Genomic DNA, 140,887 nt, shown 5'->3' on the forward strand with positions numbered 1-140,887 from the left:
TCACGTGGTTTTCATTCAGAATTTGATACATTACTAATACATTAAAATGAAAAGAACGATGATAAATGTGGGCATATAGATTTAGAGAAATACATTAAAACAAAATGATATACAAGCATCTCTCTATTTTTCTCTCATTCTATCCGTGTATGTGTGTTAACTAGAACTCATGACTTGAAATACAAAACATTTTTATGGCTCAACAGTTAAATGTCACAAACAAATAATATCCATTGAACATGTAATGTTTGCCTGTTGTGCTTAAATACAGTAAAAATTTATAAATTTGAAAATCTATGGTATTTATTTTCTTATCTGTCAATGCATGTTAATAATTCACGTATTTTATGAGAACAGAAAAACTATAAAACAAACGACAAGTATTAAGGAAAAAAAAATCCAACTTACTTAATACCTTGAAGGCAATTCGATAAAATAGTTTGAATTATACAAGTTTATCAATCTTGGGAAAGAATCATCTTTGGTTAATACATGTAACAACTCTCCTTCAAATTTTCTCTAGGTAGAGAACTAATTGAAAAGATTGATTTAAAAACATATATTTGAAATAAAATTTACTATCTAAGCTGATCCCAAGGAAAATTTTAAATCAGAACAATGCAGTGTCAGAATTAATTCGAAATATGCGCTCTATTAAGAAACAGGTTGTAATCAATTCATGTTAAGCAAATAAAGCATTGCAATTTCATTCACATACCATGTCTATAAAATCATGCGTAAAATTTCACAAGATCTTAACAACATATCACACCATAGTGGGCAATTATGTTCTCGATCCGGGGAAGAAAAGCATTCCATCCTATTCAAGTTTTTCCGTTGGTGTAGCAACAGGAAGGGCGTGCTTCAAACAGGACTTCCGGATTGTGTTGTGTTTTACGCTACACGTTAAAAGTTTTACTATATATTAAGGTTGTGCTTAATCTAGCAAATTCAATGCGTCGGGATATAAAAAATTATACTTTTCATTGCACCATAAATCTGTCAAAAATATACACTCTCATGCTATTTCAGAAGAAAGACACTAACAATGTCAGTATTATTTTAGGAAGAAAAAAACATTTTAGAGCACAGCGTGTAAGTAACATAGGTATTCTGCTTTAATAAATGTAATAATGTTATATATCTCCATATACCTTTCTAATGCAAATGTATCTTCAATTCAATTGCAATATCATGTAATTTTCATACTAAATTCATCCTTTTATACCGAAACATACTTTTTCCCACAGTTTTCTGAAGAAAAAAAATGAAAGTAAAATTAACAAAAATAAAAAAAATGGATTAATAATGTAAAAATATTTTGCTTAGAAATGAAAGAATATTCATGCACCAGTCTAAAAATAAAATGAAATAATGCAAACAATTACCTTAAACATTTTAGAAAAAATATGGGCACATTAAAAATTTTGTTCAAATTAGTAACATCTCATTTATGATATCAATACGATTTACATTTAATAAATTTATATTACTTTTTCTAAAACACTGACTGATGAATAATTAAAAAAAACTAGAGGTACTGTGAGCAATGAGCTCACTAAATGATACCCCCGCCTCCAATATGAATATAATGGGAGTGTCCATGTTTTGTTGTGGGAAAAAAAAAATACGTGTCGGATCAAAATGAAAAATAGGAGGTGCACAGTAGCTATATGTAATAAAGATTCATCAAATTTCATTCAGTGGTATGAGAGGAGTTGCGGATAAGAGATTGGTACCCCGAAGCGTAAGAGACAGACGGACGGACGGACACACCGATTACTATATACCCTCCCACTTTTCAAGCGGGGGTATAATAAACAATGGATTTGGCCATTTCATAAATCATAAAATTTCTTTATGTGTACCAAACATCGTTGGGATTCTTATTTTTAAATTTATATTGTTGTACAGTTAGGTTGTCATATTATTTTCGTATACATGTTACATTGTTTTAAACATGTATTGATGAACAAAATCAATCTTTCCATCCATACATCGTAAGCGTATATCTATGGATCATAGCAATTATGTAAATAAAACAGTCAGTAAAAATTTATTAAATATTTTTCAGAAATGATTTCTAGATAACATCGAGATTAACTTTATGTAAAATTATCAGTTTACCTGTATTGTGAAAATATGGGTTATTTAAACTTAAAACATGTTTTAACAAGTTATTCATCTATTAAATTTCTTAAATTCCAAGATCTGTTTATCACAGTCTTAAAAAGAGACAAAATCAAAGAGATAATTGTTACACTTTATCTCTTCATGTCTGAACTTGCTCTCGAAAATAAAGGACAATTTTGAGTGCTCGTTCTGTAGGAGTAATACACAATGACCCACTTTGTCACGTCTAACCTTGATTCTATTTTTATTGCTTATTCAACATTGCAAAGAAATACATATACATGTGTAAATAAGAAAATTTGAAAGTTTTCCATAAAACATGAAAGTGAAAGTTAACTTAATTTCATGAATAAAGTTGCTTATGATCCATACCATAAACATATGCAAGTCTAATAAAATATTATTTTATCAATCTGGATTTTAGTTTAGTTAAAAGATTCTAACACTTTAACTACATTGTACACATGTATTTTAAGAGATACTTACTTATCAACATTATGTACACGCAATTTCTAAACATTCATAAAAAATCAAATGAAAATTTAAAATCTAAAAGATTTCTAAGAAATCATTGAAAATGATTGAAAAAAATAATTTCATCTATGATTTTTTTTTTTAAAAAATTGTTTCAGTTTTGCGATTCATTCCATATATAATCTTAGGTCCCTTTTGGTACATTTTTTTAATGAAAAGTTCAAATTGAAAACGACAAAAAATACTGACAATTTAAATAAATTTAAAACAAGTCAAAACATGATTCACAGTTGTTGTGCTTTCAACATATTCTTATCGATATATAAGAATGAACATGAAAGGACTGGGAAACTAAAAGTCAAAGGCATGTCTAAACTTGCACAAAACGTTTGATTCTAACTTCCTTATTTGGTCGACCCAAATTTATGTATTTTCGTCTGGGCCAAAATCTATTTTTACTGCTTATCTAATATCGAATGAGTATACAACCTACATGGTGTCATAGTAAAAATAAAAGCAAAACATTCAACTATACAGTTTTTCAGCAATCTCTATCTAAAATCTACATCATGCATCCTTCGCAATTATCTTAAAAATTTTGTTGCTTTATATGTCTTACAGAAGATTTTTTTTCTCTCTCTCTTATGTCATAGTCTACCGGTATTCTATTTTGCTAAGACATGGGTTCTTCAAGAAATGCTAAATGGCATGTTGTCCAAAGATGTAAGGATTTTTCATGAACTTGAAGAAAAACGGAAGTTGCTTTTTCCCTAACCACTTGAATGAAGTGTGCCTTCTGGTTATTTATTCAAAACTCAATTTTCTTAATTACAAACATATTTACATCACTTTGCAGAAGGGCAAAGGAAATTGACAAGAATCGGAACTTGAGATAAGTGTTGTAAACAGACATTTCAGGTTTTAAAATCGTAACACGCTGGGACTTGTTTTACTATAAAAGACAGGAGTAAACCAAACGTATGTGTGTGTATCCAAGGCGTAACCAAGGTGTCAGAAGCGTGCAACACGTCAAAACACGATTTAAAGCTTATAAATAATCCCTGTTTCTACATAATTAAACATCTTGGCATGCTTGCTGAAGTGGCAAGACGAAATAAGACACGCATAAAACTTGTCCGGACTTGAATTAAAAATAATCGACGACGGTAGATATTTAAATCCTTCGAGGCTATAGGTAAAAAACCTATACAGGAGGAGATCTGTTTCACGATATAACTGCCAACATTTAATGCCTGACAGGACGCTAAGATAAAGAAATAGAATTTTGAAAAAAGTCTAATTGTTCAATAAATGATTGTTCAAAGTAAAATGATTCATTAATTAAATATCTTGCAGAAAGGTTTGCATGGCGAGTTGCTCAAAATGGCATTTACTTTTACTAAGCATTTTGTACTTTACAAAGTTCATTCCCACTTTGTTTCTCAGAGGTGTTATTAACATTGTTTTAATTACTAACAACCCTACCTAGCCTTAAAATAGTAGCACATAAATTTTTTCAGCATTTTTTTGGTTGTGTTCGATTTTTATGGAAAAAATCCACGGATATATGTGTGGAAGTTTCCACGGAAGCACATCCCTACAAAATTCTGGTGAAATAAGTCAGAGACACATTTTTCATATTTGGATATTTTACTTGAAAAAGACATTAATGGTAATCTTACAACCAAACTCTATGATAAATGTGATGACTTTAACTTTTCTATCCTCACTCCTCCATGGCACCTGATCCCACCTCTGATGTTTTAGAGGTCTGTGTTTGCTCTGCTCCTATATTGTATTGTATTATGGACTTTGATTTTAATACTGTTCTTTATCTTCATATATCCTTCATGAAAAAAAAAATCATAGTCTTTAAAGATGAAAAAACAATTAAAGCTAAGTTGCCAACATTGAAACATGGCAAATACATGTTTCTGTATTCTAATTAGTGCATAATGGTGCATGAGAAAAGCTAGCTTTATCGTTATATTTCAACTGCATAAAATAATGTTTCCCTTGGGAATAATAAAAGATGCATAATGGTTTATAACTAGTTTCGCATATATTACAATTCAATTGTACGTTCATGCAATTAAATAATGAGTCATTTCATACTTAAAAACACTTTTGTGCCTGTTTAAGAAATCATTGACTTTTTTGTTCTTTACCCTATAGCTAGCAAGAAATCCAAAAAATGTTATTAAGATTATCTCCACCTGATACGAAATACAATCTACCAAAAACCCAACAAGCATGCTTTGTGAGCTCATCACGAAAGATAAATAAAATTATAATTACTCTGTTTAGAAAGTTGTAATTATGTAAATTTGTTGGATGTTGAGAAAATTTAAAAAAAATCCTCTTTGATTAAGAGGCGCACATCATGGTACTTTCTCACGATGAAAACCGCCAAATATTTCATTGACTGAATAAGCCGACATTTAAAGTTAAACTTTTTAAAATTTTATCTGTTTAATTAATTTTTGTGAACACCCTAATCGTGTTAAAACTACTTGATCTGCACTTCACATGCTGTTCTTAAATAGAATTATCAACATAAACTGAGTCAATATATTGAAGCGTCCGACATCTTTCAATAAAAGAAAGGCAAAGCAAAATCGTTTGTCAAACAAGGACCACCCTCATAGAAGGAGTAAAAAGTGATGACGTAGTAAAGGTCCTATTAAGAGTCATCCTTCAAACCAGTAATAAAATCAAGCATGAAAGTCAACAAAAGCTGATAGACGATAGACATCTTAGCTAAGATGCTTAGTTAGAGTGTGAAAAAAGGAAAAGAGAATCTGATTGAAAACAAAGTTTTTTTCTGATTGTTCAAGATCACACATAGGGTTCTTTCAAGATCTACTAGAGAGGCACATTGGAGGAAATAATTAAAAACATATTCAACGGAAAAAGGAAATATAAACTAATTGTAGTTCACTTTATCGTTATTTGATTTAAACCATAAGAAAAGAAAGGAAACTGAAGTTACTCAAAGTAGATACCTTTATGTGCATATATAGAGATTTTTTATGCATAAAGGTATAGAAAAAATAAGTCAAAACTCTTAATGCCATTTTCAGTTTTATTTAGAATAAAAACAAGTAGCAAAGTAACAAATATTAACATTGGGTTTTACTTAAGCTTGAAAAATAAAATCCTATATTTATCAACAAAATATGATAATATATAAAAACAATCCACTACAAGGAAATTTAAAAATAAATTTTACATACAATAAAAAAGGTGTTTCATGTCTTAAGTATTATATAAGTAATTTTTCATCACATAAACAAGCACACCTATCTTAGGTGACTTACCCCTCTATAGCCAGAGGAGAGCAATGAATTTCATCCTATACACAGCTTATAATGTGTCACGGAGATACTGAATTGTGCCCAACCTAAACTTAAGGCAATCTGCTCTCTTATTCTTATTTTATCTACATATCACACTTAATACAAACCACATCATTCATAGATTTGTACTCAATATTATTTTTTAACATTAACATGAAATAAGGACACCTATGTTTATCTTGTAAATATATATCGTACACAAGACCTTAGGACAATTTTCAGGTAGCCTTGGCCCACCACATTTTTAATGCTACCAGGAGAGAACATATTAAGGATCAATAATCACAGTTTTAACAGGCAATTAATTATGTATTTAAATTTCGATCTCATAGAATATTGATGACACAAGGTATATATGTATCTAATTATAAATTGCATGAAGTAAAGACCCCTTCTCCTTCATGGTGTGGGACTATTTTATAGTCTTCGAGCAGAGAATTTTGACGTTGTTTACGAGACGAAGAGAAAAACAGACAAGCATGTAGGCAGCAATGCAATATATCGATTTCTATATAAATTATCGTACAAAAAATATAAGTAAAATTGCTTTATAACAGGTAGTTTTTCTGCAACTGTGAATCACTGCAATACTGGTAAAGAGGGTTCCAAGTTATTTAGTGTAAGGCACCTTATGTCATTATATACATATTAATATATATTCTGAGGGTAACAATTTCTTACAGAAACACAAGCCTGTGTTTTGGAAGATTGTTGACATCCAATATTATAATAAAATATATTTTATACAATGAAGATGAGTCATACACGTTTGTAGTTCTATTAAGGATACAGTAGAGTGCCATTAGAAAACAATATCATAGTAAATAGCATGTAAATTTAAACACACACACTCACACAAAACGTTGTAGCTCCCTACATAGTTTAAGAAATGCTGTCAACCAAATAATTTTCTTGCTGACAATTATAAAACTTTTGGTTTGCTAATACTACATATATATGCCAATAAAGCGGTTTTAAATTGTGTATGTTAAGTGCGAAATATTTCATCAGATTTATTTTTAGAATATTGCCTATGATCTATTTTTAGCGTGTACATACATGACTTATGCATGAATGAGTTATCTCCTTAAGAGGCCGACATATGTGTTATGCTTACATGTACTACCGTTGTGAAAAAGCTAAATTTTATTTTAATGAACGAGCGAAGATTTGGTTACAAGTATATATAGCTAATTCAAGTAAGATAAATTGTAGGTCATTATCAGTGACATTTTAGTTTACAATATTATTCCCTGTTAACATTTACCTATGCAGCTGTGACAAGTAATAATTTTAAAAGAAAGTCACCTTGTGCAGTTGTCCCTGGAAAATAAAATTTGTTTTGGGGAGAAATAATAAGAATATCTGAATATAAAAAGAAATAGGAAGATCTTTCGCAGAATGTGAGGGGAAGGTAATGGAATCTTACAGCTGTTTACGAGTGAATAATCGGAGCATTGTAGGTTTACTTATCTGATATATTCCACACTCCATCGTCAAAAGAGAGTCTGATGATCTGGAAAAAAGATGTAATCTGCCAGAACTCTGACAGTTTGACTCTCACGTGTCAATGCACGAGGTCAAGCAAAAAACCATCAATAGGGTCACTAGGTTACGTCTAAAGAGACTGCAGTAAGAAGCTTGTGTATAAACAAATTTGTTTTGGCGTAAATTTTTTGTGGGATTTAAAGCACCTCAGTCAATGTGGGGTGGCGGGAAAACTTTGTTGGTAAACACAACCTACAATATATTCTTCAAGTGTGACCCAGATATGTCCGCGCTGCTTAAAGTTTTCTTTATTTTGGACAAAAACAGGCAGAGGTGAATACCAAATGATTATTGATGATGAGATTTAGATGTTAAGAGGATTCATAAAGAGGTCGTAAAAATCAGTCAGGCATGTTTTGGCGGGAAAATGCTACTACGTCTTTCCCTTTAGAGGAAATACTACTAGTATGATGCTTCCCTTATCGACAGAATATCCTGTTTTGTAATAAAGTCGAGAAATACCACATTTGTTTATTGTAAAGAAAGATATTTTAAAGGACATATTACATGTGTATGTCAATATAAATCTCTCTTTAAAGTAGAGGTAGTAAAGACCTGTTTCGGGGGGCAAAATACAACAGTACAATATGTACCATCCCAGTCCCTTTATTGTACAAGTGCAATGTTTTATTTTGTTATTTTGCCAAGGTGCTGGTGGGAAGTATATCGTCTTGTTTAGCTTCTCAGAAGTTATGAATGACACAATTACAACATGATGTATGTAGTACGTACATCATTAACTTCGCCAAGATAAATGTAAATGTGACATTATGTGAAAAAACTGAAAAGCTTAACACTTAACAATACAAATTTCACGCATGGATTTACTGATTTTATTTTACTACGTTAATGATTAAACTCAATGAAATAACAAAAAAAGCATGACTTTTATTCACTGAATATTAGAATTGCATCAATAAAAGAGCATATTATTGCCCAAAGTGGTGACAGAGCAATATAGATTCTATGAAATAAAGTGTTGTCTAAAGTATTATTATATTGACGCCACTTTACTAAACAGTTATGTTTTCTGTGTTCCTGTAATTAGTATCCTATGTATCCTATGTCTCCTATTTCAGTAAAGGTAGGTTAGTTCACGATACGTCCAACAATTGGACGTCTTGACAGTATTTTAAACAACAGCATCAAAACACAATTTTAAATCTATAAAACAAAAATTGTAAGAAATGTTTTCCATTGAATACCATAAGAAAATAAGATGCGTTTGTAAAACACCGATGGCAGCACTGATGGCAGCTTATGGTTTTTCAAATATGTCAAACTTTAAAATTGTTGGTTGTCCAAAGGAAGGCCTTGTCATAAAGAATACAACTGTGAAATATGCATGGTTTGGTAATTACTGTTCAAAAGTTATGAGGCTAAGGTCATGGTCAAAGAAATTTATACCCCTTCTTTAAAGTCTTGTTACAATGAATACTCTTGTGAAGTATGAAAATTCTAGCAACACAATTCAAAAGTTTTTGCTAAGGTTAAAGTATGGTAATTTTTTTGCTGAAAACGTGAGTCAAATTCCAAAGACAAATTTGATGGAAGAAAGGTCTTGTCACAAGGAATACACTTGAATACACTTGTGAAATATGAAAGTCATAGCCCCACCCACTCAAAAGTTATGGGTAAGGTAAAAGTTTTTGAGAACAAACAAACGAACGGACAGGGCAAAAAACTATATACCTCGGAAACTTCGATTTCGGGGGGCAAAAAAATGATGCAAAAAATACAATAATAGCCCTTCAAATTGTAAAGGTGAAATTAAAATAAGAAAACTTATCTCAATTGAAAGAAACTTCAGTTTTCAGTGTATGATTGTATGTATGTTATACAATGAACAACATCATCGAATAAATCATCTGACTGAAATATTAAAAATTGAAAACGATTCAAATATCATTTAAAATCAAATTCAAGTTAATATGAGTATTTGGGTTTTTTGTTATCAGACACACTGGCACTATGTCTTCCTTGGGCAAATTTGCTAGGAAGTTATTTGACAAGGATACATTTTGCTTGAAATATGAACCCGGAAAAAATTAGACACAACAAATTTTCCTTAAAATGTATAAAATGAATATTTTTCAATTTCGTTAGAAAACAACTAAATATTTTGCACAAACAACAACTTTCAAACTACATACAACGTTATATATTTTGTATTTAAATTTGACTATAAGAAAGCTGTAATAAAATACTGTTATACAATTGATCACATGACCATGAAATTTCAGCATTGACCATTATCAGCTAGTTTAATTTCATTCTGTGAAATGTCGTTTCAGGTAAAATTAATGGATTTAAACAACAATACCAACATACAAACCTTGAACATATAAAAAGTAAATAAAAGATGTGTTTGTGAAAAATAGATGTCCTCGTATGGCTGCTTATGGTTGGCGAGGGTTGTGTTTCTCAAATGAAAGTCAAACTTCGAAGGTTAAGGTCAAAATTGTTGGTACCCAAAGGAAGGTTTTATCACAAGGAATACATCTAAGAAATATAAAAACCCTAGTACTAACTGTTCAAACGTTATGACCCAGTTAAGTTTTTTTAAAAGTGGGCTACATTCTCTGGTCTAGGTCAAAAATATTCAAACCCACTGAAATGTCTTATCACAATGAATACACATTGAGGTGAAAACGCCATAGCACCAACTGTTCAAAAGTTATGGCCGAGGTTCAAGTGTGGTAATGTTTTGAACAAGTGGGTCAAATTCAAAAGTCAAGGTCAAGAGGTCAAATTCCGTGTATTTCATGATATTCAAAGAAAAATCTTGTTATGGGGAATACACCTGTGAAATAGGAAATCCATAGCAACGTCTCTACTCAAAAGTTTTAAGCAAAGTTAAAGTTTTTGTGGACAAAAATCCAAACAGACAGACGGACGGACGGACAGACAGAGAATTAACTATATATCCCCATACCCCCGTAATCGAATACTTCCGGTCTTAAAAAGCAAGACTGGTGACAAAAATTAATCCCTGTCATACAACTCGTTGTTGAAACTGCAAGAAGCTTTCTTGCACTACAAGTTTAGTCTCATATCTTAGAACATGCACTATGTCTAGAGAAGGATAACTTGTTTCGACATATATTTTTAAAATTGTATACAAAGGAAAAACTATGGAGGAATACAAAACGTCGTTATCTGGAAAATTAAAGGAAATATTCCGTTGTTTATGTGATCCCACCTCTGATGCTTTGGAGATCCATGTTTGCTCTGCTCTTATTCTGTATTGTTTAATGGACTTTTATGCTTGAATACTGTTCGTTATCTCCATATTTTCATTTAAAATAAAATAATGAAAGTAAGAAAAACAGACGTGGACATTTTATTCCATCATTTGCATTTTTAATTCAGTACCTACAACAAAGTCTATTAAGCTTTTAGATTGCAGTAATATATCATACTTAATATTTAACCCTATGTATTATTTCTATTATCATTCAAAATAATAAATTAATCAAAATTCTGGCATTTCTCATTTCAAAACCAGATATAGATCTCGCCAACACCTTACAGACAAATACTAGTACCCAATAACGATTTAACAATGTGGACATATAAAATGTCATAACTACTGAAAATTCGCCATCTCTGTTTCATGACTTGCCTGAGAAGAATATCGTCAGTGAATTCATTTATTGTACAAGTCCTAGAAAGTTATAAGAGGTAAAATGCAATAATTCACCTGGAAGGCTATGAATTTAAAAATATCTCGTATAGCAATTTAAATATACATATTCTACTGTGTTCTGTATGAAATTAAAAATAGAAGATCTGTTGACATATACAAAAGTCATATATTTCCTGTTTTAGAAACAATGCACAAACCATTCTTTTAATAGAACCACAAAAACGGTGTTAGCCAAGGTCACCTACTGCCGCCATAATAAATAAGATTGATGATTCACATCATGGGTCACTAAGACGCCAGACCATTTCAGTTACATAACTAACACGTCTCTTAAATACTTAAATTTGATAGCCAAATTAGACACAATGTGTTGTTTTAGACTGGCTGGTAATGATGCACAACAAACTCTATTAAATCAGAATGATACATTTCTTGATCTTTGTGTACCTTGGAATAATTAGATTTGGGCAGAGTAAAACCCGTTGACCTAATGTTATTTTTGCATTTAGGAGCATTTTTCTTAATAAAAATGACTTTCTAACTGATGTTGGGATTTTCGATTTATTTCTAAAATATATATATACTACTTAGATAAAAGAGGAAAAGAGGCATATCTTCATTTCCTTTCCTTATGATTAAAAGTGCATTTAATTAAACGATCGTTGTGCATTATGTAAAATCTGAATCATTCAACGTAAGGCAAACGTTTAAAGTACTGTTTTGTGTAATGTGGCTAATTTTATGCATTGATATATTGTTTTGCATGGACAAGGGACTGAATTAACGTGCATTACCTTCACCTATCATTAAAAAATGCATGAATCATATGTTTAAAAAAAGTATAAATATTCTGATTCTAATCTAACCACGACAGACCAACGTTAGATACAGATAAATCTTTACCACTAAATCAAATGAAATAATTATTGCACCTCGGATAGGGGTGGGCATAAAGATTCGTGCATCTTCGCCCATTAAGCAGTCAGAAAGGTAAAATCTACGAAAGCAATGATTCACTGCTTGATTAGAGTCAGCTGGAGGATTTTTTAATAGTTGAACCTATAGTCGTTAAAATCCGGAAATAAGAAGTAGGTTGAGTCATTTGAAAGTTTTCGTGTTCTCATTGAATTTCATGAAACTTTTCTGGGAATGTCATATTTCGGTTATGTCTTTCAAACTCAGTTCGAATTTGACCATATCTGCATATCTAATAGAGCTCATGAAACTTATAGACCTTACTGTAGAGTGGATTCCTGGTGACAAATTATGCAAAATAAACAAAAACTCTTCCCAGTCCAAAGCAAATGATATAAGATGCTCAACCCTCCCTGAAAATTTCATCTAGGTAAAATATATAGGTCAGCTGATCCCACCTCTTATGTTTTAGAGTTCCTTGTTTGGTATAGTCCAATATTTGTATTTTTAATGGACTTTTGAGCGTGAATACTGTCCTTACCTCCAAATACTTTGAGTGTTAAATACCTTTTACCTACACACAACACAAAAATCCTAACTAGTACACTAGAGGTAGGGTTAAAATAAAGGTGATTCAAACTACTAAGAACTTGCAAGTCGAAATGGACCTTATTTTACCTTATAAAGGATACATGTAGTTCAAACTTTAAACTTTGCTGGTGACTCATTTCCACATGTCTGTCCAACACATAGGTGTATTTAAATGAGTCAAAACCAGCTAGTGAACCCATCACTGAACGAGTAACAGTGAAGAGTATCGTAGCTACTAGTTTTGCTCTGTCAGCCTATTACGAGTTGTTAGGAAAGTGACTGAATGGATACTTTTATGGTGGGGACGGCTAGACAGAACACGGAATTCATCAGTGGTACATTAGCTACGTACGTCACTGACCACAATGTTCTTTATTCCAGTGTCCTGTCGGTGTCCGGTCTACTCAGTTGTAAACAGCTATCGTGATCTTAAAGGTTAAAGTGACCAAGGCCTTTCCTATAACATGAACCTAGTTTATGTTTTTTGCTAGTTGGGAAGTCAGAAAAGGTCAAACTGATATGATTTTAATAACTTTAAAATGCGTTATTTTGATGAAAATATACAGTAACACAGATTCTCCATTTGATTGCACGCAAAGCAGAAAAACCCTAGTTCTGTGCATTTTGTCTGAAAAATAATATGTCTATACTTTGATAAAAGTCCATACTTATCTACACTAAATAATACTTTTGCTGTCCCTTCTTTTGATATAAAATTCAGCACTAGTATTTTTCGTGGCAAATTTCCCAAAGGTAAGAGAAAAGAGATATCGTGAGTGCTCTTGTCTTGAACTCCCAGGTGCCCCGGCTATAGAAGTGCTTTACAGTTAATAGCCAATTTTCTCTTAATATTAGGAAGTACATTTGGTTCTCCCCTCAGTCAAGTGTCTCAATTCATCATTTGTCAAACATTATATTATATATTAGATGTGAAGTTTACTTAGAACAAGGTAAATAATTTAGCGCCATATCGTGAACGCCTTGGGAGACCGCTGTTGAATCAAGTTTCTGGGTATGCTTTGTATGCATGTATATACCCCACAAGAAGGAGAATCTGGCAATAAAAATGACTCAAGGTGATCCAAAACTTAATGATTAAAAGTATGCCACTTAGCTACTGAGAATTACAATTTTATTGTACGTTTAGCAGTAACCTGTTTTGGTGATGCTCTCTCATTTACCATCCACACACATACCCTAACATACTTCATTAGTAAGCTGTGGAGGACTCTTTTTACCTCTTAAAGTTTCATTAGATTCAGAAGTGCAACATTCAAAAAAGACTTTTTTTAATCAAAGGATGACAGCAGCTTACCTTGCTCTATTTTAAAACATGGACTTTACCTGGCGTGCAGATCGAGACCTCAGACTTACAGGTACCGGGAAACTAGAGCCCAGCCGCACAGGTAATCAGTGGTCTGAGTCCACGAGGTGTTGATCTCTCTCATCATCAGTACAACATGCTGACTAAGGGTCTATGTCTATAGTGAGAACCAACCCGAATCTTCTTGTTGAAGAAATCGACTCATCTAAAAGACAAAACAATTTAAGAATGAAGAGAATCAATCTTATTAGACACATTCATTTTAGTTACCTAGTAGTTTTTAAGAATAAAAGCATTACACGACACATGTTTTTTTTTCTTCTTTTTAATATTGGCATTTCGATCGCTTTTTGTTAGTTTTTATTCAGTTTCTTTTAATATGCCTTCAAAGAAATAAACGCTCTGGTCAGGATTTTTGTTTTCATGCGCAAAACTAATGCTATCATGCTATTTAAAGCATACATCCATTGTTTTGCATAATGCTCATGTGTATGTCCGTTCTAAGGTTTCTATTATTTCCTGTGATTGTATCGAACAAAGCATTCGCTGTTTACGTTGATAACATCTTTTTCCATTACGTTATCGACATCGAATAATTCAGGAAAGTGTTTCAATTTCCGGATTTTAATTTCTTGTCGAATACAAATCTACAGCTTTTGGCGGAGTGTCAACGGGAACATTGTTCGTTTTATGGTGTTCTTAAAATTGGACAAGACGTTTGGAAAAGATTTGTCAAAGATAGAATGAAGTCATGCCGAGTGAATATCAAAACTTATGCTGCATTTGACACGTGGGCTCGTGAAGGATCAAACACGAGAACCTGGGTCTAGGATTTAAGTTATAGTGCATGGTCACGCCTTCTGTAATGGAGTAAAGACCTCCGCATCTTCCAAAACCACGGGTATTGAACAGGCATCCGTGTCAATAGTAATTCATATCCTCGTTTCACGTCACAAACTTCCGCTTTTGTCCGCAAGACGTCAAAGAAAATTGGCAATTTGCCAATTTCAATCATGCAACTTCCTGTTTTTATTTACTTTTTCACAGTATACTCTACTTCCTCAAATGCATAGTTTTACGATCAACTTTATTAGTACAAACCTTCTCCATTCTTTTGTAAGGGTTTGGTATATTTTGAAATTACATTGTTTTACAGAAATACTCATCAGTATGATGTTAAATGAGATTGTACTAAGTATATACACGCATTGCATACTTTAATTTAAAAAAAGTTCATAATATATATAGCAAGCACGAGTTTTAAATAATTTTTCGGCACACGTGTTTTCCATTTTACATAAGTAAAGAAATTACTAAGGTGAAAATAATTAAAAATGTTCCGAGAACATTGCAGATCCGGGGGAAAAAATATTAAACATTACCTTAATTTGGCCTAAAGCTTCTGCTCCATCATACAAATTAAAGTATATTTTGCTTTTCATTCCATTTCGCCAGTTGCAGTGCACTTTTTATACCTCCGTGATCGAAGATTCGGAGGAATATAGTTTTTGCCTTGCATGCCCGTCTGTCTGTTAGTCCGTAAGCTCTAACCTTGATTGTTTGGAGCTATCAAATGACTTTCATATTTCACATGTGTATTTCTTGTGACAATGCCTTACATTGGGTACCAACACATTTGACCTTGACATTCGACTTTGACCTACTTCGGAACCTACTTCGGATTTTTTTTTTCAAACTTTAATGGCCGTAACTTCAAACGGTTGGTATCATGGCTTTAATATTTTAAGTATGTATTTATTGTCACAAGACCTTTTTAATGATATTATTATTTTTAACCTTTTGACCTTGACCTTTCAGTTTGACTCACTTAAAAAAAACTTAAGAAAAACCTTTCACCGTGGCCATGACTTTTGAACACATATCTTCATAAATCACAGATTCATTCCTTATAACAAGACCTCTGCATAGATACCAATTATCTTTTGACTTTGACCCTAGAGTTTGCCCTATATATCTCACATGTAAACTTTAATCTTTGAAAAAACTGCCATACGGGGGAATCAGTGTTTCACAAACACATCTTGTTCAATCCAATATATACAGTATCACCATCGGGTTGGCACTATTACGGACTCAGTCGCTTTGTATCCGCATCTCCTTAAACTTAACCGTTTGACTACAGCGCAGTCCTACCGCCAGTTTTATATTTTAAAATTGCTACCAAGACATTTCTTTTGTTGTAAACTTTCTTTTTCTTCTTTTCTTTATAAATACGCTGTCAAAGAATTATGAAAATTATCTAAATAAGGCTCTCCGAGATTAAAGGAAGATTTAAAACACTTGAAGAGGGAATAATCACAGAAGCCGGAAACTCAAGAGGCCGACAAGGAGGTTCTCTATACGACAGTTACGTAACGTTTGTCACAATGCATCCCTCCTAATTATCGACAAATGACAGAAAGGCATTGTGTACTAATTTTTTTTTCGACCGAAAGGTCATCTAAGCGGTGAACCAGACCGATTGCCTGCTTAGAAATTGCAATTATTTTGCCAACAGCTATCATCATTACGAAGGGAGAGGTTGGGGACCTTCAATAAACTTTCTAACCAAAATTTTGCTGCAAAAATGAATTTTTTTCAGTAAAAACATTTTTGTTACTTTACTTGTGACGTTGCAAATTACATTGTGAGTGGGTGCCCCATGCCTAGAGGATACTTTCGGAACTGATTACTGAACATCTCAATCTGGCAAAGCAATCGTGCGCTGGGGTACGTGAATGCACTAGCTGCGAGTAAAATCTCGTGGATCCGCGAGCGTTGACATGGCGACCGCGTGGCTAAGGTTGACGTCCGGTAAGAAAATGACGAAGGGAAACAATTTTTTTCTGGCGATATATTTTTTCTGCATTCAATCGTCAGTTTCTTTAAACAGAGAGAATATATCTTATTCAAGAAGAAGTGGATTTTCATTTGTATTAGGAGGTGGGACTAAACCTCAGTTATTGAATCTGGCTGGATTTTAACGATCTTCAGTATTTTGAAAAAAAAAGTATTTTTCTGTAACATGTAGTAATCCTCTTTTATAAGGTTCTCTCTTCTTTAGTGAAATACGGCTGGGACTTTTCAATTAAATCTCGTGTCATCGACCTATATTTTATACTTATTTGACAAATTACCCCCACAAGACATGAAAGACTCGTGATAAATAAGCATCCCTGTTGATTTCAATTAAAACTTGGAGAACGTGTATGGCCAACGGTAGGGTACGGCTAGCGGCCATTGACTCGACTTCACAATCTTCGGGAGCAAGTATCTCTAGTTAGGCCTTATAAGATACGATTTTCCATTAAGATAATGAGCAGCAGTAAAAATTACATGAAAATTGAATAATCAAGATTTCAGAACATAAAATGTTATCCCGTGCCCTCCATCGAACGACACGTAGGTCGATGGTCTTTCGCCTCCCGGCATTATAATATTGGTTTAAGTGTACTTCAGTTGTAAACTTATGTCAGCTTACCGGAATAGCCTCCATTAACAAGAGTAGATTCGGGTTACAGAAGAATCGGCGGCTGGTCGTTGTTTACCATTGATTACTTAATTCTCTTCCCGAACTGCAGATCGAGTTGAATTCTTCTAATTGCATATTTTTTTTTATTTTTTTCAGCTTGTCAACATGACTCAGGTAAATGAAAAAATCAATTGAGAATGCAATCATCACGGGTACAATGAATCTAACCTTGCATTCATAATTAAGAGTAGCAGTTTAATTACAATTTCGATCAGCTAAATCTACGAACGAGAAGATCTGTAAATGAAACGTATGAGTGCTACTCGATACATATGCTCTGAGACTTTTTGTGATGCCGCCTGATGATAACCCATGTTACATTTTCTCTTTCACCTCAAACAGACAAACAAACAACGTGGTATCTTACATAAGATAAAAGGGTTAAAAGTTTGATTCCAATCTACCCCTCACAATACGATCCCGTAATCTGACCCAAGGGGGGACCGAACAGAAAGGAAGATCCTGGAGATATCTTCTAGTTGTTGACTACTGTCAACAAGGGCCCCTTACGTTCTTGTGCAAAATCCTATCTCAAGTGGGGTGTTACAAAGGGCCTCCAGATGTTCCGTCTTAATACCTTCACTATACGTGCTTTTTCTTCAAGCTTCCATTTTTCTTCTAAAATAAAGAAACTACTGTTTTTTCACCTCATCATATCTTTTCCATCTTATTTTTGGGCATTGATTTTGAACAGGTATATGTCACACAGCAGAGTTCGGTTTCCCTATATTTGGGCGAGGACCTGAAAGCTGGATTTAGTAAGCATAGACATTAAAGCGATTTGGAACAAAAAAGAAACCATAAAATCATAATCGTTATCTTTGAGGAATAAGGCATCGCCATGAATCATCTCCGAAGCTCGCGCAAAAATAATTCTATCCGCCAGTTGCCATGACGACTAATTTGGGTTCTTTGTTGCTGACAGCGGCTGGAACATCTTTGGGAATTTTCTTGTTTTTGCTTATTCTTCAGAGAGATTGGCACAACCGAAGTTTCGTGTTGATTTAGGAGATAGAGACGGCGTGCGCCGATGTCTACTGTGCACGTGTGCATGATTAAAACAGTAAATACTGGCCGCCTCCTGGTTCTCTGGGGAGTGCTGCTCGGGGGGAAATGTAAATATTTAAGTCTGGTCAGGGGGAAGGTCCAGACATTGTAATTATGGACAAGATACATGCTTTACCCAATCCCATTAAAGAATAAGCATTTCCGTAACAAATTATTTTTTGAAAGTAATGAAGAGGGCTGTTCGTTACATTTTATCGCACCTGTTTCAAATATTTAAAATGTGGTAGGAATACACACATTCAAAATAAAAATTTCAAATATGCATCAGGGGTAACGAGGAAGGAAAACTGATGTTTTCACTTTGAAGTCAATACATGAATAAGAAATATTTTATTTTATCCTTTATTTTTCTTCCCGTTTATAACCATATGATGTTGTGACATAACTCTGTGTCTGGTGAAAATATATGTGAGGATACAAAACATCCCTGTGTCACAATTCATCATTTACGTCTGATGCGCAGAGTGATACAAGTTCTTAAACAAAACGGAGCTTTGTATGGGAACTTTGAATATTCTTTGCTTCCTTTGTTTTAACATGTATATGAGATTCCTTGTTACAAGTACATAACATTACCCATGCACTTAAGTTTCTATGCCCCCTCTTTATTCAAAGGGCTGTGGTTTTTAATTTTTAACTGGTGCATCCCTCTCAGTAAGTACCTACAAGAGCCGGTCTCGAAAGTCAAGCTTTTCGTGTATTTTCTCATATTTTTTCTCCCTTTTTTCACATATACATGGAAATTTTCAATCGCGAACAGCTGTTACATATCGATTTCTGTTGAGGCTTATACCAACAGCCGGTATAGATATTTATTAAAATGAAAACAATGGATTATAGTTCTTTTCCTCGTATATCCCTGCATTTTTTCTTTAAACGGCCAACTCCTTCTTGCAAAACATTGCTTGTTGCTTCAAATACCAATACTACAACTTCATACCTATTCCCACTCTCATTTGATACATTAAGAGACAAGTCTCTCAAAAGTACAAGTTAAAATATCATTTCTTTATATCTTTATTTTTTACAACAATAAGTTTCTCAACAACTTTTCTGACTTTTTGTTCATAAGAACACCAAATAGATGAAAGCATACAAACGTTTACTACATAACATTCAAACAGCGAACACCAAATATCTTCACACATACACAAAATGAACACTTTGGATGTTAAGTCGTATAAAAAGAGTTATCAAAAACAAGAGAAAGATTTGAGATCATAACTTTTTTCTGGATTTTCTTGAAAAATTTGTGCGATTTACAGAAAGTCTAAGGTTGAGAGAAACTTTTTTTCCTTTTCATTTTTTTTCTCCTCTTTTCAACATTTTTAATCCTCTGGTATTTTATACCACAAAACAATAATAAATATGGCAAAAAACGTGTCAAATGTTCTGTATTAAAATATCTGAATATATATTTATAAATAATATATATATATATGAGGATATGCTCCACTCTTCTCGTGAAACTTTTTTCTCTCTCAAAGATGTAGTTCTGTTAATTTTCTTTTTACAAATAAATAGGACAATTACAATAGGGGATTTGTTTTCTTTATAAGAATTGACAAATAATAATAAAAAAAAAATTAATATAAATTATTGATGAGATCATACGGCCTGCAATGACACAGTCATTGTCCAGTTGTCAATTGCACATTAAATAGAAAGTCTGCCCTTGCACCGTCCACAAAACTGTACACACGCGCATCTCGATTTTACACAGGCGAAGTCACAAATTGTGCAAAGGGCGTGTTTTACTGTTAATATCTATCAGGAAACAGGGCTATCAATGGCTACTGCAAGAAACCTTTGCAGGATTTCATTCTTCATTCCATACACGTTAAGTCCCAACAAAACTGTTATATAAGCGTAGGTCTCGGGAATTTGGCAAGAATCGGGCGCTCTTTGGCAAAACAATCCTGCATGGAAACTCCTAGCATTTTTGCAGATCTGGCCCTCCATTGTAGGTCCCTGTTTCTAGCACTAAATTCCTGTAAAAACAAAAAGAGGATTCGTCAGTAAAATGCAACTTTAACATTAGGTTTGGTAATCTTACGAGATAAAATGGCACTGACACTCTGAAACCAATTAGCTACATGCCCCCAAAGAACATTAACGTTATCAAGTGTTTACTATGAAATTGTTCGGCAAGGTCGTTGGCATCGCTAAATACAACCTTACAACACCCTTCGCCTTCGTTAACATATGGTTAAAAGTTGACAGATATAGATGAGGAAATGTCACATGATTTGTTACTTGTATGACACAGGGATGTTTTAATTTCTTTTCAATGTGTCGCCGAATACTCAAAATTAAAACAGTTTGCTAAATTTGGTAGTAAAGGTGAAATTTTCTTCATTTGCATACAAGATAATAAGCGTAAGACGACCTAGAGCTACGTATCCCATAAGGCACTGCGGTAAGATAAAGTGACAGTTCTGACCTACAAAAAGCTGCATAAGGAATCGAGCTTTATGCAAATGTACGTGTGTTTCCCAGGCCTATTCTCCGGCGGAGCGCGAAACGCCTCGTGTTAACTACTACGGCGTACTACGAGATGCCTGCTTGTAAAATTCTAAATGACCCCATTCTAACTCGAGTGTCGGCCATGTGGCCTGTCTTCACAATTTAAATCTCAAATTTTGAAAACGTGCAATCACCGCGAGGTTTTTTTTTTCTGCTGGTTGTGCACTAGATTGACTTTTTCGTGGTCGTACTTTTGTACTATTGCAGTGCTTTATACAATTGATGGTACCAGCTGATCTTAATCGTGATGCAATTTTTCCCCATTTCCCCCTTGCTTTGCGACTTTGAGTTTTCCTATTATTTGATTACTTCACATAATATGTCTATATGTACCAAGAGACTTTTAAAAATATTCCTAATATGTATTTTCTTCCGTGTTTTTATTCAGATAAATCAAAGGATTATTGCTTTAAAACAAAATGATTATTTTTTTTTAATCCTTCTGTCTTTTTAATATTTCTGTTGAGTTTCCACTGATTGAAATTTTTTGTCATGTAAGGTAGAATTGCAAATGAAAACGTAAACAAAATCAAATCCTATTTTGATTCTTCTCCAATTTTTATTGGGCATTTCTCCAGATATCAGCTTAAACCATCGCATGTTGTGTGGGTCTATACTATTTATAGAATCTATATTTGTTTTCGGGTTCCATAGTGATTTCCTTGCCTTTCTTCATCATTACGTCAAATTACAGAGAGATCCGAAGGCAGGCATTGATTTTATGAGGATATATACATGAATAATTAACTTACATTATAAGCCCTTCAGATAAAGGGGCTACAGCCGCAGTTGCTTAGTCAAACTCGGCGATGGGGGTAAATCGGCCCTCTTTCTCTTCTTCATGAAATCTGCAGAAAAAAGAAAAAGATTCTGTTAAAATATTGTCATTCTGTATAAAATTCATTATATTTCCTTTTCAATGTTTCATTAAATTTCCTTCTCAATGTTTCTGTATATTTGATTTTCAAATACAAAGGACATAAATTTAAAGTAAATGTCCATATATAAGTGCAATTATGTCGTAAACATATGTTCATTTCTTATGAACAAAGGAAAATAGATCTGCCAACAACTCCATACATAAATTGTAATTGGGAAACAAATACAAAGTGTAAACAGATTAACGGTCTTGATTGTCCATTGTCAACTGGCTGTATTATGTCATGGAATTGCTACTTGTTTATTACGGTGTATATGTGTATATATAACAGCACGTGTCAGCCGCTATCACCCGTCCAGCTCGGCATGGGGTGACACGATATATACAACATAGCTAACGACGACATAAATAGTAAAGTTTAAGTATTGGATACACCGCGCAAAAGCGAAACAATGAACAGCTTTGTATAAACTTGCATAGGGAGATCATGAATGAACCAGGATTAACGGAAAACTTGGCATCCCGTCAAGACGAATCGACATTCAGCAATACTGACACGTCCGTGCACGACCGACCTGGCGTCCAATCGCGACCTAAAACTAGTTTCAAAACATTCCCGCACTAAGTTTAAAGATCCGAACCAACACGTTGGTTTTTAAATAGCCAGAAATACACATGGTGTTTCCATTTACAGGTCTACAAATTAAACAATTTCCCCCATCAGCTACTCGTTCTGTTTACGAGAAATCATGACTCATCCCCGTACGTACGCATCCACGGCAATGTCAAAATTACAACTGCCAAGCAAAACGTAGTATTTGTATCAAGTGCTAGGTTTGTTGGTTTGACCTAGATTCGACAAAAACACCTTTCAAACTGCGTTGATGTTAACTCTTGAGTTCATCCTGATATATAAACACTGCAGTTCAAGAAGATGTATCAAGAAATGCGTAGAAAATTGGTTGTCATGCGGAAACACATGCCTTACCAAGTTCCTCATGTGAAGGGAGACAGAAAACGCGAGTCATGTAAACGGAATTAACAAAAATATCGCATAAACCCCTTTTCTTCTCAAAACAGTATGTTGAAGGTCTCAGTTTATATACTTACTTGGCATCTTTGTCTGTTTTAGAACAGGGGGTGTGTTATTGCACGTTGAATTATTCCCGGTCTCACTTTTCTCTGTGTCACTTTCCAATCTCCTCTTCAGAGGATTTAGTCGTTCCTGTTTTGATGTATAAAGTCTTGTGTAAAATTCAGGAGCTGTCGTTGCAAGTTCCCACCTATCTGATAGTGGGATATCCTTTGAAATGTCATAATCGTATTTCTCTTTCGCCACTTTTATGTCCTCGTTCAAAAATTCCTTGTACAATTTGTTCATGCAGTCTCTCTCCTTTTCACTCGGAGAACCGAATAAATTCCGGCAACACTTAGGTTTGGGTTTTATTTCTACCATATTCACCGTTTTCACAGTACCACTACCTCCGTCTAACATACTGAAACTAACGTGCTCTCGATCCGAATAATAACACTAGAGTAATAGCAAGTCAGAACACGCTACGGTAATCTTCACCGAGGCAGCCAATCAGAGCGCAGGTGGGCGGGGTTGGCATTCATATCATCACGTGACGTCGAAGTACATAATAATCAATATGCATGTGTAGTACAAACTACAAATGTTACTATGTTCTCAAATTTATTAATTAAAAAGTACTAAGCATTTGGTAAATATTGGAAATAATAACAGTGCATTTTGAAGACTGCTCGTAGAAATCTTTTAAAATCATTTTTAAGGTAGTAATATTGAAAAGTATTTTATGGTTTATTGAATATCTAAAAATAGACCCAATCTTGGCGTGTTGGCACTTGCTCTAATGTTTACTGAGGCGAAACTGACGTTACTGCATACAAAGGGAGACAACACCGTTTTGTTTATTAAACATTTTTATTACAATTTTTTTTAACAGTTCGCTTATTTGTTTGATGACCTGCAGATGACGGAGTATTTAGTGTCTACTGGTCGGATCAGTCTCTCCTCCGCATTCAATGCGTGGACTGACCACTAGTCTGAGGATTAATATTCCTAAAAGCTGTTTCTTTTCGTGTATATTCAACAGATGTTTGATGTCATGGGTTAGGTCACAGTTCGTCTGGCCAGGATAAATATTTAATCAGTTTGTGCACACCACTTTATTTCAAGTTAAACATTTTTTTTTTGTGCGAGTTTAAGTCCAACAGATGACATTTAATCTGACATAAACCATTCAAACAAAGAACTAAAGCGTAAAATCTATAATTGTCAACCAAAATAATTTATCTGGGATGAAAAAATATTATAAAAACTGCAACAAACAATGAACACAAATGTCAATTACATTCAATATGCTCGCGAAGATTAGGCAATAGGGCCGATATTTTATGTTCTCCTTTAGATCGCCTCAAGCCAGGGTTCTGAAACTGATATCCTTGAACGATAATCCGTGCGGTACCTTAGAAGAGGATGGAACTGAATTTTGTCTTCATTAATGGTAATTAGTATACCGAACATACGCCACTAATTAAATGCACGTACATTACAAGCTTTGACCACAAACCAGGATGCTAATGATCTGTTAGAAGTAACGGTATGGTGGATGAACAGTATCTTCACCAAGATAAGGAGTTTGTAACTTGGTCAAATGAAATTTAGCTTCCCAACATTGCAGGACAGTTGATTATAATACACCACATCAGCGCACTACAGAATTTCTTTTTTACCATTAGCACGTCAAAAAAAAAACAACATAGATAAATTTCAAATATTATCAGACAAAGAATTATCTTAAACGTCTTTATTTTAATAAGTTTTTTGTCTTCTTCTTTCAAACAATAAAGAACGAATCTCTGAGATGCCGTTATCGAGTAATCTGCATGAAATATCGATGTATAATTACTTAAAAATCTCAACCAAACACAGACAGATAAAATCAAAAACGATAGAAAAAGTTTCGGCATCTTTTAAAAACTCTTGCAGATTACCAAAAGAGGATTACGATAAATGCTTATCTTAAATCAGATGTCTAAATATTTTGTTATGAAAAGATAAACGCGCTACACGTGTTTGTTTATTCCTTTCATCAAGAGGATAAGTCAAATAAGATATATTTAAAGAAAGATAGTTAACAAAAGTAATCCTCGGAATGAAGAGGTATTTAACTGTCTTGTGGGACGCTACCAACGACTCCCAAGTTAAGCACTTATAACGGCATAAAAGATAAATTCTTGGGAGGTCACGTTGAAATGACCCAACTTCCAAAAATTATAGGAAGATGGAATTTTGTCTTAAAACACTAAATGAATGCAAAAATCCCTTTTCCCGCCAAATGTTAAGATGTGGCAACCCCCGGGGACGGTACGACAGAATTATCTCCTGTTGAGAAGTAACAGTTTCGGCACATTCCGGCCTTTGTCGGTGAAGCTATCCAATTAAGTCACAACTAATTTCTAAATCGATAAAATCACCATGTAATGATTTGTAATTGGATTTTTATTGTGCAATCAAGCGCTAGTATGTTTGAGGTTGAATTAGCTAACTTCTTCAATGCCTCAAAGATCAAACGGAAGCAGACACAAAATTCGAAGCGCCACCTTTTCTTAACGGTTAATTTGGGTTTATTTCAGATAATCAAAGAAACAAGTTACTGAAGGGGAAGCAATTTGTAGTAAATGCCTCTGCGTGTGTTAATTTCACGTCACTTTAAAGCTTGTTTTCACCTCCACTTGATAACGTCCTTTCAAGCTGCCAGCGCAAACAGATGCACAGATGCGCCTTTTATAAACTAAGCCAAAATAATCATTTCTTGAAATTGAATAATTAAAATCAAAAGATTACTTCATTGCATGTTAATCCATGAAGGATATGACGATAATGCCGTTTTATCTCTATAAATTAACATTTATTAAGGACATCTAAAGTCTTATTTTTATGAAATTATAAAGAATTTAAAGACAGGCCTGTAGATAGCAATTCATTTTTTAGGGGGTGGGGTGTTACAACCAAACAATGATCAGTCTTTTGGCACTATGAATCCAAAACAAGTTCACAATACGCACTATTTTTTTTTTTTTTTTTTTTTTTTTTGCTTTTGGTGGAGGAGGAATATCGGGGCCCTCCTAATTCCTACGTACTTTCAGGATGGAATTTACTCTTAGCACAGTCACGTTGATTAACTGACGATATTTTTTTTTTTTTTTTTTTTGTTTTCTTTTTTTTTTTGCTTTTGGTGGAGGAGGAATATCGGGGCCCTCCTAATTCCTACGTACTTTCAGGATGGAATTTACTCTTAGCACAGTCACGTTGATTAACTGACGATATTAAAATTAAAGAAGAAAATGAAATATCAGTTTAAATCATCAGGTTACTCCCTCTTTCAAGCGGACTTGAGGGTTACTTAAAGTTGCATCCTATAACATGTACATGCACCTCCAACATTTACTTTATTTCAAATTTTGGTCCATACCACTATATAATTTTGGTTAGGCGTGGATCCAAGAATTCACAAAAAAAAAACCAAAATCAAATTTAATTTAACATTTACAAAAGTAATTGTTTATTTTGGCACAACACACACTGGGTAAATACTAATAAAAAACCATGCACGTGAATTTTGACGATCACTATAATGGCACAACACATTTTTTCTCATTTTTTCACTTAAGTAACTGAGGTGAAGCATGAAAAGAATTTGAAACACTTTTCATGCTTTTACGATAATTTCCTTTCATTGTCAATGAATCTTTCACGTATGAAGTTTTGCGAGTAAGTTTTCATCATCAGCTCTTTATTTTATCTGATTATATGTACACAACCCTTTATCTAAGTAAGTTTTACCGGATACTGATTTAGATAGTGGGTCCTCTATACTCTCCATTCCTTATCTGAATAAAACGAAACATTACACATTCAATAAGCCTCTTTGGTCACTTAATTACTGTTTGTCCATTACTACGGTATGGTACCTCAAAGCAATCAGCTTTTTGAACTTGGATTTTTATGGATAAGAGTTTTTGTCCCAAAATGGATGAAAAGAATTCAGCCACAACAACGACGCGCATGAAAAAAGTTTCAAGTATCATCGAGGGCATTATTTTTAAAGCAGATTTACATTCGATAATATTGATGGTATTTTCCCTAAAATATATGGTTAGCAGATGCCTCTTGAATTACGTAAAACTCATTCACGGGACTAAGAATAGGTGAGAATCATGGATCAATTTTCACAATAACTAGAAAGAAACGCCGACTTACGCCCGTTACATCATTTCTCCACGCGAAACAAAGTACCACCCTAACGATAAAACCCCCTGACTACTTCAGTACCGTTTTGCTTTGTGTTATCTCCCTTTGTTCTGCCTGATTGAGGACATGATTGTAAACTTGTTCCTCCGCCCAGGCCCTCACACCTCGGCGGACTCGGGGTACGCGGGGAACTCCCGGGGTGTCCCGTTATCCTCTCCCGCCTGCACACAGCGGCCCACTCACGGAATGACTTTGTAATGTTCCGCAAATCTCGCGCAGTGGTGTTGAATAAATCTCGTAGAATATGATTTCACAGAAAACGTGATTGATACGAAACAGTACAGGCACAACTGGCATATGATAACTATAATCATAGTACCTAGTTTACACTAAAGCAGCCACCATATTCACTACATTTTAATGTTATTAAAATTCTCTTCGTTTAAAAGAATAAGAATTAATTTGATCATCTACATATTTCATTGTGCTTATCAAAAATAATTGGAATTGGACCAAAAGAAGTTCAGAAATATGAGAGAGAGAGAGAAAGAGAGAGAGAGAGATTTAACTATCCCATAATAAGAAGAGCAATATAAATTTCCCCTTAAGTTTGTCAAGTACATTTTGATTAAACTTCGTGAACATCGCGCCTTTTCATCATAAATCTTCCTTGAATTCACGTTAAATAGAGTGGTCATTCTAAAAGAAACAGTAATGAATTGAGACTGTCTTGAAAAGTAAACATTCTGCCAGATAAATATCCGTCCAGGTGCGCGCTTCAAACAAACTCAAAATTTCCGGAAGTTATTTTTTGTAATTTACTCAACAAAGAGGGCAAAATACTAATAAATACATTGCTGAAAATATAATTTTGATTCTTGAAGACTAGAGATTTAAAGAAAGAATGAAAAGCTGTCAGAGAAATAGAAAATGAAAATGTCAAAATAAGTTGTAAAAGCTTGTGTTGGATTTTTAAATCAAGTTTGTTTGAGATGAAAGCAAACCTGATACCCGGCCCCTCACGGTAGATGTAACAATTACAGCAGCATTACAAGGACAATATGGAATCTTATCCGGGAATTGTTTACATTAGTCGGGTGACATGTTGGTTCCAGGACCCGAGGATGCGAGTTAGATAAGGGTGTCACTAATGCCCGAACGATACAGTCCAATTTTCCACAACCCACCCATATGACACGGATACACCCCGGGCAATATTTGCAATGTTTTGACAAGTGTATATTTATGAAGCGAGATCAATTTGATAAAGTTTCAAATTTTAACGGCAATTTAGTTTTAGGGCATCGTGCCTTTTAGTCAAATTAGGTTGTATTACAATAAGGAGATCATATACATTAATTATGTATGTGTACAAACATTTGATTTGAAAGTGATAAGGTGACAAAACATTACAAATTAATGTGTTGCCATTTGTAGAAGGGCATGTTCATTTGTATAGAAGAATTTCCTTAATATGTCTGGAAACAGTCACTCCTGATTTTGTGTCAGGAGTTAAATTGACAGGTATGAAATAACTGGATTATCAATTATTTTCCGCACATTAAGCAACACAAAATCAAAATGTCAAATAAATCACCCCCCAAAACTTTCTCATGTTAAGAAGATTTTAATAAAATGCGAGAGATGATTGAATACAAAATACAAACATGGTAACGGTTGGGTTAATTAAGGCGGATTCTATTGTCCGCGGTATAAGATCTGAGTGATAGGGCCTGAATTACAAGAGAGCGGTTTATTGTACCTGACAGCACGTCATCACCTTTCCACTACACCTGTCTGCCAATATTACCTATCTGTTACATATAGAGCTGTCAGAAACCTGTCTACAATACAAATGAATCAAGGCTTTTTTTGTATATTCATTGATAAACTGCAGTGAAACAGATAAAATGAATGAAATATTTAAAAGTTTTTTTAAAGTCTCAGATAAATCTAATATGTTGCAATAGAAACAATAATTGAATTCCAAATAAAAAAAAAAATATTGCACAAATTTTCTTCTGAACGTTCATCCTGAATTTATTTAAAGCCGTACATATTTTTATTTCTCTTTAAAAAAAAAGGCAACATCAGCTTCATAATTTTAGGTTAAGAATTTCATGCAAAGATGAATCATAAATGATTGTGTAATTGGTTTAAAAATTAATTCTAATTTATATAATAAAACACCCATGGCAATTCCTAGGACTACATAGTGTAAACCGTCGTCATTAGAAAGTGACACAGAAAAAAATGTTGGCTGTCAAGTGCAAATATTTGGCAGTCGGAACATGCCAATCGAGTAATACGCACTTTTGGCTCATTAACTTATACATGTTTGGCAATTAAAAGTCTCCATATAGTTGATCGAAATTAATCTTCCTAATGACAGCTTAATAAATCATAAGATTATCTGTTAGAAGTCGAGAAGTAAATCTTCGATGAACATTTCAGCGCCACGGGGTAGCGCGCGAAGCGTCTAGGAAAACTATTCCATTGCATGCAGGCATAGACAGGCCGGTGGTCCACCCCGCGCGCGCGGCAACTCAGTACTGCGTATTACCTAAAATAAAAAAAAAATCATCGTTGAAAATTCTGTCAGTACCAACTGGTATACCACACTAGTAATGAAATATACATGCTTTATTTCATAATAAATAAATAAACAAACAAAAATTAATTTATCGTTCAAATACTCTTAAAAAAAATATGTTCTCAGAATTCTCCAAAATCCCCCCCCCCCCAATATTCGAACAATGCATACTTTATTTCATTTATAAAATAATAATGAACAAATACTTTTTTTATATTTTTTTAACCGTTTTAATTTTATTTGAGTTTTATTCATTTATTTATTTATTTATTTATTTACTAAGTATTTATTTATTAAATATTTATATGTATACATGAAGCTAACAATTTCATAAAATCTTATATTCCGAATCCGCAGACACATCTCAGACTGTTATATAGAAGCAGATTTTGAAATCAAATTTAAACAAGATAATGAAAAAATAAACGCGTTTAACTTTATCATACATGATTGCATATCGAAATCCACTATGAAGTAACCTTTTTAGGGTGGGGGAGTCATACTTGTAAATATTAACTGTACAATTTAATAATTTTTGTAATGTTGCATATATGGTAATGTATACATCAAACACAGATTAAATAAAAATTAATAATAAACCAACGTTTATGTATTCATTAGGAAATGACAATTTACTTTATATGTAACAGAACAAAATAAAAAGTTGATATTAATCCTGTCTGGCATGTAAACAAAATATTCAATTTATCTGTGCCAATATTCGCTACCGCCTACAGTCAATATAGGATTTTTTGCGTGTACTCCTGTGCCAGAAATTAATGGGGGAATTCCTGAGTCAAAATATAGGAAATTAGGGCATTATTTAAACTGCACTTTATATATAACTTGAGCTTCATGGATATAATCCTTTTACGCAATTCCAATAAAATAATAAGATTGTGTGTAGTGGTGTAATTAATATGTACATGTAATTTCATGACTGCTAGTTTACTACGATTAAGTTCCTATCACAAAATCACACAATTTTTTTGAGAAAACAAAGAAAAAAAAATGCTGTTACATAGATTTAATAATTACATGTATAAAAGAAATGCACATTTCATCAAACCTTTCGAGATAAAATACAGTAAACCATATTCAGATTTGCATGAATATGAGAAAATTCAAATCTATGTCATTCTCAAAATGGATAATTTATTCCTGAAAGAATGAAAACAAACCGTAGAAACTAGGCATTTGAAAAATACATTAAAGGTCTTTTGTTTTCACTGACACGTATGCAGGAGACTCGTTGTTATATTATGCTGTAAATAATTTGTTCCGTATGGTTACATAGCAAGATAGTTTATTAAATCCTTAGCTGCAGAAACTGCCAAGTCATGGATTTATGTTTCAGTGGTTTGAGACTAAAATATAAAGCCATAGCAGAACAGTTTCTGCAATGCAGCATGCAGGTAGTTAAATCCCATACATTACCCTCTTTGTTCCTCGTATTTATAAATAAATCGAAACAAAATAACTGACATGAAATAAAAAATTGTAGATTTTTTGGACATTGACAGAAATAAAAGTTGGTCTTGGTTTATTTTAGGCGATTTTTAAAGTGTCCGTGGTCAATGTCCGTTGACCGTATACGTCCCATTACTGCCATGCAGTGCTGCTGATGACCCTCAATTATAGAGGTGTTCAATCCATTAGTGTTCATTATTTGTACAATATAAACGTCAGTGTGCGGTGTCTACGTTGACGTCCGCGTCCATTTATCTCCATGACAATACAGGTAACAATGTAAGTAAATGGTCCTTTCTTCTCGGGACTCTTTACTTCCCGTGTCAAACTGCCATTACAGGTTTTTATTGGCGATTGAGAAAGTGAGGAATTTGGCGAGTTTTGAATCAAACGGTTAATTAAATGTTAGTTTCATGGGAAAAGGACGATTTATGGCCTTCAATTTCCTTCCCATTGAAAGCAAAATGAAAATGGACTCAAATTATACACTGGGTCAGCAGATTCTTTGAAAAATGTGCGCAAACTTTATAAAGTTTTGAATTTTTATATCATTACAATTTTTTGAGTTTTTTATTTCATTAATTTTTTTCAATTTTTCATTTCATTTCTATGCGGCAGTAGGAAGTGTGTAATATCTTTTCAATAAAAATCTTTCTCCTTTTCATTAATTATCTAAGCTCATGATAGCATATTTTGTCAGGATATATTGACATTTCAACAGCTGTATATGGAAAAATTTGGCATCCCTCATGGCATGTAGAACCGTTATGCAAATTATGTTATTTGCATACGCCGTAACAAAGCTGATTACGGACAGCAGTGAAGATAAGATACAGTGCGGACCTGGCGCAGGACCGCAGCAAAGCCTCGTTTTCATTTACCCTACACCTCTTGTTTTAATCGCAGTATTTAGTAAGGGATTAGATGTCTATGGACATAAATAAATTATAGATAAATCTGACACTGAAAGTCCGATAAAAATGTGACTGGTCCGATTATTTTATTTGTACTTAGCACCAATAAAGATAGGCAAGGGTGGCATATAGACCAAATGGGCCAATGTAATGATAACTTTTGTGGTACATTTTAATTCATTGAAACAAGAGCACAGGGAATTTAGATATGCCAAAGTGTTACATAATAGAGCAATTACTTACTTAAATTGGGCAAAAGTATGTGAATTAGACGACCGCAGACTGGTTACAACACGGCAAACCTCTCACTATAAGAGACCGGAAGCGGATATTGACATGGAGGTCTCTAAATGACTTAATTTCAAGTGAATTCTTCGATAGCTACATATAATAGTCTTCATCCTATAGGAAGAGGGAACTATTTTTGTGTAACTAATAAACCGTGCTTAAAATCCCTTAAATTCATTGTTCAAGAAATTAAATTGAATAGTTTGTTATCATTGCTTCAAAATGTAATGTTTCAAACTAACAAACACACATAATGTTCAAATTATTAGACTTGTTGTTCAGTTTTAAATTGTAAGACACTTTCCCAAAATGGCAAACTTTAGACCATTAAAACATCTCTTTTAGATTATATTTCGATGAAGAATAATCATGACTTAAATCGCTTGAGCTTTGTTTCTTTTAAGCAATATGAGCTGCATGTTTGACATTGGAAAAAATGTTGCAAATTTGTAATTAACTATTTCAATGACAGAACAATAGAACATTTATAAACTTCTGTTGTTCATATTTGCTATGAAAGAACTTTTTTATACGCGTTGATTGAAGCAAAATTGAATTATTGTCGTCCTGTACAGTAATGATTTTTTATATAATACTGTATATTCGGTTGTACAGAAATATTTCTTCAGAAACATTTTTAAACTTTATTTTGGTTTTATTGATCATAAGGGTTTAGATTACGTACAAATTAATCATAATAACTCATTTTACCAGCAAAATAAAATTCTCAAAAATGCAGCTCATATTGCTTTAATTCAAACAATTTATGTTTTCAAACACAGTTGTGTTACAGATTTTTTTAAAAAGAGGGATATAAATCACAAATTTACGCAAATAGATCAGATGTTATCATTGGTCCCTTTGTGCAATATGCTCAAGATGTCCATGGTTTTGTTTGACGCGTTCTTCTAAAAGGATGTCTGCCATTTCTAGGATTTGATTTGTTCTTCATCTTGTAAGTCAACATCTGATTTAATTCATCTGTCCAAAGTATTGTAGATTTCAATCAAATTTTGTGTATGATGTCGTCTGACGAAAGGAAGGTCCCCTTTGCACGAGGCCTGCACGCGCTTTTTCCTCGCGCACCAGGCCGCACCTGCTCAAGCGTTGCGACACATTCTGCACTAAGCAAACAACGGTGAAAGGAAGCTGCAAGACGGAATTTATCTTCTCTGCCACCCGTAATTACAGCAGACTTGTCATTTGTGTGGGATACTTAGATCTAATGAAATTAAAACTCCATGAACTTTTTATCTTTGAGCACCGTTGTTTGTTATCAAAGATCGATCGCGAAAATCGTCATCTGTTTCTAAATTACGACTTACAGGCTTTGGTTAGGGACGCTTATCGGGCTAGTTATTGAAATACTTCACTGTGAAGTTTATTTAATTATGTAAGTGAAACTTTATAAATATCAATTGAGGATAGCTGACATACAGGTGGACCTAGAGACTGGTTATAATAACTGGCCGTTATGCAGCAGGTATGGTAGGTGTCAGGGTAAAAGAGTAACAATGGCGCCTGCTATGATTGGCACGAGAAGGACTTTGTCAACAGCCATAGGACTTTTTGTCAACAACTCTACACGTATATAATACACACAGCCGGCCCTTGTTTTTCTACTTAAAGTGTACTCGGAAATTGTAAATGAAACTGGACAAAGACTGACCACCGGGGCACCGGTCAGTTTTACAATAAAACGGAAAATCACAGCAGTGACATTTCCTTTGTTCTGTGAACAGAAATGTCTCGCTTATATTCTGTCAAATTTCAACGCTTCTCCGTAAAAATCGCCAAGAAAATACTAAAAACAAATTTAACTTTTCCCCCCTATTTTTTTAAGTTCAAAATGTCAGTTCTACAAAGGAAAAACACTTGCAGAAAATGAACAGAATTGCTAAATTCCTCCCATTGCGACGGGTATATAATTTAACTCTACAATATCCATTAGCATATATTTTTCTCCACATAAACACCATCTTGTTTTTCCCGCAAAGGGACAAGGAGGAAAAAAGACAGCGGGTATCAAGAAGTCCCTCCCTAATTTGGCGCGAATCCCCTCTCGCTAAGTACCCCGTAAGCATATGATTGCCCGACACCCTTTTGAATACTATGAAGAAGTGCCTTAAATTGTCCATGTAATTTGTAGATATGAGACAGTTTTATTTGAAGCCGAATGAAGGATATGTCGCCAAATTATACCCTTAACGGAACAATTTATTTCTGACGTTTTTATGGCGTTGCGCGTAGACGTAAAATGGCCCAACATAGTCGTTAAATATAATCCCATTATTCATATTATGTGTAGGCCAATGCCGATACCCTACGAAGCATAATCGTTTTCCAGACTTTTTATTTAACGTACATATAACAATTATAGGACAGCTTAAGTGAGACTATCTCGTTACGTTCGTGTCTATAGACCTGCGCCAGAAGTTTTGTAACAGGAAACTTGCTTTTTGAAGTAGTTCATTTTTATCAATCGTAGACCATTGTCATGACTGAATCGAAATGTGACAGCTTGTTGCCATCTCATTTAGCTGTCAGAATTTTCTTTTTTGAGCCAATTCAAGTCATTTCGCATCTGTTTTTGATTATTAATCAATTGTCCACTTTGTCCAATTGGTAATAGGAACTGACCAAATGGTCATTATATTTTGCAAAACTCCTCTTTTCGTCACGCGCAAGTTCATAAATCCCAATTATTCGGGTTAATTTGAACACATTTTTTATCGGAAAAATGCTCTTGGCTCAAACCTTTATGAACTTTTATAATTTGTTCGTGACATTCCCTGGCAAATTTGAATAGCTAATCTTGAAAACTTGAGGTTTAAGGATGCTGCATTCTACCGTGCAGTGCATTGAACAGATGTTACAGAGAGAGAGAGAGAGAGAGAGATGTTCCATTTAAAAAAAAGAAATGACAAATTGATGATACAGTGATTTGATAACTTACACACTTCTGAGCCGCATGTATGCCAATCCAGCATAATTATAATTTGCGCAACCCTACTTCATATCGAATCCAAATCATTGGAACAGTGTCATACTACAATAGCTTTGTACCATCCACAGATCCTTGTGGAAAAAATTATCTGATGATTGTACAAACTCCCCTACATTACAAACTTTTAAAAATAAATTAATTCGACCACTCCTATGAAAAATAAATATAAACTTTACAATTATGGTAATAGAATTGAAAACATAATACATGTACACTGCCAGCTAAGGAATAAAATGCTGATCTTTTTAAAATATAGAATCACCAATATGTACAAATTGTGGATATCAAAACGAGAACTCATTTCATTTTTTCTTGCATTGTCATCAATATGCCTCTCAACGACAATTACTGATTAAATACATGAATGAAAATAACATACCAATTAATATAGAAAACATATTATATGGTGTAGACTCACTAAGTCTGGATAAAATTTTTTTCATTTTTTGATCATGTACATACCTTTATAAGAAACTCTAAGAGGTTTTCATTGAAATTTTAGTTTATTATGAAATTCTATGGGAAATATATCATTTTAAGTAAACTGCTTTGTTAGGGAATTCTTCCTATTTTGGGTCAACAACAACTGCTCAATATGTTTTTTTCATTTTTTTCTTTTTGTTGTTTATATCTTATTATATAATTTTTTATTTTTCCTGTTCATTTGTTAAATTATTTTTTTCTTTTCTTTTGTTTTACTCTCTCTCTCTCTCTCCCTTTCTTTCTTTCTCTGAATTAATTCTAAATATTGTTCAATCCATTTCTGTGAATAAAATATATATTAAACTTCTGAGCCGCAGAAGATACTAGTATCTCTTCAAACAAGTTTTAATTTGTCAGATTTAAATATGAACATGCAGAAAAATGTTCTTTTCTTGAAATATACATTTTTTGGGGTACTTTTCTGAATGAAGTAGTGCACTTTTATATACATGACTCATTTGTAACTGGAAGCATAGCTTTGAGTCGTATCAGGGTATATACTGAGAAATCCTTTTTTAAAGAATTAAAACAATAAAATTGATAATTCGGAAATAATATGGATAAAAATATAAAAGATGGTCAGATCTTTTGCAATATTGTTTCTATCGCTTTCAAAACAAAATGGTGCCTCAAATTTGATGTTTAACCAAATAAAGGAGCACTTATGTCTGCATCAATCATTTTGCATTATGTATTTAATTAAGAAGTTCACCGCCTTTATTATCTATCTTTATCTCAAATGTTGAACCTTTGGAATTTTGTCCAGTGTCAATCTGGAATGTCCAAACGACAAGATATGCATGTCAGTTTTGTCTAACGGTTGCTTTAAAGTTTTAACGATGTGTCAAAAACAAATAACATATTTGGCCTCGAGTCTGTTTACCGAGGCCACCTTCTTATCACTTCCTACTCCGACATAACAATCATAAGATATTGATTTTTGAACACCTTGTTTTATGGTCATCGAATTTTGTTGACAGACAATTGATGGTTTCATTCATCGGCTGATCAGAAGGAATAACAAGTGCTACTAATTGTTTTGTTACGTCACTAACGAACTAAACAAAATGCTTTCAATGTTAACAATTAAAAGGATTGTAAATATCTTGAAATCTCCATGTTTTTACCTCGATGGTGTGAAAGTATGTGCCCTAGAGAATTCAATGTAACGCTATCATTGTCATCTAAGGGAGCCGCCATTTCTTATTACGTCACAACCTGTCCGCGAATGGCGCATTTTTCACATTAGCAGACGGTAATTGGAGAGAACGGTTATGTTTTACAACTATTTGGACTATAGATTTGAAAGACACTTAAAAGGGTAAAGCACAAGGAGACCATAAAAAGCCTAATCAGTTGTTGAACGATAATTAAAAATGAGGCCTTAAAAACTCTCATATAGGTTTGCTTAATTAAAATTTCTAGAAGCACAAGGTGAAAAATAAAACACAGTAAATAAAAATGCATGTGAAAATGTTGCTTATGTAATGAATTCAAATATTAGATTGCTAAATGCTATCTCACATCAGTAGTGATGAAGATATCACGAAAATTTAACAGCGAGTGGATTATGATAAAAAATGATGAAGTTTTCATCAAATTATCGCTTGTCACCTGTTTGTTCTATAGATCACATCTATAGATAAAAGTCGCTTGTGTGTGTTCTTGGCTTACAATGGTTTTAACACAAAAATCGGTAAGCGACATATATATTGACGACTATCGTTCGTCTTTATATAATCTGCCTTGCTCAGACTCCTAATAATTTCTTTCTCTAATGAATTAGCCACTGGGAACCTTTGTTTATACCAGTGGTCTCCCCTCTTGAGATTTTCACACGAAAAGCACACAATGACAAAGATTACATTTTACAATTTAATTTCACACCAACAAAACAGCCACTCAAACTTCGGACATTATAAATAATAATTCAGACCTTTAATCCAATTTCCCTCTCTCGAATCAATATTGACCGAGTCATTGGTACTGTCGAGTCGTCGACCCCTAATCAGTGTATCAACACCACGCCATGCCAAGGTGCTCCATGTTCTCAAGTACCTGTACCAACTTTATTATATCAAAATCTCGTACCCTTTGTCTGGTCGTACCATGGACGGCAACCAGTTTAAGTTTACCACAAGGGCCTACAGGACCTTGAGCGTGCAAAACGCACGCAAGGAAGCCTTTTTGCCATATACGAATTTTGCATAATGTTGAAATACACTAGACTTAGTAATCTAGGCTAATTAAAACAAATTGTTTCTATTAATTTTTTGAAGAACAAATTTATAAAATAAGCTGCATTTCGACGCCTTCAGCTCACTACAAAGAAAAGAGATTTCTTGAATTTCTTATACTGCAGATATATGAAAAATTTTAGGTTTCATCACAAATTAAAATTACATCTTCGCTAACCAAGGGTTTTCTTCATCAACCATTGGAATTTGAAGGCAAAATTAATTCTAAATGATTTATCAATGACAAATACCATAAACTCTATGAATAAATGCAAACATTTGACACACTCTTCAGGTCATTTAACTATATAGTCAAAGAGTGCGGAGATCGCCCTAGAAGCATGTAATGTTCCAAACGAAGACCAGTGTATGGAAAAAGATCAAGGTTAGCAAACACATATCTTACGGAAACCGATAGGAAGAGAAAGTAGAAGGTAAAAAGCACCTGTTTGTTGTCGGCTATCTGTATACTGTTATCTAACTCCCGTACACACGGTGGGACAGATTTATATCAGGAAGGGGTCGATGACCACAGCCTGACCATTGCTTCACCCGATCATGTTTGGTCAGATTTTCAGGCCTCCCGTTTCTGCGGCGTTACCGTACAATGACAGACATATTTCCAGACAGAAGGGTCTTTTTATGGCACTGGGGTCAGTTAAGGTGAAACCTCGATGCCGTAATCTGGTGTATAGATAATGTTTGGAGTTGCTGATTAAGGATTATTCTTTTGAATTTTTGGACTGGTGTAATCGTGCCCCACGGGCTCACGCTTTATCGTAGTGCATAGTAAAATACTAAATTTGTTTAAAATGCTTCGTTTTCTTTAATCAGGGGTTTGTGTCCTGACTAAAGGAGGATGTCGACCTGCGACGATGACCCCTTTTCTGGAAGTAAAGCAAATGTTGAGAAAGTAATTTTGATCTTTTGTAGACAGAATAATTAAAATATCCCGGTAACTCAAAAAAAAAAAAATACACTGAAATTGCTCCAACTTTTTATTCTCCAAAAGAAATGCATGTATAAGAAAGTCTGTAACATATAAGATTATCAATTTACAGTATATAGGATTTCATATACTAGACTTACTAGTATTAATAACAAGCAAATAAATACTATCAAAACAACAGAAAAAGCATACCATAAAGCTACAAAGCTATTAATATCATCCAGTCAATTACTAATGAGTTCTTGACCCTTCTGTATAGGTTTTGTTTGCCTGTTTTTAGTATAACTTCTGTTACATATGGATGCTTTTTAGAAGTCCCCTTGCCATTTTATGTGATACAAAACGGATATTACGGACAGTAAAGGCTATTTTATATGCAGTGATTTTTTGTGGTGTCTCTTTACTTGGAAATCAGCTGGGTCCTAGACCACCAGAAGACAATACCTCCGCTATTCACCGATGTTCTTATTTGACAATATGGACAGAAACTGAGACGATATTTTTTATTATATTTTCACAGGTGTTTATTCAATAAATTCATATCATTGTTGTACGAAATTCCATAAACAGAATAACGTTTCTGGACAGCTCGCCGTGCTGGTGACTGCACTGGTGTGAACTTAATGTAAAAACGAAAACTAAAAGCTGTATTCCAAAATATTCAACGGTATCTGAATTAATGAGTTAAGTCTCATGTAATTATAATTTGATATCTTTCTAAATCCGGGTTTTACTATGCGTTATCAATCTTGAATAAAATGAAGCTATTTAAAAATTAATCCTTTGTATCTGATAATAAAAAATTGTATCCATTTTCATTGAGACTAAAAAAATCTCTCACAGGTTCTCCAAATGTGACTTACTGGCGACTTCTGGCCCCAAATGTTTCTTCGTTCGTCAGTTGATGGTATCTGATAATGCTACCTAATTCGACACCATCTGGGGAGGTATGAGGTAACGGTTGTTATTAACATACGGTGCCATGGCATTGTGTTGTCAATCTGAGAGGAGCACAGTGTACCCTCCCTACTATAACAGGTGCGACCAGGTAGGAGAATGCAGGAAAGAGGCAGAAAAGGCCAATCTTGAGGCGATAAATATTTACTTTTCTCAACCAATTTGACAACACGAATAAAATTTCATGGATCAGTTTAAGGGTTAAAAGTCAAAATGTGCTTGAGAACACACAAGTGTGTCAAAATCTTTTGAAATTGTTTGCATTTCAAAAATTGCATGAATCACCGCGACAGAACGCTTCTGTATAATACAAAGAGATATCAAATCGATTGCTTGAAAGAAAATTTTGAAAAGTACCAGGATTATCAAAAAGAATAAAAGGTCTGGGATATCAAAGGCGATTTCCTTGGTTCCTCATACAATACATGTAGAACGAAGGGGACTTGAATTAGAGGCTGATAGCATTAAGAGATTTCAATGAAAAATTCACCAATTCCGCAACATTCGCCACATGCTATTTTTGCGACAAGCAACGTCCGTCATTAAAGACAAAAGTCCTCAGAACAAGCTGTGACCAACGCTATTTAGAGAAAAACTAATTGAAATGACAGCTAAATATCGTCTGATGCGATACAGTGTTGTCGTCTGCTTCACGTGCGCGGCGGACGCCTGCTGACTGAGTGCTGGACCAGATGACCATACAAGCGGATGACATGTCAGCGCCCGTCGAGATGGGATTTGGTTCTGATGGGGAGATAATGGCGATGGACTCAGACACTGATAACAGTAATGTTCAGGAACTCAGCAGCCCCAGTTTGCGGACAAAGATTGTAGCAGACAAAGATATTGTCTCTGTCTCATTTTCATTCAAGTTCAACTGCAGAATTCTGAATTCATCTTAAATAATTACCGTTTAAAATGAAAGCGAGTATTTCACGTTTATCTGGAAAGAATGATATATATTTGTTGTAAAATTTATGCTGTTCACAACGAAAACAGAACCTCTTTCAGTTAGAAGCTGTTACAACAGCTTTTTAGTTGCAGCTGTTACAATACGTATTTCAGGAAACCTATAATTACGAATTCAATAATCTCCACTTTTAACGAACACCTGTGAACGTTTCGGATTTATCTATTTTTTATTTGATTGAGTTTCTATCTCCGATATTAATAAAATGTCTTTATTGCTGGCCAAAGGAAAAAAAATGGACACAAAAAGACAAATCCAAGTCGGAATTTTCACAGCCCACGTTTGTCAAACACCTATCAGACATACATCTTTGATCTTTTACAAGTGTTTAATTACTTATTTCACAAGATGGCTGCAAAGCACTTCCGGCTAATAAGATAGTGGTATTTGATGGATAGTCAAGCCAAAGAAGCTAGTTAACGGTAGTCTCGTTTTATCGAGATCGGTGCCTTTGAACATTAAGGGGTCCAAATAAAGTAACCACGAATCTAGGGGTGTTTATTGATGTCGGTTCGTGATTTATTGACGTGCGACTGCTGAAAAGATGAATTAAACTTTGAACGAAATTCTTGAAGAAATTTGCGAAAGCGATCGAGCATGGACGTGTGAAATTTAGAGGCATAAAAATACTTCATTAACCAGATCAATTTCCGATAAAGCAAATGAGGAGTCTGAATATTTCATTAAAATTTATGCTAATTTTGTAGCAATATGATGTAAATATGTCACTGCATTATGCTCGATGCACTTTAATCCCCTTGTCGTTCAGATGCCACATTTTTTAAAATAAGAATATTATAAATATTGAAATAATTTGTTATTCTAACAAGATCAATATTTTTTACCGGAATTTGATTTGTATTTTAAAGGTTCAGAGAGCAAACAAAATTCTTTTTGAACTGGTGATTCCCTTATTGCCAGAAATCAATCAATATTACACCCATCTGTCGGCTCTGATAGTGACCAGCAATAGATTATATGCCAACAAACGAAACAACATTATTAGAATGTGTGACGTCACACTGCAATATGTTACCGGTCAATTTATTATTTATTGTCCTTAAGGCTAGAATCGGTAACTGTAAAGTTCTTTGTTGTTGTTGTACGACAAGAAATGGTGCAAAGTAACGGATTACGTCGCCTTTGATCATGCACTACCGGGGCTAGAAGCACTGAAGCTGATAATGCACGCGTAACAATCAAAGTAGTAGAATGCGACTAACTATATTGCTGTAAATGTTTACCTGTTTTATTAGATATATATGTTTTGTATATAGCTGTAAATGTTTATCTGTTTTGGGAGATTTTTTGTGTAAATATTACATTCTTTAAACTGTTTATTTTTTTCATTTTTAAAGAAGGGGAGAGAAAACCTAAGCGCCTATGAGATGTTCATTTCGTCGCAAATTCGAAACGCTGATTGAGAAACATTATCTCCAATTTTGTTACAATATTATTTTTAGTCACCCGGAACGGAAACATTCAAAATATTTCTTTGTTAGTCAAATTAGCATAATTTTGAATATTTCTGAAATGACATCACACATTTGTATCGCACTTTACAATACCTGGTTTCAGGTTAATTTTGATTTGATCCAGATGACCCAAAGACAATCAAAAGGTCATATGGGGAATAGACAAAACTTATGCATCGTCACCCCTGAAGAAGAGAAAAATCGCTCTCCCGAGCTCTCAGTCACCGCGATGAGTTTCCGTCTTTTATGAGTGACACTAGTTCTCGCTACTTTTTACCTTATCGCGATCAGAATTGACCTTTGAATGGAGGGACAGAACAAAGAAATCCTGAACCGTGGACTTACGATAAAAGGTTGTATGTAACATATTGTGCCGGGGTTTTTTGTTGGGGCGGGTCGTTACGGTGGGAACTAGCTTGTCAAGTTACACGTGATGGTCGCTATTTTCTTTGTTTGATTTATTTTCCCGTACTTTTTTCTTGCCTTTCAATTAAAGTAGTCTGTAATTAAATAGAACGACCCAATGGTTATTCAGATTTTTTTTAACAATAAACAATTAAAATCAATGTTGTTCTTATTCTTATAAAAGCAAACCTCCTTTTATTTACAAATAGGGGGGAAAATCACGGAAATGCTCGTCTGAATAGATTTTTGTTATTAAGAGAAAAAAGCGGACGGTGGTTCATTATGATATAAAATATAATATTATTAATTGTACATAATATCACCATGAATATCCATCGGCTTTTTTCTCTTAATAACAAAAATCTATTCAGACGAACATTTCCGTGATTTTTTTTCCTTCTTTTAATTTGAAGGATATTTGTTTTTCTTTGAAAAAGCGTCAAAGAATTTAGGGGGATACTGAGTCAAAGTTATATATCATGCATGTCTAAGTACATTTAAACCTTAACGGGTATTTTACAGAGAATCTAAATAAAAAATAAACATGTCATACTAATTAATATGCAGCAACACTTCCCATCAACCATTTGTCACAAGGAAATCTCCAATTTCACGCCTCGGTCACCTTTTATGAATTAAAGTAATCTTGGCTGTTCTGATATTCATGAATGATTTTATCAGACAACCAACCTTCCATCGATAAAGTTGAAACGTTAATTGGGATTTTTTTGTCATTGTAATTATTTTTTTTCTCATTCATTTTTTTTAAATAAAACACACACATTAAAAGTTAGTGAGGAAGAAACCACATGCGCAATTTTCTTTGGTACATGTTCCATAAACTCTATTTGATTGAAATTCATTTTAAAAATATTAGAAAAACATCTTGACACCTTAATAATTAGTACACTTTAAAGTCATTTATGAATCTATACAAATAGTCTTTTAGGAGCTATACATTTTAATAATTTATCTTTCTTTTAATAAATTCGAAGCGTTAATAAAATACTTTTTTTGGAGAGGAGAGAGCATATACTAATAAATAGATAGACAAGCTAGTAAAATGATCGATAAAAATTATGGGTCTGGAGTGCTTGTGTATACTTTTATTTTTATTATATTTAAAATCTCTAAACTAATGCATACGCTATCTACAAAAGAATCAATTTTACACCCTTCCGGCACCCTTTCATCAACCATAACAATCCCGTAGGTATAGAAATTTCAGGGGGGGGGGGGGGGCATACATTTTCAGTTGGAGACACTATCATCTAACAAAAAATTCGAAGAGGCAAACTTTTTTCAATGTCAACTCCTTTCAGTACCAATTTTTTTGCATACAACACTACATTTCCTTGATATCACTCTACTGTAGTAAAGTGGGGGGGGGGGGGGGGGCAACCTGCCTTTCAATAAACATTTCTAATAGTAAAAGTAATGTTGGGAAAAAAAGTGGGGGACACCCATGTTGCTACGTGCCTGCTGCGTAAGAAAAAAATAATTATAATTCATTGTATACAATTAAAACCTTTCAAACAGTAGTAAAATATTAAAATCTTATGGTTGCTCTTTATAAACAAATAAAGTAAATAAGTAAACATAAGTTTTACTTCATAAGTAAATATTTTTACATATCTTATGACCAAACCTCCAATCTAATTAAAATTAGATCCTTTGATCCGCTCACCTAAGATCGCTACCTTTGTGTAGCGATCTTAGGTGAGCGGATCAAAGGATCTAATTTTAATTAGATTGACCAAACGTCAGGCCTTTAAATTGCTTTTATACACACAATTTTTTTAAGCGATCCAAAGGCACGTGGACAAAATAAGATTTATCGAGTGTAAAAAAAAATATACAACAATGTTTAAAATATAATTTTATGTTCATTTATTTGAGTACAAATTTTATCATATATATTTATTACATTTATTTGCTGAAGTAGCCCATATCTTGAGATACTGTACGTATCTTAAATCATAATTTCAAATACTCAATAAAAGTATGGACATAGTCTTAATAAATACGTCCCTGTGTGGAGGATCCTTTTTTTCAATTCAATCATTTTCCTCTTTTGTCAAAAAAACCTGTGCACACGTGAAAGGGATTAACTTGAACAGTCCATTCCGTATTTTATTAGGGTTTAACTGTAAGCATCGGTGGTTCAGTGGTAGAATGCTCGCCTGCCACGCGGGCGGCCCGGGTTCGATTCCCGGCCGATGCATATTTTTTTTTTCTTTCTAATATTTATTAACTATATATATTAATAAAACATACAGGTCTAAGATCTTGATTTATAGATCCGAAACATTTTTTTTTCAAATATGAAGTTCTAATGTACAAAGTAAGGAAATTCTCACAACAAAGTGCCTGCGCTCAACAGTTAAAAATTTCTTTTGTTATTGCTGTGAACCTTATCACCAAAAGTAAGAAGACACTTAGTACATGGCTTAGAATGCTAAGCTACATGTGTGATTTAGATTAATTTCTAGATTACGTATTTTTTTAAATTCTTTTAAAATAACTTTTCTCCTCCGGAAAATGGCAATCATACATTGATTTGAGTTATTCCTCTTTGTACAATGGACATCGATCACATCTATATATAACTCGGAAATCCCCCACTTGTTCTTGCACAAAGATGTGTTATTTCATTCACTGAGTCCCTGTTTCAAATTTAGGTAAGTCTGTTTCAGAATTTCTCCCAATATATAGGGGAAACTATTTACATGTATGTCAGGTGATCAAGAGGACTTTTAAGCTAGTATAGTATATCTTAGGGAACCTAAACAATGACTGAATGTTCATGTCATATCATGATTTTGAAATAACTCTAGTTAAAATACGCTCAGTACATGTAATTAAGGTAGACTGACACGTCATTTTTCTTTAACTTCATACCTATTTAGGTTAAGTTCATTTCACGATTATATTAGATTTTCAAAGATATGATGAGAATCTTTTCCGTAATCACTAAGATTTACACCTGGTGTAAGGGAGATCACTCTAAAAAAAATTATTGTACAGGTTTCGACACGTCGTATTTAAAGATATGTATGCCGTGTTAAACAGTATTTTTGCACAACTGAAACCGAACAAAAATTTCTGGAGTATGATAAGCTACCAAAAATGAAGCATTCTTGCAAATTCGATGAAATATTATTCGGTATTAACAAAGAACTGATCAGGAAAAGAACACGATATTCTCATGCATATTTATAAAGGACTGGCATTTATCCCGGATCTACGCATGTGCGCGGGAAAAGCATCCGAGAATCATCAAGTCGAGGAAAATATTTTTTGTGACGTCTGTTCAGTGAAGGACACAAATAGACCAATCAGCTCAATGAGTTGCATTTATGGGTTACTACATAAAATACTACATGTTTTTCAAAAAGGCTAGTTTTTTAAATCGCTCTCAGAAAGACTTGATGCATTATGTACATTATTTTCAAGTAATCCCATGCTCATATTTGCATACAAATTATTAACAATGATGAAAATTAAAGTTTTCCCCACTCCGTTGTACAGGTCCGTTTGTTTAGAGTTTCCCCGTGCTGTACTGCTAGTGGACATTTTCGGTTGGGTGAAAATTTACGGATCTTCAGTATGGAGCGCATTATGCGCAAAAGATATTTTATGTCAAGTACAATGTATGGAGAGTTATTCAAACTACCATGTTTAGACCCTGAATGGGATATCGTCAATAATCCCTTTTGGTTTTTATACCCCCCGCTTGAAAAGCGGGAGGGTATATAGTAATCGTTAATTCCGTCCGTCCGTCCGTCCGTCCGTCCTTCTGTACGTCTGTCCGTCCGTCCGTCTGTTACGCTTTGGGGTACCCATCTCTTATCCGCAACTCCTCTCATACCATTGAATGAAATTTGATGCAACTTTCACAGAATCTTTATTACATATTGCCATTGTGCATCTCCTATTTTACTTTTTGATCCGACACATATTTTGGGTTTCCCGGCCACAGGAAAACATGGACTTTTTAACCATATGGGAGGCGGGGGGTATCATTTAGTGAGCTCATCGCTCACAGTACCTCTAGTTTAATATGAACTACATAACATATGTAGATGAAACTTACATACCATACATCTTGCCTTCTTAGAAATATAGTTGGGCTAATAAAATAAAATTGGTCAAGGAATTCCAGGCTTCTAAAAACTATTCCAGTTTGAGAGCACAACCAAGCATTTCGATGAACACCATTAAGAAAAATTAATTCAGGTAGGTAGCATCGGTTTTTTTTAAGTGGGTGGGGGATAGAACAGAGAGAGAAGAAAAATCAACTAGTTCGAAGAAATCTGACAAGTAAAATAGGTTCCAATATCTATCAGTACTAAATTTTATTCATTCACTACAATTTACTGCCAAACTCCAAATTTCACTTTCGAATTAGTTCGAGCCAATGCTGATAACCTACTTGCAAGATTTTTTATATTATTTTCAAGGGTCAGAAATACTGTGGTTCATATGTAAAGAATTTTATTATATTATTTAATAGTATTCTGGTTTTGGCAATCGGTATATTGTGCAGATTTATACATGATATTCTGTGGAATACTTTTTGTTGTTTTGAACCATTAAGAAATGCAGAATCGAATGTATCTAATAACCATTTTGATTGATCAAATTATATCATTTGTTTGTATTGGTTATTTCATTTTGGCACAACATGGTTTCCACACTTCTTTATCCATAGTCGCTGACAGCTGTAGAATTTCATCCAACCTGTCCATTGAAAAGACAATTGCACGTGATTATTCCTCGGTACAAAAAGCAACCAATATCTCAATATTGACAATCTCTAACTCACGTGTTTGTAGTAAAAACGTAGTAGACCATCATGCTTTTCGGTTCATTCACGAGATTGGACCATTGTTTGCTGTAAACATGCGAGACAACGTGATCATGAATATTTCAATAAGGGGCGGTTTTTTATCCGACACGGAGAGAAAATAATTTTTACCAAATAATATTTCATAACTATTAAAAGTGATGGAGTGGAATTGTCTTATTTGCAGAAAGTATATAACTTATATAACTTGAAGAGACACCACATATATTTATTACTTTTAAAATAAGACACTAATACGGCATATATAGCTTTAACAAGACTAGTGCTTAATTGTCTATTATAAATTATGAATACATGTATTGCATGATTCATAACATTTCTGTAAGAAAGTATTTGTGAAATTTTTGTCCTTAACCAAGTCGCTCCTAGTAGTGGACATGAGTATTGTCGAACATTATATAGTTATTTAATAAACTTTAATAACCAGGTAAATATTTGTTTAATTTCTCTTGAACTCTGTTGTCAATCGTCACATCAGTACAATGTAGGCTCATATAATTTAATAATACCGTAACTGTACTTTACAAGTGTTCGGGCATTACATGTATATTGTCACATGCAGGCACTTGTTTCGGAAATAAATTTTTAACCCTTAGTATAATAAAAGTGTTAAATATTATATTATTTTCCGAAACCAGTGCCTGATCTTACTGTGCATAGGCGTCGGAAGCAATTTGAAAGAGGGGGGGGGGGCGGCTAAACCAACAAAAAACCAACAAAAAAGGTAAACCCCAATTTTCAATGCCCATATTATGTATATATTTGCAAAAAGTGGGAGAGGGGGGCTAAGCTCACTTTAGCCCCCCCCCCCCCCGGTTCCGACGCCTATGCTGTGCTCAGTCCACGGAGAGTAGGTAAGAGAAGTACATGTATTTCGAAGTAAGCTATGAGTTATTTTACTTCATTCCGTAGAACTTTTAAGGCTATCTTTAAAAATGAAATAGTGTCAGGAATCCATCTAAGTAGAATAAATCAAAACATTACATAAAATTATGAGACAGACTTAGTACCTATTAATATAAGTAGGCTTTTTATTCAGTAAGTATAAACATGTGCTATAATTGTATGTACTCCAATGACACACACTTATACCTAACAATGTACGCAATTTACACAGGTACTTGTTGACTGTTCAGTGCGAAAACTTGCAAAATGAGGAAGGAGAATACGTATTTACCTTCTGCCAAGAAGATCTTCCAGCGATATGAAAGAGTCTCGTTTCAAGAGAATATTTTGTTGGTGGGGACCGTAGGGGCGGGAAAATCAGCTACTATCAATACCATCAGCGCCGCCCTGTCGGGGGAAAAGAAATATCGCGCCCCTATCGGCGCCCAGCTCTCCTCCACAGACGCTAAAAGAAGGAGGACTACGACACATCTTATGTGGTAAAATATAATGTTATTAACTTAAGTTACATGTATTTTTTAAAATGCGTTTATTCATCCAATTTTTGCAATGCATATTATCGATTGCCTTTCATATTACATTTATGTATACAGTCACATTTGACTTACAGATAATCATGGGATTTTTTTCTGTTTCTGCCTTTTGAATAATTTGCAAAACTTTGTGCATGGGCATATCATTGCACTTGATAGTTGTAAACAATTAAAACTAGAGGTACTGTGATCAATGAGCTGACTAAATAATACCCCCCGCCTCCCATATGAATACAATGGCAGTGTCCATGTTTTGCTATGGGAAGCCCAAAATAGTGTAAGATCAAAAAGTAAAATAGAAAGTGCACAATGACAATATGTAATAAAGATTCTTTGAAAGTTTCATTAAATTTCATTCAGTAGTATGAGAGGAGTTGCGGATAAGAGATGGGTACCCCAAAGTGTAACGGACGAACGGACGAACGGACAGACAGACGGACGTACCGACGAACGGACATACCGATTACTATATACCCTCCCGCTTTTAAAGCGGAGGGTATAATGAAATACGAGATATCAAACTGCTTTCAAAGTCATAAGTCAGTTCAAGCAGTACAAATTAGTAGAATGCACAGCAAACACTGACCTCTAAAACATAAAGGTGAGATGAGTTGGCATGGAGAAGTGAAGATCCTCCGTTGACCGGTCACACCCGCCGTGTATTCCTTGTCATGAATGCAAAAAATGAACAAATCCGTTGTTAATTCAGTGTGTAAATGATGGCATAACAAATAGTATGAAAAACATCAATCAATATTTTAGACTGCATGTATTTGCTGACAGGGAAATGATGACTTTAAAAGAAACTGCTGATCTTCTTGTTTCATCAACTTGTTTGTCAATAGCTTTATTAACTTGCCTCGTTTTAGAAACCAATCGTCCTTAGAGAATGCTCTTGCGTATCGAATGAAAGAAATAAACCCAATATGCAGATGATTAGGGTATATTCAATTCGCAACATAAGTTAAAAGTCGAAGTCATTGCGCTTATCGTAAAGCTTTGTTGTTAGAATACCGTTGATGTCTTTTTCTAATAAATTATCCAAGTATGAAACAAATATGTCTGGGGAATACCCGATCTGCCCCCAAAAGCTAGGGGAGACGCAGACACAGGGGATAATTTATCAATGAATAATCGGAGCTTATGAATTGTTTTTCAACTATGAATAACAAGAGGCCCAGGGGCCACAGCGCTCACCTGAGCACATCAGGCTTGAATTTACTCCCCCCCCCTTCCAGGCGTTCATCATTTGAACAAACTAGAATCTACACTACCTGAGGATGATTCCATATAAATATCACTAAGCATAGCTTTGAAGTACTTGAAAAGAAGATTTTAAAAGGTTTCCCTATATATCCCTATGTAAAACTTGGGTCGGCCATATAGGCCCCACCCTAGCCCCGGGGGTCAAGATTTGAACAAACTTGAATCTACACTACATGAGGATGATTCCTCATGAATTTTACTCTCCTGGCCCAGTGGTTCTTGAGAAGGATTTTTAAAGATATCTCCTATATATTCCTATGTAAAACTTTGGTTGGCCATTTTGGCCCCACCCTTGCCCCGGGGGTCATTATTTGAACAAACTTGAATCTACACTACCTGAGGATGATTCCACATGAGTTTCATCTTTCCTGGCCCAGTGGTTCTTGAGAAGAAGATTTTTAAAGATATTTCCTATATATATTTCTATGTAAAACTTGGGTTGGCCATTTTGGCCCCACCCTTGCCCAGGGGTCAAGATTTGAATAAACTTGAATCTACACTACATGAGGATGATTCCACATGAGTTTCATCTTTCCTTGCCCAATGGTTCTTGAGAAGAAGATTTTTAAAGATATTTCATATATATTCCTATGTAAAACTTGGGTCGGCCATTTTGGCCCCACTCTTGCCCCGGGGGTCATGATTTGAACAAACTTGAATCTACACTACCAGAGGATGATTCCACATGAGTTTTGTCTTTCCTGGCCCAGTGGTTCTGGAGAAGAAGATTTTTAAAGATATTTCCTATATTTTCCTATGTAAAACTTTGGTCGGCCATTTTGGCCCCACCCTTGCCCAAGGGGTCATGATTTGAATAAACTTGAATCTACACTACCAGAGGATGATTACACATGAGTTTCATCTTTCCTGGTCCAGTGGTTCTGGAGAAGAAGATTTTTAAAGATTTTTCCTATATATTCCTATGCAAAACTTTGGTCGGCCATTTTGGCTTCATCCTTGCCCCGGGGGTCATGATTTGAACAAACTTGAATCTACACTACCTGAAGATGATTCCAAATGAGTTTCATCTTTCCTGGCCCAGTTGTTCTTGAGATGAATATTTTTAAAAGATTTTTCCTATATATTCCTATGTAAACCTTTGGTCGACCATTTTGGCCCCACCCTAGCCCCGGGGGTCATGATTTGAACAAACTTGAATCTACACTACCTGAGGATGATTCCACATGAGTTTCATCTTTCCTGGCCCAGTGGTTCTTAAGAAGAAGATTTTTAAAGATTTTTCCTATATATTCCTATGTAAAACTTTGGTCGGCCATTTTGGCCCCACCCTAGCCCCGGGGGTCATGATTTGAACAAACTTGAATCAACACTACCTGAGGATGATTCCACATGAGTTTCATCTTTCCTGGCCCAGTGGTTCTTGAGAAGAAGATTTTTAAAAGATTTTCCTATATATTCCTATGTAAAACTTTGGTCGGCCATTTTGGCCCGACCCTAGCCCCGGGGGTCATGATTTGAACAAACTTGAATCTACTGGCCACACCCTAGCCCCGGGGGTCATGATTTGAACAAACTTGAATCTACACTACCTGAGGATGATCCCACATGAGTTTCATCTTTCCTGGCCCAGTGGTTCTTGAGAAGAAGATTTTTTAAAAATGCTATTAATTTTTCACTAATTCATAATTATCTCCCCTTGGAAGAGGGTGCGGCCCTTCATTTGAACAATCTTGAATCCCCTTTACCCAAGGATACTTTGTGCCAAGTTTGGTTGAAATTGGCCCAGTGGTTCTTGAGAAGAAGATGAAAATGTGAAAAGTTTACGACAACGACAACGCCAACGACAACGCCAACGCCAACAACGACAACGACAGACGACGGACAAATTTTGATCAGAAAAGCTCACTTGAGCCTTCGGCTCAGGTGAGCTAATAAAAGCTTATATTTTTTTCTTGCCACTGAGATATTTCAAAAAATGTAAAATTTGACGCAAAAAGCGCAGCCAGCTCGTGTTGCTTGATGAGTCAATAATATTTTGTGATTATCATTTGAATGCTTAATTATTTATGTTATCAGGTATAAAGGATGTGGTATAGATGAAACACGAAGGAAAGACATGCATGCACCAAAATATATACCAAACCTAGTAGACATGACTGGATTGGAGAATATTGACTCACGTGAACAGGAAGAACTGCTGGAAATGATACTAATGGGAAAGATTCCGAACGAAACGTCGATTCCCGCATTACAAGACATGGAGAGAAGAAATTCTGGATCGATACGCAGACGTTTTCCATTTATCTACAATCCTCGGCGCATCCATAAGATCTTGTTTGTCGCTAGCGCTAACGAACCTATTCCTACCAAACTGATCCAGAGTGTCCGAAATGTCGCCCAACCTGACGGAAGTCCATCTAACTACAACCCTAGATGTAGGACAGTAGTTTCCATCTCCACATTATCATATAATTAAAGCATTGACAAAGATAAAATAACAATACTTCCTTGAAATTACGCATCTCTTTTTGTTTTGCTTTTGCGATTGTGCAGAATTGTACATAGCATCTTTAAGGCAATGAAAGATTAACTTCATGAACATTAACGCCATAAACAAATTATTTTGTAAGAAACCTTGCATGACCGTTTGATTATATAAACATTGTATGTATTGGCTAATATTGACCACATGTATATATTTTTACAGATATCCCGTTGTTCGGCTTACTGACTAAGGAAGATCTTGTAGATTGGGAAGACGCTGAAATTCAAAATCGAGAGCGGGAATTTCTCCAGAGCCTCGGTATCGATCAGACAGCCTCGTATTCACGTTGGCAAAACAACTCAACGGGGGACTTTTCGTGCAAGGTGCTCTACTTTCTGGACAGATTATTATCCCCCGAGGTCCGAATGGTTCTCGATCAAGTTATCTTCTTCAAAACTTGGATGGGGTCCCTCTGGGAAAATCCATTATATATTTTCCCAATAATGATTGTGCCATTCGTTGCTTTTTTCATGGCGTATTCTCTTTTCGACGTCATTATGCCGGAATTCGAACTTTTAGATTTTTTAAAAATGAAATCAAAGCAATAACCTCAATTTTAAAAAAAAAATCTTTTTGGATACTCAGTATTAATTCATGTAACTTTCAGGAAGGATTCTTGTCTGGGTTCCCGTAAAATGGAATATTCAAAGTATATTTACTTTTATTTCATATATTGAGGGGTTTTTGATTTTCTTTTTATAACTATGCAATTTTAAAATGATTAATTGGGTTTGAAATCTATCACGGATTATATTTTGTGTGAAACTAGTATTACAATGTATGAAAATTAATGTATCATTCTTTTCTATTCTTATCGTTTTGAAAATGACAACAGACTAAAGAGAATTTTCTAAAGAGACTGAAATTTATAACTATTGACTAAAGTATTTTATCAAATTAATACTTTTTCTAAACAAAGTACAATCATGTTTGCTTTTGAAATCCTCCGGTCTAAGAACACACGAATATAAGAGCAGATGTGAACGAAAAACAAATCTAAAAAATGACTTTTCTTATATTACTGAGTATATAGTCATTTTAAAAAAATCTTTGTATTAATTTGTATCTTTTTCGAATACTTCACTATAAGTGAAATAAAGGGAAAAAAGTGTAAAATATTTCAAACATTTAAAACTAGCTAATTTTCCCTAAAAAAAATTGAACCATTTTTACAAGCATGCCTTACTTCTTGCTACCTCATTTTTAAGTAGTGGAAATTCGGATTTACAAATATTTATTTAATTGAATTATTCATGTGATGAAATAAACATGAGAAGAATCCCCCCTTAATGTCCTTTATTCCTTGTCTACTTTGTTTCCTTTTAATTTTGATACAGTAAATTTACCTTTGCATGTAACAAGTTATTTATATTTTTTAAAGTTGAGATTACAAGTCATTTATATCTTTTAGAGTTGAGATTACAAGTCATATATATTTTTTAAGGTGTTTGTAACACTCTGATAAGAGAGATAACTTTCTGAAGACATTTTTCCATGAATTACAGTGAATTGTCAATTCAGATTTTACCGATTTCATTATTAAAGACCATTTTACAGTCAACTCAATCAAATCTATTATTTTACAAGCATAGAAAACAATTTGATATTCCGATTTAAAAAGCAACGGTTCATTATGTTTTCTAATGAGAATTAAATAGGTATGAGAGTAAATATTTTCATATAAAACCTCATAATTCTAATTTTATTGTGAGATAAAAAATTTTGATCTTTTTATTTACTCCATCAAATTTTCTTCACATTATGTTTTGACGTAATATCCATTTCTGAAAAAGTACACAACGCTTCATATTTCAAGCTATTTTCCATTTGAATCTAGTGCTTTAAAATTTGTTGTTGATGAAAATAAATGTTTTGAATTTAAAAAAAAAAACTGGTAAAATTTGGAGCAGAGGGATATTTCACCTTAACGTTGAGATAACAAGTTATTTGTATTTTTAGCTCTACTGGTCAGAGACCAGAAAAGCTTATGCGATAGTAATGTGTCTGTCCGTCTGTCTGTCTGTAAACAATTTTTCAAAATGCTACTCCTCTTACATTTTTGGTCTGATATATAACTTGGCACAAGTAGACTACACTGAGCTATATAATTTTGTTTATCAGATTTTGATTTCGATTAACGGTGCCGTGGTTACTAAAAATAGAAATTTCTTTGAAATACTTTCAAAACGCTACTCCTCCTACAGTTTTAATCTGATTTCAATTTAACTTGGCACAGTAGTAGAGTACACTAAGATACATAATTTGTTGTTTGCTGCCTGTTGCAAAGTTTCAAATCCAAGTGCTACTCTTTCATTTGTTATACGGTCGCCTGCATGGAGCAGTAGTTAGAGTTCTAGAGTTGCGAATTAAGTAAGGAGCTGATCCTTAAGTCGCAGGTTCGAATCCCACTGTGGGAAGTAGAGACCAGTCGGAGTCCTTCGGATGTGACCGTATAAACCGAGGTCCTGTGTCGCAGTAGGTGTTGGCACGAAAAGGATCCCTCCCTGCTCAATGGCCCTGAGTGCCGAGTATAGGTCAAAATTTGCAGCTATACACCGGCAAGTGGTGGCGTCTCCGTATGAGTGAAAAATTCTCGAGAGGGACGTTAAACAGCATACAATCAATCAATCCTTTGTTATACGTGCAGACCAATAGAGCTAAAGTCTCATCAGAGACGTCTGGTTTCATTCTAAATGAGAAAAATAAATGGCCTTAACCTGACCTTGTTGATAATGTAAAACGGTCAAATTTAATATAACTGATACCATTACTTAGTTACACTACCTTTTATTATCTATGAAAATTTCATTGATGTTTTTAATACAAAAAATATAAGAAGATTTCCCCATAATATTTAGCCAGTCTGTATAACTTTAACAATGAAGCAAATTTTTCTTCAAACAAGTAATACTAGTATTCTTTCGATCTACAACGAAATCAATAAATGAAAATATATTAAGCAATTTGAATGTCCTTAATTTACAATTCAATTGCTTAATTGGAATTTTTTGTAAGGTACAGTATAAAAAATGTAATAATAACACATATCACATATAAATAGTAAGCATGTTATCATGAAACAGATGAGTGTTCAGCAATGGACATCACTACAACCTTACTGAGACAATGCTCTATAAAATCTATCACAGCAAAAAAAATACGTCTAAGCTAAAAGATTATAAAATCAAATAATTCAAGAAATGTTTACATAAAAAAAAAATTCTCATGAATAAGTATGTAAACGAAGCACCGCTAAGTTTTTTAAAGTCTTTGGAAGACAATGTCAGTAATATGCGTAACAACAAGTATAAAATATCAATACAGTGGATGATCAGATCCCTCAGTGAATACATGTTTATACCGTGAAACCTGTATAATCCGACATGCGCTGGGAGATGAATTCTGTGTCGGATTAGACAGGGTGTCGGATTGGACAGTGTAAAATACATGCAAAATAGTAAAATGGGTCCGAAAATTTACTTCGGAATTTACGATTAATGTGACGGATTGCACAGATGTCGGATTAGACAGTTTACACTGTATCCCCATTGTGTATACTTCAGTCATTCATGATTTTTGCATATAAGAAGTGAAATGTTTTTAAAATATATCACTCATAACCAAAGTCACCCTCACATGACACTAAACTCGTATATCCTCCAATACTTTGAGCCTTTTTGGTCGCTAGCTGAAATCTGGATTCGTTCTCCGGGTCCAGGTGTCTTCATAGTTCCCTCCCAAATGTTTCCCTTCTTCTCCATTGGAGAATCATGTAGCAAAGCCTGAACGATGCTAGGAGAAGAGAACCGAAACTTCACCTGCGCATGCGTTTTTAATTCGCACGTGACAGGGGACAGAAGACGACATTCAAACTGAGTTGTTTGAGGAAAGACTTTTGGGAATGGTTCACAATTAGGATGATCTTCGCTGCAGAAAACCAAGTAAGCTATTCTAGGAGAGTAAGTGTCGGCATTCTCGTTTTTAGTGAATATACTTAGCTTGTAGTATCCCTTTGAAGGGAACTTAGCTTTGACACAGAGTTTCCCTTTATCCCTCTCTAGTAAAACATAATTATCGTTTGGATTGAGATTTTTCGTTGCGTGCTCCAACTTCGCAATGGCTTCAACTTTTTTGGTAGTTTTGATCTGAAGATCAAGCTTTCCATTCCTGCTTTCCAACACGGCGTTTTTTCCGGTAGAACTATGGAACCCTGCTTCAAGAGAGTCGTGATAAGGACCAAAGGGACCCTGATGCTTTGGGAAAGCAAACGAGCTGTCTCCAGTTTCCTCACATTTCAGAACGTAATTTGCTACAGCAGACAGCTCTTCCACCTTTGGATCATTGCGACCAAACAGTTTTAGTATGTAGGTTCCCCTTTCAGGTGGAGCAACTCGAATTCTTACTTTATTGCCACCCATGTTTTCTACAAGCGCATGTTGATCAAAATCTCGTGCAGACAGTTTCTTGGATAACCGTGCCATAACGAAAAAATAGGAAGATTTTGGATACCCCATGGTAAGTTCTATTTTGTTGGAAAAGTTGGTGACACCATCAGGATGTGATAAAGGCTTGATTTTCCATCTGTACATCCCTGTAAAGCCTTTCAGTCGTTTGTTAAATACCTCCAATGTTAAGGGCTTTGGAAGCAGTTGCCAGGTTTGACTCTTAGACATGTCACTATCCATATAAGGAAAATGGGTCACGATGAAATGCTTGGGTTCTGTCAAAAAATGAAAATCTGAGAAGTTCTTAACAAAATTGCCTCTGTCGTCACGTGATCCTGCTCCCCATGTACACTCAACAAATTGCCAGTCACCGTTTAAATATACAGCGTTCCACGCATGCTCTGGAGTTTTGTCAGTAGAAAAGCTCATTTCCGGATCGTAATTGAACGACTTTGAGTATCCGGAAATGATTTTCACAGGAATCCTGCATTCTCTGTAACACAGATATAATGACAATGGTCTCATTTAAATTATCTTTTCATTGAAAGACATCATCAAAGTACCATCATAAGCCGTATAAGTTGTGTATTTACCTGCATAAATCTGAGAAGAGGTTTGCATAGCCGATGCATACAGAACTACGCATGCGTAACACAGCAGCTCCACTTGTATCAATATCTCTGTCGTGAAAGTCTGGACGAGTGTCATACCTGTAAAACAGATGATACATCTACTGATAATACACTTCACATCAAGCATATGCATACAAAAGGTTTTGTGTCGCTCATTTGATGCAGTGGATAGAATCAAAGAGTAAAAAGTTCGAATCGTAGGACGTGGAAAACGACTTGTCGATTGCATGAGACCGCATAAACTTTGGACCAGTGTCGCGAAAGTAGGTGACACAAAGAAAGATATCTATCTTCGCTTAATGTACAATTCTAAATTGTGGCATCCAGACAGAGTGAAAAATTCGCGATGGGACATAAAGCAAACCATCAATCATGTACAATTAATCAAAAGTAATGAGTAACACTCCGACAATCGTTCATTTTAGAAAGAATTGCCAATGTTATATTTCTCTTCGTTTATTATATCGACTAACGAGTGGAAAAACAAATTGGAATAAAAAATGCTATTAGAAATATTTGATAAAAAAAATTAATATTCAAATTACTAGATAGAGTTTGGAATAACCTGATGTTTTCAGTGATCCAACGATAGAAAGCGCGGATCTTTTCTAGATCGGATGTTGCTCCTTCAGAAAGGTGGGTGGCCAGCTTTGCAACTGATACTGTGGCGGATCTAGGTGTCTACAAAATAAGCACCAATTTCCCAGGTAAAATAAATGACTCTTATTTCTTTCAGTTTTTGGATAAATTTTTTAACCGTTTTCACTGAGCTGAAGTTTCACTGAGTGCATTGGAAGGAGATGGGCCATGTTATAAAAGAATCCATGTTTTTTTTTAAAACAGTTTTTAAAAATAAGTAAATTTTATCGTGTGTATCACTTCTATGTTTAAATTAAATTCAAACGTGTCAATTATTTCCATGATAAGGAAAGAAAAGACCTGTGTTAATTATAGTCAAGGAATATGCCTTGCATTTATTCAGGTAAAGCACAGGTGGATATTCCTACTGGTTTTTTGTTGTTGAGTAAATTAAACTTGGGTTGAAGGGGGGGAATATTAAAAAGAAAAAAAGATTCAATAAATGAAAGTACATGTAAGTAACACAGGTACTTGTTTCGGAAATAAATTTTAACCCATAGTATATAATAATAACAAGGTATCTTATTTTTATACTAAGGGTTAAAATTTATTTCCGAAACTAGTGCCTGTGGTTAAGTAAACTGACATCTATGGACTACTTTATGAGATTTACAGTCACGAAAAAAGGAAAAAAGTAGCTAGCCCGTTACATGTACTTCCCTATTTGCTGATAACAGTGATAAAAATGTAAACTGAAACCAGACTTTAAACAAACAATAATGTCTCACCTTCAAGGCGTAATCGTCAATGCTTTTAAATGTATCCTCTCGTTTTACTAGGTGGCGCTTCAGTTTACGTGGGGGTCGCGGCTGTGGGAGGGGCTGGTCCTCTCCCTCTGTGTATCCCTGGGCTGACTGTCTGGACCCCATGATGGCTGTACATAAAAATTAACAAGAGGCCCAGGGGCCACATCGCTCGCCTGAGCAATTGGCTAGAAAAAAGCACATATCAGATCAGAACTGAAAATTTAAAAATGTAAAGGGGGTCATGAAACAAACTAGAATCTACAATATCTGAGGATGATTCCCTATAAATATCACTAGGCATGGCTTTGAAGTATTTGAAAAGAATATTTTAAAAGGTTTCCCTATATATTCCTATTTAAAACTTTTATGGGCCATTTGGCCCCACCCTACCCCAGGGGGTCATGATTTGAAGAAACTTGAATCTACACTACCTGGGGATGATTCCTTAAGAGTTTCATCTTTCCTGTCTCAATGGTTCTTGAGAAGAAGATTTGTCCTCTATATTCCTATGTAAAACTTTGATCGGCCATTGTGGCCCCACCCTACCCCCAGGGGTCATGATTTGAACAAACCTGAAACTACACTACCTGAGGATGATTCCATATGAGTTTCATTTTTCCTGGCTACGTGGTTCTTGAGAAGAAGATTTTTAAAGATTTTTCCTATATCTTCCGGCTGTGGGAACAAAGGGATGATTCCACATGAGTTTCATCTTTCCTGGCCCAGTGGTTCTTGAGGAGAAGATTTTTAAAGGTTTTTCCTTTATATTCCTATGTTAAACTTTGATCGGCCATTTTGGCCCCACCCTACCCTCGGGGGTCATGATTTGAACAAATTTGAATCTACACTACCTGAGGATGATTCCACATGAGTTTCATCTTTCCTGGCCCAGTTGTTCTTTAGAAGAAGATTTTTGAAAAATGCCATTAATTTTTCTCTAATTCATAATTATCTCCCCTTGGAAAAGGGCGTGGCCCTTCATTTGAAGAAACTTGAATCCCCTTTACCCAAGGATACTTTGTAGCAAGTTTGGTTGAAATTGGCCCAGTGGTTCTTGAGAAGAGGGTGAAAATTTGAAAAGTTTACGACAACGACGACGACGACAACGACAGACAACGGACAAATTTTGATCAGAAAAGCTCATTTGAGCCTTTGGCTCAGGTGAGCTAAAAAGGAAAATAGTGGGTGAAACATTAAAATGAAACAACCGTGAACTCTCACGATCTACCCCGATGGGCGAATTTTTAATTATATATTAATGAACTGGTCATGTTCTTGCTTTTAAAGTAATAAAAACCATTTTATTTATTATTTCTCAATGATTGAAATGCTTGACTGATTCAAAATGTTTGGTTTCGATTTACGTATACATGCATTTATATTGATCAAAGTTTACGCTAAGAGTATACAATTAAACTTACTGTTCGGAAGTTTTAAATCCAAAGGCTACAAACTTAAAATCCTTTTTATTGTGAAAGTAAACGAACAGTTTATACCTGTACCTTATAGTTATTCGTGGGATTTCCCATGATCATTTTAGTTTATTTACCTACACAAAATATGACATACCTGAATGTACATTATCTACGGCTTAATTACTGTCCGAAAATGATTGACAGGACAAATGAATGTACATGTACAATGCTACGTACACACAGAAAAAATAGCCAAATATGTTTACCTGTTTATTCACAAGGACAATGACAACCATTTACTAGTAGTTCATTCTGTTTGTCGAGGTTTGTCCCAAGGTTTGTCTCACACTTTCGCTCTGTGTATTTATAAACGACAATCTCGTCACGTCCTAAAAACTTCAAGTGGGATTTTTTAACTGCTAAATATAGAAACCTACTCAGGACAATTCTTACTAAAGATAAGAAAATAGATTTCAATTATATATGCCTGTATGTATATACTAGTCTAAATCTATCAAAATAAATTGTGAGGCAAAGAAGTTTGGAACTTAATGTAAAACACAAAAATACACTCTCATACCAATTTATCCCTCCCCCTCCATCGCCACCACCCCTACCCAACCCCTTTTCTATTTTTTTTTCTTCGGTACCATATTGATTTCTTATACGTGATATAACAAAAAATTGATTTTTTTTCAAAAAGTGTTGCTAATTTTGTTTATTTGATATGTGAATAAATACTTAAAGCAATATATGTACTGCGAATCTGATAATGAAAATGTTCATTGAAAGGCGCCCCATCCCAGCCTTTTTTGCTGCAGGATACATTTTTTCTCTCTTTGGCTGACCCCCAACTTTCAAAAACGATGCTTCGTCTCTGGCCAGTATAAACAATAAAAAATCTGGCCCTGAGGAAAGAATATCCTTTTTTGCTGCTAAAAATCGTGGATAGAGAAGCACATTTTTTCTCTCTTCTGGCTAAAACGGAACGGAAAACGGAACGGAATGGAAAATGGAAAATTTATGTCAAAAAAATTATATAGATTCGATATAAAGCGGATAAAAAGGCAATATTCTTGATATTTAAAAGTCATAAATATATTAAAAATTTATCATAAACTATGATATATATAATATAAACACATAAAAATCTGGTCTATAAAATACATACCAACTAGAGGAGAGACGTTTAATCAAATTCTTTTTTTTTGAGAGATCTGGTAAAGAAAAAAAAAGCTACATAAAATATCTGTGACAAAAATAACTGGCTTTGACATTCGTATTATGCAAGCAGTGGAGAATCCATGAATCTTGAAGGGGTAGGGGTAGGGGCTCACAGCCACCACACCCAAAAATTATCAATTAAATCTTATATGTACATGTATTATGTATTTTGGACACAAAAGGGAGGGGAGGACCTTTTGCAACTTCTTAGACCTTTCTGATGAGTTGAAAAACAAACCCAAATGTTTTACGGGGTCATTCATATACACCCCCCCCCCCCCACACACACACTCACATGTACCACATACAAACTTTAACTTCATTGAATGTAAAGATGCTACATTAAATTTGCCACAGAAAAGTATTCCAACTTTATCTATTCAGAATTGTATTTAACAGAATTTTAATGAACATGATTAAGCGACTCTATTTTGTATAAAATTTTAACAACCAGTGTTACGTTAGAGGTGTTTATCCGAGCTTGCCGGAAATGTTGGCTTTAATCGTAAAATTTTAATTTTTACATTTTATTTCTCTTACCTTGGTTCATCTAGATTTCAAATATCCCCCTTTTTTTTCAAGGCATTACCTTTTTACTTTAGAAATGTTTATTACCCCCCCCCCCCCCCCTTTTTTTCGATGTAATTAATGAAGTAAGTTAGTGTAAAAAATAGTACTGAAAGATGTTGGAGTTGGAACTTATCCCCCCTCCCGATTCAAACAATTGTCTTCTCGTTTTTCGCTTGTAAAATTCTGTTCAGGTAAGTTCATTAATCCCCCCCCCCCCAACCTCACTTTCAAAGTAGATTCAAGGTCACTTCTGTGTCTGCGATTTTCGTGAATGACTAAATCAACTTGTATTTAAGAATGGGGGACTGAATATGTAAAAGATATGTCGTTTATGATAAAATTTGTGTACTTTAAGTGATTTTATCGAAACAATAATATTCCGTACCGCGTTTTACATGTAAATAGCAACACCCTCTGTTATATATAGTGGTTACTAATTTTAAATGAATGTGGCCAGAGGGGTTCAAATTAAGTGTTAATGTGCATGAGGGACTGCATTCACTTTCGTTGGGAAATATATATCATAAGAATTGAATATTATAAAAATTAATTATTCTTTTCATACTGCTTGAAATATTTTTTGTTGTCTTTTTAGAGAAAGTAAGACAGATATACATGTTTCGGAATTACTAGTATATTGTAATATTGTAATCAGGGACCTGGTATGATAATACTATGCCAGAGTTAAAAACATTTATTTCCGAAACAAGTGCCCGTGGGAAGTTAGCTGGGGACGCATCAAAGGAATAATATACAGTATAAAGTATGTAAGTAGAGCCCTCTAAAATATTTTTCCGAAATATATGACTATATATATGAAATTTCCTTTGTAAGTTTGTTTGCCAAATAATGAGCAATGATGATGAACCCATTAGCTTTAAAATGTATATAGTTGTTGAAATCAGGAATATCCCACATTCCTTGTTCGATTGAAAAGGAAAATTACAGGGGTCGGACACGATAAGAAAAACTTGTTGTTTGTTCAGTTTATATATGCGCATACCTAATTAGGTCATATTTATATACAAGTACTTAATTTCTGTGTTACTTTGTAGTTGAGATAAGTGATTGTCATTGATGAAATCAGGTAAATTTTAATTGCAGCCATCTGTTTAACTATCTGATTAAAAAAACAACAACATGCAAGCAATATTTTAAAGAATATCACAAAAAACCGGCACTTTTTTCTATATATGTAGTTTGATCAATGTAATAATTTTATACCGGTGTACTTTAACTGCAGAAATAAGTATCCGTAGGGGCATCAATGAATAGGTAAAAGGAAAAGTGTTAATTCCACAACCACTACTGATTAACCCAATCTTAACCTCGATATAAATGTATGACTAACTTCAATACTTAGTTAAGAACACTTGCTACAAAAAGATACATGGATTGGTATATGTATATTGAGGACTATTTCGATTTAAATTTTGAAAGATGTACGTTAAAAAATTAAAATTCAATATTCTCAATTTTATCACCATGATAACTTTTTGTGACATTTAAACGTTTTATTGATTTTTTAGTGGAAAAAGTCAAATAAAACTTTACGGCATAACGTTTATTTTATGTTTCTTTTTAACTTAAAAAAAGTTTAATTTTTCGCATAACCACGGGCAAAATTTACGATCTGACTCGGACCAAATAAGGCGTAGCTTTATTTTCGATCGGGTTCGACATTAACATTTTCAATTTCCGGATTTTGTCGGATGATGGTTGCAGAAGTCTCGTCTGATATGGATTATTTCTGTTTATGACAAAGTTGGAGGATGGAGTAGAACAATTTATATACAGACCTGTCTCTGCCACAAGGCAGTGACAGAAAGTAAGCAACTGTACATTTTTTCTCTTGTTAATCGTCAAAGTATTGCGACAGTAAACATGGTAAAATGGACCATCATCACAGACATCAGCCAGATTGATCAGGACAGTCACACGATCAAAATAGATTACCCTATAATATGCATAACTTAGGTTATGAAAGTGTAAAATTTTATAACAACTCATGGAAAAATTTTATAATGTTTCTTGTTATAGTGCAAAATTACGTATAATTTGACATTGAATGGAATAATTCCGAATTTCCTCAGTCATATATAATTAGGCAGACGAGATATGAAATTTAAAATGAATCTGAATCTTCTTGAAAGAAATTAGCTGAAATATTTCAATTTTTATTGTTTCCAAATCATTTTGCTTTGATCTAGCTTGCATAAACCTGGGGAAAACCCTTAAGGCACAAATAAACTACCCATTTAAATTATTCAATCTAGTTTATGTATCTGCCATTGATGTCTTATGAGAGTATAATCATTATATCTTTTGATAATACTTGAAGTGTTTTTTTTTTCTCCACAAGTCTGTCTAATAATACATTTTTGTGATTTTTTCTGTGTAAGGGAGAAAAACTACATTATCTTAAATACAGATGGTTAACTTCAGAATATATAGATGGACCATTTATTTTCACACTAACCCATTCAAAATTTTGACAGTTGCACCATAGTACTTCCCATTCACTCATTCACTCAAACTTAAGTTTGCTTTGAATATGCTTTGATTGGTATAAAATTAATGGAAAAGGTTACATTAAAGTTGAGGAAGATTTTATTAGATTTTATGTAAATGTAAGCATGGCAAGGTTAAAAATTCCTGCAATGTTTGGTTAATTGCAAGAAACCATGGAAATCTGCATGAAAGTAAAAGTTAGTTTTTTGCAATGATTTTGAAATTTTAGAAGTTGTTTTGGAAAGATAAGATGGAAGCCACAGAAGAAAATAATCCTAGTCGAAGTCCACTGAGTAAAGATGGTACTCCCATGTTCTTTGTTGGAGAGGATATTCTCATCAAAGGAAAGGTCAGATTAATAGTAGAGATATAGAATGCTAATGCCCTACTGCAGTGTATCTGTACTTGGTTTGTTTTACATGTTGCAAAGGTAAAACAGCTGCTCTACAATTGATCTGATTAAAATCAAATCTTTGTTATGCTCCAGAATTCTGATGGTTGGAGTGACCATCAGAATTTTTAAGGCAGCATAAAAAACAGTTGTTAGAGAACTTTGTGTGCAGTATGATATAAAACTGAATTCAGAATTATTCGGATCAAAACCAACATCAATCACATCATTCAGTTTTACATTTTCCTTTATTGAAGTTTGCCATGAATGTGTCACCAACAAACCTTATAGATCTATCTGATATGAATAATTATAATGTATATTAGCATACTTGACCATTTAAAATTACAAAGTATAAGCTGAGATAGATGACATTATGAGAAAAAATTGATCATACTCTAATTTTATAATCGTGAATTCTTTTCTTCAGGGTGAGAATGCCTTGTTTGAGGAGCTGCCGGAGGGTAAGCGGATCGTCCTGGGTGTCTGTGCCATGCAAAAGAAATCCAACTCCAAACCAATGCACGAGATCCTGGATCGCCTGGAGAAGTTCATGCAGATCCAGGCCAACATATTTGATGAAGACGTGATTCTGAACAAACCCATCGAGGAATGGCCCATCGTGGATGTTCTGATTAGTTTTTTCTCGGCGGGATTCCCACTGGACAAGGCCATTCAGTACACTAAACTTAGGCAGCCTTTTGTTATTAATGACTTAGAATCTCAGTATATACTTCTAGACAGGTATCTATATACTTGCATATACTGTAAACATACTTATATATGTAAATGATGTTTATGTTTATGCTTATTGTTTGCCAATTTGAGTACCTGCTAATATAAGGATTGATGCAAATACTTGTAAAATAATTTCTCCATTTGTTCAAATTTATGATTATGGCAGTCTGAGAGAAATCCTTTTTATTTTCTACCTGCTGATTTAAGTTATTGTTTTTCATTACAAGTAATTATTTTTTTTATTGTAGAAGAGAAGTGTATAAGACTTTGTTTGAAAATGAAATCCTACATCCACGATACACAGTATTAAACAGAAAAGAAGATGACACCACAGAGTGTGAGTTCAATCAAAACAGTGCTATAAATGATACAAGACAATTTATTTTTATAAATTTGTAAGGATTTACTTATAACTACATGTAAATTGAATATATTTTAACAGTGGTAGTTAAGATATATGAGCATATAATGTTTTTCAAAATGTTTTTACCAAATAATAACCATCTTTTATTATATATAAAAGTAATAACTTCATTGATACTGTGGGATCATTTTAGTATGTTTTTTAAGAAGAGGTAGAATGTTTGGGGGGGGGGGGGTTGTCAGTGTGGACAACTTAAATTTTACTAGTTTTTTGAGACATGGTGACATGTATATTCAATGATCTCATTTGCTTATTACCTGGTATGTATGGGGATGTAGATTCATAGGTAAGGAGGACCCATGAAATCTAGATAGAGTGGTCCCCCCAAGAATAATGATTCCACAGTAATCTTGCTATACAATATGTAGTCGTGTCTAAGATTTGTACTCATTTCACGTAACAAGGTAGTTTTAATTTTACAGGTCAAGTAGTGATCTCAGATGACACAATAGAAGTAGATGGAGAGACATTTCACAAACCTTTTGTAGAGAAGCCTGTATCGGCCGAGGACCACAATATTATTATTTATTTTCCCCAGTCTGCCGGCGGGGGGAGCCAGAAATTATTTAGAAAGGTAAAGAAATCAGGAAGGTCGGATACTTTAGGTGAAAGCCAAGAAGGGGAATTTCAAAGCCTTTTAAAGAAGTGTCTGTATATTTTGCTAATTTTCAGCTGATGATGGATTAGAAAGTTGATTTTTTATTTTTTGGAAAATAAAGAAGTATTTTCAAGAGATAAGGCTGGTATGCATTGACAAATTAATACAGTGATAAATCAGTAAAAGCTTTGACTATTTTTTCCCTCTTTAAATTCTTAAAATCTATTGTGGTGTGATTTAGTTATTTTATGACAGAAGTAATCTTCAGATTTGGAATAAAAAAATCTTATTTCCTCATCATTTGAGGAGTCCATTTAGGAAAATTAAGCATTTTTTTCTTCTGTTGAACATTAGTTTTCAAAACAAAAGCTCATTATCATGAGTTTCAATTTTTGAAATTTTTTCTGTGAATAAGGTCTGAACGTACACATGGCTATTTACATGTTGAAAGGTTCATGATGGTCACCCACCTCCCCCTTACATTTGCTATGAGCTGTGGAACTATTTAAGCCAAGACTCAATTCCTGTGAGTGAACTGTTGATTTATCTCCCCTTGCTTTGATATAATGATGTAATACTGCATAATATCAGCATATTCTATTACTCCGGCTTGAACCAGCACTGCTGAATAGAATTTGAATATGGGCATGGTGTATAGTATAACTGCACTATATTTTGATGTAGTCTTAATCCCAGTATCTTGTATGATTTGAGAGCATTGAAATGTATGAATTAAACATGTGGTTTGTGTTACATATAGCCACCTAGGTCCCTATCCTATTTTTGAAGCATATTCAAAATTTTTAAGTGATTGAAAAAGTATACAGTTCTTTTTTTGTTATATTCATTTAATATGTTAAAAGATATAAATCTATTTTTTCTCTCGATAAAATGAAATGGATCTCTTTTTTTTAATCAAACTTTTAATGAAATTACCATGTTGCCCATATTATTAATACCGGTACATACAGGTAGTCATGAGAACCAGATTTTTATTACCTACTTTAAATCTACTTAATTGTACTCAGCGAGAACATGATAAAAATCCAATGACTTTTGTTAAATAATATTGTAGAGAAGATTTCGTGTAAGTATAAATATGTAAAATGAATTATTCTCTGTTATACATGCATTGAAAACAGTTTGGGAAGTTTATGATGAAATTTAAAGGCATAACGGGCACCAGCCGAGATACATATGGTAATATTTAACTGAGAATTTGAAACCTGTGTTTTTTCATTTGAAAGAGATGAAATATAATTGAAAATTGTATTGTAATCAGATTGCTTTAGCAATGCATTTTGGGTATTTTTTCTCCATTTTGTACACTAGAGTTTCATGAGGTGGGTGGCCGTTATGTTTAGAGTTACTTGTTTTGTTGTTGGAATGTTACTTGTGTAAACAGTTACCAGCATAGTTGCCTTGATGTTTTTATATTGGATGAAAATATCCACTTTTACATCTCTCTTTGTGCCAGATTATGAGGCAGGGCCAGATCTTGAAGCAGAAAATCTATATTGATCAATGATACATGTATCTGTTTGATGATGATATCAGTTTTGTCATGCTATATTGCATAAGTTTGTGGGTGACCAATGTTTGTTTATGATTTTCTCTTTTCAAATATTAAAGTGAGTCAGGATGTACTATTTTGATTTTATAAATGTAGCTTATTTTATCTTCACAATGCCATGGGTCATGAGTCAACACATTGCTCTGGGACCCCTGGCAAATTTCATTCAGTATGTCATTGGGGTACTGAGCAATGTCTTTTGGAAAAATTACAAATCTTGATTATTTTCTTCTAATCTCTCAACCATTTACTTAAAGCCATTCTGTGATAAACAACTTGAAACATTTGCATTTGAGATGTAACCTGAGTCCTTTTCTGTTTACACTATTAAACTATTTATGAAAGCTTTAATTTGATTGGTGCTTCTATAAAAAAGAAGTAAGCCCTAAAATAAGAAGTGAAATTTGCCAGGTGTCCCATGACAATTTGGGACCCCTGGCATTGAGAGGATGAGTCGTTATTAACTCCCTGACCTTGACATTGGTAAGTGTTTCTAGTCAGGTTAATCAATATTGCTCTATTCCTCTTTTAAATTTGCATTTTGACGAATCATAAGGTGCTGTCAATGCCACAATTCAAGATGGCCTTGATCTTTGGCCATGTTTAAATGTTTTGCAGACCTGTTCAAACTTATAGATTAGAGTATTGAGCAGGTAATTTTAGATCAATAATTGTTATTTTGATATTCTTTCTGTCCAATTCAGAAAGACCAGGCCAACTACTGAGAAACAAAATCTGTAAGATTGGATCAACTTTTACTTCACTTATTTGGACGGGCCATTTTGTTGATTGTTGAACCCACATAATAAAAGAATTTATTTTTATTTATTACAGATCGGTTCCAGAAGTAGTGTGTATTCCCATCATAGCAGGCTCAGAAGGACAGGATCATATATCTACGAGGACTTTATGCCAACAGATGGAACCGATGTCAAGGTTAGCGGAACATCATGATACATATAGTATTACTTACTTGAATGTCAAAACTTGTCATAATGTTCTGATACCATAAGCCAATCCAGCACATTTCTTAGTTAATAAATATTGAATTGTATCAAAATGTAGTTAACTAGTTAAGAACTTCTGTTGAAGTTTAATCAAGAACAAAATGATTTTACTGTATAAATTCCTGCTTCATCAAAATAAACAGAACATTTGTTTGTACTGTTACTAAAAATTAAAATTTGCACTCTTTGCAGGTATACACTGTAGGACCTGACTACGTCCATGCAGAAGCTCGCAAGTCTCCAGCCCTGGACGGTAAAGTAGAGAGAGATGAACACGGGAAGGAGGTGCGCTACCCGGTGTTACTGAGCGCCAAGGAAAAAATGTTGGCAAGGAAAGTCTCACTGGCCTTCAAGGTAAGTGACAAATGTGATGTCATTGGCAATCTGAAGAAATGTAAGGGTTTACTGCTAGATTATTATAAATGGTACCTTCTTTAGCTGTTACTTTAATGGATCAGTGTATAATCTTCAAGATATATAAGAATTAGAGATATCCAGGTCAAAATACTTAAGAATAAGTTGGTTGAGACTTCCAAACCAGTTTGACATATATATTGATTCTGAGATATCAGTTTTCATAATACTGAAGTTCAACTGCATGCACAGCTGTATTATTTCATTGAAACCTGGCACTTTTCTTTGCAGCAAACAGTGTGTGGCTTTGATTTATTGAGAGCAAATGGGAAATCTTATGTCTGTGATGTCAATGGTTTCAGTTTTGTCAAGAATTCTACAAAGTATTATGATGACTGTGCCAAAATACTTGGGTTTGTAATCTTTGTTTCTTATAGTTATGAGTAACTTTCAAATTTTTTTAGCATTATTTCTTGGAGAATATTTTAATTTACATTTTGGAAAGTTTTAAGAGGTTTGATTCAGATATAGAACTGTTTTACAGAACCATGATAATGCGAGCTCTTGCCCCCCAGCTTCACGTCCCCTGGCTTCTTGGATCCGCTCCTGAGGATATTCCTGTCGTTCCAACAACATCTGGTTCTATGTAAGATATCCCCTTAATAACAGGCTGAAATTCTGTCTTATCAAAATAAAATTTCTGGAGTTCTTTAAAAGTATATTTTCCCCCCTAGCTTATTATTTTCTTTTCTAATGTACGTGTTTATGCAGACAATACAAGTTCAAGAGAGGAAATTCTTATGATACTGCATATAGCATTATTCTTGCCATGTTTAATTTTCATCATATATCACTAATGATTTTATTTCCCAGACACAATTGTTCTACAAGAGATTATGCTTTAATTTCTTAATTCTCTCTGTTTTCAGTTTGCCGATTGATGATTTGGGGCAAAGAATTTAAAGGGGGGAGGGGGACTTTTCCTGTTGACGGTATACTGATGAATCATTAAGGTAGTCAATTTTATAAATATTATGTAGGATGGAGTTGAGAACAGTTGTTGCTGTTATACGACATGGAGACAGGACACCAAAACAGAAAATGAAGATGGAAGTCAAACATAAAAAGTAAGACAATGTTTATGATCCAGATTATTCTCATTCACTTCCAAGATAATTTACCAATTAATATAGTATGTCGTGTTTGTATAGAATTTGCATAACAATAATACAGAAAGTCATGTACACATTTATGTCAACAACATATCCTATATGATAACACTTATACCCAATTAAAATGAAGGTGCATGGACCTGAATACAGTGTATGTATCTAACCTTTTCCCATGTTGTAACCCACTAGATTTAGAAAGTAAATACACATTGTATATACAATTTGAAATGGATTTTTTTTTTTATCATTATTATCATTTATTTCCAATACAACAGGAATTTGGGATAAAATGTCCTAGGATATTCTTGGCCTATGATGCCAGGGGCCCATTGGATTAGATATACATGTATTACAAATAATTAATATCATATACATGTACATATAAACATAATCATTTATCACTCAATTTTTTTTAAATATGAAAAATAACATTTTCTTTACATATATAAAAAAACAACTATGTGTTGTAATTAATAATTGATTTCTAAGGAATTCAGCCTTGCTGCCAGTGGAGCACATCCTTCATCTTATATTGTCCATAATAAGTACCCCCACATGGTAGCACTACTGAAGGACAGACCCCTTCAGATAGTCAGACTACATTATAATTATTACAAAGCTATAGAAATATAAAACATTCACCGGGGTATCATTGACATATACCCCCAAAATTACAGTATAATAATTATGTAAAGTTGACATCCAATCTCTTATAAATCTCATATTGATACACTAGCTTTGTCTTTACAATATGGTATATATCATTCATGTTTTTCTTCTCTGTTTTCATATCTTTATAATAGCTTATTTTTTTTTTATTTTATGTATAAAAAATGGTATGTACGATAATAAATAATTGAGTGAAATTGCAGTTTTGTTTTATTTCATAGAAAAGTCCCAATAAAATATTTTTCCATTTTATATTCAAAATAATTATTAGACAATTTTATAGATTAGCCCAAATTCCTTGTACATTATTTGATGTTTTGTATCTATAAATGTATCACAATATGGACATTTGTTAGATACCAGTACTTTCTTAATCCATTTATGAACAGATTAGTTGTTATTATGTAGATTTTGCAAAAGATGATTATTGAATTAAAGAATTGTTTATCTTTGAATTTAGAAATTTTTGATTGATAGATGCATGTTTTGTTTTTTCTAAGTTGAAATTAAAATTCTTGACCAAATTTTCCCAGAGTAGGGTTTAAAAAAAAAATCAAGTATTTAAATATCTTGCTACTTAACAAGTTTATTTTTGACCTTTGTTTAGTTTTTAGGAAAATTATTCTTTGATTTATTTTATGTTTATAAAAACTCCTTTTGAAGCATCTTGATATTTTTGTTTAGGTTTTATAATTTTTTAAACTACATGTATTATATTGACAGATTATATTTGATTTGTTTACAAGAATATTGTAAATATTGTAAATCTGAGATCTATTATCAATTTTAATATGTATGAGTACTTATATATACTTTATTACATTAGATATCTATCACCTTGTACATGAATCATCACATATTGTTTCAGATTCTTTGAGCTCTTTGAGAAGTATGATGGCTATAGAAAAGGACACTTAAAACTGAAGAAGCCAAAACAACTACAGGAAGTCTTAGACATAGCTCGATTTCTACTGTCCGAGAATGACGCTTCCCAGGACCCCGAGATCTGTGAGAAAAAGGTCAAACTCCAACAACTGAAATTGGTGCTAGAAATGTATGTCTTCTTCTTTCTTTAAAATTTTTATTGTATTAAATATTTATTGGTAACTTTTAGATAATATTCATATCATGAACTGAAAATAGTTAACATTGATTTAAAGTTCTAAATTATGTATTTATTAAAAAATGAATAAATATACTTAAAAAATAACATAATGATTTTAGATTTGAATATAGATTATTTATTAGTTGAATATTTGAAGATTTTTTATCTGTCTTGCAAAGAATTTGCTGAATTATAAGTTCCCTTCTGCTTTTGATTGTCATGATTTCACTCATTTAATAGTCATGATTTTGACATCTACATGTAATATGTCAAAAAATATCATTCTACATTCACAGACAGGAACACATTAAAATTAATTTACACATTCTATCTTAGTTTCTTTTTCTAAAATTAAATATGACTTTTGTTCTGATTAAAAGTATCTTCCTATCCTTTAAAAAAAATTCAAAATTGTTTAAAATATATAACCCTATGTCTACTTGTACATGTTTCTGTTCTCTTTGAACTCAAGGTTATAACTGAATTGCTTAATATGTTCATCTTTAATGCTCATTGTAATGATTACATTAAATCTAAAAAAAAATCCTCCATAAAATAAGGCTTAAAGCACTTTAAATGGTAGCTACAATGTATTGCTGATCTCCATTAAAATTAAAGCTATTGCATTCCCTGCATGAAACCTCTTGGGAATAAAAGTTAGTCTCTTTCCTTTGCGTTTCTGCCTAAGTAACTCCAGCATTTAGCAAACATATGATAGACCACAAGTGACTGCATGTTTTCTTTAAATAAGAAGAAAAACATTACATATGGAGAAACTCAATTATTCATTAATCAATTCATTTTCTTATACACGTACAGTTTATATTATGGTAATACTTATCCTTCTTGAATTAAGTTGATGAAATCTGTACAGATATTCTGATATAAGAAATCTACATGTATAATTGTATATCTGTATGGCTAATTGACATGTTAAGTAGATGTATTTTATAGTTTTGACCAATAATATTAAACATACAGATACATAAATCAGTTAAATGCTACAGAAAAGTCATTCCATACATGGCATGTGTTTTATTTTTTTAAGAAAATATAGATATTCTTTTAAAAAGTTGTCTGTTTCTGGTTATTATGGATGACTGGCATGATTTTATAAGCCTAGACTTTCAGGGTAGCAGGTTGTGGTTTCTGATTAGGTCTGCTATCAGCTCTGTTTATACTAATCGGCTGGGCCTGCTGGGAAGTTGTAGGGTCACTGTTAAATGTATATGTATCCCTCATCTGTTCATGTTGTTAAATTTTTAGGTACGGTCATTTCTCGGGAATAAATCGCAAAGTTCAGCTGAAATACCAACCCTTTGGACATCGTAAATCTAAGCGCTCTTCTAGTGAAGATGGTGTGTAGATTGTATTGTATTAACTGACCAGTAGTCCTCGTTTGTTAATCACTCAGTAATCCGTGTTGTGTATAGCCACATCAGTCATCTGCATGTCCTGTCCTTTTTTGTTTTGTTCGCTTTGCTTTGCATCATTGGGTTGCTGGCTTCAAAAATTAATAAAGTGTTAACGTACATTTCTTAATTTTCTTTCAGTTAAAAAAATCCACCATTAATTTTACGCCATATATTTTGTTTTCTCTGAAATTAAACTGTACAATGTATATTAAGAGTTATTTTTATATTCATTAGAAGTAGGAAATACTAAATTAAATTTATCTGTCTTAAACAAATTTAACTAGAAATTAATTCCTGACCAGCGCTAGTATAGGGCACAATTCAGAGTTTGATTTTACTGTGTATACATATGAAAGAGGGATGAATTGTATTTAGCAGCACAATGTATGAGTTGATTTATGAAATACAATATACATGTACATGCAGTTCTGTGTGTGCTATTACATTAGCTAGATTCATGGTTTAGTGTCTTTGCATAAGTGCTAGAAAAGCACATTTCTGGAAATATTAGGCCAAAAAAAATTAATTTCTTGGTTCTCAGGCCCTCCCTCATCTCTTCCAAGGGCGCCTCATTGACCCTTTTTATTGCTAAATCAATAAAATAAAAACAACAAATCACCTCCCTCATCATTTTTTGAGGTTTTGTACAATGTAAAAAGCTGCCTCATCATGTTTTGGGGGCAATAAAAAGTAAAAAAAAAATGCCTCCCTCCCTCATCATATTTCTTGAAAAAAAGGCCTGAGAACCAAGGAATTAATTTTGCATGGCCTTATGTTTTATAAATATTAGGCAGTGAATATTGATAACAGTATGACCTATGATTGCTGAAGATTGAATACAAGATTTTGTATATCTTCAAATTACATAGAGTATATCTGTTCTCTCAGGTTTTGTTGAAGTTTTACGTAAACATCATTTCTAATAATACAGTATACCGGTACATTATTCATCTTTTGGTACATTTATGAACCCATTTAAAGAGAACAATCACAAAAATTGTATATATTTCTCCTCACATATGCCCAAGCAATGCACCATAGATGGAAGCTCTAAGCTCCAAGATGAATGACTCATGGGTTATGTGCAGGACAGGTGTTTGCAGTGAACACCTGGAAATGGATCTTTTATGTGTAATGACTAACCTCTTCTTTCTATTTTTCAATCAGGTTTGCTTTTGCTATGCTATCTGCAGGCATCCAATTAACGAGACCCATTGCCTCTGCATTTTTTAACTCTTTTCTTTTATTTAACCCGAGTGCATCATGATAACTAACTGAGGTCTGGAGAATGTTTGAATCTTTTGGGTCCTCTCTCTAGGTACAAATTTACGGGCATCCACCGCAAGATTCAGCTGAAGTATCAGCCCTCAGGGCGGCCATTTGCCACCTCCAGTGAGGGTCTGTACCCTGTGTGTGTGCAGATAAATGGGTGGTGGATCCAGAGCATTTCTTTTTATTTCAGGGGTGAACTCCACTGAAAATTACAGTAATTTTCTGAACAACCATAAAAAAAGATCACAAGAAGTGAAAATTAACGATAAACTATTTTTTGTACTATCTTCGGAGAAGAAACTACAGACTAAATGTTTAAGACTTCACAGGGTTTGATGATTGAATTCACATATTGTAGAAAAAAGGGAAAAAACTCTGGATACACTACCTGTTTTGTTACTTCCCTTGAATTAAATTAAAAATCTTTTGCTTATTTCACTGGTGTGAGATTTTGTTAAGTTAATTGTTGTGCTAGTTGAAGTATTTTCATGAAAATTTCAATGTCAATGATTATATTTTTCTATGTAAACGTTCATGTAAAGTTATTTACATTTCAAATATATTAGTTAATTTTGATTTACCGGTATAAACATTCTGATTATTTTATTACAACGTATACAGGCTGTTTACATGCATGTTGTTGTTAAATGGAACATACCGTGTTTGATTTTTGTTTTGAGATATTAGAAGATTTTAGAAGTTTCTTTAATGGATTATTCTGTCAAGATAACTATGCACTATTTAAATATGGAAATTATTTAAAAGAATAAGATAAATACTTTGTAATTTTTTTTTAAAATGCCTATTTTGTAGAATTTCTCATTGATTGACTTTATACAGAGAACTGTCCTATTTTCAGATGATGTACCTCACCCCCCATCCTTACTCCTGATAGTCAAGTGGGGAGGGGAATTAACTCCAGCTGGTAAAGTACAGGCAGAGGAACTAGGGAAAGCGTTCAGGACACTCTACCCAGGGGGTCAAGGTAAGACTTATAAGGGGAATACCAAAGAAACTGAAGAATGGGGACAGGTGAACAGTGTACCACATGATTATTCTTTTACAGCAGTACATATTTTTTTTATTGTAAAGGGAATGGTTATAAATCAATTTACTTTAGGGTGTAATAAATCAATTAACATGTAAAGTGTGTTTTGTAAAATTCTTTTTAATATGTTCTTTGCATCTACAAATATTTAATGTTATTATAATGTATTCAACACATACAGGTCAGTTTGAAACACCAGGCCTTGGATTCTTGAGGCTGCACAGTACTTTTCGACACGACTTAAAAATCTATGCTTCAGATGAAGGCAGGGTTCAAATGACAGCTGCAGCATTCACAAAGGTCAGAGGTCACGCAAGCTTGACTATAAACTGACACAAAAGTTATCAATGAGAAATTTACAAGTATCATATTACTTAATTATGGATCCATCTTTATTGTATTATGTATGAAAAGTATATAATGCTGTTACAATATAACGAGAGCAAATTTTTGTAAATGTGTTTGTTATGTAATTTTTACAGGGTCTTTTAGCGTTGGAAGGAGAGTTACCTCCGATATTGGTCCAGATGGTCAAAAGTGCCAACACCAATGGTCTCTTGGACAAACAAGGGGAAACCTCCAAATATCAACAAGTGTAATCCTATTTTTATTTTCACAACTCTTGCCTGCTAGTTACTAACACAAATCTTTCAGATAAATTTAACATTGATTCTCACTTAAACTTTAATTCACCTTTAACATACAAATCAAACTAGGAATTCTAAAGCTTTCTCAATATATTTTCTTGTGTGTCTTATAATAAATTAAACCAGTGTTTCAAATTAATTAATAATTTAATTTACTAATGTCCTATTCATAGTTTGTAATTTGTAACTAAAAAGTAAGCTACAGCATGCTTGTGATCAGTAACACTGGGAATATTCTTGGCTGTTGCTTTCAGATTCCAAGATGGGTAAATATCTTACAAAGCAATGCCTGATATATTTATTTTCAAGTTCACTTTACATGCATTTAAAAAAACAAATACTGGTAGATCTTTAAATTATTGTGTAAAACATTTTGCTGTGACAGTTTTATAGTACTTCTTTGCACAAATACGGTGTATTTGGAATTGATTTTTAAAATGGAAGCTGATAAATTGAAAAACCAAATACATGTATAACATTAAGTCCACCACCTGCAAAAAGAATATACAGGATATAATTTGGCTTTTTTGCCTGAAGATATGTGTTATTAAATAATGTCTTAGTAGTGAATTTGAGATAAAGGATACTTTAAAAGGATACATATTAAGAGATTGCTCTATGTCAAACAATTAGCAAAACAAGTCAAGCTATTGACTTACAAGTTGATGAAACAAGGATATCAGTCTTTTGCACTGAACTGTCGTATTTTTCCTTTTGCCTGATCATGACACAGAGCACACAACAGGGGTGACTAGTTGACAGAGGATGCTCACTCCTCCATGGTACCTGATCTCACCTCTGATGCTCAGGAGATTTCTTCTTTTTTTTTTTTAATATTTTACTTTAGGTTTGTTTTTTTAATCAGCATTTGGTAAAATAAATTTATCTTTGGATAAACATGTAATAATTTATGTACCTTAATATAAACATTTTATCCTTCTTTCTAAAAATGCATCCTAAGCTTGCTCAGTAATACATTCAAACACTAATCCTACCTTCTTTTATATACAATTTACTGGATTATACATACGCTTTATATTCAAATGTATTAATTTTAGAATCATAATGAATTTATGTATAGTTAAATGGTTTACATACACTTTATATTCAAAATAATATTTTTATTTTAGAATATATAGATTCAAGTAGACTCAATATGAATTATAGCAGTGCACTCTTAAATTAGCAACATGATTTAATAGTTGATGGAATAGTTAGATATTTACACAGTAGGATGAATACATCAGAGATCATAACACTTTATTGCTCATTAGTAGAGTAGATTCATGGAGACGTGTTTACCTGTAATTAATGTGTAATAGATGTAGTAGCATTACATTAACTACAGAAAAATTAAACAGAAAGGACTTTCAAGTTCCAACATGTACAAGTGAAACCAAACTTTCAACTGTACACGTAGAATTAACCCAGTTTCTCTTTTTAATAATTTAATATTTTAAGATTATTATTATTAAATCCTTGTTTAAAAAAAATTGAACATGGAAAAATACAGTTTATTAATACGAAATTCAATTGAATGTTTCTATAGTGTGAAAGAGAGATTGACACAGATGTTGAATGAAGACAAAGATTTTAATGAAGAGGATTACGAAAAGGTAAATCTTCGTGTGAGAGAACTCTAATTAAAAAAAAAAGGGCTACTTCTCAATAGAAATATTGCTATGGATAAAGTGATTTGATCGTGCATTTCTCTTTGCATGTGTACCTATGAGTTACTGTAAACCAACTTCTATTTGTGTGTGAGAAATTTTCGTGAGGTTTGAAAAAACCTCGTCATCGCAAATATTTCTCGCCCCGAACTGGTCCTTAAAGTCTCTGTGTCTATTGAAAACAGATCCAAAAAAAGGCTTGATCGTGAAAATTAATTGTCACGAACTAGTTTATCCCTGGTAAAGCGCAAAATAAAGTTGTTGCAAATAAATGTTGGTTTACAGTATAATGTTTGATAGATTATCATTTCCAGTGTTCCTTATTGAAGAAAAATGTACATGTATTGTTAATGCAATTTTGATCAGCCATGTTTGATTCAGGTATTTACATATTTTATTTTTAGTTGGCTCCCACAAATAGTGAATCTCTTATTAAAGCCCTGGACTTCATCAAAAACCCGGGGAAACTGTGTGAACATGTGTATGCCATGGTGAAGGAGCTGACAGCTAAAATAAGGACACTAAAGCTGGAACACAGGACCAGAGGTTTGTTTTAGGTCCCAGATCAGTTTTCTTCATGGCTATTTAAATGTTCATATAATGATCCTGTCTTGGTATCCTTATTTGTCAAATTTAATCCATCAAAGTAGCAAATTACTGACTCAAAGAGAAAGATGTCATTATTCAACCATTGATTTAAAAGCAAAGAATGTTATTGCATGTACAAGGAAATGAGTGTATAAGATTCAAATCACATTTGACTGCATGCAAGAGGGCTTGTTGGCAAGAGTAGACCACCTTTACCGATGTGTTTTATTGTATTGTATGATAATTTCATATTATTATAGACATACTGTTTTTTTTCAGATCTGAAACTTTATCATGGAGAATCATGGGAATTACTGATTCGTAGGTGGGCCAAACTGGAGAAGGATTTTAAAATGAAGGGCGATAGGTTTGATGTCAGTAAGATTCCAGACATATATGACTGTATCAAGTATGATCTACAACACAACCAGAAAACAATACAGTATGAGAGAGCCAAGGAGCTGTTTGAATGTTCCAAAGCACTGGCAGATATTGTAATTCCTCAGGTAAGGTCATTTGTTCTGAAGCACTGGCAGACATTGTTATTCCTCAGCTGCTCTAAAGTAGGAAATTATATTTTTATGGGTAAGGAATCACTAGAGATGAGAATTTTTCTTGATCATAACAAAAAGCAGTTGCCAGGATTGACCCGTTGACTTGGCATTCTCAATTGTCCTTGGCACCTGATGCGACTTCTGAGGTTTGCTATGCTTGCAATCTGTAATGTTTCAATAGACTTGTAAGCTCAATATCTCACAGTGTATGCAACCCTTTTATACATTATTTTTGTAGGAGTATGGAATCACCCTAGATGAGAAGCTTCACATCTCACAGAGTGTCTGTACACCTCTGATGAGGAAGATCCGGAGTGATCTGGAGCAGTGTGTTTGTCCGGATGATGAAGAAGAGAGTACAAGGCTGAACTCACTGTAAGTACCAGATTATAATACCACTTAAACACACTATTCTCTACAAATTTTCTGACACCAAGATTATTTGGTCATAGAGCAGGAAAAAAAAGACAAAAAGAAAGACATTTATTTATCAGTAATCTATATTTCATCTGGAACATTCTACAGAAAGATGTATAAGCCGAACTAATATAGTACGTGGAAATATGTAAAATGTGTGTATTATAGGTATTCCTTAGGAGTTGCCTCCCCTGAGAGATTTGTCAGGACTCGTCTGTACTTTACCAGTGAGAGCCACATTCATTCCTTGTTAAACATGCTCAGATATGGAGGGCTCAGAGATGTAAGTCATACCGCTCGTTTGGAGACATTTTTCCCATTTAGATTGTTATTACCCATCTGAAATTTTTAAAAAATTGCATTTGAAAGTTCATTGGCAAGAAATGTCTCCATTTCTCTATTGATAATTAGCATAAATATTCATAAAATTACCCATAAATATTCATAAAATTTGATTTTAACATAAATATTCATAAAATTTGATTTTAACCATGTTTATTACATGTGTATGTGAGATGGCATTTTCAATAAGATGACATTTTCAGCACATATTATTGCAGTTTGTGAAGATAAACAGTGCAGTATGTTGTTAACTTAGATATTTTGTAGCATACAACAATGGTTAGTTTTTGTGCTGTATGCAACAGTTTTAAATCTGTATATTGCAGGAAGCATCGGATGAGCAGTGGAAGAAAGCCATGGATTTTATAAACAATACACCCGAGCTGAATTACATGTCTCAGATCATTGTTATGATGTTTGAGGACCCAAGCAAGGTATTGAAACTGACACCCATTGTTTGATGTACATGCTGTGCAATAATTCATGCAAGTACCATTCGTTAAGCAGAATTTAAGTGAGGATTAAATTTTGGCATTATTAGGAAAAGGGTTGATAATGCTAAAATTGTGTTTTAACAGTGCATTCTGTATTGGATGTTATGGTTTTCTTTCTTGGCATTATAAAATATATTAATATTTGAGGACATTTCACTGAATTTGCATCATGGTAAAAATTCTACTTATACTTACTTCACTTGTTGTTCAACAGATGTAAGATTTTTATTAGTTTTCACTACTTAACATTTTTTATCTTCATATTCTATCATGTAATAGGGTACCTCATCAGAACGGTTCCATGTTGAGCTCCATTTCAGCCCAGGGGCATATAGTTATGGAGAGAAGGGATTCCATTACCCCTTGGTCCATTCCAAGTCCATGGCCTACAAAAATTCAAATAATCCACTGGTAAGGCTGTAGTTCTGAGCATCAGTCAAAGCAATGAAATAAATTGTAATCAGATACTTTGTTAAAGTATTCTAGAATGGAAGTTTTGCTCTTACTAAATTCAAGACTGAATTCTAGATGAAGCTTGATGTTGCAAAAGAATTGTCAGAAGAGAGAAAGCAGTGCAAACGTGGGAATTATGAATGGTCCAAAACTCCTAAGGACTATCAAAGTCGTCCTGTGTCTGCACCAATGATCATTCAGGAACAGGAAGAGCTGGAAGAAGCTGATATCTTCGAGCATGCTCATAACAGCGTCCAGAACAGTGACGAAGTAAACAGCATTACTCGGGCAGATCAGGGGGACCACAGCAGTGGACTTGTCCAGGAGTCAAAGGTCAAAAAGGAACCAGTCAAAGAGTCAAAGTTCACTTTGGAACCAGTCAATGAGGCAAAGTTTAAGACTGAACTGTTGAAAGAGTCAAAGTTCACAAGTGAACCAGTCAAGGAATCAAAGTTCACAGTAATGCATTTTTCCCTATTTCATTGCAGTATACGATAGTATGCAAAGTTGTAGACTATAAAATTAATGATACAAATGAAATATGACATTCAGAATAGATTGTGTTCCACTCAGATTCTGACATACAAATGTACATTCATGTCAAAACTGGTAGAAGTACAATCAGTTTTCTGTGAAATAAAAGAATCCTTTTTTTTTTTCAAAACCTTATCAAGGTTTCGTTTTCCTTTGAAATACTATAATAAATTTGAATCTAAATGAAAAACATAATATTATTGTGTATGGCTGGCATATTTTTATGTGTTGACTTTTATTTAGAAATTGATTAACACTTTATATAACATTTGGAAAACTTTTTATTTCAGACTGTAAAAATTCCGGAACAGAAGTCTCCTAAGTGTAACCCTGACATTCCGGAGTGGGACTGGGGAAGTGACCCTGAACACGAAGACGAAAAAAATCTACAGGTTTCGTAATAAATACACATAGCACCTTGTACATTGTATCTGTAAATAGAGTTTATTAAACATAGTATAAAATATGTAATTACATGTAAATGTTTATAAATAAATTATGTGGAATTGATAGCCAGAAGCGAGAACAATACATTGTTTTTGAAAAGAAAGATGCACAGGAATTGAATGTTTTAGTTGAATCTATTTTTAAACATTGTAGAAGTCGTCTAGCGTGCCTGTTGCATCTGTGTCTGAACCAATAGAAATTCAGTCTCCAAACTCAAACCCAGACTTAGAATTATCAGGTAAGTGTTTAAAAGGCATTCTATCAATTTACAAATTTTTTCATTCCATGGTGAAATATGTAAAGTTTATCATTGTATTGGCATTACTTTATAGTTGTGAAGGAAAGTATTCAACCGTGGTGATCTGGCTCAAGTATATAAGTGTATTAATTGGTTTTGTACTATGCTCTTTTCTGGTGTTTAATCTTTACGTTATTTGCACAAGCTGTCCAGGAAGGCAAATCTAAAGTTCGATTCAGTGGTCCCGGTAAGACATGCACCTATATGTTTTCATGTGACTTGTACGTAAGATGTGCACGTGGGGTAATGGTTATACATGTAATACTCATCAAATTGTCCTACATATTATTTAAAAGTACAAGCATCTTTACCCCTAAATACTTAGTAATTCTGTTGAATAGATAGCGTATTTGTACTTATATTTATGATGAAGTAGTGTAGTACATGTACTGTACTTGAAGGATATCTGTCATGTGTTAGGTATTTTTAACTCACTTCAATGAAGTCAAGATAAGCTTGTATTTTAACCAGGTGTTATTGTTGACAACTCAGAGCAGGTCCATTTTCCTAATAGTTATATCTCCCTGCAAATGAAGCTTTCAGGCATAATTTTGAGCTCACTCACAGTATCTCTAACAACAAACCTGAAATTGACAAGATTTGCATCAATTATGCATCCGGAGATGATTAATGCCATTCTTGATTCAAATTCTGCATCATCTCTATTTACTTGGGAAAAGTTTTTAGTTCATATTAGCACTACAATGTATCTGGCTAAAAACTAGAGAAGCATATTTCTAGATTTGCTGCAGATGTTCCTTACTTTTAGATGAGTAAACACGTTTTTTTGAAAACAGTCCTTACCCAGAAAACTATAAACCAACTTGCAAGTGCATGTATGATTTGTATAGAAATGTGACCAGCAGACCAAAATAAATTTATTGGAGCTTGTCTCTTCCCAAGAAACTGCAAGCCCTATTATAACCAAACTAGCATAAAACTTCATTAATATCTACAGTGAATACAGGTACACTTACATGTACCACTTTCCGTAAAATGTTTTGAACAATGTGTACATGTATAATAAGTTGAATGAAATTAAATTAAACTAAGGGATCTCACTGAACTATCATTTGGTTTGAGACTTTGTCTTGCATAGAGATAACATAAGTTGAGGTGAGCTTTGTAACTTTATGTTTTTAAATAATATATAATAATCACATCTCAAGGGAGGACATTGTATGCTTTTAGAGACTACATTCATGGTGGTTATAAGCCAACCAAAGGTTGAGAGGTTTTTATCTGTTTTTGTCCGTTGTCGTCCGTCGTCTGTCGTGCGTCGTGCGTTAACATTTGAACATTTTCAGCTTCTTCTCTGCAACCACTGAACCAATTTCAACCAAATTTGGCACAAAGCATCTATGGGTGAAGGGGAACAAAAATTGTGAATTTCATGATCCCTGCCCCCCTGGGGCCTGAGGGGTGGGGCCAAAACCACTAAAATTAATGCAGTCTTTAAAAATCTTCTTCTTTACTCCTGGACATCAAGCAGTCAAACTGTTTGCATGATTGTAATCAGCAATGAGTCCTCTACCAAAATTGTAAAATTCATGGCCCTGGGGTCAGGGGTTCTAGTGCTAGGGCGGGGCTAAATAAGTAGGTAGTGAAAATGCATTATTTCTTTGAAAATCTTCTTCTCTGCTCCTGGGTATTAAATAAACCAACTAAGTACATAATTATGATGAGCAAGAGTGCCTCTACCAAAATTGTGAATTTTAGGAAGGGCGGGGCTCTATTGATTATATATAGTGAAAATACATGAATTCTTAAAAAATCTTCTCCACTGCTCCTGGGTATTAAATAAACTAACTAAGTACATAGTTATGATGAGCAAGAGTGCCACTTCCAAAATTGTGAATTTTATGCTCACAGGGTCAGGGGTTAAGGCGGGGCTCTATTGATTATATAGTGAAATGCATGAATTCTTTGAACATCCTGGTTAATATGCTAATTACATATTTAAGGCCAGGATTTATTTTATTTTCAGTTTTACAAACCCTCCGCTCAAGGTTTTGAATGTTCAGAAAAAAAATAAACAATTTTTTTCTTTCCGATGTCAAATTTGAGTCGGGATCGAGATTTCACATTTACGAACTCACACTTCCGGTTTTAAGATGAAACGGCGGGTAAATGAGACCTGAAAGATAGCTTGGTTTAGTGTAAAATTCATCGATACGAGTGCCATTCAAAAAGTTTCACCTGTTCAAAGGACAAATAAAATGCTGACGACTTTGTTGCACAATGACATGCTGGTGAGATAATTATGTATTCGTTTCAAAAGTATCTGTCTGTAAATTATTTTTCAGGTTTTAAAAGCTGTTGCATATTGCCAGCGGGCAGCAACATTGTTTAGGTCTCTGTTATAGCTTACAGTCTAAGCATCATTCTTCAGAAAAGGGTTGCTTATGCATCAGATGTAATGAACTAGTGCTAATTGTAACGGGGACCGTTACAGATGTTCCCCAAACGCTCCCCATATCCCTTTTGGTGCCATATTCCATGTTAGCTTCATTAAATAAGACAAACCTTATGCATTTGAGACTTTAACAATGTTTACACAGAAGTGTACCAAGTTCATTCAAATTTTAGCATTGCACGCGTTCACATGTGAATGCATGTGCGTAAAGACCATATCATCTTGTCTACACAATCTATATATTTTAATATACTAAATATTAAATTATTTAATCCAAAACTATTAAAAAATACGCTCATTCAAGAGTAGTTTTGATTTTACGCATTTCACGTTTTAATGAGCAACCACACCTTCTTGCAGAAATCTATGTTCTAAATCCCACTCCGTTTGGTTGAAAACCAAGGGAGTTACAGCTATTTAAAGTTTCAGCCAATCATATTACAGCGAATTACACGCACGTGTATGCATGTGCATGGTGATGATACCTTCTTGTAGAAGTCCATTATATCTATCTAAGTTCCAAATCCCATCCTGTTTGTTTTGAAAACCAAGGGAGTTATAGCTATTTAAAGTTTAAGCCAATCAGATTGCAGAGCACGTAACATGCACGTGTTTTCATGATAATTGCTATATGTCATGCTGTAGGATATCCTTTTGCATGACCAAAATTTCAAAGGATTTCGTCAGAAAACAAGAAAGATATTGAGACTTTAGTTTCAGCCAATCAGAGCGAAGCGCACGTGTATGCGCGTGAGATCTTGCTATTTTGACCATGTCATATTGTCTATGCTACTAATATATCCTTATATTATAAGTTTCAAAAATTTCATCAAAAAATAGAAAAGATTCGGCTATATTCATTATATTGGTCATTTCACGTGTTGCACGTGCATGCTCTTGCAAGCACGTGCGCGGAAAATGACCTTCGTTCCGCAAATCTACATAACATGCCTACTGACCCTAAAAAGGTTTCACCTAAGTCGGATGTGTAGTTTACAAGATCATTCGCGGAAAAGATTTTCCCAGGAAGAAGAAAAATAATAATAATAATAATAATAATAAGAAACAGAGTAAAAACAATATGTTCCCCAACTTCGTTTGGGGAACATAATAAAACTATGGGAGAAGTTCAGTCCATTTGAGGAAGAAATTGTTAAGGCAAGAATATACAAATATATACAGGCATGTAGTATCATTTGTATCAGCCAGAAAAATTATTTTACACTTGATTGAAAAAATGTTTACACCTGCAATACCCCCTTCTGTTTTATGATAGGATTAAATTTTAGAACAATGTCTACACATTCACCTAACACATATTAAAAAAACTGAAGATATATTGAAAGACTTTTAAAGAATTGATTTTTTAAAATATATTTTGACCAACATCACAAAATTTATATAACTGGCCCAAACTGGCAGATGATGAAATAAGCAATGTTTTACTTTCCTATTTGTAAGCATTATGTATCCAGTGGTAAGGAGCCTATTATAATAGCATAAAAAAAAGAATGTACAAATGTTAATAATTGATTTATCAAAAAAAAATTTTGATTTCCTTCTCCATTGGGACTTTTTTATTCTCATGTTCATAACTAAACCTAAACAAAAAAAAAATGCTGGCCTTATAATGAAGAAAGGGGCCTCTTTCAAAATAGATACTTTCAGGGACGCTGGGTCAGGGGTGCCAGGGGGGTACTTTGACTAAAAATAAATTAATGCTTTGAAATCTGCCCTTTGATAAGCAATGGTGCCTTCTTCAAAATTTGTGAATTTCATGGCTTTTGGATTAAAACACGAACCAAATACAGTCGCTGGAAAGTTGTTACATGATACTCAGGTGACCTATAAGGCCCGTGGGCCTCTTGTTACACAGAATTTTTAGTTGGATGCTTTTCTTGAAAAAAGAATTACTTCAATTTAATATTTAAAGTTTATACAGGCTGTTTATTCCTGTTCATTCATTCTCATCTTCCCTCATCATCTGAGGTTAGCGAATGCTGATAAAATTAATCCAAAGCAACCATGATCAAGTTTGCTGTAAACTAAGTGGATTGAAATTGTGACATACTGCTTACAATTGACAATCTAAATTAGCTCAATAGATTTTTTTCCTTATGACTGAATGCAATTCACACTTACACTTTTACATGGAAAAACAATCATGGCAAAGAAAGAAATATTCAGAATATATAGTATTTTTAATTGTAATATTTGCACATAAATAATGGGAGACCTTTATGCTTATGCAATCTTTGCATCTTCTGTATACCTTTGTGGTTTTAAAAACACCAAAATTGTATATGCAGTTAATAATTAATAAGCACCAGTTTGCTTTAAAGATGTACTAACTCAATATATGTGGAATCAAAATTTGTCCATGTCTGTCGTCGTTGTCATCATCGTCGTTGTTGTAAACTTTTCACATTTTCATCTTTTTCTCAAGAACCACTGGGCATATTTCAACTAAACTTGCTACAAAGTATTCTTGGGTAAAGGGGATTAAAATTTGTACAAATGAAGGGCCACGGCCTTTTCCAAGGGGAGATAATTATGAATTAGAGAAAAATTAATGGCATTTTTAAAAAATCTTCTTCTCAAGAACTAATGGGCCAGGAAAGATGAAACTCATGTGCAATCAAAGTAGATTCAAATTTTTTACATGGGGCCAAAAGGAATATATAGTGTATAGGAATAATCTTTAAAAATCTTCTTCTCAAGAACCACTGGGCTAGGAAAGATGAAACTCATGTGGAATCATCCTCATGTAGTGTAAATTCAAGTTTTTTCAAATCATGACCCCCGGGGGTAGGGTGGGGCCAAAATGGCCGATCAAAGTTTTACATAGGAATATATAGGAAAAATCTTTAAAAATTTTACATCAAGTGGAATATATATGTAGAAACCTTTTAAAATCTTCTTTTAAAAGGTTTACATAGGAATATATAGGAAAAATCTTTAAAGCAAGAAGCATTAAGACAGGAAAGATGAAACTCATGTGAAATTACAGGTAGTTAGACAAGTTTGGAATCATGACCCCCGGGTCTAGGGTGGGGCCACAATGTCCGACCAAAGTTTTACGTAGGAATATATATGAAAACCTTTTAAAATCTTTTCAAGTTCTTCAAATCCATGATAAGTAATATTTATATGGAATCATCCTCAGGTAGTGTAGATTCTAGTTTGTTCAAATCATGATCTCCTGGGGGGTTAAAATTGAAGCCCCCTCCCCTGCCAACCTCAGTAAACTCAGTTCTATCTGATATGTGCTTTTTCAGTTAGGCATCTGATATGTGCTTTTTCTCCAAATATATACTTAGTATAGACATTGAACGATGCCCCCCCCCCCCCCCCCACTTTGGTATAGGTTAAAAATGGGGAAAGTGGTGGTGTTTGGAAAAAAATTGTTGGCTGTGGCCACCTGGGAAATGGGTTATTTCCCCCTTTTTTTTTTTTTTTTTTTTTTTGCTTTTCAGATTTTTTAGAAGGTACAAAAAATTTTTTTTTACACTTAAAAAGTATTGCAGCGCTGTGTTAACTTTAAAGTATTGCAGTTAACTTTATTTGCTTTTGAGGTTTTATAATCTTGTATTTATTTGCATAAAATATAAAAATATTGAGGAACTTTATAAACTTTATTTTTAAACAAATGTTTTGAACAAAAATATAACTGCATGTTCACCCATTTTTATTTTATGTAGAATAATTCATCCTGCTATAGCATATCCTAAAACAGAAGTCTGTAAAATTACACTGTTGTAATTCCCCTGATATACTGCAAATGGTATGATGCATGCTAATGCATTTTTATACCCCACGGAACAAGTTGCGTGAGGTATAATGTTTTTGACCAGTCTGTCAGAGTGTCAGTCAGTCAGTCCTGTTTTCTGTCAGTGCAACTCCTCATAAACCGTTGCACAGAATTTCGTCAAACTTTGCAGATATTTAGGACACGATGTGTAGATGTGCATATTACCAGGAAATTTCAATTCCTTTATTTTTTTTGGGAGAATTTCCGCACTTTTTCACTTATATTTTTGGCCATATCTTGAATATAGAGATGAACAGTTTGTCAACGCAATTCCTCATAAACTGCTGCACACAATTTGGACAAACTTTGCAGATATTTAGGACACAGTGTGTAGATGTGCATATTACCAGGAAATTCCAATTCCTTTATTTTTTTGGGAATTTCCGCACTTTTACACTTATATTTTTGGCCATATCTTGAATATAGAGATGAACAGTTTGTCAGCGCAATTCCTCATAAACCACAGCACACAATTTGGTCAAACTTTGCAGATATTTAGGACACAATGTGTAGATGTGCATATTACCAGGAAATTCCAATTCCTTTATTTTTCTGGGAATTTCCGCACTTTTACACTTATATTTTTGGTCATATCTTGAATATAGAGATGAACAGTTTGTCAGTGCAATTCCTCATAAACCGCTGCACACAATTTGGTCAAACTTTGCAGATATTTAAGACACAATGTGTAAATGTGCATATTACCAGGAAATTCCGATTCCTTTATTTTTTCGGGAATTTCAGCACTTCGACATTTGAGGGAGCATGGGGTATATGAGCTTGCTCACTTTTTCTTTCATTCTACCAGAAGTATCAGAAGTACATGTATAAAATATTGTTTAAACTTAGAGATAAATTGAAAAAATAATGCCTAATCAAACAACCTCAAAGATAACACTGCTTAAGAATTTTATATATAGAATTGTCATTTGATCATTTGACATTTAGTATATAGTTCATGACTTTTTCATCTCATTTCATTGATTGTCATGATTGTGTCAGACATTGTAAAATTTTTATGATACCAGATACGTGAAATTAATTTTATCTTATTGTGCAGAACCAGTCAGGTCACAGAGCCTGGAGGAGAAGAGGAGCAAGAGTCTGGAAGATAAACCAGCGGAACCTAAAGTAGACAGGCATTGTAAGTGGAAGAGGATCTTCTCAAGGGCCATCAACTTAAAAGAAAATTATGCAAAATTGTGTAGAAAATCAGAGATTTTTTCTAGTTACAGTAATTTGATATTGAAACAAAAAAACTGTTTCAGTGTATGAAACTGCACTTATTACCTTAACATTTTAGTTGCTAGATGTGCATGTAATATTTGAAATTAAAAACAAATTTTTCATATATAAAATACCAATTACAAAAGAGAAGCTGCTTTATATTTGATTGATTTTCTTTGCATAACTCAATAAGCATATATAAATCAATTGTTTATCAGTTTTTGAACTCTTTTACAGCTCTCTATGACAGACACTACTTAACTGTTCATCTTCCCCTGGCTAGTGACAAAAGAAGAAATTCCTGCACAAGCTTATTTTACTTGAATCCAGAGGCTTTCAAAGGTGGGTTTTAGCTTCCTTAATTCTTGAAGCTAGGCTCTGATCAAGAATGCATTTGGTTATGTATATCAAGAGTGGAATTAGAGAAGCATAAATAGCAGCATAAATTAAAGGCTTTCATGTCACTCTGAAGTAGCTGTGTACTGTTCCCAGTAGAAGATATCATTTAAAACTAATTTTTTTAGTAATATAACAAAATTTCACCTTTGTTATAGTACAGTGTATATCAATTTTACTATATTGATTTTTTTACACCTGAAACTAATATATTTTGAAGACTATTTTTATTTTTTAAATTTTCTGTATATAATTTTGAATCTGTTTCAATTTTTAATACAATGTACATGTACTTACACCAGTGTTTACTACATGTAGTTTGGAGGAAAGGTAAACTGTTGTAAATGTAATTTTATTCTAGAGAACTACATCATACAGAGTGAGATGAACAGGGCTAGATCTGCTTCTGTCTTGGGGCCTAATAATCCGGGTAGGGGTTTATGTAGTGTACACCTGTCCACCTCTGTGGACTGCTGCTTGTTACATAGAATGACAGTTTAACAGCTGCAGGAAATATCTACATTTTGTCAAGATGAAGCATGTCCTTTTCCTATTTATGACACAAGTGTATAAAAAGAGAAAATTAGCACTGATGAGTTCATTGTCAGTGAGCATGTAAATGTAATGTGTTCTAAGTTCTCCTTTTAGTTCACTTATGTGTATCTATACCAAATCTAGCATGAAACACTCGCTTTGAACATATCATACATTTATGGTTAAGTTTAGCTGTTTTCTGAAGTTAACGTAACATTCACTGGGTTGGCAGACAGAATTTATGAGCTTTGGGACATACTTCCTTTGCATTCCTTTACATTTTAACTACATGCATTTGGCAAATTTGCTTTGCAAGCTACCGCCATCCGCCACCCTCTTTTCACAACAAACGTCCATTTTTAAGTGTCAAAGATTAACTGACAAGAAGATTTGTTGTGAAGGAGTGATGTTATGTGTTAATCAAGGCTTAGCCACAAGTAAAGTAATTAAAAGTTGCAAAGTTTGCTTAAAAAAAATGGGAATTGGGATTTTGAAGAGTTTGGCAATATATAACTAGATCTGCAGATTTACATGCATAGGCATGACATAACTTAATATTTAGTCACTATGATTCTTATTAGTTTCATTTCTTTAATACTTTTTTTTTTTTTTAATGACTATTTGCTTTAAATGGCAAATTTGCTTTCATTAAACAATTAAAAGTTGTTTGAAAAAAGATTTGAAGAGTTTTAAAGATGTGTTCACTATGATTCTAAATTTCCATGTGCTTAATGAATTTTTCAGATGTGTTCCAGATTCTAAATTTCCATGTGCTTAATGAATTTTTCAAGCTTTTTACAATTCCAAATTTGTTGTCTGCCATAATGAGTTAAATAAAAGTTTTATGTAATGCCAGCAGGACAAATTTGAAATTGATGTATTTAAGCAAATACTATCATTTGATTTGATGGACAATTATTAAAAATGAGGAAATTTCATTAACCTCTTGGAAAGTTGATTATGCTGATTATCATTTTTTTTTTTTTTTTTTTTTTTTATAAAGTTTCAGTGCGTAATATCATAACCTTATTCTTTTGGAGATAAAACACCCTTTTTGCACTTCAATCGTTAAAGATAAAAAAATGTTTTGGAGAATTTACCCTCTGTTGCATGTTGACTTGTTGCATGTCATCTTAGCTGTAAATTGCATAGTATTAAGTAAACAAAGATTAGGATTAAAACTTCATTCAGAATTTACTTTGTATGTATTGGAAATTACCATAAAACAATGCTTTAAACTTTATTTGCATTATTGAGTTTTTATTTTTCAAAAGGTACTTGTTTTATTCCCAGCTGAAATGAATTGATTTGTTTTATATAAATTGGTTTCTTTTACCAATGCATGTCTTTGTGTTTTAACAGGACAGACTGGTATGTATAGTGTTTCATTTTAATGCAGTTTTTATAAGTTAGCACTAACTGTCCCTACTTTCACCATATGGCTAGGAGAGGGCATCTTTAAATCAATGTAGACTGTCTTCTAATGTCCTTATAAAAGCCTGTATGCAGGAGTTGTATAATATATAGTTCTCTATGATGTCTTTTGGGTATGGTATCTGTGTCAAAATGACAAAACTTTGATCTCTTTGTGGTAGAGAAATAGCAATGATAGTATTTTCTGAAAATTTAAAACCTAAATCTGAAATTTGGTAATAAATTCATGAATGATAGAAGAATCATAAGTGATTGAATTAGTAGTCTGTTGTTGATGAAATTAGTTTAAAACTCTCAATATTTTTGCACACACTTTGTTCAGATATTTAGGACAGATATATTACATATGGCTAACAACCTGCTTTTTCAGAACCTGACGAGGAACTTTTGCAAGGTTTATCTTTCTGCTGTGGTTTATTTTTTCATCTCTCCCACCTTTATGCATTAACTTGTTCAAAACTGCAGTTGTGATTGTTGACACCACAACTAATATTGTTACTGCTAAAGCTATAGTTTCTTATTATCATTAAACATTTCAGACATGCGAGTTTGAATTGGATGAATTCCTTTTGCCTTTTAAAGCCCCAAAGAATACCAACAGCTTATATCTACAAAAGATTTAAGAATTCAAAATATATTTCAAAAACTTGTTGATGTCTTTAGAATCTTGCATTATCGCAGAGAAATATTCCATGGAGGGCTTTGATAAATGTGTATATGTTGGGGAAATTGTTGGAATGCGTTTAGATGAGCTAGACACAAGGGAAGCTTTTTTTTTTACCAGTACACATATAAAGTACAATTTGTTTGAAAAAGCAATTCAACAGATTTATTACAATTGTACATGGTTTCTCTTTAATATATAAACGTTTGGTTGGACAAATACTGATTACATATTTTTAAATGTTTTAAAGACTTTTTTTAACCATTGCAGCATTTGAAGGATTTAATATGGTGCCAAGTCTGCATCCCCTAGAAACCTTACACAACAAACTAACGATGAAGGAGCTAGATGATTTCTTGAAGAGGGCGACTACATGCAAGTTTGTGACACCCATTTCTTCACCCCCATACAGTTATACACCATTGGCCTCACCTCACATACCCGTCACAAGAGCACAGAAAGGTACAATTTCACATTGCATACTAAAAGTTTCACAAAAAGGGAAGTAATAATCTATTTATATTAATTGATGAAATTGATCTTAAAAAAAAGACTTGCATTTAATATATGTGAACAATATTTTACAAATGCTAAAAAATAGTTTTTCCAGCAGAAATTTGAACCAAGTATCAAAAGCATTGTAGCCAGTTGACATTGTGTTGTCTGTTCTATTAAGGTAGGATTCTTCTCTGGTTTCTGACTAGATGAAACATTCAAAGTATATTTGGTTATATGTCTTATATATTTTTGTAAGGAATTTAAAAGACCATATTTTTCTTTCCTCATCTCAATTGTAAACTTTTGATAAATCAAGGTCACTAATGGTGGCATATGAAAAAATTGCCTCTCAAAATTATCATAGAACAATGAATTTAGTTATAATTTTTACACAATCAAAGTCTTGGAGAAATTTTCAGATGTAAGTTTTAATAATGAGGGACTAAACAAAATATATCAAATAAATATGATTTTTCAAACAAACTAGAATTTTCTATTTTTCCTATCAAAAGTTGCCAAAAATCCAAAAAGTATTTTTTCTCTCTTTTAAACATCAAAACTTTTTGTTTTTGTATCATTTTGTACATTTATAAGACGTTTTATATGTGAAAATAAGAAAAAGTTAAATATAAAGCATATGAAAATTAATATATCCTTAAAAAATCTAAGAAAAACAAGTCGGATTCTAATATCCAGTTAAGTTACATTATTTATGTAAATTTGGTAATATCTTGCTACAGACCCAATATAGTAATATGTGTTTTATGCAAAAAGAACAATCATTAAACTTTTGAAATAGAAATATCATATAATGGCAACAGTTATTTTAATGTCAAGGAAAAAGATAATGACCTTGACCTGACCTTGCCTCTAATATAAAACGGTCAAATTTAATTTCACTGATACTATCACTTACTGGTATTGTCTTCTTGATTCTGTGAAAATTCCATTGATTTTTAAATATTAGAAATATGAGAAGAATCCTACCTTAAGAGAAAAATTATGTGGAATTATAAATGGTAGTGGTGGCATTGAATTTTTTGAATTAATTTTTTGATAAATCAAGGTCACTAAGTCGTATTCCTTCTGTAGGTATAAGGGAACACACGAAATTATTTCTCCTATAACTTGTAGAATTTAAATGATCCATGACCATAGGCTTCCACAGTTTTAATGATTTCACAGAAGACTTTAAAAGTCTTGACACTCTTGCAAACATTGTATTATATGTATATGTACATGTATCATGCACTACACGATGTGTTTAGAGGTGTGCCAGTATCTAATGATTGTGTTCTTCTTTCCATATACTAGTAATTGTTGCCTGCAAATTTTTAACCTGGAGAAAAAAATGAAGCAAATTGTTTATATCTGTATATCTGTAGAATGATATCTTGGCTAAATTGCAAATGAAAATGTACAATGAGGATTTGAACCCTTTGGTTTTCTGATATACTTACCATCTCTAATTAACAGGAAAAATAATAAGAACTGATCTTTACTATCCTCTTTATACATTGATAACTTATGCAGTCATATTGACAAGTTTATGATTTAAAAGGCTCAAAACTGTGCTTTTATTTGATAAAAGAGCAATAAAATAGTGGACTCGAGATTTCAAGAATACTTAAGTGGTAGTAACTTTCAATTTAATTTGACATAGCCATGGTTTTTGAGAAATTGATGCTTATGGTACTGAAGTATAACTGCATTTGTAAAATTTATATGCTCCATTTTTTCTATTTTCAGACCTGATTTGTGGCATTTTTAGAACTATCCCTTGTTTGTTTCTTAAGATTTGATGTTCACTTTGAGGTATTTTTTCTCTCACAGGAAACCAGTCCTCCAGCAACTCTTCCACTGGTCCTAGTTCACCTGTGTCAGGAATGGGAAGCCTGGTCCTGAGCAGACTGCAGGAGGCTGCCATGTACATTTTCCAGAGACAAGACAGCAATCAAGAGGACCAGGCAAGCTCAGGGCCAGGAGGTTCCCAGTCCTGACAGCAGCTGAGCTAAAATTCCAGATTTGAGTAGAAGGGACCCAGCTAACCTCAGGACCAGGAGATTTCCAGTCCTGATAACAGATGACCTAAAATTCCATATCGGAGTAGATGGGACCCAAGGAAATGAAACCTCGACAGACTGTTTTATCAGTTGTTACCGTTTGATTATTAAATGTTGTAATGTTACATACATGTAATATTAATTAAAAATAATTAACTTCATCCATCCAGGGGAGATGAGAATGTATGAATCATTTTTTTTAATTTAAATGATGGTATTATTAATTGATCTATTGTTGAAAGTTTGTTTTGTTTTAATGATTTTTTCTCTTAGTGAGAGTCATGATCATACCCGTGAAACCTTTATGTTGTGAGTTCATATAAATTACCGATTTGAAATTCAATATTATTTTACATCTGCTTAGGTAATACTTAATTTTTTTGCAATATAAACTATCTGTTTTGAGCTAGTATATTTTATATGTCCTAATTGAAACTCTTTATAGATGTGAAATGCATTAAGGCAAATTGTACATATCAGTGTTTAATCCAGAAAGTTGGGTGGCTCAGAAATAAGTATACAAAACAATAAGTATAATGTAATTTTTAAATAAAAATCTATTTCTGGAAAGAGGGGCGGGCCCCTTTTTCTATGATTGTATCTGTAGAAAGAAAGGAAAAAAAAACGTAATAACTGAATCTTTTCATGGTTTTAATTTTAAATTGTGATAAACCACATGCATTGTAAATTTTTGGCATTAAAGATGAACTTGATCAATTTATTTCAATAAAATAAATTGGAATCCTCAGTTTTTCTTATTTTATCAGTTTGGTGTTTTATGTGTTTGGGTTTTTTTTTCCAGTAAAGCCTATATAAAGTCATTCATCATTGTCTTGATCTGAAGGGTTCTGATCTTCATTTCTCAATGTTCCTTCGTCAGTAACTGTATCATCTGTTACTTCTTCAGTCCGACTTTCTAATTCTGCCATTTCTTCCAGATCATGAATGGTAGGAATGGGATTGTCATCCGAGTTTGTATTTAAGTTTTCTGCATTTACGGAATCCTCCTGTGCCTCTGTTGGTTCTGTGTTTGTCACAGTCAGTGTGCCAAATCTCTTGCGGATTTCCTCTTTATCGAGCTCTGGTAGTTGAATCAGTTCCTCCTGATTGGGAATGGCTAAGCTTTCGGATGTAGACCAAGTGTGCTGTTTCAACATTAATTTTCCGAACATTTGTCTGATAAATTCAATGTCGACTTTTGGTGTTTCGTATGTCGGTGGTTTCACTTCTTCCAACTCGGGGAGCTGTTTCAATCGTCTGATTTTGTCCCTGTTTTTATCGGCAAATTCCTTGATTTTCTCAGGATCTCCAGTTTGTTCAGTCTCGCGGTACTCGTTTATTGTATCGTTGATTTCTGCCATGTGTCCCTCCAATTTCTGTCTTTGGTCTTCTAATGTCATTGCACTATTTCTTTCCATTTCCTTCAGTTCTCTTTGACGTTCTTCAACAATTTCGTTGACCATTTCCTTCATTCTTTCTGCCTGAGCAATCATGGCATCCTTAATGCTTTGAATATAGGCTTTGTACATCTCAACGCCCTCCTGGATGTTTTGGACTTGGTTTTGAATTTGTGGCGATAATACATGTTTGCCCTCAGCATGTTCTTTTATAATCTGGTTTCGTTTTATAAGTGCGGCGGACTCTATATCTAGAACATGGTGACCATCTCCTGTATGTTTTTCTTGCACACAGTATTGGCACAGTGATTCCTGACATGTCCAGCAGTAGAGAGTGCACGTTATGTCATCATGTACATCGCACATTGGCAGATCCTGTTCCATTGGCGGGAGTTCCAAAATATCATGATTTTCTTCGTGGTCAACATGTTTTTCTTTGCATTTGTCACACAAACTAACAACACATTTCAGACAAAAGCATGTACGATGGTTACCACAACAGTCGCATTCTTCGTTCAAGTCTTCTTCTGGAAAGGCGCACGCCATGCTGATATCTACAATAGTAAATCAATATTGATATTCACAAGAGTACAAGCATGGATGGTACGATCCAAAGGTCATTAATCGCTGATTTGGTAGCACAATAATTGTAAAATTGGTTTTATCAGTCTATTTATTGTAAAGTTTGGCTAAAAAAAACGTTTTTAATCAAGATACTCTACAAGACACATGATAAGCTTGCACGTCATTATATATATCTGAAATTAAGAAGTAACAATTAAGCTATGATACTAAACTGAAACTTATCATATATATGTGAATTTACCTTTGACCGTAGTATTTACAAATAAATTTACTTCCTCGTACAAAGTTAAATGGCGATCCCTTGTCTGAGCATGTCTAGAGCTACTGTGTAGAACTTTGAATGGATCGCAGAAGGCAAGTAAAATTTAATATTTACATATGTATATTTCCCAATTAAAATGAGTCCTACAATGTTTAGGTGACGATGAAATGGGGAAAGAAAAGGTAAAATTGGTCTAGTTCTACATAAATTTCAGTTGTTTTAAGGTCAGTCACATGAAAAGTTATATTAATTTACTGAAGCCCTTTAGTGACACAGTTAACTCACACAGAGTTCCAAGTATTATTAAAAGTAAAATAAACGACTGTTTATAACAATCCACATACCTGACCTTCAGTCGCTTGAGCTGATCTGTTAACTAGGTCATAGATTAATACGACAGCCCATAAGGACAATTTCGACTAGATTATCGGACTTGAACGAAAAAACTTGTACACGTATGTATCATAAAAAGAATATTAAGAGTTAAGAGGCTAATTTTGGAGGCAAAATTATATTCTATATAAACTGTTTAATTTAGAAGACGAATCTAGCATTATAAAATATTTAAGTTAATTAATATATGTACTTATATATCTAGTCCATTCATCCCTTTAATTTCATTTACTCAAACAACCATGATAAAATTTCATACTAGTTATTTTGGCGATTTTTTTTTAAATGCTGACCAATATTTTAATTTGACTTATTATTTTGAAAATGTAAGCAGGTCTATTCTTTCTCTTTTGCGGGACTATCGGAATGTTCTACTTTAAATTATCGCTCGCGTGGCACAGTGCTTATAATCGCGAAGTAAGGGGTTATAATATAAACGTCGCGGGTTTAATTTATGAAAGACGTGGAGACCTAGCTTTATAAAATATAAACCAGGGTCCCATTATCGGCTTATATATCGCATTAGGTACTGGTATGAACAAAACATTCCTCACTGTTTAATGGCTGTAAGTGCGGAATACATGACAGCATTTGCAGCTCTCCATCGGCAAGTGGTGCAGGCGTCTCCATATGATTGAGTGAAAAAAAACCCGAGAGGGACGTTAAACAACACACATACGAGGGCCGTTCAAAAATTACGCGGACTGTACTATTATTTACTCTTATAGACGTCATATAGTTATGAAATTTTTTTTTAAGGATTTCGATAAATTTTGGGCAAAATTTCTGTATTTTAGAATTATTTTAAATTATCGCTATGTTGATATCGCTTTGAAAATGACAAATAAAATTGAAGCAAAAGCATCGGAATCCAAAATTTAACTCATTAATTTTCTATAATTCGCGGGACAATTTTCTCAAATATATCTTTAAACTGTTTTATTATTATGTATTTAGATTTCTGACATGATATTTGAAGTAGTAACAGAAATATGGTGATTTTTCTCTTATGCGATCCCCGTAAAAACGACTGTGAAAATGACGTCTCCTGAACTGACGGCGCACCACTTTTGTTTAATTATGTGTAATGCTCTAGATATCGCCGAAATAGATCCAAAATATGCATAATAAAACATGAAGTAAACTAGGGTATTGGTGACACTTGTTCACAAATAACTTATTGAAATTTTAGACCGTTAGACCTCTGTAAAAAGGCCAGGGTCCGAAAACTTTATCCAGACTTTAAAGAAAATGATTGAGAGTGACAATGTCACGCTATATCTCATAAATACCTGCAGTTTTTGGTTTTAAAACAAAAAAAAAAAGAATAATGTTTACTTGTTAAATAGATTTCAAGCTTGACAAGAAATGGGATTTGGATGTTGAGTAGATAAGGTAACTCAAACTGTACGGGAACTCTGGGAAAAATGTTCAGAAAATGAAAGCTCAACCACATAATCTTTATAATGCCTGTGACGTCGAAGATTTTGCTGCTCCGTGACTTAGTGATATGTCCTGAAAAATCACTCAAAATCGATACTAATTTACAACATTTTGATATGAAATTTTGAAGACCATATAAGTAAAGATTCTTTTATATTATGTGTGACATTTTGCCCGATTATGTCGTCAATTTTTTTTCTGTGCACCAAGTCCGCGTAATTTTTGAACGGCCCTCGTACATGTACAAACAAGAAAACTTTATACTTTTTTCAACTGAAAAAAACTTAATTGTCCTGTTCATTTATTAAGTCAGTTGTGTTTATAAATCAAACTTCCTCAGTTGACCACTGAATATTTTCATACATTATCATAGCTTTGTATTGAGCTGCTGTACACATACATGTAAATGTGTTATTACTATCACATGTATGTTTAAACTGTTCAAAACGGTTACCCAGTTTACTAAAATTTGTCTTAATTTCCAGAATGGATCCTCAGCATAGCGCTCAAGATGTCCAGCGATGTGAAATCTGCGATGTTAATGTGGTGGAAATGTATTGTACATCCTGTCCCTTTAACCTATGCAAGGCATGTGTCGGGAATCACCTGTCTGACGAGCCTCAAAAACACAAAATTGTCAAGTATCAAGAAAGAAAAAATGTGCCCATTTTACCTAAATGCAACATCCATCCTCAAGATCGATGCGAGAACTATTGTGAAGACTGCGAGATGCCCGTATGTTCCTCGTGTATTGCATCTGATTTGCACGAGCGACACAAATTTCCAAAAATTACTCAGATCTCTAGCAGAATAAAAGAAGTCATCAAAAATGACATTAATGAGTTGGAAGACGTCATTAACCCTTCCTACAAAGACATAGTCAAGCAACTAGAATCTGAAATCGCTGAAGTTGATGAAAAATACAATGCAACAATAAAAGGCATAGAGGAACAAGGTGAAAAATGGCATCAAAAAATTAATCTTATTGTTAGAACAAACAGAGAGGAAACTGAAAAAATGAGAAAACAGCAGCTCGAGGCTCTGAAAGAACAACTGAAAATGTTTAATCAACTCCTCTCAAAAATTGAAGAATCATTAAGATCAAATAAAGACATTCTTAAGTCTTTAGATGTTTCTAAATCGTTATCATACTCGAGCCAAAATTCTGCACTGAAGGCTCTACCACCGAAAGTTAATGTCTCAGTTCCGCAGTTTTCACCCAAGACGATTACGAATGAGCAGATTTCAGAGATGTTCGGTACGATAAATGGGTTTTCCATCACAAGTCAGGAGCATGGATATCAGATCAACGTGGAAGACGAGGACAACACGGTACAAAAAGAGCTGCTTCTTGAACCGCAGGTTACGTACATTTTAGACACAGGACTTCAGGATCAGGGAAGTATAACTTGTCTGAATGATGAGGAAATATGGACGTCTGGCTTTGACAGTGCTTTAAAACTCTTCAAAGTTGGTATGCCCTCTCATATAATTCGTCTTAGCTTTGGAGTACTGGGATCAGCAGTTGTAAAAGAAGTGTGCACGGAAATTGGATACAAAGACATTACTGTGACCAGAACTGGAGAACTGATTTACTGTAATAGATCTTCCAAAATATTAAAAATCACAAGAAATAAAATGGATCTGAAGATCAACATAAATGATTGGGTCATTTTGAATGTCTGTACCACAGTATGTGATGAGCTTTTGGTAATGATGGTTAATGCCAGTAAAACACAATCTAAAGTCGTCCGTTTTGCCAATTCAAAGGAGAAACAATCAATTCAGTTTGACGATGAAGGAAAACCCTTGTTTTCATTAGGCATTTCAAGCAAATATATAAGAGAAAATAAAAACAGAGATATTTGTGTTGCAGATCGTGATGCCAGTGTTGTAGTGGTCACAAATAATGCCGGATGCTTAAGATTTCGATACACTGGACATAGCAGTGCTCGAGAGAATAAACCATTTAGTCCCTCTGGAATAGCCATGGACAGTCAGGCTCAAATACTTGTGGCAGATACTAATAACGACTGCATTCATATCATTAATAAAAATGGACAATTTCTCAGTCACTTTTTCATCTGCAACAGACCAATGGGGTTAGCTGTTGACAGCAATGATAATCTTTTTGTTGCTGAAAAAAGCTCTGGGAAGGTAAAACGAATCAAGTACCTACAAAACTAAATAAGTTGATGACAAAAACCGATAAGCCTCTAGCAGATGGGGGTAAACTTAAAAGTATAAATGTATGTGAGAAACATCTTATTTAACGGATTTCTTCACATTCCTGTGTAGAAATTTCAAGTAATCTTGTGTGTTTGACTAATCTATGAAAAATAACAATTGGAATACTCAACTATACCTATTGCATAGCGAATATGGCATATGGTCAACAAGTAAATGTACAAACCAATCAGATTCAACATGATCAAGTCCAACTTGTGGATCAAGTTGTTGGAAACCTGTGGCTATCTATGAAGTACCAACTCAAAGCAGGGGCATCTTCGCTAGCCAAGGGTTTCTGATACGCTCCTCTCCTCATTAACCCTTGGCATACGGTGAAGTCAAAAGACGGAATTGTTATGTCACGTGAACTGTTATTTTATCAGGTACGCACAGATTGCGTCATCGCCAGAAATAAAGACACGTGTTAAAAAAAATTAAATCGAAGTTTTTTCAAGAATAATTAAGAAGCAGTAATTGAGTTATGTTTATTCATTATTTATAGAACAAATCTGAAGCTTCAATATAGATTCTTAATCACATATTTAGAAGATATTGGATGACACCATGGCTATTCATAGAATTGAATTTTATCTTACGGATCGTTGTTTACTTGCGTTTTTCATTTCCGAGATTAAAGAGTGAAATTCATATCAACGCAAATATCGTCATTTACAAAAAACAATTGCTGATTGGTCGACCTGGGTGTACTGAAATCCAAAAAGAAAAAAATCCCGATTTCTATGAACACCGTAGGCCAAGGGTGTATGAGGAGAGTAGCGTATTAGAAACCCTTGGCTAGCGAAGATGAGGAGGGGATGCATTACAAACTGAAGCTGATAACTGTAAAATTTTATTGTTATGTAATAAACTGTTATTTTACGTGTATGAGAATTGTGGTTTGGATATACATGTATTATGATTAGTTGCTTTGTAACTGCAAGTGTAAAAAGTATCATTTCTATTAAGTAAATTGAAATAAAAGTGACTACCATATAAGTAGAAATTTTAGCAAGTATTTAATTTTGGCATTATTAGCGAGGCTTTTGAGATCGCTAAAATTGAATATTGCTAACAATAAATTGCGTGTTATATGTACTAGTTTCTATAGTGAGCATTTAAAATCGCTAAAATTACTTCTCGCTATGAATGAAATACCAGTTTTTAAGAAGAAATCGCTAAATTTGCATCTTGCTAAAATTTCCACTTATACGGTATTTCTCAAATTTGTTGTTGACAACCAATAGGATCTCTTGATATGTTACTAATATTACAGAAGCTTGAAATTCATAATCAGTAATAGACGAAAAAGTTTTAAATTTGAAAGCAATGTTAATAACATTTTAAGGACAAGAGCATTTGTGAAATGGTCATTCCTCTGTCTTCACGTACTATCATTTCTTTGATTAAGTGCAAAAAAACTCTTGCAGATTAACTTATTTATTTTAATATGGTATCTATGGCATTACACTTTCACAGCTAAAATGGCTCTTTTCTTTTTCTTCTTCTCTTTAAACTTCCCTGTGGCATCACTGAAGAAGATTGTGTCTTGTGACAATTCAATCTGTCTCTGAATGAATTCACACCCCGCCTTATTGAACCCAATTGTGTCCCTGAGCTCACTCACTCGATCTCGCGTCTTCTGTCTGAGTCTATCAATAACGGGAAGAAGTACAAGATTGGAGGTGATCTGGCCGTGATGAACGCGTAGAAGGAAGAACAAACAGCGACAGGAGAGTTCCACTTCCCATCCCGAGTCTATAAATAGCTCCAGGACCTTCAGCAAGTCCACAACATAGGAGAAAGGCAGGACTAGAAGGGATTCCTCCAGCTCACTGTGAAAAGATCACGGATTGTTACATACGGATTGTTATTTTCTGTAAGGATACTATAAAAGATGTAAAAACTTCGCACTGAAAAGATTTAATGATGTCTTTACTTAAATTGTTTATATGTAACATCCTCAAATGGTGTATTTCATCATGTATTTTATGTTTCATTTTCAAGTTAATTATTATTAATGTAATGTCCTTAAATAAATACAAGTGGATGTATTTTATGATTCAAATTACCTTGACTTAATTTTTCGCAGCATCTCCAACATATACCTCTCTGGTGTGTCACACTTGTACGCCATTAACAGTGGATTCAGTTGAGGGGGAGGTAACTAAAGACGAAAATACAGGTGTAAACAAACTGCTTCAAAAAAAAATATTTTCTTTAGAAATCATAATTTACATGTAGAATTTGATGGTGATATCTAGTGGTTACCTGTTTTCCCTTCCTCTTACACTGCTCTTTATGGTCCCTCAGTTTGGCTGATTCCTCCTTATAAAGGTCCAATGCTTCCATTATTCTCTCAGCCTGTCAACCAGAAATAAAAATGCTTGTATTTTTCTGAATTAAATAAAGGTAAACCTTGTAATCTGATACAGAACATGAACAAGTTTAAATTTTGAGGTATTTGAGAGTTGGAGATATCAAGGTAACGGGGTTGGGACTGCCAAATGACTTTGACATATCAATACTGTAAAATCACACATTTTCATGGGGTCAAATTCTTTAGATCCGAGATAAAAATAATGGTTTGTGGGGATTTGATTGCATGTCAAGTAGTAATGCATTTGAAATTTTACATTTCGAGGTGGTCATGAATTCATGGGTCTCTCAATACCTCAAATATATGAAAATTAAACCCCATGAAAATTAGTAATTTTAGAGTCTTTGAGATATTGGTCATCATGAAGATTACTTCTATATATTTAAAAAAAAAAACAAAACCAAGAAACATTTAATGAAAAAAATTATTTCTTTACCTTTCTATCTGAGAAAGGGCAAAAGCTGGATGTGTCCTGTGCATTTTGTATTTAACATACCGTATAAGTAGAATTTTTAGCGAGGATTTAATTTGGCATCATTAGCGAGGGTGCCGAGATCGCTAAAATTGAATATCACTAAAAATTAATTGCGTTTTATTTGTAATAGCTTCCTTAATATGCATTTTAAAATCGCTAAAATAACATCTCGCTAAAAATAAATTACCAGTTTTTAAGGACAATTCAAAGTTAAATTTGAAATCAAATACACTTAAAATTTCCATCCAAATATACGGTATCCAAAAGCAATAAATGATTCTTTTACTTTGCACTATTAAAGTTTACTAACTCCTTTGAAACTGTTTCTATGCGTTTTTGAGGTAGCCGCATTGCCAGTGTGACTTCTGTGTTGGTTTCTCCTGGGACCACTGTTTCTCCCCCTATGGCTTCTTCATCCTCTTTCTCTCTTTCCTTAAGTCACAATATACAATGTTTGAGAATAATCTGAAATCTCATCATTAAAACTACCATTACTGAATCAACAAAGAGGAACTCTTGGATCAAAATAATGTTTTAAAGAGTAAAAACTATCATTATGGAATCAAGATACAGGAGAGTAATACCTGCATCATAAATAACCATTGAATAAATATAAAATCAATCCAAAGGGTATAAATCATTATTGATTACTATAAGTAAGGTACATTATTAAAGGTGACTAGTAAAGAGCATTTTAATAATAAAGTCCTGAGTATGTTAGATTCAGTACCATTTCTCTCTCTTCCTCCAGTACCACTATCTCCCTTGTCTTCTCCCACAGTCTGACGGATTTGTCGTGTGACGCTGTGACGAGAAAGTTCCCGGAGGAACTGACCGTCATACACCACACCTCCGCATGGTGTCCCTACAAATACACACATAAGTACAAATTAACTACATTATAAATTACTATGGGTGCTAAGGTCTTTCTCATTTTTTTTTGTTTTTTTTCTCACTGAAGATTTGAAATAACTTTTCTTGTTCTTTAATTTTTATAAATCATTGTAAGGTATATGTACCTGAAGGGTAACAATGTGTTCAAAGTTGTCTACATCCCACTGTTTAATTTTCCCATCCTTTCCACCAGTAAAGATGAGGTGAGTTTTAGATATAAACTGGGCACACATAACGCTGAATAAATAAAAGAAATTTCACAGTTATCAAGTCAGATGAATTCATACATATTAAATTGTAGACCTTAAAGTATTATCCTTACCAATCAGATTTCATCCTTCATATTTCAAGCAATGCACTTTTAAATTCGAGATGTTTACCTATCATCATGAGCGAAAAGTGATTTGTGGCAGTCTCCGAAATCGAGCCCCCAGATCTTGATGTTACGGTCAGCTGACCCAGATACCAGGAGTGTACTATCGTGTGAAATATCCATACAGGTAACGGGGAGTTTATGTCCATACAGTGACAGGAAAAACTGATATAAAGGAAAAATTAACTGCTTAGAAACCAGAAGGAAAGATACAGAAACAACCAAAAAATTTACATACTGTAAAATCACATATATTTTTGTGGGGTCAAATTTTCATGGTTGGAGTAAAAATCATTGATTCATGGGGATTTGATTTCATGGATGAAGAATTATTGAGTAGTTATGTATGTAACATTTTACATTTCGTGGTGGACATAAATTCGTGGGTCTCTTTATACCACGAAAACAACGAAAATTAACCACCCACGAAAATTTGTGATTTCACAGTAACTATTTTCAAACTTCTACATTTTGAACAATGATAATTTGAATACTATAAATACAGTGCAAAATGACTTGAAAATATAAACTACTTTCTCATGATGTATTTCCACTTTAATATGTCTAATACCAGGATACTTCAAAAGTTTTATCCTGATAGTTCATACATGTTAATAATAGATGATGTTTCACTGTATCATGCATTTAAAGATGTTCTGATTGATTGATTGTATATTGTTTAACATGTTCTGTTTTATTCTTGTAAAAATCACACACAGACATACCTTCAGAGTGTCAGCGAAGAAGACTTTTATCGTGTTGTCCAGCAGAGAGACCGCTATCAGGCGATGATCTGGGCTGTCAAATCAAAAACGACTTACATATTTCTCCAACATTCATAGTGTTTTTTAAATCATATTACCTCTTTATTTTAAATAATTTTCATAAAAATACTTCATGAAAATAATTAAAGACCGTTCAGATAAATGTTAAATGACAAATGAAAGAGTTTTCTAAAACATACCTGTATTTGACACACAGAACATCTTCATCCATCTTCAATGTTTTCTCCAACTCAAGTGTAAGTCTCTTACTGCACAAATAAGAAAAAAAAATTCCCATAAGTTAAAATGCCCAAATTACCCATGATTTACACTACCAAAAAACCCCCGAATTTCTCAGATTAATTTACTGTAAATCACAATGCGTGAGAACTTGATTTTTGTGCAATCATGCCAAACAGTGTGCTCATGAAAATTTGATTCTAGCCTATATATAAAGTATTCCTTTTATAGGGCTGACCAGATTTCGTGGAAAATTTGTCTCACTAATAACCAGTAATTGACTATCTAGCAAAAATAAGTTGTTACAGAAATTAACTGATCTACAGTATCATACCTTGTGAGGGAAAACTTCTCATCAGTGATCAACTCAAAGTTCCAGAAATTAACACTCTTGTCAGCACTTCCAGTGGCTATCCCCCTCTATTGACAGAAAGTAGCAAAACAAAGTCTTCACATTATGTGTACACATTTAGTGTTAAATGTTACTCTGTACTTTAATTTTAATTACTGTCTTTGCATAATTATGTGAAGCTGAATCATGAATTGTATTTGTACACATGTTAAGACACAGAATTAAATTCACAATAACGTTACAATATTTACCCTATCTGGAGACATACAGAGTGACCACACTGCCCCTGTATGGGCCTCTTTCTCCTCTAGGAGCCCCCCACTTCCAACATCAAAGATCTGTAACTTACCACTCTACAAAAAAGCAATAAAATGAATACAGATTAAAATAAGATTCTTGAAATGCATTATTAGTATTGCTAGAAAACTAGAACTGTGCTAAAATAACTTAAATCTTGTGCTTCTTCTGCATCCTTAACATCTGGAACATGAAATGCTTATGATTGGAATGGACATAATTTAGCATTTTTTTGTTCAAAAACATACACATATTTTTCTGACACTGTCTCTATAATTTTCAAGATTTTTATTTTTTCAGGAAATATTTACATGCTACTGAAAGTGAAATGCCCTCTCTAATTTATATGTAATGTATATGTAAAAAAACCCAATAACAAACCTTGGTACCAATAATGATGTGTCGATCACCAGGGGCAAATACTGAACATAAGGCATAGTCACAATTCATAGTTCTTATACACTGGGACGAGGCCCTGAAATCACAAGTATACAAATGTAGCTCACGTACAAGTGAATATACACAGCTGCTTTAAAACACAGTGTTATCAAGCCTAACACAAACTGACATTAAATAGTTTGATAAATTTATACCATGAAACATAATGAAACTGAAAATTTAGTGTATACTATACAAGGTTCAATATGGAAAATTTCACTGTCTAGTTAAGAGACTTTTACCTGTTCCAGATTTTGACTGTTTCAGCACTGGCTGACAGTATGGCAGTATTGTCTGAGCTGAAACACAGCGTCCTGACATCCGTCCGGTGTCCAGGGAGGGCTAGTTTGGCCATTCCCTGGGGGTCAGATTGCTTCTGGTCCAGCCCCAGGCTGCAGTGTTGTAACATATTGTTATTCAGTAGAACTAAGACCTGTTGGCATAAATGTAAAATATTAATTCTGAAGTTCATTTGCAAAAATAATGTTGATATTGAATATAAATGTCTTGTTTGAAGAAAAGACAGAAAATAGTTGTTTGTTTTCAGTTCAAAGAAATTCTATATTGTAAAGCATAAACATTCTTTGGAGAAAAAAAAAAATAGTAAAAATCAATGATTGCTTTCTTTTAAAAATAAACAATCAGAGAAATTCAATATTGGCTGCCATATTGTAAAACATAAACATTCTTTTGAGAAAATAAAATGAAATCAGCTAAAAATCAATGATTAAAACTCTATTTAACAAAAATCATAATTGTCTTTTAAAAATAAAAGTTTTAAGGCATTTGGTTAATTTTTCAATTAACATGTAAACACAACACACAAAAAATCTTTACCTTAGTTTTATGTCGTAATGACACCTTAAGAGACTGAGATGACCATAGAAGAAAAGAGGATTCTCCAAAACAACATACAAAACTACGGACAAACTAATGAAAAGCAATATTGGCTACCATTTTGTGGAAGCCATATTGGACGATTTCATCTTTGACGGTTAGTACTGCCTCCATTACTTCCTCTGTCCCTGTATCTCTGTAAACAAACCACAACAAGTCTGACCACCTCTATATATACATGTGTTTGTCTGAGATTTGAATGTATTAATCATAATCAGTGATTCTGTTAGTAATAACCTTGCTTTCCTTCTCAGCTTTTTCTGTCTTTTACCCAAGTGCTTCTTTAGATCCATTTGAGAAGGCAATTTGAATACTTCCAGGAATTTATTGTTTCCCTAAACATAAGACATGTATTTATTAGATACTTTTTAAAAAGAATACAAACTGAAACAAATATACACTTTAAACCAATAATGACCTCTCTAAGGGTAAATGATAAACACATGTAAAACTTACATGACAAGAGAGAACAGAACCAGTGGCATCTGTTGTCATGGACACCAGACGGTCTCTGCCCTGCCTCATCACAGAGCCGACCTTTGTACACTTCAGTATGTGCTAAAAATAACAGTATCTGACTTCATATAAAACTTTTTTCAAGGGTAATGTGTATCCTTTTACAATGTCAAAATCTGTATATCAAACATAACACAGATGTGTCAAAATTATGTTTCCCAGAACAGTCTGGATCCATTTCAAACTTCAAGCAGGAGAAATACCAAAGTTTTTTATCAGAGTACATGTAGCTTAAATTTTCCTTTTGGACTTTTTATCTGGAGAGTAAAATGTAACTTAATGTTTTCATTTGAATTGAGAAAGAAACTGATAAAGAAACAGGAAAAAATGACACGGTTATTAATTGAATGGTTCCCTCTAATTTTAGTGTTGTTACCAGATCTTCCTCTTCTTCCTCCATGTTCTTGTCCTCCTCCTCTTCCTCAATCTTAATCCTCTTCAATGCTGGCTCCTCATCCTCTTCCAAGGTCTACAATATCAGGTGCTCTTATTACTTATACATAAAATAGACAAACTAGTGAAACTACTTACTTCACAGTTTTTTTTTCTTGGTCTCCATACTGATACACAACACTAATATATTAAATAGATGACATCTCAGCACAATCAATTTACTGAAAAGCATCTGCCATTTCAATTTCTATCATATTTGTGTGGCATTTAGTCTTTTAGATTAACAAGAAAAGTTTGATATATTTTACAAATTCATTTTTTAATATTTTTTATGGCTAGTTAATGGAGACCCCTATCTAGAGCCACACTATTCACTCACCAAACTGTCTAGGTATTCAATATCCCACACACGTAATTCACTGTCAGCTGAACCTGTGATCAATCGCCGACCATTCCTTACAATCACAAAGTCATATACCTGTAATCAAAAAAAAAAAAGATTTTATTCCTTTAACCACAAAGTGTTATAAATTTCAAATATTATCACCTTAGAAACAACTAAAACTTCCGAAATTGCCACAAGCAACTTTAGTATATGTCAATGAAAATATATTGCATTTGCTGTCTCTAATCATGCAGAAAAATTGGAAATTTTAACTTCTGCTGTAAAATAATTTATTGATACTATCCTTTTATAAATTTAACAAACTGGATTGTGTTAGTTACCTCACTTCTATGTCCCACTAGTGTCTTGAAACAGTGCTGTGTGTCCAAATCCCAGAACTTGATAAAGGTGTCTTTGGAACTAAAGGAAGCATTTCAAAACTGTAGAAGCTTAATGGTTTACATAACAGTATAGATATCAGTATTTTTAACTCACTGTAAAATAAACTAAACATGCAGGGCTGATTGCTTGTGAAATGAAAGTTGTCAGCCCTGCCAAAAATGTAAACCCCCCCCTTGCCTTTTACAAGTTCGTTTTAGCAATAATGTGAATGGGGCAAGCTCACTATATATACTAGTATTCTATCCCAGACCTATAAGCTGATAAATTCTACTCGTTTGCTTGTTACACTTTGCATGTTTTTCTATTGGAAACCCAATATATTTCTCCAATCAAAATATGAAGAGATAGTGCACAATGCTTTGCCAGGCAATAAAGATTTTGTAAAAGTTTCATTAAATAGCATTCAGTGGTGTAAAGACAAGATTTGGATATTGAATGGCTTCCCCCAACTATAATGGACATACAGACTGACACCCCCCCCCCCCCACTATATATCCTCACTTGTCTCAAGTGCGAGGTATAATAATTTACATACCTTGAAACTATGACATTTTTTTCCTTTAGGAATTGGACCTGAGTTATCTGCCCTTTGTGACCTTTCAGCCTGAATAAACCTGATTCATTAACAATGTCCCAAACAATCACATCTGTGTCCTACAAAAATATTCTTAATTATTATTTCTAATCAAAAATGCAAGTCTATTAAAACTCTCAAAATTTTAATTTAACATCTGTAGGTATATTTTAATACAAATATTGAAAATTCACACTTTTTTGCTGTGAAAATATGCAAAATATCTCGACTCTAAAATGAATCAAATTTATTCTCCATTCAGACATCAAAAATTATTTTAATTTATATCTAAAAGAATGCAGTTATTGGATTTCAGTCATTCACAACCAGTAAAACAACTGAATCGAAAAAAATTTTCATTGTAAATACCTTTGCACCAGAAACAAGTCGAAGTCCTTGATGGTCATAATTTAAAGCTGTGACAGCAGACTTGTGGCCACTGAAGTTGACCTTGACCTCTCCTGTGTGAAGGTCAAAGACCTTGACCATACCATCACTGTATCCAATGGCAACATGCCTCTTGTCTGGTGACCTTGCAATCTGTGTCACCTCACTCTTCTCTCCTTGTAGTTCTATATGCTGGAAAACATAATTAAAATAATTATTCATAATGTCAAGATTCCTAAGTGAAATGATTTCATTTCTCTATAAGTAAATCACCTATCTGTAATAAACAATTTTATTTTAAAAAATTCTGAATTTATATTTAAGCCCGAATTATGTCTGTGCTGTTCAAAGGAGACACATCACGATAAGTGATTTTTTTTTTCATCATTAGATATCACTGCATAATGATGTAAATTTTTATACATGCTGATAAAAAAGAGATAATACTGAAACAAGTTGTATGACTTAATAGGAAACTGGCTCCGTAGGACATTAATCATTTTAATTATTAATTTAACAATAAACCAAAAGGCCCATGGGCCACATCGCTCACCTGAGTAACTTCAGTGATGTCATTCTTTATCAGATTTCCACCTTGTAATAGGTACCTATTGTGGCCTAGCCCTACAGCCCCTCCTACCCAGGGGGTCAAAATTTTGACAATTTAGAATCTACACTACCCCAGGATGCTTCCACATAAGTTTCAGTTTTCTGGCCCAGTGGTTCTTAAGAAGAAGTTTTAAAAAGTTTTTCCTATGTATTTCTATGTAAACCTTGGATTTCCTATTATGGCCCCACCCAACCCCCTGGGGCCATGAATTCAATTGAACAATTTAGAATATACACTACCCCAGGGTGCTTCTACATAAGTTTCAGCTTTTCTGGCCCTGTGGTTCTTGAGATTTTTAAAGTTCTTTCCTATTTTTTCTATATAAAACTTTGATTCCCTATTGTGGCCCCGCCCCAACCCCTGTGGGTCATGATTTGATCAATAGATAGTTTTCGATGGACCTAAATATAGCAAAAGTTACCTCCCGTTGGTCGCCATATTGGAGATCGACTCGGTGAGTTTTCCTCTTTGTCTTACCAAGTTTAAGAAAATATAGCTGAAATATTTGGTGAAAAATCTTTATTAAATATTTTTTTTAAATTAAAGGAGGCTTCTAAAAATTTATATACTTCAGAAAAATAATGATTCCTAATTCAAAATCGCAATTATGAAAATTTAAAATTGGTTGAATAATGAAGCAATATGAGCATGTGGACCTCCTATATGGCTGCCAATGGGAGGTAACTTTTGCTAAATTTAGGTCAGTCGAAAACTATCTATAATTATGAATCTACACTAGAGCAAAGCTCGTTGCAAAGCAACGAGTAGGTCTTCCGTCCTGTTTGTCCGGAAGTAGCTTTCATTTTTAACAAAAATGAGAAATAACGCCAAAAAATGCTTTGAATCCTCTAAAGCTATGTTAATTAATGCAAAAATAAGCCATTTTTTGCTACTTCCGGTTTGACCGGAAGTGACCACGACGCAAGGAAAATTTATTTTTAAGCTCCCAGAGACATATGTTACCCAAAAACTTGTCAAAAACGGCAAAATACTCGTTTTCCGACTACTTCCGGTTTGGCCGGAAGCGATAAAACATTTTGACGACTCCATTAGATTAAGCTTGACATTTTCAACAACTTTGCTTCTTTGATGTATAACAAATTCTCAATACTTTTTGAGATATCTGGAAAAAACTTTTGGCCCCTCTAGATCCCTTAATTTAGGGGTCAGCCCTTTTTTCAACATATCATTTGAAAGATCTTCTTATTCTGCACAAATTATGTTCTATATATTTTAACAAAATATTTTTAGTTTAGAAGATAAAAAGCAAAATATGAGTAATTTTTGGTTCTTTTAAGCGTTCTAATTTTTTACCCTTATATAGCGCCATATTGAATAGAGAAATCGAAAAACAAAAACCGATGTGCACAACTTCAATCCTTTTTTATCTAAAATCAGTAGAATTTCTCTCCAGCTTCCGTCTCTGAGCCTTTTTGGAAACGAAAGCCTATAAATTTTCGTTTAAAGGGAAATAACTCAATACCGGAAGTGACGTTTTGAAATTTTAGTCAGCATTCTGATAGAGTTTATAAACGTCTATAACCTCTGAAAATTTGAGCGAAATCCGTTGAGAAATGAGTGAGATATGAGGCCACAAAGTTGCGGTCTAGGAAGCAGAAGAAAAAAAAGAATAATAATCTTTACCAACAGAATCAGTAGAAGGTCTTCCGTTGGAAACGGAAGACCTTAATTACCACATAACATCATTTCTGGCCCAATGGTTGTTGAGAAGAAGATTTTTTAATGACCCCACCCTATTTTTGTCTTTTCTTGATTATCTCCCCATGTGAGGGGTATTGGCCCATCATTAAAAAAAAATAAACTCCTTTCACCTAAGGATGCTTTGTACCAAATTCGGTTAAAATTGGCCTTGTGGATCTTGAGAAGTCAAAAATGTGAAGAGTTAACAGATGGACGGACAGACAGATGGACAAAATGAGATCAGAAAAGCTCACTTGAGCCCTCGGCACAGGTGAGCTAACAACAGACCAAACTAATTAAGATATGTCAAACATGCAAGAAAAATTGAATCAAAACTGAAAAATTCTTATATCAAACGAAAAATTCTCTATTTCTATAAATAAAGGACAGTAATCTCTGTAACCAGACACTTTTTGTTCTTTCTTTGAAAAAAAAAATATAGGCCTTTACTGTGTCTTTTTTTAGCTTGATACCTTTTCTCCTGTTCTGAGATCCCAAACCAAAACATTTTCACAAGCCCCGACTGCACAGTACTTCCCCTTCACGCCTTTTATGTCCAAGAAAACGACATTTGATTTCTGTCCGCCAATAAGTCCCAGGACTGGCCCAGGTACATAACGTAGGTACTGCTTTGTTACACCCATATGACAGTCTTGAAACCATAGATATTTTGCTTGAAACTGTCCACACGTGCTCCAATACTTGTGCAAAACAGTATGACTTCCGGTTGTTGTAGATTGTAAAAGGAAACATGAGGACTACACAGTTCCGAAATATTAACTATGGTGGATTGCTGGGGACATTCGTAATTTCGTTCTTGAGGATTTCAGAATTGCTTATATAGTTTATAGTAGTAGTAAATCAACGAGGGTAATGTAGCCCAGACATTAAATAGTTTTGGAATTAATTTTTTTAACCCATGTAGTATAATAATAACACAATGTATCTAAATCCGAATAAAAATTAGTACCCCTCCTCAGAAACGCACTCTTTACACTTTCAGTGTCAGGTAGGCCTAAATAATGATTTTACAAATCATCGATAATAATAATAAAAACATAAGCTCCACTCACAGGTACTTGTTTCGGTAATAAATTTTTAACCCATGGTATAATTATACTATGGTTTAAAAATTTATCACAGAAACAAGTGCCTGTGGCTCCACTATATACAGCAATTTTTATGCAATTACATTTATCTGTATCAGTGTCACGTTCTTCGTATCAATGAGAGAGGGGGGCACTTTCCTTAAAAAAAATATTTTCGAAAATGTTCACAAAAATGCTGATTGGCTACCCTCTTTTTGTTATAAAATAATTAATAGTCAAATCAAGTTTATTGTAAATAAAGTAAGATTTTATTGTGAAAAAATTAGTTTTTATATCAGTGACCCTTAATTCCTGAAAAAGTCCTGTCTTAAGATCACGAAACACCTCAAGATCATACACAATATCTGTACCGAAATGAGCCTCCGCGATTCACCATTACATATATAGTCATGTCCCAGACAAGATTTCACACTTTTCTTTTAGTGACCTTGAACTTGAAGGAATTACTTTTAATCAAATTTTAGACACATTCATGGATCATAATTTATTTTTCCTCTAACTATGAACTTCCAGAGATTTTCTATTCCAAGTTAAAGTCTAAGTGTGGACATTTTTTTTCATTTTTCTGCAGGTGACCTTTGACTTGTCGGAATGACCTTTAGTCAAGTAATTAATTCACCTTTGGGTCATAAGCAATTTCTGCACTAAGTCTGGGCCTCCAGTGATTCTTTATTACAAAGTTATGACCCGATCAAAAAAATATTACTTATTTGCCAGTGATATTGAACTTGCTTTGTTGACAAGGTCAAGGTCATGACACGCCGTCGGATCATACGCAACCTCGAGCTCTGCATCAAGCATAAGCTTCAAGTGTTTTAGGTCGGACAACATTGCACTGGGACTGTCGGACGGACAGGGAGACGGATAAGATGATTCATTCCTCAAAAACTTTGTTTGCAAGGAGAAAAAAATGGGGGGTTATATAAAAATAATTTTAATCAAACGGAATGCAGTAAAATGTTCGACCTTTTTCAAAAACCAGTATACAAGTATCATGTTGAAAATCTCTTTAAATTAATTGTGGGTAAGAGAAGAGAAGCTGCGATACTGCTGTGTATTTAGCTGACTTAGCAATTCATTGCATCTACCCTTGATCAATCTTAATTTGTATGTGACAAAGATTGACTTAACATCGATTTTATATAGAAGTGTCTAGAAGTCTTACAGTCAATGAAGTAAAAGATGTACTGCACACATGCTTTCAGTTTAACCTACATACATACTAAGCATATCATTATACCCACGTTTGTATAGAGGGTTCCCATCCGTCTGTATGTCTGTATAGTTAAATAGACGATGCACATTCTGTGGTTCTCTACGTCACATTAATTCAGTAGTATAGGAGACTTTCGGATAAGAAATACCGAACAGTAAATAGTTTCCACAATTTAATTTGGAATGTATTAGCACACACGTTTTCAGTTGTTTTTGTGACTGTCGTCCGCTCCACTTTGACAAACATTGCTCTGAACTTGACTATTATTTTAGTAGATGACACCACCTTAAATTTTACCCATTGATTATAACGTTGGGTCAAATCATTTAATGAATGTGTTAGCTAATCATTAGAAGTTCATTTCCCTTGCGCCATTGATAGATCCACTTCTGTATAGATTAAAGTGAGACAGTGTGTAGATTATGGGTTCCTCTTCCTTCAATCTTCATAATAAGTAAATATTCAGAGAATCAGTCCAAATGATTATAAACATTGACACCACTGTCCCCCAATTAAATAATAAATCGTCTTCGATTTAATTTTTAATTACAATTAGCTTTGTAAAACAATTAAGTCATTTTTACAATTGGCTACAAAGGGTTCACTCGTGGGGGTTCAAACAATCTGTTGTTCTCAGAACTTTTTGTTTTTGTGACCATCGTAACGGACCTCTCCATTTTGACAAACGTTGCTCTGAAACTTGATTTTTATTTAGTAGATCAAAAACTTCCACCTTAAATTTCACCCATTGATTTAAACAACTAACGTTGGGTCAAGATCATTTCATGAATGAAGTGTTAGCTAATCGTTAGAAGTTCATTTCCCTAGCGCCATTTATAGATCCACTTCTAGAAGATTGACCAAAGTGATTTCAACACAGTGTGTAGATTATGGCCGTTCCTCTTCCTTCAATCTTCATAATGAAGTACAAGTCTTCAGAGAAAATCCTAATGTTTCCAAATGATTATAAACAGTTGACACCAGCCAGTCTCCCAATTAAATAATAAATCGTCTTCGATTAGGATTTTCGCTAGCACTGAAAATGACAGTTGACAGCCATTGGAAAACAAACAACCCCTCATCGAGTGACATCCTACAATTGGCTACAAAGGTTGTTCACTCGTGGAAACCACGTCAGGATCATCAAACAATAACATAATTCCAGCTAGCCAAAAGGCTGAAAAAAAAATTTCGGCGCGAAATGATTGTGTCACCCCTTTTAGAAGACAAATGGACTAATCCAGTAGGATAGAAACAGAAAAAAGGTCAAACGAACATGTCCGTATAACACTGGCATGAAATAAATTGCTAGCAAAAAGCTAAAGGACATAAATTTTCAATGTATTTATGCTAACTGTTGTTGCCGCATGTAACAAAAATGATAATCAGCATGCACAAAATTTTGCACTAACTGTGAATTCTGCACCTAGGAAATCATTGATACCTAGTAGTGCCTGACGTGATGTAGGCAAGAAGGAGAATGTGCAAAGAAGTACTGGGAGATTTATGGTGGCCCCATCACTCCCGAAGAAATATCTCTGCTTGTTAGCAACTCAAAAGAAGGAAATCCCACGGTCCTGACCATATAGCACATGAAGACAATTTTTGGTGATAAGAATGTACGTCAGCGTTTTAATACTAGCCTATTTGATGCATTTAAACTACATAGCAAATAACCGGAAAACAAGCGCTTGTAAGCATGATCTCGTAGTTCCCTACGACTTAAGAACATTTCATTCAGGGATCAAAGTGATGTTTTATTACTAGTTGTTAGGTCACTACTTACTCACCGAATTGTGTAAGGAGTTTTCCCTTTTCCCGAAACATGACAGAGCACATGGCAGGTGTAACCGGTGGGCAGGGGATGCTCACTCCTCCATGGCACCGTATCCAACCTCTGATGTATAAGAGGCCCGTGTTTGCTCTGATCCTGACTGGACTGTTGTTGGATGTACTTTTGAGCCTTATTACGGTTCGCTATCTCAATTTTTCCTCCACTTAAACAAATAAGTAGACCAAAATAATTTTCACAGAGTTTATAGATTATCGACCTTTGTTTTCTTTCAATCTTTATAACAATAATGTTTTTTAGTCTTCTGAGAAACTCAAATTGTTATAAAATGATTATATAAACAGTTGGTATCTCGTAACCCCAAAATTTAATAATAAATTGTCGTTGATGAGAATTTTCGCGTACACTGAAAATGACAGTTGATAGTTATTTGATGAAAAACAGCGACTCCTCGAGTAACATCCTACAATTTGCGACAAAGGTTGTTCACCTCTGAAAACAACGTCATCTAACAATTGCTTCGAATTCTAATAAGGCAATGGCTTCGGTTACCTGCGATCTATCTTAATGTACTTGTATGGCACGCCAAATTCACAAAAATGAGCAAAACATAATTCAAAGTCGAAAATTAGATGTGTTTGTAAACTATGTTTACGGACTGTAAACTATAGTTAAAAAACTAATTTTACATCTGTAAAATAGTTAACAGTCTATGTTTCACAACCGTAAATTATACTTCACACTGAAAACAATCATTTGCGATTGCAAAACATAATATCATACAGTTTCACAATTTATAAACTATGGTTTACAAGTTTAACTATAGTTAACGATTGTAAAACATATTTTTACAGAGGTGAAGTCTAAGTTTATCAACAAAATCTACTGTAAACGTTTAATTACAGACAGATAAACTTAGATTGGATTCGTAAACATATCAAACTGCTAAATATAGTTTTACAGATGTAAACTATAGTTAACAAAGTGTTAAATATAGTTTTACAGATGTAAACTATAGTTTACAGTCGATAAACTTAGTTTATCAACTGTGAAACTATGTTGAGACAGAATTTGGCGACAGATATAGGACAATCTAATTGTAGGAATAAAACATAATTAAACTTAAAAAATATTGAGGCATGAAAAACATTTTTGACAATATCTTGTTAGCATTTTACAATGGTTTCAATAAATGTACAAGTTTAGCAAAAATATGTATCATTACTTGTTAAAAATGAAATATTAAATTTATGCAAATTTAAAATGAAAATAAAATTCAACTCAGGGGATTGCTATTGCAGATACATATATACCATGTTCCTCTTTAATAAATTTGCAATTTTACAAATTTTTGTGTCAAATGATCTAATCACTTGTCATTCAGAGATGACATATAGGGGCATCAAATCTAAATACATGTACACTTTTTCCACTATGCAATAATTTTCTAAAGAAATATATTTATCAAAATTAAGTTATAAAAACTTTTAATGAAAAATGTGAAGATAATGAACTTTGATAGAACTAAAAACATATGAACAGGGCATAAAATACGGACCCCTGGAAATTCCAAAGATGGGATCAGGTGCCTTTGAAGAGTAAGCCTTCCCTACACCTTCATACGGACCGCGAGTCTGTGCATAGATCAGGCACGAAACATTTCGTATTCAATGTCAGTAGTAAAAATCACTAAGACCTAATAAAAACACACAGCCAAAATACGATCGTTTGTAATAACACTCAAATATGAAACATATGTGACAAGCTCTTTAATGTTCTTTGTTTCAAGTTCACTTGGGTATATGAATTCGACATATGAATGGAAGAAACAATTGTTTAATTGATTACTCGTCGTCGACATAACTACAAATATAAATTTTGAGTTGAAGGCCACAAATAATGCTGTGGGCTAATTTTTATATAATTTAAGAATCTTTTTGAATTTATGTCTACTGCCTCGTAGGAATATTTAACAGGTCGGCAAATAAAGGTATACAGTTAATACCCTTCGAAATTCCTACTTGTTGGAAGACTTGGTCTCTGAAGGCTAAATAAATTAATGTTGTCAATGAGAAACTCCAGCATTGTGGCAACGCACTTTGAAAAAATTACGCACTTTGAAAAAATTTTTCAAAGTGCGTTAAAATTGGGACAAAATCAACACACTTTCAAAATTTTTTTCAAAGTGCGTTAAATTTGGGACATACTCAACGCACTTAGAAAATATTTTTCAAAGTGCGTTAAGAGTGTACATAACCTTTTTCTTACCATGTGGAGGGGGAATATATGTTTATTGACAAAAAACGATAAAATTTTATTTTCCACCAATTTCAAAGCGATTTACAACTGAAACATTATATTTTTTGAGGTATTCATGTTTTATTTATTTGCCTAAGACAAAAGAAAAGATATAAGGAACATTTAATCATATCCAAGACTATTTCAAAATTATATATGGTGATGCCTGAAACTCCGATTTCAATGGAAAATATCGTCTACCCCCCTTTTTCACGAGCTGGAATTTTGGATAATTTACTGTTAAGTGCTGGTATTATGACAATTCATCAATTACCATTGAACTGTTCTTTGTATTAAACAAAGATTTTATGGCCAAATTGCTCTTCATTTTGAATGAAATGGTTCCAAAATGTAGGCGGGAATCGAGAGTTAGCGTGCGTATTTCTTTACATGTATTGATTTACTTTCATTGAGAACAAGAAGATGAGTGTATAGAAGGTCTCTCAGTCAAACTCTTTTTTCTTATACATAGCCGTCGGTAGCAAATTGAAAGTGCCCCCCCCCCCCCCCCCCAAGGTAAGCCCCAATTTTTAATGTCATGATGTATATGTTTGCAAAATATTTGTGTGTAGACCCCCCCATTGCTACCGATGCCTATGCTACACCCAGATAAATGTATTTGCATAAGTGGTATGACGATGAAAACTTTCAATAAATTTTAGTTTACATTAAATGCATGCAAAGTGGAAAAAAATTAAGCACAGTAAAACATTTAAGAGAAAAAGAATTTTCAAAGTATGGAAAAATCAAAATCGCTCACTTTCACATCCGTAAGTGACTTTATCACCGAAAAGCTATCTAACAGGTTCAATCATTTATCACACTTAAGATTTTCAAGAATATTGACCAAAACATACATTTTTTTTTTTCAAAATGCGTTAATATGGTCGATATCAACGCACTTTGAAAAGAAATTTTATTTTTTCAAAGTGCGTTGATTTGGTCCCAAATTTAACGCACTCTGAAAATTTTTTTCGAAGTGCATAATTTTTCAAAGTGCGTTGTAACACAGCATTCTTTTAAGGGGGCCGACTATAGATTTCATTGCGCAATATTTCGCGCATCATAGTAAAATGAAGCGCATTTACTGTTTTATTGGAACTTTTTTCGCTTAATTATTAAAATTAAACAAAATTAAGAAATTATAGGTAAAAATATGTAACAAAATTTTATATAACTGATTTTTTAATCGATTTTGCAACTGATAGGTAGGTTGACGTCGTTGCAGTGTGTTTTTGACGTTATGATAATCTGTATCTCCTAAAGAAAGGGGGTAATAAAACTATTATTAAAGAAAAAGTGATAAACATACGCTCTTGAAATTTAAAACATAGAAATTTGAGAATATCTCCAATATTTTTATTATGCTTTCATGTGAATCTATTGTGTACGTCATATCTTGTAGTACTCTATAAAAAAAGTAAAATTTGCTATTTTTTGCATTTTGAGATGCCCCCTCTGGCATGATGAAAGCAGGGTGTGGTCGTATCGGAATGTTTTACATTCACGTATATTGAAACTCCCCGATTGTCCAAAAGGGAAACTCATTAACAGGAAAACTACCAAAAGTAGTACCTGTAGTTTGAAGTATGCGAGAGACTGTTATATGTTACATATGTTTGCGCACGGCGAAAAATCCAGTATCCACGAAATCTTTGACAAAAGCAAATCAACTCCTGTTCCTTGTGACATCTCAAAAATCAATGTGATCGAACTTCGTGTCTCCATTCAAACTCTTTTACAGCGTATGAATGAAATAGAAGAATCTAATCGGTCAAAAGACAAAACGATCAAGGCTTTGACCTCTGACCTACAAACACTCAGATCTCAGCATGAACAACTTTCTCACGATTATGAACAATTAAAGGCTGAATCAACATCAAAATTCACAAAATATGACTGCTTCCAAAAGCTTGCAAACAGCAATTTTAAACGTATTGAAGATGAACGGTTAGAATGTCAGACTTTCAAAACTAAAACAGCAAATGATCTCAAACGACTCACAAAGGTTACGCAAAATTTCCAGCGACAGGTCAATTCAATGAGTCCAAACAAAACTTATGCAAGCGTTCTGTCCAAACATTCCGATGAAATCAAACAGACAGGGCATCGGGGATCTGACGACTGTGAAAAAACGGTAATACCCAATTCCACACAGATAATTGAAGGTATCCAATCCGTTCGCGCTAGTATGGATAACCCACATGACACAAATGATGCTGATTCGTCCCAAGAGGACGGAATGGTTTCAACCCTTGAAAAGTCCAATACCCCTGAGAGCGCCCCTAGCTTTAAAAGGACAGATAATAACAGTGATACCCCTGCGAAAAACGTGTTCGACTCGCCGTCATGCTCTGAATACCACACGCAGAAATATGCCAGATCGGTGAATTATAACGGGGACACCTGTACAATTACGGTCGACGATCAACCACGACCAAAACAACATGAGCAAGCTAAAAGCATACACAAAGATGTTTTTAAGGGGATCACATATAAGAAAGCGGCTCGTTACTTTCTATCCGGTGTAGATAAGGAAACAACGTATGATGGTATAAAGAACTACTGTAGAAGTACTTTTTTCCGCGTGGTATTAATTAACGCTATGTACGCGGTCACAGATAATCCGCGGAAATTTGTCCAAGCGTACTTAATATAAATGTAAGGCATATAGTGACAGTCAAGAAAATCCGCGTAATTTTCTACCCGCGGATTAAACAGAAATTGAGATTCCGCGGAGTTATGACCCCGCGGAAAAAAGTACGTCTACAGTATCTTGAAAATAAAGGTGTCCGCGTGACGCATCTTGCCTTATTCAAACCGAGAGGCCGATTTTCAGTCAGGACGGCCAAAATTAACATTTCTCCATTGTGCTCAGAAATCGTTGAATCCCCTGGATTCTGGCCAGAAGGAATTCGTTGTCGAAAATGGTATAGTGAGCAAGAATGGTTTAATTTATGCGACCAGCGCAAGACACGTGAAGATTGGGACTCCGAATACTAGACATGTTAATTGTCATATTTTTACATTGTACATACAGCATAGTTAAGATTATGAACTTTGTGTGTGTTCTATTTTTGATAATGCAATTAAGGCTATTGAACTGGAATGTCAGGGGAGTCATATCCTCAACGATATGTATCACAAACGTATTACAGAATGTCAAATGTGATGTTGCAATTTTAACAGAACACAAACTTGCACCTAAATATTCTGGGTACTTAAACAGCATAGACCCTTATTACTTTGCATTTAGTAAATGTGAGAATCAAGAGGCAAATGAGCTTCATGGAAAATCTGGTGTTGCATTACTTATAAGAAAATCCTATTCATTTAATGTTAAGGAAATATATATTGATTCTTCTAGAATTATATGTATCGAGTGTAGAAATACTAATATAGGTAAAATATATATTGTTGGGGTGTACCTTCCAGCTAAGAATGCAATCGATTTTTACAAAGATGAAATAGCAAAATTACAAGAATTATATGATTATTATTCTAGATACGGTCATGTAATTATAGGAGGTGATTTTAATGCTAGCTGTTTGGAAAGAGACATGGGTCGCTGTAATTCTTATAAGTCAAAAGAATTGATAAAATTTGTAGAAAAAAATAATCTTCGTTGCCCATATGCAAGTGACCTTTTGTATACTACTAAGTATGCATGTACCTTTACTACAAACCAAACTACGCTAGATTACTTTTTTACCGATACATACATGGGAATGTTACTAAGATCCTATGACATTCTAGAGGAAGGAATGATATCGAGTACTTCGGATCATTTACCTGTGATAGCCGTGTTCGATGTAAATAGCAAACAACATAAACTTGAAAACTTGAATGATAGCTCACCTGCGTGGCACAAAATTAAAGAAAATGAAATAAGTTCCTACGAATTACATGTAGCAGAACAATTAGAAACTAGATTTAAGAACATTATTCCCCAAACACAAAGTGAAATTAATGAATTCAACACGTCGTTCACACACTGTTTAACTACATGTGCTGTTGAAACTGTGCCGGTGAAGAGATTCAGCCCTCACACAAAACCTTACTGGACAAGGGAAGTGAAGGAATCTCATAACAGAGAGCGAGAAATGAGAAACATTTGGGTAGCCGATGGCAGACCACGCGGAATGCAGCATGAATCGTACTTTAATTACAAACGAGCTAAAAGTGAATTTCGCAGATGTCACATTAATGCATTTGAAAAATACATTAAAGACTCATACACGGATATAGATCATGCAGCTGGATGCGACATTCGCCTCCTTTGGAAACTCATTAAAAACAGCGTCCACGCCGAGACAAAATCTACCCGGAAATAATCTATAAAGGCGTCACTGCCACTGACCCTGAAACGGTGGCCGATATTTTTGCTACTTATTACCATGACATATATACACCAAAAAATGAAACAAATTTCAGTGAAACACACAGAGTTGAAGTAGACATAGCCTACAATGAAGTAAAGAAACAGAACTTAGATAGTTCTCTTCAGATAGATGAAATTACACAGGGAGAGGTCGCTCGGGTGTAGCCTCTTTAAAGCTGCGTAAAGCTCCTGGAATTGACAAAATCCAAGCCGAACATTTGAAATATGGAGGAGACAGTGTTATTTTTTATATGTGCATTCTGTTTAATAGCATTACCAAAATTGGCAAAATACCAAACGATTGGAAAAAGGGCATCATTGTACCAATATATAAAGGGGATAGTAAACCGAAATATTCTCCTGACAGTTATAGACCTGTATCTCTTTTATCATGTCTTCTCAAAGTATTCGAGAAAATAATACACAATCGCATTAGTGATAATTTATTGAGTAAAGTGAAATTCCCTAATGTACAGCAACAAGGATTTCAAAAGGAACTAGGCTGTATCACAGCTGCATTTAACTTACAGGAAACAGTTTTGAACTACAATGACCATGGTAGTCCTGTCTTTGTAGCATTTTTAGACTGCAAAAAAGCATATGACACTGTATGGAGAAATGGCCTTTTAGTAAAACTTAATAAACTAGGTGTTAAAGGTCAACTTTGGTCACTTATAGATGATTTTCATATGGGCAATGAGAGCAAAGTTGTGGTAAACAACCAAATGTCTAAATACTTCCCCGTCCAACAGGGTGTTAGACAGGGAGGTGTTCTCTCGGGATTTCTTTATTGTGTATTTATCAATAAATTATTAAATCTGCTTGAATGTACAGAGCAAAATTTTGGTGTTTATAATGTAAAATCAACAAATCCAACATTAGCTGATGATATAGCATGTTTAAGTGCCAGTGCTACTGGTTTACAAAAAATGTTAGATTGTGCTTATAACTACTCATTTCCCTGGCGTTTCTCTTTTAATGCTCAAAAATCCAGTATCGTCATATTTGGCAAACAGATCCCAACAACATTACAGCCTTGGATATTAAGAAACGAAATTATTCCATTAAATGACAATTATAAACACTTAGGAATCATTCAACAAAATAGATTCAAATCTATAGAAAGAACACAGGCAAGCTGTAACAAAGCTAGAAAATCGTATTTTGCTATCCGAAATGATTTGTCAAGCAATTCAAACCCAGTAACTCTTGCCAGCCTTTACAAAAAAGTAGTACTTCCATATTTGCTGTACGGCTGTGAACTTTGGAACAATTTAAAATCAGCAGACCTACAATTATTAAACCGGTTTCAACACTTTGTTGTGAAAGACATTCAAAATTTTAAAATTAACACCCGTTCCGACATGTGTGAAAGCATGCTCGGAATCTATCCCATATCTGCAGAAATTGATAAACGTAAACTCTTGTTTTTCGGGAAGCTGTGTAACCTTAAATTGGACGTATTATCAAAACATATTTTCTTGTTCAGATTATTTGACTTTATAATGAATGAAGGAAAACAGATCACTGGTTTTGTACAGGACATCTGGCAGATTTTAGTTAAGTACAATCTTTTAAGCTACCTGCAGATATTTATCAACGAAGCAACGTTCCCTGGTAAACCTGCATGGAAAAACATCGTTCGTCAATCCATAAGTTATCATCAAAACGTATCCTGGACAAACAGAACGGAAACAGACAGGGACTTTATATTGTTCCGAGATTTACATCGAAGCATCACTCCGGGGCGAATATACAAATTCGACTTCTCCTTTGAAGAAATCAAACTAATTAAATTCGTCGCAAAATTATGGACTGTTATACCTCAGTTAAACCAACATACGTGTGTTCTCTGTAAAAACATATATAGCGATCCTTTCCAACATGCCGTGTTGTGGTGTTCCGCCACAGAACAAATTAGAAACTTATTTTTTGATTTTGTAGTAAACAAATTTGATGTTCATTTATATATAGAACTAACTCATATGTGTGATCATGATCTCTATATATCATTACTAGGTGGTCTCCCAACATTAACGTTTGGGGACAAGCAGGAAGAAAAGGAATTTATATGTTGTTGTGCCAGGTTTATCTGTGAAGCCTGTGCATTTTTTAGCAGAGCTTCCACTCAAACATATTTTTTTTTGTCAGTTTATTACTGATTTTGTAAATACGTTGTGTACACCTTTCTTTTTCTTTCTTTTTCTGTTGTCAATTTAAATATGATATGTCTGATATAACATGATCTATAAAATGTAAACTGTATGATTTCTGAAATCTCTGAAAAGAGGAAAATAAAGATGGAATGTAGGAATATTTAAAAGGTCGGCAAATAAAGGTATACAGTTAATACCCTTCGAAATTCCTACTTGTTGGAAGACTTGGTCTCTGAAGGCTAAATAAATTAATGTTGTCAATGAGAAACTCCAGCATTGTGGCAACGCACTTTGAAAAAATTACGCACTTTGAAAAATTTTTTCAAAGTGCGTTAAAATTGGGACAAAATCAACACACTTTGAAAATTTTTTTCAAAGTGCGTTAAATTTGGGACATAATCAACGCACTTAGAAAATATTTTTCAAAGTGCGTTAAGAGTGTATATAACCTTATTCTTACCATGTGGAGGGGGAATATATGTTTATTGACAAAAAACGATAAAAATTTTTATTTTCCACCAATTTCAAAGCGATTTACAACTGAAACATTATATTTTATTGAGATATTCATGTTTTATTTATTTGCCTAAGACAAAAGAAAAGATATAAGGAACAGTTAATCATATCCAAGACTATTTCAAAATTATATATGGTGATGCCTGAAACTCCGATTTCAATGGAAAATATCGTCTACCCCCCTTTTTCACGAGCTGGAATTTTGGATAATTTACTGTTTAGTGCTGGTATTATGACAATTCATCAATTACCATTGAACTGTTCTTTGTATTAAACAAAGATTTTATGGCTAAATTGCTCTTCATTTTGAATTAAATGGTTCCAAAATGTAGGCGGGAATCGAGAGTTAGCGTGCGTATTTCTTTACATGTATTGATTTACTTTCATTGAGAACAAGAAGATGAGTATATAGAAGGTCTCTCAGTCAAACTCTTTTTTCTTATACATAGCCGTCGGTAGCAAATTGAAAGTGCCCCCCCCCCCCCAAGGTAAGCCCCAATTTTTAATGTCATGATGTATATGTTTGCAAAATATTTGTGTGTAGACCCCCCCATTGCTACCGATGCCTATGCTACACCCAGATAAATGTATTTGCATAAGTGGTATGACGATGAAAACTTTCAATAAATTTTAGTTTACATTAAATGCATGCCATGCAAACTGGAAACAATAAAGTACAATAACACATTTAAGAGAGAAAGAATTTTCAAAGTATGGAAAAATCAAAATCGCTCACTTTCACATCCGTAAGTGACCTTATCACCGAAAAGCTATCTAACAGGTTCAATCATTTATCACACTTAAGATTTTCAAGAATATTGACCAAAACATACATTTTTTTTTCAAAATGCGTTAATATGGTCGATATCAACGCACTTTGAAAAGAAATTTTATTTTTTCAAAGTCGTTGATTTGGTCCCAAATTTAACGCACTTTGAAAATTTTTTTCGAAGTGCGTAATTTTTCAAAGTGCGTTGTAACACAGCATTCTTTTAAGGGAGCCGACTATAGTTTTCATTGCGCAATATTTCGGCCATCATAGTAAAATGAAGCGCATTTACTGTTTTAATGGAACTTTTTTCGCTTAATTATTAAAATTAAACAAAATTAAGAAAATATGGGTATAAAAATGTAATTACAATTTGATGTAACTGATTTTTTAATCGATTTTGCAATTGATAGGTAGGTTGACGTCGTTGCAGTGTGTTTTTGACGTTATGATAATCTGTATCTCCTAAAGAAAGGGGTAATAAAACTATTATTAAAGAAAAAGTGATAAACATACGCTCTTGAAATTTAAAACATAGAAATTTGAGAATATCTCCAATATTTTTATTATGCTTTTATATGAATCCTATTGTGTACGTCATATTTTGTAGTACTCTATAAAAAAAGTAAAATTTGCTATTTTTTGCATTTTGAGATGCCCCCTCTGGTAACAAGACGGTAGAATTTTGTGTTTCTTACATGTATTGTATAATATAGTATTACCCATCAAATGTTATAGTTTGATCAAAATGTCTATTGTAGTATTAGTATAATTTGCTTTAAAGTGCTAAAAATTGGCATTTTCCTATAAAATCCTATAGTAAATGTACCTGTATTTTGAGACGGTTCCTAAAAAATAACTGGACGGTAGATTTCCCCCAAACTTTGCATGTGCACTGAAGATAATGTAAGTTATATATGGTATATAAATGAAGAGTTTCGCTATTGTAGTTTTCACACAATAAAACTATAGTCGGCTCCCTTAATATCAACTTATGTACTAATGTATGTATACTGTATTTAGAATTCATTACATGTACTCAGTATTGATGATCAGTCATAAAATACGAAAGTATCCCACTGCATTTAAAAAAAAAAAAACAAAAAAAAAAAAAAAAAAACAAAAAAAAAAAAAAAAAAAAAAAAAAAAAAAAAACAAAACAAAAACAAAAAACAAACAGGTGCCTATGGTATCACGATACAATTTATCGTGAGGAATGGTTGTATAAAGTGTTGGAAAATCTTTTGATTTTTATTAAATAAAAAAAAGTTCTTAAGCGTTCTTGAGAATCAGTGTCTTACTACTAGTATATACCATTTGAAGAAAAGAGCTTTAGCATAATATGACGAAAATTTCTCCTTTATATACAATAATTAATATTGATCATATGTAGTAATATAGGGAATTGTTAGAGCATTCGCTTGACTCAACATATAAGTATTGTGTATGAAGTTCAGGAATCCAGTGTACATGTAAAGAGGTAGGATTGAGCGAACTCACCTTGGCTGACTGCAGGGAACGTTAAAAGTATTATTTACTAAGATGTGACTTTGAAGAATTTCATATTAGAATGTGAACTGTGATTTTAGGTTGGATTTTCAGACATAGAACTAATAGCACAGGGTTCTTCGAAACTACAGACACATATACACTGTAGTTTAAGGATAGTGTTGACTATAGTATTGTCATATACTGTAGTACCTCAACACACTACAAGCAATTGTGATTTGTTACCTTTGATAAAAAATCTATCAATCTTGTTACATATTCGCACTAGAGAAAAGGGTAACAATCTACTACCGGTACCCCTTAAACAAAAATCTAAACCTAAAAAACTTCAACAAAAATCTTTAGCACACTGGCCAAAAATTTTAAAGTTAACAGAACAAAGAAATTGGTTCACGTAAATTCAAAATTTTTAATGACACAAAATATTCTGCACCTACAATAAGTTTAATCCCACTAGATTGAAAAAGAAAGTAATTAAAAAGAAATTAAAATATATAGATTGCTGAATGTTTGAAATTAAAAAAAAATGTTGTCTCTTTTATAATGTTAATTTTAGATTTATTCCTTCTTCATTGTGCAATTAGTAACCCCCAAAGAACGCTCTGACGTCAACGACTGAGACAAAATGGCAAAATCAACATTATTTTTGAAAAAAAATCATAAGTTTAGCGTTTCAGTTAACGTGCATGGAAAATATACATTTTCTTGTGATTTCACCATTTGCACATTTTTTTTTTTTAAAATGTGTATTTTCTCTATCTCTTCATTTTAGCTCCCTCCATTGCACACTACTCTACATGTTATTACTTTAAAAAAAAAAAGATTTTAAATTTCCTTTACAAGACACACAAATATGGCATAAATTTTAATATAAGCACGTTTACATACATTCTTTTTTTTGTTTAAACCCATTAAATAATAAAATCACAGATGGATTTAAGTTCTTTGCTTAGTGTATGGAGGCATTTTTTTTTTTGGCATAATTATGTGTTAAATCGATATCTCCTAGAAAAATTGAAAATAAAAAAACCATAGAGTCTGCCATATGTGTTACATTTTTGCCTCTTGAATTTTAGTTTTTTATTGTCTATAGACGGTAAAGGCCAACTACTAGTAACAAAAAAATTGTATGACAGATTACAGGATTTCAGCGTTTCATCGACAACTTACCTTATTTATGTAGAATTATCATGCTTATGATGTTTATGCATGTCTCCAAACTTATTCGCTACTCAAGAGCTTACTCTGTGTGCAGTGAATTTTTAAAGCAAGACATGAATCTGACATATAAATTGATCTTACAGTGATTTCAACAACCTAATTTAAATTCGACATTTTGTACACTTTATGGTCATTGCAATGACAGATATAACCTATCACTGTGTCGTTTTTTGGCTAACGTATTTCATATCAATTGTTAATTAAGCCTTCATTTTCATATTGAAAGTCCCTTCTACCTGATCAACACATAGGACCTACTGTACGGCGGGTGTGACCAACAGAGGATGTCTACTTCTTTAAAGCACCTGATCCCACCTTTTGAATTACATTGGGTCCATGTTGGATGCACTCTTCACATACTTATATTGTTTACATATTTTTTAATCTAGATCACTTTTCGTTATTTTTCACCATTAACATAAAAATATATAACAAAATATCTGCATAGTTCATTTTCACAAGTACAAACACATTAAGCATCACTATAGTACTTCTTTTCTAGTCTACCCAATTATGTATCCTGTAAAGATAAATAATTTTGCCGTTTACTATTTGACCATAAAGAAAACGATTCATTAATACTTTTGTCTATCGTCAACTTTCCTTACTTAAGCAGCAATATACCTTCATCACCTGCATACGGCGTTATATATCTCAGTTGATTCGATACGCATTAATTTCTAAAACGAGGTAAATTTTTGACAAACAAGTTGATGAAACAAGAATATCAGCAGTCTCGTTTAAACTCATCATTTCGTAAGTTCTTCTCAGAATTAAATCATCGATTAAGTCCTACGTAATTAAAGTATTATAAAATGCCTAAAAAGATGGAAAAAGGATTGTAAGAAAAAAAAAAGAGAGAATGGTTCAGAAAACTTCTGAGTTAGGTGAAGTTTGAGTAAATAAAGATTCCAGCAAGGATTCAGCTTTGAAGTTATAATTTTTGATTTGAAATGAACCCAAGATTACTCTTTTTCATACCAACAAAGTTCTCTGGAAACACTGGAGCTTACAAGATATTTTAAATCGTTTACATAATTATAAAAGGACAGAGTTAAAAACAAATCAATGAACGCCACTTATAGAAAAAAAAGACAATAAACATGGTAGAGGTCTAAAGTTGAACATAGAACTGTGGAATCTAAGTAGTGAAGCATTAATAACATGCTTTGAGAAATCTGTGGGATGAAAGTTCATTGTATTGCATTAAGCTCTCTTTAATGCTTCATTTTAGAGTCCCCATGGAGATTGGTAACGATAGAAAGCAAAAGAATATTGCTTTATAGCTTCATATGTGGCTTTATGGAGAGATGAATGGATAGCATCTTCAATGTATATTGGAAAAAATGTATAGAGCCACATTAATCGTCAAGTTATCATAAAAGCAGCGCAATAGTTTAATCTTTCATGTCCTATACCTTAAAATCGATCAGGTTTTTCCATAGAACGTTCATAATTTTCATTTAATCCCTAACATAAGAGGATTTAAAAAAAGGACTTAGTACTTGATTTCGCTTTTCTATGCGTCACTTTATTTCCATTCTTTTCTGATCACGTGAGCTGATGTTGAAGGTGCGTCTCGGGCAGGTGAAAGTCTTCACCTACATGTATATTGCGCGTCACCTTTATCATTTTTCGTATTCCTGTGCCAAAGAGTAAATCAGATTTTGACACTTGAATTGAAGATGTGAATTCTGAATAATAAGTACCAAAGGATAAATACATTTTATAATAAGATTTATTCAGAAAAACACAGATGTTCAACTGTGGAAGTTCACAGCCATGGTTTAGATTTGTTTAAGTGCAAGTGAAACGTCAAGATAAAGACTGACGACTACAAAGTCATTTTTGTTACGTTTTCATTAAAAGTTGATGCTTAGATAGTACTTGATAGCGCCAACATGCACTGCATGCTCTACTTAGTAACTTCCAAATTTCTCTTTATTCTCCTTTCTGACTCTGATATCAATAAAGGTTAAAAAATTGGCATCAATTGTATAAAAGGCATAGACACAAAAAACAGGAAGCTCAGATGATGAATGGCATATATCAAAAATTAGGGTGAAAAATGAAAGGAAATGTTTGACATTATATTAAAAGTTTATGTTTCCTAAAGTACTTTGAGAATTGTGAACATAGTTGAATTAATGCATGTACGAGGGCTGTTCGGAAATTATTGAGACACTGTGTATATTTTTCTTTCTAATGAACGTCTTTGGGTGTAAATTTTGCAAATACGTTTCACAAACACTAAGCATTAATAAAAGCAAAAAATATTTTACGAAAATTGAATTTTTTCTTTTCAATGGTGTATAAATGTGTCAATGGTAGGGGTACCCGGTGCAATGACGAAGTCAAATATTGAAAATATGTAAGATCAACGTTCATATCCGATGGACTCATTATAAGAGTGAAAATAATTCAAATTCTGTATATAACCTTTCAATTTTATTGAAATTTGACTTCATGTTGTGCACTTTGTTAAAATTTTGATCAGAAATATACAGAGATTATAAAAAAAATTTAAGCGCGGTAAAGAAATCTGATAACGACGACAAAATGGATTTTGGCGTCAAGGCGGAGTAGTGAGCATTTATTTACTAAAATTTTATGAAACGCTATGTAGAACTTTTTTCCAGACGGAACGTCCTGCTAAAACAATAACAACACGAAGAAACATATATGCAGGTTTATTTGATTAATATATACTTTATCTCACCATTAATTCAACCAGAGGAAAATCAAAAGTTCTTGACGACCATCAATTATTACGGAATTAATTACGAGGGCTGTTCGGAAAATATTGAGACATTTACCTTAACTCAATAAAGGACAGTTATAAATTCAGGAAAATTCGTCAATATTTCACAAAGAAGGAATAAAACATTGATATAAAATTTCTTATTTATAGGATAATTAGATAAATTCCGGTGAAATAATAAACATGCACATGTCTGTCGACCTGGAGCAGCATTGCTACGTCATTTTAACGTCACGTAATCCCGAGATGTTTTCACATATGAAACGATTGGGTTCAGCGTTTTCTCATCTTTCTTTGCTACAAAAATCAATTTCTTTTCTGAAACAATTCTTTAAAAATAAATAGTGTCCTTTTGCTACAAGAGTGTAAATTTTTCATGCGTCATATACAGGATGACTTGGCATCATGCAGTGTCGATTTATGCAACGTGGATCAACATTATAAATTCCATTTTGGTAAAAACTGATGGTCGTCCATAGCTTTTGATTTACTCTGGTTGAATTATAGGTTAGAAAAAATATACAAGTATACATGTACCAATGAAATAACAAACCCTTAGACATGCTTTCTCTCTTTGTTATTGTTTTAGCAGATTGGTCAGTCTAGAAAAGAGTATTACATAGCGCTACTTAAAATTTTAGGTCTCTCGCAGCTCCGCCTTGACGACAACATCCATTTTTTTTTGTCGTTTTCAGATTTCATTTCCGTGCTTAATTTTTTTTAATAATCTCCGTATTTCTGATCAGAATTGTAATACTTGCACAACATGAAAGTAAAAATAAAATTAAAAAATTATATACAGAATAAGAATAGATTTCGCTCTTATTATGGATCCACCAGGTGGATGAACGTTGATGTTACATATTTTCAATACATGATTTATATACCATTGAGGAGAAAAAATTTAATAAGTGTAAAATATTTTTTGCTTTATTTTATGAATTCTAAATGTTTATCAAACTTATATGCAAATTTTCACCGAAAGACGTTCATTAGAAAGGAAAATATACACAATATCTCAATAATTTCCGAACAGCCCTCGTACGTTGACACGCGTTGCATAAATCGGCACTGCATGATGCTAAGTCATCCTTTCCCACACATGGAAATTCTATATTAGGGTAGTAACAGAATCGTTTCAGAAAAGAGTAACAGTTAATTTGAATTTGATAATGTTATATATGATAACAAAGAAAGAAGAGTAAACGCTTCCCGGTCGTTTCATGTGCGAAAACATCTCTTGCTGAAGTGACGTCAAAATGAAGTAGTGATGCTGCTCATGGTCGATAGAGACATATGCTATACATGTTTACAATTTCACCCAAACTCACCTAATTATCATAGAAAAGAGAAATGTGCATAAATGTTTTATTTGTTCTGTATAAGATGTTGACGAATTTCAATATAATGATATTATAAGATAAAAAATATTAAAAAGACGTTGCAACCTACATTTATAGATTTGGTATATTCCAGTACTTTCGCTTTCCAACATACTGTTCAAACGTAAAACTAAATTGATTGTTCTGAGGTCAAGCATTAAATTTGTTTCGTTTTCAGTTTAAAATAACATGATTATTATGTAATTCTTTTTTATTTGTAAATGTAAATGTACCATAAAAATTTATTTTTTTACCTCGTTGAAATCTTGAATGCCGAGCAGATGGCGATTGAGCTTAGGTTGTTTTTCTGTCTATTATAGCATGTATAGCTTTCATGTGCGTCATTTGAGAATAAAGAAATAAACTGTGTAACATAACGCCGAGTTAAAAATCAATTATTTTATCAATACAATCAGTCATGGAGAATTCAAATGTAAAACATCGTGTGAATGTAAAAAAAATTGAGTGGGACCATTTAAGGCATTCGATCGGGACAGGGAAACCAAGCATTTTTTAAAAGAAGCCCTAATGATGTCTTTATTTTTGTTAAGACATGTACTTCAGAACTATGTTTAGAATGCTTTAAATATTTAAAGGATCAAACAATCAATTTTTTGTAAGAAACACAATAGCAATAATTTATTCACGCCTTACATTTGCATCATATTTGCATGTTTATTACATCCACGTCCGAACTTCTGTATTTTTGATAAATATTTAATAATGTCTCATATCAAAATATTTAATAATGTCTCATATCAAAATATTTTTCAATTGATATACAGAAAATCACTGAAATTTTCTCTTTTTTCAGGTATGAAACAATGTAGTGTTTTTTTTTTCTCCATTAATATTGACTAAACCATTGCATGCCTGCAACGAAAAAAGACATATTGTTACGCTTAAAATTGATTCGCGTCTTTATGCCTTTTTGAGATACCTTTGCCTAAGTATTCCCTTCAATTTACGTTATAGTCATTTGTTTTTTTTCTTTCTGAAGTGTGACTCTATCAGGCTCTGCCATTTCCCCTCACAAACAGACAATATCAAATAAATAGAAATACCTTAAAATAATTAAAATTATTTTTATTTGAAGGAAACGAATGATGTTTTAAACGCCATTTTGCTTCTTAACATAGAAGTGAATTAAATTTTTCTCTTTCCTTAAATGCATTGTATTTTGGTTTTAACAATTTTTTTTTAGATAATTATGATTGCTTGTTCAAGCTGGTGCTTTAAACATGTAGGAAATCTGTGACAAAATAGAGAGGTTATATAAGCATTTGACCGTATACGTAAACTTGTACGTGTAAACCTAGAAGTGATTTTACACGCATGCGTAACTAATGTCGTGTTCTGTCACTCGGAGTTCCTCGGATGACTCGTACCTCGCACATAACCTCGGACGTCAACGGTGATCTACCATCTTGCTGATTCAGTCATGTGATCTTATTTGAATTTCTTTCAAATGTCACACATTTGAAATCGGAGTTATTTTGTGGCACACTCAACAGTTTTTTCTTGCTTTCAAAGCCTGTTAACATGAGGATGTAATCAAAACCTGTTTACGATAAAGAATTGCATAAATTAAGAAACATTTTCGAAGAACGTTATGCAGAGCGAAATATGAAATGAGTGATAAGGCAGTTTCCGGCGGAGAAATGTAAGGATCTGTTGCGTATTCCTCCACCAATCACATCCGAGGTTTGAAAAACAAATTGAACGTGTACCGGTACGTGTAAAACGTCATTTCAACCAGTCACTTTACAATCCATTTATATCAAATAAATCTATTACTTGAAATAAACAAGATACATTGGGTGTTCGTAATAAACTCTCAACTTCATACTAAATGCCAACTGAAAAATATTTATTCCGTAGTTTTAGTTTAAGAAGCTACAAGTTTTCACCTTCGTGTACTTGCGAATCTACACGTTGTGTACAACTTGTAGAATTACGCGGTATGCAAAACTGATGACGTAAATCGCATTAAATTAGGGGATTTCCCTGGCTACACGTACACGGTCATCTGCTTAACCTCACCGAAATCAAAGGAATTGGTTCTACTAAACACGTTTAAAATGTTTTACATCATATATAGAAGACTTAAACGGTTTGATAATATTCACTCTATAAGTGATCCCTGTCCTACGTAATGGATCTAATAAGAGCAACGGAAATTAATTTCTGAAGCAAATGGGGACTAAGTATCATTGCTTCTCTTGGAATATAAAACATCTATGACGAAAAACTCGTTTATTTGTCAACATTATTAATTTGGAAGCACTCAGGAAGATCCTTGTTGGTCTTCATAAGATATTTATAGACATATGTAATGAAACTGCACATTTACAGCACTCTTTGTATGAACAAAATCAATGAATGCTGTTTCTATGCTAAAAACTCTCTATTATTCATAAGAACAAGCTTTAAAACGGAAAACATTTAATTAATGCACTGAGTTGCAGTTCTCAATATGGAAAACATTAACTCAATACAAAATATGTAGTGAATGTTGAACCTAGGAATTTTATCAGCAGTTTCATTTAAAGTCATCATTTCATGAGTTCTATTGTAGACAAAATGACCTTGTCAGCAAATACAATTTATTATTGAATCAAATGCTGACTGATGTTTTTCATACTTATTGTTAGTCCATTATTTATACACTGAATTGACGACGGATTTTTCCGTTATTTCCCGATTATGACAAGTAGCACACGGCGGATGTGAGCGGTAGGCAGGGTTACTCACTCCTCCATGGCACCTGATCCCACCTCTTATGTTTTGAAGGTCCGTGTTTGTGCTGCTTCTTTTTTGCATTGTTTTATGAACTTTTGATCTTTTATACTATTCGTTATCTCAATGTGTTTCATCTTACATAAACGAGCCTTTACTGTTAAAAAATTCAGAAAAGTTTTCAATGTACCGGTATATTTATTACTCTATCATGTTTTTTGGGATATGTTGTTTTAAAACTGTCTGTAGTCCTCTTTATTAGTGTACAGTTTTACCATTTGCTAAAAACTTCTAAAAATACCTCCATCGGTCAAGTAGGGATCAGATACAGTGGAAGATTGAGCATCCCTTCTCGATCATTCACACCCACCGTGTGTCCCTTTCATTATCGGACAAGAGGGAAAAAATATAACAACTTAAATTGTTAATATAATGGCACAACAAATTGTCAGAAAAGAGTCAGACAACATTCGACTAAAAAATAAAAGTTATTCCAACAAGGTCATCGGTCAGAGATTTTGCAATTTGACTTCAATCGGCAGTGTTGCTTTAATTTACATATTCGTCAGAAGCTTATTTCCTTATAGACATAGAGCAGGCATCCCAACAAAACTTTATGATAAACTTGTTGACGTAAATGTTTCCATCGTCAACTCCCCCTATATAAGTTGAAATATACCATTATCATCTGTATACAGACGTAAGTTTTCCGTCTAAAAATTAAAATTTGAAACAGATGTTTCACCCTTTGAACTGACCTTTGAGGTTGAATTTTGCTCGTTATCTCTACGTTTAATTCTATTATAAATCTAAGCTTGTTTTCACTCAAACTTTCCCTCCTTCTTGTGTTATTTTAACTGTAATAAAAGTGTTTTTTCTTTTTAAACTAAATTACTTCAACGGTGGACCTGCAGTAGACAATCCCATATTGTTCATTTACCAGAGATGAACAGTGACGAAGATAAACTGTATTAAGCTGTCTTAGCTTAAGTTATCATTTTGCGCATTCTGGAACATCTGCATTTTCAGTTTGTTCTTTCGAAGAATGTCTGATTCAGAAAAGGGTCTTACGTAAGTTTCACAGGACAAAACCCAGGACTAAAATTAACGAAGTCTTAAAATAACCTAACAGAGAAAGTCTATGTCATTTGTCTTAGGTAACTTAATAATCGGGCTTAATTTTGGAAACATTCTACATTATGCATGGAATGCAGCTTCGTTTGTTTTAACTCATACTCGGATATATTTGTTCACCGTTATTAATCATTTATGACAATGCTCCTGGACATTTGTTTATTTATATATAGAGAAAATGACAAATAAGAATACACCAGACCCAAAAAAGTGTAAAATCATAAACACCTCTTTATGTTAGGCGAAAGGTTACACTGCACTCTCTTTTCAGTAACATTGTAGTGGCTCTTTACAAACTTGATAACCAATCAATGCGTATAAAAATTGGGACAATCAAGCGTTTAATGTAATCTTTATTCCCATGAGTTATATTGTAGTTTGGAAAAACGTTTATTGGATCTGATCTACTGGATAAAAACTGGATCATAAAAATTAGATTACTTCTAATGAGAATTTGTTGATGGAGAGAAAAATAGAACGTTTCACAAAACCATAAACTGCAATTAATAGAGCGTATCTTTCATTTGGGGACCTTTTCTGTAAACGTCTAAATATTTACTTGTACTGACAATATATCACAATTCATGATGGTATCGGTCAATAAACTGATGTACTTGAATGTGTTCTAAATATTGAAGTCTCAATCATCATAATATACTTTTTCTGAAGAAAGGAAAAAAACACCTCCAAAGAACAATCAGTCATCAACAATAAGGAAATATCTGCCATAAATGTAGCAAGGCTTGGATCTTCCTTTTGAGGTTTATATTCATTACTTTTAGATTTTCAGAGACAAAGTTTTTACGAGTGCACAAGGTCATAAAGTACAGTATTTTCTGATCAAACTGATAAACCAAATAACCTAAGTATTTTACGGGATATAGACAAAAGTAAAAAGTATGATTGAATCATCGATTAAGGAACTAGTAAGATACATGAAAATACTTCACTTAATCACTAAACAGAATGAAAAACAGCA

At 33.6% G+C, this 140,887-nt stretch overlaps 7 protein-coding genes and 1 non-coding gene across 15 annotated transcripts; 4 read left to right on the plus strand and 4 right to left on the minus strand.

Annotated features, from left to right (window-relative positions):
- Positions 1-20,416: 20,416 nt before the first annotated feature.
- LOC134247892 (uncharacterized) lies at positions 20,417-23,543 on the minus strand. The gene is made up of 3 exons (XM_062730294.1): positions 23,110-23,543; positions 21,872-21,967; positions 20,417-20,584 (listed from the first exon to the last, which is right to left on the minus strand). The coding sequence occupies exons 1-2, from the start codon at positions 23,492-23,494 to the stop codon at positions 21,897-21,899; spliced, it is 456 nt and encodes a 151-aa protein (XP_062586278.1). The 5' UTR covers positions 23,495-23,543; the 3' UTR covers positions 20,417-20,584; positions 21,872-21,896.
- Positions 23,544-45,178: 21,635 nt separating this feature from the next.
- Positions 45,179-45,249, plus strand: Trnag-gcc (transfer RNA glycine (anticodon GCC)). Its single transcript has one exon. It is a non-coding gene; the product is annotated as a tRNA-Gly (tRNA).
- Positions 45,250-49,047: 3,798 nt separating this feature from the next.
- Positions 49,048-53,709, plus strand: LOC134247875 (uncharacterized). Its single transcript, XM_062730276.1, has 3 exons — positions 49,048-49,280; positions 52,638-52,996; positions 53,269-53,709. The coding sequence occupies exons 1-3, from the start codon at positions 49,048-49,050 to the stop codon at positions 53,652-53,654; spliced, it is 978 nt and encodes a 325-aa protein (XP_062586260.1). The 3' UTR covers positions 53,655-53,709.
- Positions 53,710-55,984: 2,275 nt separating this feature from the next.
- On the minus strand, positions 55,985-61,373 carry LOC134247894 (kyphoscoliosis peptidase-like). 3 transcript variants are annotated; one of them, XM_062730297.1, is made up of 5 exons: positions 61,138-61,360; positions 59,551-59,696; positions 58,749-58,864; positions 58,145-58,261; positions 55,985-58,044 (listed from the first exon to the last, which is right to left on the minus strand). In XM_062730297.1, exons 2-5 carry the CDS (start codon positions 59,689-59,691, stop codon positions 56,739-56,741), a joined length of 1,680 nt encoding a protein of 559 aa, XP_062586281.1. In that variant the 5' UTR covers positions 59,692-59,696; positions 61,138-61,360; the 3' UTR covers positions 55,985-56,738. The 3 variants fall into 3 exon arrangements, with proteins under 3 accessions (XP_062586281.1, XP_062586280.1, XP_062586279.1); XM_062730296.1 differs by lacking the exon at positions 61,138-61,360 and adding an exon at positions 60,990-61,116; XM_062730295.1 differs by having other exon boundaries at positions 55,986-58,044; positions 61,250-61,373.
- Positions 61,374-64,457: 3,084 nt separating this feature from the next.
- Positions 64,458-97,289, plus strand: LOC134247895 (inositol hexakisphosphate and diphosphoinositol-pentakisphosphate kinase 2-like). 6 transcript variants are annotated; one of them, XM_062730298.1, is made up of 32 exons: positions 64,458-64,605; positions 65,518-65,637; positions 66,110-66,423; positions 66,666-66,754; positions 67,264-67,415; positions 67,891-67,965; positions 69,847-69,948; positions 70,212-70,373; positions 70,665-70,786; positions 70,918-71,019; positions 71,414-71,500; positions 73,083-73,268; positions 74,586-74,677; positions 76,866-76,991; positions 77,236-77,354; positions 77,537-77,649; positions 79,251-79,317; positions 79,776-79,917; positions 80,239-80,465; positions 80,752-80,888; positions 81,099-81,213; positions 81,599-81,706; positions 82,046-82,177; positions 82,295-82,678; positions 83,044-83,145; positions 83,354-83,438; positions 83,644-83,685; positions 90,786-90,869; positions 91,190-91,294; positions 91,710-91,778; positions 94,251-94,442; positions 96,312-97,289. In XM_062730298.1, the coding sequence occupies exons 2-32, from the start codon at positions 65,539-65,541 to the stop codon at positions 96,476-96,478; spliced, it is 4,098 nt and encodes a 1,365-aa protein (XP_062586282.1). In that variant the 5' UTR covers positions 64,458-64,605; positions 65,518-65,538; the 3' UTR covers positions 96,479-97,289. The 6 variants fall into 6 exon arrangements, with proteins under 6 accessions (XP_062586282.1, XP_062586285.1, XP_062586287.1 ...); XM_062730301.1 differs by lacking the exon at positions 74,586-74,677 and adding an exon at positions 76,053-76,132; XM_062730300.1 differs by having other exon boundaries at positions 64,473-64,613; positions 65,514-65,637.
- On the minus strand, positions 97,176-98,517 carry LOC134247896 (E3 ubiquitin-protein ligase TRIM71-like). Its single transcript, XM_062730305.1, has one exon. The coding sequence runs from the start codon at positions 98,482-98,484 to the stop codon at positions 97,360-97,362; it is 1,125 nt and encodes a 374-aa protein (XP_062586289.1). The 5' UTR covers positions 98,485-98,517; the 3' UTR covers positions 97,176-97,359.
- A 2,590-nt stretch (positions 98,518-101,107) lies between these two features.
- Positions 101,108-102,808, plus strand: LOC134247901 (uncharacterized). The gene has a single exon (XM_062730311.1). It carries the CDS (start codon positions 101,108-101,110, stop codon positions 102,806-102,808), a length of 1,701 nt encoding a protein of 566 aa, XP_062586295.1.
- Positions 102,809-104,278: 1,470 nt separating this feature from the next.
- LOC134247902 (WD repeat-containing protein 3-like) lies at positions 104,279-115,651 on the minus strand. Its single transcript, XM_062730312.1, has 22 exons — positions 115,399-115,651; positions 112,597-112,806; positions 112,189-112,307; positions 111,593-111,671; positions 111,246-111,344; positions 110,850-110,942; positions 110,414-110,515; positions 110,195-110,292; positions 110,003-110,093; positions 109,303-109,493; positions 109,004-109,097; positions 108,577-108,678; positions 108,308-108,393; positions 107,934-108,002; positions 107,695-107,767; positions 106,977-107,134; positions 106,722-106,833; positions 106,433-106,567; positions 106,024-106,134; positions 105,119-105,211; positions 104,920-105,014; positions 104,279-104,682 (listed from the first exon to the last, which is right to left on the minus strand). The coding sequence occupies exons 1-22, from the start codon at positions 115,567-115,569 to the stop codon at positions 104,313-104,315; spliced, it is 2,751 nt and encodes a 916-aa protein (XP_062586296.1). The 5' UTR covers positions 115,570-115,651; the 3' UTR covers positions 104,279-104,312.
- Positions 115,652-140,887: the final 25,236 nt, after the last annotated feature.

This window comes from Saccostrea cucullata, unplaced genomic scaffold (genome assembly GCF_032062105.1).
Source record: "Saccostrea cucullata isolate Sc308-1 unplaced genomic scaffold, CSIRO_AGI_Scuc_v1 ctg120, whole genome shotgun sequence".
Taxonomy (NCBI): Eukaryota; Metazoa; Mollusca; class Bivalvia; order Ostreida; family Ostreidae; genus Saccostrea; species Saccostrea cuccullata.

What these genes read in the sequence shown, in the direction of transcription:
- LOC134247892 (XM_062730294.1), bottom strand. Translation starts at nt 23,494, where the DNA reads ATGTTAGACGGAGGTAGTGGTACTGTGAAAACGGTGAATATGGTAGAA. An exon ending in AAAACAGACAAAGATGCCAA is followed by an intron (nt 21,968 to 23,109) that starts GTAAGTATATAA and finishes TTTTTTCTGCAG; the next exon opens with ATTTCATGAAGAAGAGAAAG.
- LOC134247875 (XM_062730276.1), top strand. Translation starts at nt 49,048, where the DNA reads ATGAGGAAGGAGAATACGTATTTACCTTCTGCCAAGAAGATCTTCCAG. An exon ending in ACTACGACACATCTTATGTG is followed by an intron (nt 49,281 to 52,637) that starts GTAAAATATAAT and finishes TTATGTTATCAG; the next exon opens with GTATAAAGGATGTGGTATAG. An exon ending in ATCTAACTACAACCCTAGAT is followed by an intron (nt 52,997 to 53,268) that starts GTAGGACAGTAG and finishes ATATTTTTACAG; the next exon opens with ATATCCCGTTGTTCGGCTTA.
- LOC134247894 (XM_062730297.1), bottom strand. Translation starts at nt 59,691, where the DNA reads ATGGGGTCCAGACAGTCAGCCCAGGGATACACAGAGGGAGAGGACCAG. An exon ending in TGGATCACTGAAAACATCAG is followed by an intron (nt 58,262 to 58,748) that starts GTTATTCCAAAC and finishes TCTGTTTTACAG; the next exon opens with GTATGACACTCGTCCAGACT. An exon ending in CTCTTCTCAGATTTATGCAG is followed by an intron (nt 58,045 to 58,144) that starts GTAAATACACAA and finishes TCTGTGTTACAG; the next exon opens with AGAATGCAGGATTCCTGTGA.
- LOC134247895 (XM_062730298.1), top strand. Translation starts at nt 65,539, where the DNA reads ATGGAAGCCACAGAAGAAAATAATCCTAGTCGAAGTCCACTGAGTAAA. An exon ending in CAGATATTGTAATTCCTCAG is followed by an intron (nt 80,466 to 80,751) that starts GTAAGGTCATTT and finishes TTATTTTTGTAG; the next exon opens with GAGTATGGAATCACCCTAGA. An exon ending in CTTGGGGCCTAATAATCCGG is followed by an intron (nt 91,779 to 94,250) that starts GTAGGGGTTTAT and finishes TAACCATTGCAG; the next exon opens with CATTTGAAGGATTTAATATG.
- LOC134247896 (XM_062730305.1), bottom strand. Translation starts at nt 98,484, where the DNA reads ATGGCGTGCGCCTTTCCAGAAGAAGACTTGAACGAAGAATGCGACTGT.
- LOC134247901 (XM_062730311.1), top strand. Translation starts at nt 101,108, where the DNA reads ATGGATCCTCAGCATAGCGCTCAAGATGTCCAGCGATGTGAAATCTGC.
- LOC134247902 (XM_062730312.1), bottom strand. Translation starts at nt 115,569, where the DNA reads ATGGGTGTAACAAAGCAGTACCTACGTTATGTACCTGGGCCAGTCCTG. An exon ending in GTTCTGTTCTCTCTTGTCAT is followed by an intron (nt 110,293 to 110,413) that starts GTAAGTTTTACA and finishes TCTTATGTTTAG; the next exon opens with GGAAACAATAAATTCCTGGA. An exon ending in ACAGTCAAAATCTGGAACAG is followed by an intron (nt 109,098 to 109,302) that starts GTAAAAGTCTCT and finishes TTGTGATTTCAG; the next exon opens with GGCCTCGTCCCAGTGTATAA.